The sequence below is a fragment of the Scomber japonicus genome, chromosome 21 (genome assembly GCF_027409825.1).
Source record: "Scomber japonicus isolate fScoJap1 chromosome 21, fScoJap1.pri, whole genome shotgun sequence".
NCBI lineage: Eukaryota > Metazoa > Chordata > Actinopteri > Scombriformes > Scombridae > Scomber > Scomber japonicus.
This window is the reverse complement of record NC_070598.1, coordinates 28,062,258-28,206,436: the sequence shown is the minus strand read 5'-3', so window position 1 is coordinate 28,206,436 and position 144,179 is coordinate 28,062,258. Positions and strand designations below refer to the sequence as shown.

Here is a 144,179-nt window from a genome sequence, read left to right as displayed (position 1 = left end):
GAGGTATCCCCAGATCCATCAGCACTCCACTGACACCATCATTCATCATCACCTCCTCACCCACAAAGGAACCACTGAAACATGAAATGTCAGCTAACAACGTCATCATTCTCGACCCTAGCAATGATTTCACTGCCAACCCCATACATGGCAAAGACGACGTGGCAACTCGGTCCAGTGAGTGGCCCTCTGAGGAGAGCAGCTCCAATGTCATCATCCTAGAGACATCCAATCTGATTATTCGCAGTGCCTCTGAGTTCTCTCTCAACAAAGCCTGTGATCAGCCCCAAGAGAAAATGTTCCTGAACAACCCCTTTTTCAAGTTGCGTTCAAGAAGCCAAATGTCATTGGTGGATGAGGAGATTAAGATGGTGAAGCAGAGGGAAGAAGAGCTGAAAAAAGAGAGGGCAAACCTGTATGGCAAAGACAGGTTCAACACTGACAGGATGCTGTCAAATCACATGGACACTTTAGCATTTGACAGTTCAGGTATATCTTTGTCTATAGTCAGTATATAAAATATTGACAACAAAATATATTATTGACAACACATTTGTCTTTGTTATTAGTTGATGTACCAGTGAAGTGCAAGTCCTCTCCATCATCACCAATGAAGACAGCCTACAGGATGGATCGTCCTGCTTTATCCTGCGATCACAGAGTATGTTCTCTCTCATTTTTCTTTTCCGTCTTATTTCTGTCTTAAGAACTGCAGTTTTGCATGATACTTTATGAAAAATATTTTCATAATAAGCATTTATCATTTAAACTGGTATCTGTCAATTGTGTGTATCCTTTCTCAAGCTACAAAAAATGAAGTACTGTGGCACAATGTAACTTGAGTTTACCACGCTGAAGTGATTTGCTCATTCCGCCCTCAGTCTAATAACATGAGAGAGGAGGTGGAGGTGGAGGTGGAGGAGGAGGAGGAGGAGGAGGAGGAGGAGGAGGAGGAGGAGATGGCAATGGAGGAAGTGCTTTGAAAGCAGGTAAACAATCAGCTGTCTTTCTCAGTTTTCAGAGGTCTACACTGGAGGAAGACGCAAGAGTGCCATGGCTCTGCGTTGGGAAGCAGGCGAGTTTACAAAAAATGACTGAAAAGGAACAAGTCAACAGTATGCCATTAAAAGGCATTGATTGTGAGTGTTATACCATTCAAGTTAGATGCCATGTTGCAATTGTTTGTTTCATGTTGTGACATAATCTAAACTCTGCTTCTGTGATGCTTTGGGCAAAAATAGCAAGACAATGAATATGTTTGTACCCCAACTGAAATCTCACATTATGATATCACGGACATGGATAAGACTTGATTCTGATTCGAGGGTGTGCAATAGTTTTTCCACACAGCTCTGACATGCCCACATGAATGTTTTAAATCAAAATTGATAGCTGGAAAGCTGCTGGTTTCAGCTCTGGCTACAGCTTTTCCTACTCATTGGAGTAGTAAAGTAATACAGTGCCAATACACAGTTTCCATTTTAAAAGCATGTTCCATCAAATAATTTCAAACAAACAATACTAATATTTGGATCTGTGGCAAGTGACCATGGTGTAAATGGGACAATCCGCTTTGAACGTTGCAGTTATCAAACATTATAAGAAAAAGCTGCCAGTAGAATTCTCTAATTTGGGCCTTAAATAGACTACATGGTTAGTATCAGATGATAGGTGTGGATTTTTTCAAGTCTATTTTAATACTGTATTTGCTAGGAATAACTACTGTACCAAAGTGTTATTGGAACGTTATCATTCCTTCTCTCCATACTGGTCGTGAAATGATTTCTTTGTAGTGCAACTACACTGTAAGAAGTAAGGGTTCTGGTTCTGTGTTAAAATGCAAGCTCAGCTGAAGCTAATATGAGGCTTCTGTAGTCTCAGTCAGTTTGACAAATGAAGGTGGCTACCTTCATCCTGGCAGACACATTCATTTTATGATGAATGAAGATGTTACAGTGTTTCCTGGACTTGTGCAGAGGTTCTCTTTCAGTTCTCTGTGGGCAGAGCTGCTCAGTCTTGTAGTCATTTGATCCTTTGCTAATTTAAGATAATGATTAATGAATGAAGCTGTTAAGTAACTGGCTTCGACACAACACCAGTAACACATCTATCATTACAGAAGTATCCCTCCACCTTCTCTCACCAAGGTAACCGTTCAGGAAGTGTCTAAGCTGAGCTTCACAATGTGTTTTTGCACAGAACAAGGACTGTAGATTTAGTCCTTCTTACAAAGATTACTTCACAAACAGTGCAGACAGGAGGAGTGATTACACCGACCTATAACTCTTACAAAATAGATCTAGCATGTGACCGTTAAATCCAAACTTAACCTTTACATAAAAGCTGATCATTTTCTGACAGTTAATAAGACAGGTCTTTTGCTGATGCCTGAATGTTAGACACATGTATTGTTAAGTCAACTCTTTGCTAAACCTTTCTTGACATTAATATATATAAATCACATTTGAAAAAAAAATATTTTGATGTTACTGTATGTCTTTATGAAGCAAATGCTACATTGCTCAGTGTATATTAACTGTATTTTCGTACGATGCTTTTTTGCTGCAAATAATATTTCAGGGTGAGCTGGATGGCATTGATCAGCACAAAAATATATAAATTGTACTCATATTTGTCACTGTAAAAAAATAGTTTACTCAGACAACTCATATAATAAATGTCAAGATTTTTTTGAGAATAAAGACAAACAGATTTATTTTCTTTGTTTTGTCTCTCACTGAATGATAAACTGAAACATTTGAGTTGTATGCCTGATCTAGCTCCATATTATTTTCTATGAGTAAAGACAATCTGTACCAAGCACATGTGTTTGTGAACAATGCTGTCACAAACTGGAAAACCACATGGTCTGAAGTCTCACATCAGTGCCGTGGAAACTCCACATAATAACATTTGAATCTCTACACAGCAGCACTAAAAGTGGCAGTTCACTTACACTTTATAGAGTGAAGCTACAGTATAATATATATTTGAAAAAGTCATATACTTCTTGTAAATGATCAAATTCTGACTTTATTTTCCCAACATTCATTATTTCCTGTTGGGTTTTTTTTGTTTTTGTTTGTTTTTTGTAACATGGCATTTGTAGGCCAACATTCATTTTAGAACAATTTTCTTTGTGTTTTCATTTATTGTGAATTTCATGTCCACATACCGGACATTTCCAAAAGGGATTTTAATAAAGAAGAAATATTAATATACAGCCTTGATAATTCCAGCTACTCTGAAAAGCAGCTTATAAAGAGCTTGGTACTTTCTTGATGTTAGATTTGTCTGATCTTAAACAGAATTGTTTTACATTTCATGTTTGTATGCTTCATTGTTAAAGTATAGCTTACAAATCTCAAGGATTGCTTGCTGATGTTTAAACATTCTGTGAAATGCCCCTGCACAAATACGCAGGGGCTTTTCACTTTGTATTCCTCATGCAAGTACTGAAGAGATAAAAGTGCAACAATAAAATATGTATATGAAGAATGTTGGCTACTTTTATTTGTTTTTGTAAAAGGAAACGTTGTTAGATAAATGTGAAAAGTAGCTCAGGTGCTGCCTTACATTTTTAAAGCAGGGTAAAGAAAAAGTGTTATATGATTATGATGATGTTAGATGATACAAGGATAAAAAGTACAAATACATTAGTATATGAAACTGTACATCACACTGGTCTGGGTGCAAGTCTACAATAGCAGAGTCCTCACACAGACAATAAATGACACTTTGCAACAAATGTTATTGAACTGCTTCAGTAAATAGGCCAATAAACAACACCACAACAAAAAGTGTCATCAAGATTTTTGCACAAGGCATAGTTCACATGGAAACACACATCCAACAATCCTACAAATTAAACAAGAATTAACTCCAGAATGACACATTAATGTTTTTTAATAGGTTTTTTTTTTTTTTTATCAGGTGACTTTATCAGCAGTCATCTGTTTATATTTTTCAAAATATTTAAGGCACAAAAACCATTTGGTTAAGTTTAGGGAAAGATCATGTTTCAGGTTAAAATGATCACTTGTAATGTGGTGTGTGTTAAAGTTACTGTCCTTACAATCAGGCAAACCTTCATCATAATCCACTTTTTGAAAATTAGGATCTAACCAAACACCCAACCTGCCATCTCTAAAATGTTCCACCCTGACATCATCTGAAGTGCACCACGTCCCTGCATCATAATTACTATGCCTGTTAGATGGATCATTTTTGGCAACTGACATTTTGAGCTATTCTGTTGTTTTTCTTAGGAGGAAACCCTCCACACAACATTTAGTTCCCGTTTACAGCAAAGACTGTATTTTTTGCGCATACAGAGTGTATTGTGTGGACAAAAGCATCATGTTTTTATTTTACCAGGCAGTACTAGAGAGCTTAGTCCTATATGGGATGTGAGCCTGGTATTACAACCTGCAAATCTGAAAACTAAACTCACTTGTCTGGTGCACAAGGCAATGATGATGATAGGAAGAAGTTACTATCAGACCTTGCAGTCTATTTATGAACAAACTGTTCTTAGACAAGCCCAGAGGATACTGACTGAGCCATCACATATTCTTCATTTAGTATATGAGCTCCTACCCTCGGGCAGATGATATAGAGTCCCTAACTGCAAACTCAACCGTTTTAAAGACAGTGTAAAGTGAATTCAGACATTTTCTTCTAAACACATTAAATAGGTCATAAATGTATTTCTAAAAAAGGTGTAAAAAGCATTTCAACCATTTAGATTTGAATTGTGGAGCTAGGCTTCACAAACTGTGTTTCAACATTTCTGTGTTCAGGATTTAGTGGGCGGGTCTGAAAATCATAAACCCGCCCCTGCTGCTGTAGAGGTATAAATACATTCAGCACACACTACTACTACTACAGTCTACAGTTAGCCAGTTAGCTGAGTTAGCAGATGAATTAGCCGCCAAGCTAGCAGCTCAGACGTAGCGTCCATGTTTCTGGTAGAGGTGGTGACTTTGATTGACAGGTGACACTTGGTAGGGGGCGGGGTTTCAGCGAACTCGGCCTAATTTCATATATTTGGTGATTTTTTTACTCATTCAAATTTGGCAGGGTGGTTAACAACACACTTTTCTGTGGTATGACAAACTCAGAACACATATTTATTCTTACTTTACACTGACTTTAAGAATTTATTTGTTCCAACCTCCATCAAACTCCTAAACAATGCTGCTTAAGGCTGAAGATTGTGCAATAATCTTATAGTGTTTTTATTATGGTGATCTTTTAGCATGTGTTTTTCCCATTGGTGTATGTATGTGTTGTGTGCAATGTTATGGGATATGTGCAATACTGTTATGTAAATGTTGTTGGGATGGTATGGATGGTGATGTTTTGTCTGTTGTCATTGTGGCTGTCAAGGTATTTATGGCGTAGTTGCTGAGTCCAAGACAAGACAAAAGTCCCTAAGCGGGACAATAAAGTACCGTATTTTTCGGATTATAAGTCGCTCCGGAGTATAAGTCTCACCAGAAAATGCATAATAAAGAAGGAAAAAAACATATATAAATCGCACTGGAGTATAAGTGGCATTTGGTGAGGGAGTGGAAGAAGCAGAAAACGGAGCTTCAACACCTGTCAGAACAAGAGGGCGGCTATTGTCTGGACTACTGAAAAAAGTGATGACTGATTTAAAACTTGTGAATTATCTTACAATTGTTTCGTTTACTTCGTAATTTCTGCCCATTTTTCAACACGTTGTTGTTCTTGACTTTTGCCTCACATAGAAAGAAATCATTGTTTTTGTCCCGAAGCTGAACCCTTAATTCGCGCAGCTACCGGGTAGGTCTGCGTACGGTGTGTAAAGACCAAATTCCCATGTGTGTGTTTGGCATGATGTTTTAACAATGCAAAGCCATACTTGAATAACATAAATAAATAAATAAATAAATAAAACTACGTTGTAGAATGTAGACCCTATTTCACTAGTATTGCTGGACAAGATTTCTTTTTTGTGAGGAAGTAATTAATCGCCTGTCCCAAATACCCTGGATTCAAACACACGCCTAGTCTCTTAATGAATGAGATAAATAATAGCCCAGACTATTGAGATCAACTTAATAGCCTGGGCTATTATTTGATATTTTACGGTAATGTGTTAATAATTTCACACATAAGTCGCTCCAGATTATAAATCGCACCCCCGGCCAAACTATGAAAAAAAACTGTGACTTATAATGTGAAAAATACGGTATATTGTATTGTAGTTGACATTCTCCCTGCAGAGTTGCAACCATCAGTGAGTTTGTCGTTCAGTGTGTCTGTCCACTGCAAAGTCCTTCACAGTCTGTTCTATGTTCAGCTTCTCTGCTCATTCATTCTCTATACATAATGCACACAGTCCATCAGCCTGTCTACTCTCCCACTGCACTCCTCACACTTTTCAGACATTTTGATGTGAATGAGCTCAGCTGTCAAAAGCTTAAAGACCACACACACACACCACACACACCACTGATGGTGGAACATTCACTGTGAATGTAGAAGTCATCAGCACTCCAACATGAGCAGGTAAGATAGATCCAGCATGCACTTGTGGGTCACACGGGTTATTTCATTTGGATGTCTTAATGTGATGATATACAATAACGGAATGATCTTTAATATTATTCATGCTGTTAGCCGAAGTACATAAAATAAATCCCATGTTTAGTACTACTGGTAGTAGTAGACAATGAGGATAAAGAGATTGCTAATAAAATAACTGCCTGGTTTGTATTTGTTGTGTGTTTTGCACTCATGATAAATACAAGAAAAGAAAGAAAAAGTGGTGAAACATTACATCAAATGTATAAATCACAGGCTAAAACAACTCTATTCTTAATGGTACTGCTTCAGCCCATGTTATTCATCATGACTAATGACAGATAACAGAAGCATCCTCCACTCTGTGTGTGTATTGTACTCTGAACTAACACACCTCTGGACGATGAATGGTTTTATTCATTACTTTGTAAGTGGTTTGATACACACAGATCCAGACCTGCTTACTGGCTAAAAGACTAGAGAACTAGCTGTAATAGTATATGAACATTTGTTTGGAGACAGGGTTACAGTAAGGTAAAGATAAAAACTGAGTCAGTCTGTACATTTTGATTAAGGCTTACAACTATTAGTAGTAGTAATATTACTTTGTTTTCTCTTCCAAATAAGTTTGACTAATATGTTTGTTGGACTTTCTATCAATGTCACACTCATCAGTCTCAGCAATTAACTGTTAAATACAGATTTATTATTCATAGAATGATTGACAAAACTACAAAAATAAGACTTAAACATCATGAAAGCAGATTTATCCTTTAACTTTGCTAATTCAACCCTTTATAAGTAGCTATTTGTGATCAAACCAAAGCTTATCCTATAACCTATAGCTAGGTTATCAACAGTATTATACACACACATACAAATATGACTGCAATCTTCGTAGGGAATAAAACATCTTTGAATAACAGATGTGTGTATAGTTGGTACAGATGATGATCACATGTAGAGAGGATGCTTACACACAGATAATAGCTTTTATAAATGCAGCCAGGAAGCTTGTGTTTCCTATCAGGAACACCACTAACACCATCTTCTTCAGTTTTGAAATCTGAAAGAAATTGTACAGAAGTACAAATAATGAGAGGATGAGATGAAGGAAAAAAAACAAAAAAAAACAATGAATAATGAAAGTGACAATGAAGTGAAGTGTGGCTTCTACTCTCACCTCTCCGTGCTGCTGCCTCTGTAACTGAGCTGACAAAATGTTCTCTTTGTCTTCACTGTTGCTTTTTCCTGTGGATACATATACAATATTTAATCCAATATATTTAGTTGTAGAGATTAAGAACAATCCCAATAAAGCAGCTTCAGGAACAGTGCAGAGCATAGAACCTGAGCATCAATGCACCACAGTCTTCCTTCCTACTGCTGTCTGTTGGAAGAGTTCATTTTAGGTCTGTCATTAAAAGATTCACATGGAGGGTTGACATTTCCAAGCTGTTTAGTATTCATATTCACACCCACCCACATAAATACATCCACCTCTGACACAGCAACACCATATTCATTTTTGGCTTTAGTCGCAATGCTTTGGAACAGAACAATTGATTTTCTGGCTGCAGGCAGTGGCAGCACTCAGCGCTAATTGGAACAAACATTTAATACCAACTGTTTACTCCTGAACTAATCCATACATAACAGGGGAGAATATTAAACATATATACTGGTGATTACATTGGTTTATTCCACAGACACTATTAGCACTGCACACTTCTCCTCATGTGTTAAAGCCCAGTCTGACCAACATTTAATGAATTTATCAATCAATTACATTTCAGATTGATAGATAGATAGATAGATAGATAGATAGATAGATAGATAGATAGATAGATAGATAGATAGATAGATAGATAGATAGATAGATAGATAGATAGAGCTGGGTAATAAATAATAAATCGATATTATATCAATATTGTGATATGAGACTAGATACTGTATCGTCTCAGAATGTGGATATTTGTTGTTTTTTCCTGGTGTTCTAGCTGTTCTATTATTTGTCATATTCTGCCCTCTCTAGGTTTAACTGACTGGCTAGGTTGATATATATATATATATATATATATATATATATATATATATATATATATATATATATATATATATATATATATATATATATATACATATATATACATATATATAATATTGACAATATATGGCATAAGTGTGTTTTAAAGGCTGCATTACAGTAACATGATTTCATTTGCTGAACTTACCAGATTGTTCTAGCTATTCTATTATTTGCCTTTTACCCACTTTGTCATTATATTCTCATTACTGATGATGATTTATCAAAAATCTCATTGTGGAAATATTTTCTGAAAGCACCAACAGTCATCTCTACAATATTGTTGTGATATTGAGGTATTTAGTTAAAGATATTGTGATATTTGATGTTATCCATATGTGCCCAGCCTGGATGGATAAATACAGCTTGTTTACAGATTCCAGGAAGTATACATAGTGGAGGTGGTGTAGTAGGATGCTATGGTAGGATAGAATGTGTACCATGGCAGTAGTGCAAACAGTGACAGTGCTATTACTGTGATACCTTTACTCCTGAGTGTGTAGGTATGGGTTAGTAGCAGCAGGTCTGCCAGCACTATCCACAGCAGCCATCCAGTCAGCACTACAGGAGACCAGGGGCTGGGTAACAGCAGAGCCTGTTGACCAGTACCCAGGAACACACACACCACTGAGAGAGAGAGAGAGAGAGAGAGAGAGAGAGAGAGAGAGAGAGAGAGAGAGAGAGAGAGAGAGAGAGAGAGAGAGAGAGAGAGAGAGAGAGAGAGAGAGAGAGAGAGAGAGAGAGAGAGAGAGAGAGAGAGAGAGAGAGAGACAGAGCGAGGGTACACATTATACTGCAGTGTCATACAGAAATGTCCAATTTTAACCATCAAATACATATTATCCTGCCATACAAATAAGTATAAGTATTAAGGAGTGTGCCAGAGACCTCTACTATTGTATCTATAAGGCACAATGTTGTTTGTCTTTGTTATCATGGACACACACACACACACACACACACACACAGTGTGTGTGTGTGTGTGTGTGTGTGTGTGTGTGCACTGCTGCCACAAGTATATGGTAAGTATAATACTGATAATAGTCCACAACTAATGCAATATTTTAAAACTAGAGCTGTTTTATGGGCTGAGAGAAGCAGAAGCAGGCAGACTAGTGTGATCAGACCTGACTAACACGACATGTCTCTGTCAACATATCGAATGAAAAGCTCAAACATCAACACATCCTTATCCTTTGAAGGATTTATGTTTTAGTTGATTTCCTTGGTCTTCACCCTTCGTATCGCCAGAGTAGATTTTTTTGCTACTTATATTTTTTGTCTGAACAGTGTTTGGTTGTGATTACCGTACACTGCTATAAAACTTGAAAATTAGTGGAACACATATAATAATATTAATAATTATATAATAATATATAATATTTATAATTTCATGCTGCAATGTACTTTGTTTTTATTATGGGGGGGGGGGGTTAATTGTATGTTTTAATGTTTCTGTTTTATGTAAAGCACATTGAGTTGCCATTGTGTATGAAATGCGCTATATAAATAAAACTACCTTGCCTTACACATACCTCAGTGGCTATAAATCTGATTTAAATGTTATTATGTATAATTAATCCTTACATAATGCTGAAACAGACATTTCTATATAACAGATGGTGGCAACAAGTCTTCATGTCATCACTCAATGTCTGTAGAAAATACACTTTGTAATCAGTCTCCTCACCAGCCAGTATCTGGGTCACAGTGCCTATTCCAAAGTGTGTCCAGTTGAAGATGATCCTCCTGCAGATGCACAGAGACAGGACCTGACATGAGTGCAGCTGCTGCAGATGAATTTAAAAATCCTAACAGTGCCTCTCACAGGACTGAATAAGCATAAAATCCACTTATTTGAGACAGTGAAGAGGAAGTCATGGAGTTATTAAAATGTGACTTGAGGTCTTACCGGGGGGACCCTGGGGCCGGTCGGAGCATTGCCATAATTGGCTGGAGGACAGAGAGAGCAATGACAGTGCAGCCTATGTAAGGATGAGAGCCTGCATGCTGCAAGAACACACAGAGGAAGACGAGCAGCAGTGAGATCATTACAGCTGTTTTATCTGTGACAAGAAAATACCAACAAAAGCTTCATCTGCTGCTGCCTCTACTACATTTACTACAAGCACTAAGTCTACTTTAAGAATAATAATAATATAAACATGGTGACATTGTGGCAATGATCTCATGCTGGTCTATAAACAGGAGTCGGACATACTGGTTTATAGCTCAATACATTGACTTCTTTACACTGTCTGTTGCACTCAGTAACAAGTCCATTAGTTCATACTGAAGATGTAAATATTCCAAAACATCATTATCATTATCAAACATTAATAGTTCTTTTGTAGAGGATTCATTTCAGTGTCGGATGAATCTACATTTGATGCTCTGGGAAGTATTTACGGCTGCAGAACAGTGTGTGTGTTCATGATAATGTACTACTAAACTGTAGCACAAAGGAGAAGGATATATAACGCTTTGATACACACACACACACACACACACACACACACACACACACACACACACACACACACACACACACACACACAGTTGGTGTGTGTCTGCATTAAGGGTTCAAACAGAGATTCAGTAACAGTTAATTGGCTTAAAAAGAAAAACAAACTGGTGCAGGAAGGAAACTACAACAATGAATGTTTGGAATGAGGCACAGAAATATATCATTTACCATATATGTAGTAATGCTTAGTAATAGGGAAAGGAAATTATTACCAATGCATTAAATCAATAAATGGAAAATTCAGTCTTTTTTTTAATATCACACCAACATCAGAATTGAAACATTTTACATGGAAACATTTACTGAGTAATATTAACGTGATTTCTGTGTAGCTATTTTATATTCACCCAGAACTTTGGCTTAAAGAAAGAGAAGATGCAGTGTTTAATGCACACTGTGATTCATGACAGATGTGTGGAGGTAAGCAAAACCCAGAAAAAGATGGAGAGACATGGGTGTTCATGTAAGAGAGAGAGAGAGAGAGAGAGAGAGAGAGAGAGAGAGAGAGAGAGAGAGAGAAGAGAGAGAGAGAGAGAGAGAGATTCACTACAGAGTTTATCCTGAGAAGTTTAAACAGATCCTGTGTGAAAGTTTTCCTGTGCTTGCATCTCACAGAACCTTTAAAGACTTCAACTATTGCATAATCGTAATTAAAATTAATAACAATCATAATTTTAATCAACCTCTCTAATGTGGCTAACAAGGAGGAGCATTTATTTTGTATTATACATACTCTCATATGAGTTATATCACTGGATGAATAATTTCAGATTTGAGTCATTCAAACAAAATTATTCATTATCCCTTCCTAAAATCATAAAACCATTTCTGCACAAATTCTTACAGAATTATATAGCTTCAATAAAGAGCTGGAACACATTTAAAAGACCCTAATTGAAAATGCAAAGATATATTTTAGTATACGACTTTTTAGCAGTCAAATCTTTAATGCTCAATATTTAAAAACTAGTGTCTGAGAGAAATACATAATACGTACAATTCAAACTTCTGTTAACCTTTTGTGCAGCTGCCTTAATAACTTTCTTGACAGTCTCGATGCTGCACTTCTCTTAGTTTGTCCAACGGCAGTCCAGTACTTTTGAAGGATGCATCATCCATCCATACCTAACACATTCTCATCACCTTTATGATGAAGTAGCTCAGGCTGTGGACAAACCTGCAGATTGTTTCTGTTGTGTCAGTCTCTGAGGTGAGTCACAGTGAACAAACTCTTGATGGATTCAACACTCTGTCACACACACAGCAGAACAGCATGTGACTAACACGGTTGAGTCATTCACCCACATACTCACGGTACAGCTTGAGGAACACACACAGACTGCTACACTACAGTGTTAGCAGTGATAGCTGCATGTCAATTCACAGCAGAGGAAGCTGAATTACCTAGGAAAGCTCAAGCCTCAAGACTGAATATATAAATCCCCCTCACACTCACACCCTAGAGTCAGAATTTAGCCTTTTAGCCACACATGTGGTGGAAAGTAATTAAACACATTAACTCAACTACTGTATTTAAGTACAGTTTGAGGTACTTTACTGTAGTACATTGTGAGGTACTTGTACTTTACTGTAGTACAGTTTGAGGTACTTGTACTTTACTGTAGTGCAGTTTGAGGTACTTGTACTTTACTGTAGTATTTCCATGTGATGCTACTTTCTACTCCACTACATTTATTTAACAGCTTTAGTTACTTTTCAGATGCAGATTTGACACAATGGAAAATATAACAAGCTTTTAAAATACAACACATTGTTAAAGATGAAACCAGTCAGCAGTGTGTAGTCGGCTCACATTTCAGATGTCTATGAGTTGTTAACAGCTCCACCAAATACTGATGTTTCCCTCTAAACTTCTCACATGCTTTCATTTCAATAAATGTTCAAATGATCCAATATTTCAGCAAAAATCAAAAATTAGAGAAAAAGTCCAAAAACTGAAAACACATTTGTGTATCAGAACTTTTTTCTTCTTTCCTCTCCCATTAATCATCTCAGCAGCCCTCACATTTATCTGCTGACCCTTTGGAGGGGCCACACCCCTAGGTTGGGAACCACTGGACTAAACTAGCTAACTGTATATAAAGTAGAGCCTAGTGCTTTTTATATATATTTCACCGTTCATGTATAATTATAACTCACAAACAGCAGAGTGAAGAGATGTGACACTGTAACATTAACCTGTTACACATGTCCAGGGGAAAATTTCAACAGTGGAAAAACAGACATTGAAACTTGAACTTTTGTACATGTAACAACTGTAATTGTTCAGTTAGAGACAAAATGAACTGAGTCCTGAACATAAACGTTTTGGTATGAATACATGTTCACACATTAGCTTCCACTGAGCTGACAATCTGTGAAAGTAGCTATCTGGTTAGCTGGCTAGCTATTGAGGCTAACGGCTAATGAGTATGAGTACCTGTTGTCAGTGAGAGATGGGGACGTTGTTTATTTACTTTCCAGCATTGTGTCTCACCAGCTAGGTCACAACGTTGCCTGAAATCAACAGTGAACAGATTCAGTCCACCACCAGTCTGCTGAGCTGCAGAAAGCTGCTCTGATGCTAACCTTTCAGTCTCTGATGCTAACATTACTGATTGTACTGACACACTACAGCTGCTACATAGCTACATGTGAAAAGCATCAGTGACAAGTTGTCAGTGACTGACTTAATGTGATATTAATTATACTGAAAAGGGGAAATAACGGGGTCATTGTTTAACTTCTCAGTACATATTCCACAAACTTGTTGGTAACATACTGTGGAGACCGTTGGACTTTGAACTACCGTTAGCTCTAATGCTAACTCCGCCCCTCATGCTAAAGGACAGTATTGTGAACAATGCAGTCAAAGCGCGCTCTGCTGGACAAACTACGCAACGACACCATGTGTCAATATTCACAATTCATTTATTTCTCTGTCCCACTCCACAGAGCCACACTAGCACTTAGTCATTCAGAAATATTGATGACTTCCTCCAAGTGGAAAAATTAAGACCTGTCCAAAAATGCTTTGATTTGTTGCTGCAGGGGTCTTAAAACTCACCAAGTCTATCAAGAGAGTTGACAACTTTATTGGTGGAAAAACCACCTATACCGCATCAGCATGCCAACTCTTTAAAAATGTGGTCACACTATTCAGATGACATTTTCACCTGGCTGAAATCCAATCACAATGTGAGGCAGAACACTTCCACCACAGCATTAGAGCCCTTAAAGCAGAGCTACAAATGTATAGCATGTCCTGAGCTCGTCTACACAAAAGGTCATTTGAGCCTTCAAAATGAAAAGGGTTCATCCACTGAGAAACATGAACATGAAAAGCAAATGTTAGAACAATTTACCTGTTCAATAATGAGATATTCTCTGTGCTAAGCTGAGCTGGAAGTCAGGAAGTCTTTTTTAATGCCAGCAGGAACATCCTACTACTGCAAAGTGTTTCATGTTACACAACTATTTTTTTCTCATAGTTTATTTATATGTAATACATTTACTGCCCAAAGTTGTGACAGACACAGACACACAGACACACAGACACACACACACACACACACACACACACACACACACACACACAGCTCCACCGACACAATAACAAGTCATGATGACACATGATGTGTGTGGGACTGACACAAAGACAGAAAAAAAACATTTAGAGAAGCTAAGAGCCAGCTAGACAGATGGAGGGACAGGTGGAAACACATTGGGGGTGTGTGGGGTGTGTGTGTGTGTGTGTGTGTGTGTGTGGGGGGAGGTGGGTGCAGTACACACACACATATACATCAGACCATTGTCACTTGGCGACATTACATAGACACACACAGACACACACACACACACTGACCTTGCTCCATCCTCTCCTGTACATAAAAGGCAGAGTGAAGGCCACAACAGTTAGGACCACAGCCAAGACCATCATGTTTCGATGGAGCTACAGTTAAATATAGAAGGAGATGGACAGAGAGTAGGAAAACAAAACAATTGTTTATGAAAATTATGTTAATTGTTTCTTTGATAGACACATTCAGAATATATCGCATGTGTGGAAGTCTTTTTAGTGTAACATACACACTAGTCCTCTCACCTGAAACCAGAGCCGGTGTCCTAGCAGAGTCTTTTCAGGCCAGAGGTGTTTGTAGTGGCGAGAAATGAAGACAGCTGTGCTCACTGTCCACATCCATGCTGTCAGCATTAACAGACCTGACAGGACAATGATGCACACAAAAAAAACCCTTAATACTGGTTTGTAGAGTGTATTTTAGTGGTCAACATACACACACACACACACACACACTCACACTCACACTCACACTCACACTCACACTCACACTCACACACACACACTGTCTGAAAGTAAAATGCAATCTGTTTGATCACATACAACATTCCTAGAATTGGTCAAAGGAATTCATTGGAATGTACTCTAATTAGAGAGTTTAGATTTAGATTTAGAAGTAAAGAAGAAACTCCACTTAAAGCCTTTCTTTACCCAGAGGGAGCTGTGTGAAATGATTTCACACAGTGTTGGTAAGGCAGAGGTGTCCAAAATATTCCATAAAGGACCATGTGACTGCAGGTGTTCATTCTAACCAACAGGAGCACAACAGGCTTGACTCATTTAATCAACTGATCTCAGTCGTCAGACAGTTTATTAGTCGAATTGTGTTGTGATTGGTTGGTTGGAATAAAAGCCTGCGGGCATACACCCCTCTATGGAATAGTGCCTGTGGTAAAGAAGACTACAAGTCTGAAAATGAAAAAAAAATCTATGCATGTAGGGTTGGAGAAAGCAGTGAGGTTACCAGATCTCTATAGCTCCTCATCTCTGCTTGAGATGTGACTTCGTGTGACTTCCTGCTTTGCTTGAGTGCAGACGCTTCGCTCTTTGCTCTCCGCTTTACTTTTCTTTTTTCCATTGAAATCCTGTCCTTTTGCTACAAAATTTATGGAAAGCGGGTCCTGGATACTTCTATATCACTGGGAACTTAATTTATGAAAGTATCTCAAGGCTACCATTATTATTTAAACTCTTTTGCTTCGTGAGTGTGGCCTATCAGCAGCACAAGCCTGCACTATAGTGACTGGGATTGAGGAGCTCAGCTAAGCTAAGCTAATTAGCAGCAAGATGCCTCCCTTTTCCACGGATGATTACCACAAACTTCTCCAGAAGATAGCAGTACTGGAGACGAAAATTCTTGAAGTCAACGTGGAGGTAAATGGACAATATGGGAATGAAACCACTCTACAGATGACCCAAATCAGTGGACAGGAGCAGGCTAACAGATAGCTAATTAGCACCACCAAGAAGCAGGAGGCTGGTGGTTACGGCAGTAAATCAACCAGTAGTCCTCCCTGGAACTCTCTTGGTGCAAAGCCAAAGAATAAATCATCGCTTCCCTTAGATATGGGAAGACGGTTAACAGGCAGAACCCAGCACCCGGAGGATCGTGATGAAACTGAGTGGCCTGCACTGCTATCGCACAGGAGGGTCTCTTCAACCCCAGTACCAAGGAGAAAACAGCCGTGGACTGTGGCAAAAACAAAAAGTAAGAGCAAACCGACCCAAGACACAGGGATTCTACTAGAGAACAGATTTGCTCCACTTTTACAAGACCCTGACTCCCCAAAAGAAAGGTCATCTTCCAGCACCAGAGAAAGGTATGTGGCTAAATCAAAAACTAAAAGGCCGCAGAAAGAGCTAACCACTGGGCCTCAGACACTGATAGTGGGTGACGGAGCTGTGAATATGATAAAACACTTTTTCAACAAAAACACCAAAGTACTCTGTTTTACCAACGACATGGTGTCCGATATCTCAGAGAAAATTCTGGAAATCACTGCTGAGCATTCGACAGTGAAATCTCTCGTCATACACACAGGAGCACTTGATGTTATCAAGCAACAATCAGAGGTATTGAAACGGGATTTTAATGATCTGCTGAACAAAGTTCGAGGTCTGAATACTGAGGTGTTTATCAGTGGACCTCTACCGACAGTTCGGCGAGGAGACGAGAGATTCAGCAGGCTGATGATGCTCAACAGATGGCTCAAAGATACATGTGCCACTCAATCAGTGAATTTTATTGACAATTTCAACATTTTTTGGGAACGCAGACACCTCTTTAAGGCAGATGGATTTTGCCTTAACAAGTCAGGAGTACAGCTGTTAAGCTACAACATTTTTGATTTTGTGCGTCAGTCACCAGCAGTCCCTGCCAAGGACAAGACAAGACAAGACAATCCAAAACAACAGATAAGACAGCGTTCTGGAGAAGAATTGTTACCGCCTGAGATAAGGACTGACCATGAAAGTCAGCACACCCAGAGAGAGGATTTAATGTCATCATCCTTGCCCCAACACAAGGAGTCTCCCCCAGCCCCAACAGCCCAACAGGAGGAGTCTCCCCCAGCCCCAACAGCCCAACAGGAGGAGTCTCCCCCAGCCCCAACAACCCAACAGGAGGAGTCTCCCCCAGCCCCAACAACCCGACATGAGGAGTCTCCCCCAGCCCCAACAGCCCAACAGGAGGAGTCTCCCCCAGCCCCAACAACCCAACAGGAGGAGTCTCCCCCAGCCCCGACAACCCAACAGAAGGAGTCTCCCCCAGCCCCGACAACCCGACAAGTGGAGTCTCCCCCAGCCCCAACAACCCGACAAGTGGAGTCTCCCTCAGCCCCAACAACCCGACAAGTGGAGTCTCCCCTAGCCCCACCTGGAGACTCCCAACTTTCACCCACCAGCCTTTCATTCTCTCCACTCAGTCAGGACTCCCCACTTCTGGATTTCACCGACAGGATGAATGACCTTGTCAATGTTGGAATCCAACTCACACCACGCCCAAATCCCATTTTTTCTCCCCTCAACTTCCCCCATCGTCAAGCCCCTCCCATTCCACCATGCTGGAAACAACCATCATCCAAGAGTCACAGAGCCCCCCCACCTCCTTTGACTCAGATCATCTGTGAGTCTGACTGATATGTGCCGGGTCCAGGCTGCAATACTGATACCAATTATGTTCTCCCCCAGGAAAAGTCAGGGCCCTATGGAGTTCAGGTAGTTTTCTCAATCCCTGTGATGACAGGTAACAGAAGAATGGTTAAACTGGTGAGAAATAACAAGAGTTCAATTAAATCTGCTAATTTACTAAGTATAGCATGTCAACCTCAAAATATACCAGTGTCTCCTGTTATCTCCACAAGGTTAGCTCTACTCAATATCAGATCGCTAGCCAACAAATCACTGCTAGTTAATGACGTCATTATGACCTATGATCTAGATTTTTTACTTCTTAGTGAAACATGGCTGACTGAATGTAGCTGTTGTGCTATTCTCAATGAGGCAGCACCAACAAATTTTAGTTTTATGAACAAGTGTCGAACTGGTAAGAAAGGCGGGGGAGTTGCTGCCATCTTTAAATCTGTATTTCAGTGCAAGGAAATTACATTAGGTGATTTTAGCTTTTTTGAACATCTCTGTTTTTTATTAAAAGGTGATCCAAAAGTTCTTTTTTTAATCATTTATAGACCTCCAAGATACTCAGGAAAATTCATTGATGAGTTTGCTGAACTGCTGTCAGTTATCTGCACTGACTACAACTTTTTTATCATAACAGGGGATTTTAACATTCATGTAGACAATAACATGGACAGTAACGCCAAAGAACTCTCTGCTCTACGTGACACTTTTGGCCTCTTGCAACATGTGAAAGGACCCACACACACTCGAGGCCACACTCTGGATCTGGTTATCTCTAAAGGTGTTGATATTTCTTCTGTTGATGTTAAGGACTTGGCTCTTTCTGATCATTTCTGTGTGTTCTTTGACTTACAGATCATTCCAAATGTTCAGTTAACCTCTGTGTCTGTTAGGAGAAGGTACATAAATGAGAATACCAGCGCAAAGTTTATGGAGGCTATAGCTATGTCACCAACTGTGAGTGCAGAGTCAGTTGATGAACTCATAAATTTAACTGGAAAATCTCAAATGTCATGGATGCTGTTGCACCTATTAAAACTAAGACGACCTTGAGCAGAAAGAAAACATCATGGAGGAACACTATGATGATAAAGGCTTTAAAAACAGCATGCAGGAAGGCAGAGCGTAAGTGGAGAAAAACTAAACTTCAAATTCACCTTGACCTCTACAAACAAAGTCTTTGTAATTTTAAATATGAGTTACTCAAAGCTAGACAGCAACACTTTTCTGAAATAATTAATAAGAACATCAACAACACTCGTACTCTGTTTGCTACAGTTGATAAGCTTACAAACCCCCCTAAACAGATAGCTCCAGAACTCCTTTCCACAGAAAAATGCAATGAATTTGCTTTTTTCAGTGAAAAAATCCAGTCCATAAGGTTAAATATCAACACAAATCAACACAACAATAAAATGATGCAACCCCTAAGACCTCCCAGGAATAACTCAACTGCAATGTCAGAATTTAAAACAGTTGACCAAAAAACCATAGAGGAAACAGTGCAGCATCTAAAACCATCAACATGCTGTCTTGACACAATGCCATCAGATTTCTTTAAAACTATTGTGAACTCTGTCCAAACAGATTTGCGACAAGTAATAAATAGCTCACTTAAATCAGGTGTGTTTCCTAAACTCCTAAAAGTAGCTGCCATTAAGCCACTCTTAAAAAAGAGAACGCTGGATGCTTCCATGTTAACCAACTACAGACCTATCTCAAATCTTCCTTTTATAGCCAAGATCGTTGAGAAAGTGGTTTTTAATCAACTCAGTAATTTCTTGAACTCCAGTGGACTTTTTGACAAATTTCAATCAGGTTTCCGACCTAACCACAGTACAGAAACAGCTCTTATTAGAGTGTTAAATGACATAAGGTTGAAAACTGACTCAGGCAAGGTGTCAGTTCTGGTCCTGTTGGATCTCAGTGCTGCGTTTGACACTGTGGATCACAGTATACTGTTGAACAGGTTGGAAATTTGGGCAGGACTCAGCGGAACAGTCCTAGACTGGTTCAGGTCCTACTTGGAAGAGCAGAGTTATTTTGTGACCATTGGAAGTTATGAATCTGATCGAGTGGCTATGACATGTGGAGTTCCTCAGGGGTCAGTTCTTGGACCCCTACTGTTCAGTCTATATATGCTGCCCTTGGGTCAAATTCTGTAGAACTCTAATGTAGACTATCACAGTTATGCAGATGACACACAGATATACCTAGCACTGTCCCCAGATGACTACAGTCCAATACAGTCACTGTGTCACTGTTTAGAGCAAGTAACTAATGATGAACCAAAATTTCCTTCAATTAAATCAGGACAAAACTGAGGTCATTGTTTTTGGCAATAAAGAGAAGAGGATTGCTGTCAGTAAACATCTCGAGTCACTCTCTCTAAAAACTACGGACCAAGTCCGAAACCTTGGCGTGCTGATAGACTCAGATCTGACTTTCAGCAGTCACATCAAATCAATCACCAAAACAGCCTTCTATCAGCTTAAGAACATATCCAGAGTGAAGGGTTTTATGTCTCAAACAGACCAGGAGAAGTTGATTCATGCTTTCATCTCAAGTAGACTCGACTACTGTAACAGTCTTCTGACTGGACTCCCACAAAAAAGCATTAAACAGCTGCAGCTCATTCAGAACGCTGCAGCTCGAGTTTTAACCAGAACAAAGAGATCAGAGCACATTACTCCAGTTCTAAAGTCTTTACATTGGCTCCCAGTCAGCTATAGAATCGATTTTAAAGTTCTGCTACTGGTCTACAAATCACTGAATGGTTTAGGTCCAGAATACATGAATGACATGTTAGTAGAATATAAACCCAGTAGAGCTCTGAGATCTACTGACTCAGGTCAGATAGTTGAGCCCAGAGTTCAAACTAAACATGGTGAAGCAGCTTTTAGCTGTTATGCTGCACACAACTGGAACAAACTACCAGCAGAACTGAAATCAGCCCCAACTGTGAACACTTTTAAATCCAGGTTAAAAACATTTCTCTTCTCCTGTGCTTACGATTGAGCTCTTTTAAAGCACTTTACATTTTAATCTTTCATTTGCACTCTTTGTCCTTTTAATGATTTTAAAGCTAATTATTATTTTATGCTGCAATCATTTTATTTATGTCTTTCTATTTTTCTGTACTTTGTTTTTATTATGGGGGGGTGAGGGGGGTTAATTGTATGTTTTAAGTTTCTCAAATTACATGTTTTTCTGTTTTATGTAAAGCACATTGAATTGCCATTGTGTATGAAATGCGCTATATAAATAAAACTGCCTTGCCTTGCCTTGCCTTGAGGCTAGAAGTTCCAACACTCCAACCTCTGACTGACCCATCAGCTGTCAACTTGTAATAATATAGGAGTGCAATGCTGAATCAGTGATGTGCTTTTTCAAGTTGAAACTAAACGTTATTCCTGATCTGACTATAAAATAGGAAACTCAAAATAAAACCCTACAAGGTCCTGAAATTTCTGACACATTTTGTGCTCATCACAATCTACAGTATGTATGTGGCTCAGGAGGTAGACCGGTCATCCGGTTCGATTCCAGGCTCCTCCAGTCCACATGTCGATGTGTCCTTGGGCAAGACACTTAACCCCAAATTGCTCCCAATGGCTGTGCCAACAGTGTGTGAATGTTCGCCTCCATTTGATGAGCAGGTTGGCACTGTGTGGTAGCTCCTGTCATCGATGTATGAATGTGTGTGAATGAGTGAATGTGACATCTAGTGTAAAAGTGCTTTGAGTGGTCATAAAGACTAGAAAAGCGTTATATAAGTACAGTCCATTTACCATGTATAGAACTTTGATTATGTGATAAGAAGTGCTCAAACATGTTCCACTTGCTTAATAAGGCAATGACATATGATCAAAAGCTTTAAAGTGATTCTTGAGTTTAGAATACTTTATCACATTTTAAATAATTTAGTGTCCTCCTTACCTTTCTTGAAAGTGTGCATTTTCATTGCCTGAAAACATTTAGATCTCCAGGGGATACTGTCTTTTTAAAGATTATATTCTGCCTTATATTTGACAGAGGAAAGTGCAGAGAGACAGGGAACATGGAGTACAACAGTCCACTGATCCTTTTTGCATTCATACACAATAAATATAAAACTTTAACAGGCAGAACATTACACTAGTAGAACATTTTGACACATACACTGCTGGTCAAAAGTTTTAGAACAGTTTTTTTTAGTCCAATGGATAGCTTGAAATGGTACAAAGCTAAGTGGTGAACTGCCATAGTTTTTAAAAAAAAGGTAACGTTACCCAAAACTGAAAATTATACAAAAACACTTGTATGAATGTAGGTCTTTCCTTCAGAGAAATTGCAAAGAAAGTCAAGGTGTCAGTGAGTACAGTTTCACTCAGAAACTGGGGGAAACTCTGAAAGGAAGAGGTCTGGCAGACCCAAAGCCACAACAGAGTCAGAAGACAAGTCTCTGAGAGTCAACAGCTTGCGTGATAGGCTGCTCACAGGACAACAGCCTCAAGCACAGCTTCATAGTGGTCGTAGTAAGCAAGTCTCAATTTCATCTGTTAAGAGAAGACTTGGAGTTGCAGGTTTGACAGATCGAGTTGCAGCAAGAAAGCCATTGCAAAGACGTCAGAATAAGAAGAAGAGGCTTGCCTGGGCCATGAAACACCACCAATGGACTACTGAAGACTGGAAGAAGCTGTTATGGACTGATGAATCAAAATTTAAAATATTCTGTTCAATATTCTGTTCATCACGGAGGAGTTTTGTATGCCATCGAGTAGAAAGGATGGTTCCTCAGTGTTAAACATGGAGGAGGAAGCATGATGTTTTTCTGGATCCAGGGTCGGCTACCAGCATTCTGCAGTGATGCCATGCAGTACCCTCTGGTATGCACGTAGTTGGTCAGGGGTTCATCCTATAGCGAGATAATGACTCAAAACATAAGTCCAAGCTATGACACAACTACCTTAGGAAAAAACACCAAGATGGTAAGCTTGAAAACATGTCTTCAACAAAAAACTGGAAAAATTGGGGTGTTCTAAAACTTTTGACCGGTAGTGTACATATTGCATGTGGATGTAATGAACATGGCCATCTAGCCTTTAGTTATTAGACTAGTAAAGCTTTAGATTATTCAATCAATCAATCAATATTTATTTGTATAGCGCCAAATCACAACAAAGTTATCTCAAGGCACTTCACACATAGAGCAGGTTCTAAACCGAACTCTTCAGGTTTTAACTTTAAAGAGACCCAACATTCCCACATGAGCAGCACTTGGCGACGGTGACAAGAAAAAACTCCCTTTTAACAGGAAGAAACCTCAGAACCGGACTCTAAGTGGGAGAACATCTGCCTCGACCGGTTGGAGTAGAGGATACATTGTTACAGAGGATCAACATTGTTAATATACAGTGTCAATGTTGAACCCATTACCCACCATGGAGCTTGATCAGTAGAGGGGAACGGGATCCACTGAGATCCTCTGCAGGTCCACTGATCAATTTCTGATGGGTGGAGATGAGAGGCTGCTGATCATGTTTGTAGATAAGACCTGTGGAGGAAAAAAGTTTTGTAAACATCGACTCTAAAAGAGATTCAGGTTCAATTCAGTTTGAGGCATTTGTTTTCAGAAGTCAGTTGAAAACATAGAGGAAACAGTGCATGCTATTCACAGCATTGTGACTCATGGCAGCATTCACACTGCAGGGCTGACTAATCTGATTGAAATACTCATCATGAACTCAGAATGAACAAGCAAAACCACCTCAGCCTTACTCAAAGTGTCTCCATGAATACATGAACACCTGACTGACTGATCATCACAGCTGCTACTCAAGTTTAGAAACTCCAGTAAATATCTGCATACACAAAGTGTCAATATAAAATACATTACAGCAGAATACTATAGAATCATTGGAATTAAAACAAAGTGCTTTCAGATGGTTTGTGTTTAACACTGTGTCATAACAGCAAGTGAGCGTCCACCTATCACGTCGCACTGTGTACATCAGACACTTCCTATCCACGCTGAATCTGTTAAATATGAACTTCTGTTTCATCATGTAAAAAAACCATGGACCTATCAGCTTGTTATCTTACCTTTGTACTTTTTAAACACATTAAATTGTGATATTTAAAGTCCGTGTAAAGTAACAATAAATAGGCTTTCTGAGTTTGACATACCACAGAAAAGTGTGTTGCCACCCTGCCAAATTTGAATGATTAAAAAATCACCAAATATATGAAATTAGGCTTAAGGTTAAGTATATAACCCCGGTTCTCTGATTAGCATGAGTGAGTGTCTCACTATGGAAACACCTCCTGCGTGACCTCATCAGAAGTACAAATAACACTACGCCAGCCCCAATTGGCTGGGATCAGTGACATCTATGTCAGGAGGGGATGGGACCCTCCTCCTATATATTAGGCTGACATAGCGGCAGTCGCCATTCAAAACAAGCTCACCTCTTCCTCGCTTCCATAGCAAGGAGGGTGGTCTGGCGGGACACTCACTCATGCTAATCAGAGAACTGGGGTTATATACATAACCTTAAGTTCTCTTTCATAGCATTCGTTTCGTGTCTCACTATGGGAAAATACTGACTCCCGGATTGCCAGACATGCCTGTAACTAAGAAAACTGTCCCCAGCGGCACTTCACTGGGAAGGAGCCACGCTCCAGGAAGAGCCAGCACTGAGGACCGAATGTGAGAGAGAGTGGGGAGTTGGAGCTGTGACATCCAACCTATAAAACCTAGCAAACGTGTGGGGCGAGGCCCAGCGCGCGGCCACGCACACCTCTTGAATAGAAACTCCTTTAAAAAGAGCCCACGAAGTCGCTAGACCTCTAGTGGAATGCGCACGTAGGCCAGCTGGAGGCTGGAGACCCTTGCTAGTGTATGCCAGGGCAATAGCCCCTACAATCCAATGGGAAAGACGCTGTTTGGAGACAGGCTTTCCCACATGTGGTTTCACCCATGACACAAACAACTGGTCACTTCGTCTGAAACTCTGGGTCCTGTCCAAGTAAATGCGCAGTGCACGAACCGGACATAGAGTATGCAACCGCTGATGCTCCTCAGAGGAGCAAGGCGGGGGATAGAAAGCAGCCAGTTCCCCAGGGGAGCATGACCCCAACACTTTTGGAATAAAAGCTGGGTTAGGCTGCATACTGACCTTAGTATTCCCTGAGGAAAAATGCATACATGCCTGATGCACAGAAAACGCATGAATCTCACCTATGTGCTTAGCTGAGGCCAAAGCGAGCAACAAGGCCGTCTTCAAGGACAACATTTTCAGCTCCACTTGCTCCAGGGGTTCGAAGGGTGGACAGGAAAGAGCATCCAGCACCGTGGGAAGATCCCACGGTGGAGCCAGTGGCCTAGATGTAGGCAATTTACGTCGTGCCCCCTTCATAAATTGGCAGACTAAAGGGTGTTGACCCACCGTCTTCCCTTCAAAACCAACATGGCACGCTGAAACAGCTGCCAAGTACACCTTGACAGTCGAAAAAGCCTTACCCTTCTCAATAAGGTCCTGTAAGAATGACAGAATCACAGTTACAGAACGCTGAAAAGGGATAGCTTGTAACTCCAAGCACCAGCTCTCAATAGTAATAGTAACCCCTTGAGTCAGAAAACCTGGGCTCTTCCACTGTTGCAGTGCCAGCAAGCAGTCCGTGGAAACCCTCACCCGGCGGTGACCGTCGCGGTGGGGGTCCAGACCCAGAGACGCCACCCAGCGCTGAATGCCCCTCATATATAAACGTCCGAGTCGTATGGCCACCACAGAGGAGGCCATCAGACCCAGCAGCCTCTGGCATTGTTTGAGGGTAACCATGTTGCCTCTGCGAAACAGTGTTAGAGTTGCCTGCATAGTCTCCACTCTGTCCTGGGAAATAACTGCCTTTGCATGGAGAGGATCCAGGCTGAGCCCTATGAAAGTAATGCGTTGCGCAGGAGTCATAATGCTCTTTTCCACATTTACCTGAGAACCCAGGTTCGCCAGGTGTCGAGTGAGAGCATCTGTGTGACGCGCCACATCCTGGCGGGAGGAAGCTGCTACTAGCCAGTCGTCTATGTATGTGGCCACACTCTTGGGCTCAGTGACAGGCCAAATGGTAGAACCATAAACTCGTAGGCTATCCCCTGGAACGCAAACCACAGATATTTCCGGTGTGGGGGATATATGGGAATGTGAAAGTAAGTGTCCCTCAGGTCGATTGACGTGATCCAGTCGCCTGCACGCACGAAACAGCTCAGTGGTGATCTCCCTCCAGCCAGCTGCTGCCTTATCTAGGTTTTTGTAGTGAAATGAGCAGATATAGAGATAACTCCTCATTTCAGCTAAATAAATGAGCTGCTCCTCATCCATGACACACTTTCAACAGGAGCAACAGGAAGTAAAGAGAAACAAGCTGTCTAAAAAAGTTCAGCTCAAAATGGTGTGCTGCATCGCTCGCACTGTATACCATCATCATCATCATTACAACAGAAAACAATGCAATCAAACAGATTCTGTCTGAAACCTGACTTTTACTGGCCAGTATAGACTGATTTCCAAAAATACTGGATCCTATATTTCAAATAATGCAATTCATTAGTGTCTTCTGCACAACCCCCCCTGTCTGGTGAACACCCACATCTTCATGCAACTAGTTTGTTAGGATTTCCGTGATGATAATAATAATAATAATAATAATAATAACAACAAGTTTAATTTAAATACCACCATTCACAAACCCAAGGACGCTTTACAGAGAAGAAGAGAAAAAAAAGTGATAGATTTGTAGTCTCTCCATAACCCTGATGACATCACTTTGACAAACAGTACATCATCAGGGATACTTTAATCAGACTAGACAGTTCCAAAAGTTCCTCAGGAGTGACAGAATACATTATACAACCCTTTCACTGGGTGAGTAGTCCTGTGTGTGGCTAGTAAATTAGGGTTACACTTTATGTGTAGATATGTGGAGTGTTCCTTTAAAAAAAAAATCAATTGTATGCTGTGTCATGCATTGTGTGCAACTAGCGCATTAATGCTATGAGTCAACATTCAAATAAATGCAGTAGATAGCTCAACAATTAAATATTTAAGTATAGCCATATGTACATACGAGTTCTATTTTTCTGGCCACTCCATAGTGTCAAATTGGCTATGGATACAAATGATTGGCCAATCATATTTTCAAATTCAAATATCAGTCTTGTCTTACCCTGGTGAGATCTACCATGTGCCAGAAACAGGAAGTAGCTCTGGTTTAAATTAAACCTGTTCCCCAACTGAGGAAGGAGGGTTTTTCTATGGAAACTGCACTGGATGACTCCATCAGCCAGTCTCCAGGCTCGGCCTCTCAGAGCATCCTGCAAACACAAAGGGCAAAACTGATGGCTGACAGTCTGTTAAAGCATCAGACATGTGTTGAGAATAAGTGTGTGAAGCGTACCTCTGTTGTCAGCTCAGGGTATGTTCGTCCAGAGATATACGCAGCACTGATGGTGATTCTGCTTCCATCCTTCACACACACATAGAGGTCATCATTCCCCTATAAATGAGTAGAGACATGGAGGAAATTGAGTTGCATACTCTAATGCATTTATACGACAGCTGAAGTTAGTTTTCATATCCAAATTTCACATACAAATAACATAATGATAAGATTATGAACTTGTAGTTCCCAAACTTAATTCTTTGTCTATTTGTCATGTGTATGTGTTCCACTAAAGACAAATAAATAGCATGTTTGAGGCCTGGAGAGGTAAAATCTCTCAGATCTATTTCCTGACCCTTCAAAGCAGTTGAAACTGTCTCTACTTAGAGCAGCTACAGCAATTAAATGCTGCTTATGCATTGTCAGTCACAGCCCAAAAGAAGCACTTCAATTTTTCAAGTATTTTTACAGTATGGTATTTATAGGTTAACTTAAGTAAAGGAATTGAGTACTTTTTCCATCGCTGCCAGTAACAGTGTTTTTTGTCCTTATTTTGCGAAAGAAGAATACAAACATAAAGTCAAGCCTCCTGAAACTGGTTTTAATACTGCATTGAAATGCATAAAAACTAAACGCACCAGGAAGGAAGATGTTCAGTAGTAATGGAGATCATAGGTTGCTTGAAATAAATACGCAGCTAGAAAATAAATAAATAAATAATAAAAACAGTGACATGAGAGCTAGCCTGTGATATGTCTTTTACTGTCCTTCAATTTGAGACAGCTGACACCATCTAACATTTCTGGGTCTTTGAACTTCTTAGTGGTGTCAAAAGTGAAACAGTGTTCTTTGAAACCCACCATCCATTTGTCCAGTGACAGAGCGAAGGACACGTAACCTTCTGCAGGCCCACTCAGTTCAAACATCACACTCCTCTCTTCTTCATCGGTGGTAAATGACAGGAAGAAACAGCGGGGATGGGACTCTGGGTCACAGCCCAGCGGCTCCCTGAGGCAAGACTTAGTGTCGCCACAACCCTTTGAACTAAACTGAGGAGGAAGAAGACAACATATGCTGGGGCTGAAGAGTACAAGTTTGAAAATGAAAGAACCTGTGTATGTGGAGTTAGAGAGAGGTCTGGAGTTAGCAGACCTATAACACAATCATTACACACCAGGATCTAGAGTGAATTGAGTTGCATTGAAATTAATGTAGGTACGAGGATTTGACAAGAAAAAAATGCACAGAATAAGAATGATTTTTTTTTTTTTTAAGTTGTGAGTCCCACAGCATTATAAGAGTTCAAAAACACTGTGGAGTATTATTTTACTTCACAGATTTAGTGGCTCAGGATGTAGAGTAGGTCATCCGCTAATCAGAAAACCAGTGGTTCAATCCCCGGCTCCTCCAGTCTGCATGTCCTTGTGTCCTTGGGCAAGATACTTAACCCCAAATTGCTCCTGATGGCTGAATGTTAGTTCTCCCTGATAAGCAGGTTGGCACACTGCATGGCAGCCGCTGCCATCACTGTGTGAATAGGTGAATATTACTTGCTGTGTAAAAGTGCTTTGAGTGGTGGAAGGACTAGAAAAGTGCTATGTAAGTACAATCCATTTAACATTTTAAAAGCTTTCCATCAGTCAACCAGTGGGAAAGTTTTGTGCAATTTGTTGGCAGAGCTTCATATGTGGTGTTATTCTCCAATAAAACTGCACAATAGATATGGATGTAGTTAGATGTTGGTCCAGTGGATCAGTTCTGAATATTACAGGAATTAAAAGTACTTAAAGTCAGTGTAAAGTAAGAATAAATATGTGTTCTGAGTTTGACATATCACAGAAAACTACTGCTACTACTGCTAACTGTAGACTGCAGTAGTAGTAGTAGTGTGTGCTGAATGTATTTATACCTCTACAGCAGCAGGGGCGGGTTTATGCTAATCACTGCGTTATGTACCGCCCACTAAATCCTGAACACAGAAGTCTTGAAACACAGTTTGTGAAGCCTAGCTCCACAATTCAAATCTAAATGGTTGAAATGCTTTTTACACCTTTTTTAGAAATACATTTATGACCTATTTAATGTGTTTAGAAGGAAATGTATGAATTCACTTTACACAGTTTTTAAACAGCCACAGTGAACTCTTAGATGAAGAGCTGCAGGAGCTAACAGCAGCTGCTGATACAGTTTATCTATCTGGTCACTCAGTGTAAAGTTCAGAGGAGAAGGTCACTGTAGGTTTTTAATTTCTTTGAACAAAACATGCTGGACATGACACCTTTCACAATCATTACTGTGTACATTTTCTGTGACAGTGTCAGACACTGACCGATGTGGAAAGAGTAGCAGGGCTGGTGGTTTCAGCAGTGGTTGGAACAGCAGTCGCTCCTCTCAGAGACACCACAGGACCTGCAATCCTCACCCAGTACACCTTTTTCTCATGCACTACAGTCACACTGGAACAACACACAAAACACAAACCATTAGAAACTGAAATATGAAATGGGGAAAAATATCCTTTGGTACATTCACACTCATCATTCCGGAGCAGAATGCATGAGCTTGGTCTGAGTAGAATGTTATGTTCCTTTAACACTAGCACCGTTTTAGTTTTTATAATGTTAATAACTCTGTTTCAATTAAAACTACAAGTCTGTCAGTCTGAATATGTTTTTGCTGTTTTCTGAAGCCCATAAGGTGCTAAAATAAAACACAAACAATTTCTGAGCATTTATACCTCTGACCCTGACTACAGGCCGTGTTATACAGAACAGTATGCTTTATTATTGCCTATAGTAAGCTTTTCATTTCACAGGGGCTTTTTTTGTCGCGCTCTATGAATCGCTCGTCTGTTATATTTTCCATCTGTTAGTTTCCATTTGATATTGCATTATATATGTGGGACTATCTGTGGAGAGATGCTTTTGGTCTGTGTCAAGCTTTCCAACAGTACGAACACTGGCAGCTACTGACCTGAGAGAGCCTCACCATCTCCACCTGCAGGTTGATTATAGTAAAGCAGCCAAACTACACAACAACAAATATGTGTACACCCATCTCTCAAAATGATAACTGTACTGCTGGTATATTGACAATAAAGTTCATTCATTCATTCTTATTGTCATCATTATTATAATTATTATTATGTTTCCACGTGCCATAGGCAGATTGCAGAAGCATCAAAAAAAAATACTCTGGTTCCTTCAGTGTATTTTTTCTTCTTTTTTCTTGCAATGTGCTTATCAAAATAGACTACATAATATAGCCTGACATAAATTACAAGTTGTATATCAATTTGGGCTTGTTGTATTTTAACATTGTGAATCTAATTGGTGCATAATCAAAATGTGTAAAAATATGTAGCACCTATACAAAACACAATATAACATTTACATTTTGTGCATTTTGGGCCACTTGGAAAAGTCATCAAATTTCAGAATAAAAGACATTTGGGGAGCTTTTACAGCTGTCCAATTTGATCTAAACAGTATGTAAGGATTAAAAGAAAATGGATGTATCCTGTAACCTTATTAACATATGTTTACTTGATGTTACTATATGGAGATTTTTTGTATGTGATCATAGAAAGAAAATATATAATTATTTAAAAATGTTGTTACACAGTCACAACTTTCGAACAATCTCAGTGAAAACTGCTGCTCTCAGCTAATTCATTCTGGGAAAGCAGTGTGTATTGTTGTTGACCACACTGTGTCATGTCTTATCATTACAGTAGTACCACGTGACTCGGTGCCGTAACTAAGGAAGCAGTTCAGGCATTGTACTCACAGAAACTGCACTTTTTCTGGAGGGTTTTTAGGAGACTCCCACACTGCCTTAACTTGAGTCTTTTTGGAGCTTCTTCGGTGGCTCACCCCAGATCCCTTCAAATGATTCACAGCAGTACAAACACAAAGAACACAACAACATTCATCCATACTGAGGTGGCATGTTGAGGCTGGCAGTGCGTCATACATAGATACAGAAAGTCATAATTAAGTGGGAATCAGAGGTTAACAGCACATTACACTAAAAATTACACTAAAAGTGGGTCTTCCCTGCCCATGCCTGCCCACTGGAATCCGTCATCTGGGCCTGTAGACATCCGGATGACGGATTCCAGTCCCGGACCATCTGGCTCCATTGTTGATTTTCATTGTGCTTCTCTCCTCTATCCTTCCTTTCTCTCCTCTCAACCCCAACCGGTCGAGGCAGATGTCCGCCCACTTCTGAGTCTGGTTCTGCCTGAGGGTTCTTCCTGTTAAAAGGGAGTTTTTTCTCTCCACTGTTGCTCATGTGGGAATGTTGGGTCTCTTTAAAGTTAAAACCTGAAGAGTTCGGTTTAGAACCTGCTCTATGTGTAAAGTGACTTGAGATAACTTTGTTGTGATTTGGCGCTATACAAATAAAGATTGATTGATTGATTGATGGCTGACTCATTAACTCTAATACATGCATTCATTCATCCAGACTTGTTTACTATGTTCTGTTTTCAGGTCTGCCATGTGCTAGATGGTTTAAAATGATGCAGCTAGAATCTCAACTTAAAACATTTGTCCATATCACACCAATTCCAGCCTCCCATCATTGGCTTCTTATTGATGTTAGATCAGACAATTGTATTTTCCTGTTACATGATGTATCTCTGCAATTTGTCTTCTGTTCCTTACACACATCCATTGCTCTTTCTGAGTTTGTTTTTCCTAACCTAAACCTTATCCAATTTGTTTTCCTTATTTGAATTGAAGTTGTAAGGACAGAGGATGTTTGTACAGACTTTAAAACCCACTGAGGAAAATTTGTGATTTGTGATATTAGACTATATAAATAACACTGAATGACTTAACTTGACAAAGGACTGAGTGAAAGATTTATGCACCAGTTAGTGCACCACTGTCTGTCAGTGCAGTAGGTCTGCATTTGACTTTATCTGATCGATATGGCTGGCAGACAAAGTGCAATACATAGCTAAGTATTGCTCAATATCACAGTCTTTGTATTGGAGCCACTGAAAGCTAACATATATTAGTATTGTTTATACTGAAGAGAGGACAAGTATATACAGTAGAGTTTCATCCTGAGTTGTAAGGTTGGAAATGAATCAGAATCACAGAGGCACAAAAACTGTTCATCAAAGTTGTGTTGAAAGAAGCAGAGACTGCAGGATACAGTAGCATCAATATGAAATTAAATAACAACAACAAAACAATCAAAATCATGTTGAACATAAATCATTTGTGAAGAAAACAAGACATCAGAATAGATCTCACAAACTGTTGTTATGTTCTCTATTACGTATTGTTATTATGTATATGTGGTGACTGATTGTATGACTGGTACCATAATGGTTGATATGATAAATGCAGCATAAGATTAATCTGTGCAGCAGTACTTCCATCAGTACAACTAAAGGATCATGCTGCATTTACCACTTTCTCTCCTCTAAAAGTGATTTCATTAACCAATTATTTCCAATTGTCCATTTTTTAACTACTGTCTTTTACCATCAATTAAATTCAACACTTGTTGCACAGATGTTTCACTATAATGGGAATATTGGGTCTCTTTAAATTAAATTAAAGAGTACTGCTCTATGTGTAAAGTGCCTTGAGATAACTTTTGTTGTGATTTGGCGCTATATAAATAAAGATTGATTGATTTGAAGGGTGGGGCTTCGAGATTTTACAGTACTATGAGACAATCTCTCTCACCAAAACTCAATGGCCTCAAACAAGCCTGGGAGGAGGATTTAGAAAGAGAAATAACTGATGAGAGATTCAGAGAAATTGTGGGTTCCTGGTATAAAATATCTATAGGATTATTCATAAGAGCTACTGTAAGACTCAAACTACGGGAATCTAATTTGTGTTGGAGATGTGACAGTGACAAAAGTACTGATTGACATTAATATAATACAGGTAAGGCTCTTTCTCTTGCTCTTTTGGTGCTTTATTTCCTTCCTGGGACAGCCTGGATGGAATTTTCTTTGTGATGAACTTGTGAATGAGATGTTATGTGAATAACAAGGTTTTGTAAGGAACATGTGATATGCTTTGGGAGTTGTAATGATGTTGTATGTTGTATTTTTGATGATGATACTGCTTACCCTGTGACTTCTTTTTCTTTTATTTATTTACTTATTCATTCATTTATTTGTTTTTGTTTTTTCTTGTTTTTTTACTTACTTTTATGGGTAGGGTCTGTTTCAAATATGTCTTTTTTCTTTTTTGTCTTTGTATGGTACATTTCTTATCCTACTGTATGTGATATTATTGTTTGTACTAAAAAAATAAAAAAGAGAATTACAAAAAAAAGATTGATTGATTGATATAAGCTTTTCATTGGCTCAGAGGGCATGAACCCAGCCCTTTACCAGGAGGAACTGAAACATCTGGAGCAATATGGAGTTTTCAATGATGGACAGGTTTAAAAGTCAGGTTCACAATTTCTGTTTGGTCTAAATAACAGTTAGATTGGCCAAATTAACAATGAAAGAGTGTACCTTAGTGTGGCCACATTGTAGCAGCTGGGACTCATGCAGGTCAGTCAGGATGAAGAGCCCCACTGCTGGAGAGTCAAGTTTCCCAGCATCCCGAGCTTCCATCAGGAACCCCTTGAAGAACGCGTGTTTAGAGGAGGCCACTTGTAAGGATACTGTTGATGAGGAATGAGAGGAAGACAGATGACGGCTAACAGAGGAGAAGACGTGTCACCACAGTGGAGTGTAAACCTGGAGTTTAGCATCGTACCTATGATCTTGTCTCCAGGACTGAATGTCAATCTATCCACAGTGATGCTGTATGGAGGAGGGTCAGGGCTGGGATCATGACCATGTTGAGGGACCATGTCTCCACAGGCAATGCTCACTTTCCCATTACTGAACCCTGTGACTGGGTCTACACACCCAGTTAGCACCACCAGCAGAAAGAATGAACACCACATTGCTAAAGCAAAAGGAGAGAAACAACAAACATATTTATTAGAGCGTCTTTAAATGTATTCTCTACTCCGCTGAGACAGTCCTCACCAACACACAAAAAAACAAAAACTTAAAATCACGTGTTGCCATTTTCCTAAGAACCAACCTCTTTGTGAATAATGACTATTGTCTAAAATCATGTTAATACACCACAAAACCTCTTAGAGATGATGTCAGGATGGATGGATGTCAAGCATGTCTTACTTTACAGCATCCTGGAAGCAATAATGATAATGATGATAACAAACCTTATGAAAACTTGTACTCTTTGCACACCACCTACCACCTACCAACAGTCAACTTTGACTTGAACTTAACCAACCCTGAGGTGGCAGATCAGAAAACATTCATACATGTAATTTTGGAATGCAGAGGACTTAAATCCTTTTTAATTATGGACATTGTTGAGTTTCATCAACAGATGGAATAAATTGAGCTTGAAGATTCATCCTCAACCTTTAAAACAGAAGTTTGACAGAACAGAGTAAAAACCTACAGTGACCTTGGTAGTTCTCCCACCTGTTGATTCAATTCAACACAGTTCATAATTAAAAAGGAATTAATAAGTCCTCAAAACAATAATAATCCACATAGAGAAACAGCATTGTTAAAGTCATAGCTTGAATTTGTGTCCAACAGTATAGAACAGAGGAACTGTATTAACAAAATAACTATAATCTGCATTCTTTCACATGTAAAAATCACATAAAACACAAAAGGGATGAGTGAGTAAATACAACAGGCTTGCACTATACAACAGCAGTCAGTATATAATGAAACTGATGTAGACTAACTGTATATACAGTAGTGTGTAAATAATACTGTAAATACAATGTGAATAATTAGAATAATAATATTCAATTACATAGTACTCCCTTTAGAAAAAAGCCTTCACATGGCTTACTTCAAGGAATGAGTCAGTTTGAACCTCCAACATGCAGCTGAGTCACTGACATTATTTCTGTGCAGACAGCAGACAGAGGCTGGACACAGGCTGACACACTGTCATCAGCTCTACTACAACATAATCAGTCAACTACAGATCACCCTGAGTTCAACAGGCTCCCCACAGATAACAAACCACCACCCAGGTCAGAGAGTGCAGCAAAGGGCTTCTGTTGAGGAGGAAACTGAACTGTTGTGTATGTGTGTGATAGATGAGAATGGGTGGAAAGAAAGTGAAACTTAACAACTAAAAAAATAACCCTTTTCAACATGGAATGAATTATTTTTAAAAAGGCAAAGGGAAATGTATTTTTAATTATGAGCAGTGACCTGTGGGGAAATGTATCCAGAGGTCAGTCAGAGGTTTTTCTTTAGGTGTTTAAAGTCTAATAATAACAATAAAGTTGTTGTTTCCTTGTACACAAATTCCATTTATGGTAGAATAAATCAAAGTAAATAAAAGTCTTTTGGCTTACCTCCAGCTTGATTTGACAGTGTGTTCAACCTGGAAGCAGATGGTTGTGTTGGTCCTCAGAGGGCAGGGCTTCCCCACGTGAGCCTTATGCTGCCTTCACTTCCCATAGAATAAAATTGGAGATGTATGGTTCCCTATTGGAAAACATTTTCCCCCAGCTTCCTGATCTTGGGGTAATGATTGAATCCATTTCTCAAACGTTCTGATTTCCAGTAAGTGACATATAAAACGAGTATTTGGGGTAATATATTTATTTTAATAGTTTTGTGGTGGTATATTCAAATATTATTTGATACAATAGCTTGCTATATTATTGGTATATGCTTCTCTCAAACACACTAACTTTAAGGTATTACAATTTATCTCAAGTGACTTAAGTAAAAAGCCAGAGGAGGAAGAAAAACACGGATAACGTCTACATTTGGAAACACTTGCTGTTGCTATGGTGATGGTTAGTAATTCCACTTTAATGTAAATTGCAGATTAACTGTAACACAAGACTATAGGGTGTTTTGAGCAAAGATGATGACGCTGTCTGGATGGTAGCAGGAGGATGGAGAAAAAGAGCAAAATATAATAACTGACTTTCCTCTCAGTTATAATCAGTCTATGGTTATAAGACGGCAGCCTGTGAGACAGTGGGAGGGGCAGCACACTGCTAGAGTATACAAGTTATGAATATACAGTCACGATGAGACTTAATTGCGTCTTTTTTTCTCTCATTACTTTATTCTCATTAATATGTTTATATATGTATTTGTGTGCGAGAGGCAGTTAGTCATTTATTTTCTCAATTCAACTGTAAAATCCTCCTTTGTTCATTTTATTTTCTAGTTTGTAGCAGTACCACTAAAATACCAGCAGGGGGCGGTGATGCTATGTTGAAAACATGCATGCACTGAGTGAAATCTATTGTTAATGACAAACATATCTGACTACACGTCTATTTGGCTGTTTGTTTGATATCTGGCAGAAAAGCAGGTGATATTTGCGCATGTGTATTGTGTTAGCTGATCTTTGTTGTACTGCTAATAATTGTACAACTTTTAGCTATAAGAAAATACATGCAAGTTTGTTATTTCCTGATATATGGATATAATTAGCTTGGACTTGAATTCAGTCGGTTACAATGAATTCCAACTGTGAAAACAATACAAAAACATACGTTACAACTTCTCAAACATCCTGCACCATAATTCTCTTCTCTGCTGTCTGTCTGTGTACTCAGTATGTTCCACTCATATAGTCACATAAGGCCTAAATACACAACTTGTGTGTCTTGTTGTTGCCTTACTCAATATAGTACTATACCAGGGCCTGATGATATTTTTTCCCCTCCATGACAGTATAGTAGGTCACATCTGAATTTCTTTTCTAAGCCAAGCACTGCTGGTGTTGTCCCTCAGTGAAGGAGCTACAAACGTCATATCTTGCATCTACATTTCAAGCGCAGAGATGGAGGGAGGTGTCATACTCAATAGAAAAAGATAGATTCATAGTGATTGTCAAGATCACCAACACTGAACTCTCCCTCATTTCCATGAATCACTCTGCTGCATTTCTCATGCATAATGAGCATAATAACAGACTTCTCCACAGAAACAGGCCTACTTAGGATTTTCTTTTCTAAATTGCTCCCTGCTAGATGTCTGTTACTGGTGCAGTCTTTTCACTCTGATACATAACTTAAGGTCATTCATTTCATTTTGGTTTTGTGAATGTCTAACAATAATAACAAATAATGTAGACTGATGAGTTTTTGGTAAATTGAAACATCTTGTTCTTGTTTTCTAATAAGCTTGACTTTACATTGACACACTGCTCTGCCTTCATGTACATTTTGGCAGGAAATACACATTTTTATGAGAATGAACATTCAAAGTTTCTACACAGGGGGAATGAGTCAGCTGACTCATCAGACAGAGCAGAAGGATGATAAAATAGTTCTTACTTGGATTAAGTTTAGGTGTGTTAAGAAATAACAGAGGATAGTGGATCACAGGCTAATCAGAGGTATCAGATAAAGATGATGATGAAACTATGACTGTTGGGTGACAATAAGCCCTTAAATACCTAAATACTTTTTAAATTGTTATGAAAAGGATGAAAATGTTGGGGTGGGGAACACAAGCAACTAATACTGTATAAGATTCTATAATCACACAAACATTCTACACATAACAATTTCAATGCAAGTTTGCCTGTTGTTATCAAAGCACATAGCCCTTGTCATATGTTGTGTTCATAATATGAAGAATGAAGTGGCATGGTTAAACGATTCCTTTTCCTCTGTGTCTTTATATATACATATATTTATATATACACACACACGCATATACAATGCAGAATGTCTTACATTGTCGTGAAGGGAGAAACAGAATGACTCAGGGCATAAATGCTCCAACAAATCCAATAGATGTTGTACTGACAGGGCTGCCACCCTGTGGTTAACAGCATCACTTACACTTCCAGCAAAGGTTTTACACTCTATCTGTTGTTGGTGCTCCCATAGCAACAGCCCACTGTTACCTGGTGCAGGTGAGGCAAACAGGCAACAGAGCAGATGAGCTGTGGTGGAGACGACACAACATGAACAGCCTCCTCTCCAGGTACGATTTCATATTTCACATTATATACAGATGTCACAACACTGAGGCTGCTTCACATTAAAGACAATAAGAAATCCACTGTGTTTTGTAGCTTTGGCCACAATATTCATGACAAGCTATAAAGCAAACACCAAGTAAGTACGTATCCTACTTCCTGTCTCTCATGCTTTGTAGAGATGTCCAGGTGACGAACATGAAGCAGACAGTAAAACATGCTGAGAAGCATCTGGGCAATATTTGCTCTCTGCTGGCTTCCTACACCAGGAAGACAGCCAAGCTCAGAGACAAGGCTGACCAGTTGGTGGCTCAGCTGTTTGACTTCTCCAGCACAGAGGACCCAGAGTTCCAAGTTGCCCTGAAAAACCTGGCTGAAGACCTGGCCATGGTGCAGGACTATAGGCAGGCTCAGGTCAGTGACACTACAGTTATTCATTTATCAGTGAATTGTATCTTCAAAATGTGGTCACTGTACTGTTTTGTTTCAGGTGGAGAGATTGGAGACAAGAGTCATCGCTCCTCTAAAAGGCTATGGAGACATTGTCAAGAATAAAACGGTGAGTTTGGACAGATATATTCTTTTTACTAAACAAATAACAGGAGTACAAATACCAACAAAGCCTCCAACACAACATGTTGTGACCTTGTCCTCTAAAATGACCCATATGACAATTCTTCCTGAATACTGGATTTTTGTTATCAATGTCGATTCAGAGTTAAAAATATCAAATAGTAATATTTTAAAATGTTTAATTTGCTTAGTCTTGCTGGCAACACAAACCATCACTTGGTCCAGACTGAAATGTTGTTAATTATATTATAATTTAAATAATATGATTTATTATTATTATTATTACTATTATTATTGCTGGCTTTGTGGTGTCTTCCTCACTTTTTGTTGGGTGTCAACATGGTTTGAGTGAGATGTCTCACCATTTCATTTGATTGCCATGTCATTCATGCTCAGAATGAACTGATTATTCCTGAACATTGGTCAACATTCTAATTTGTTCAATACTTGGAGTTATGTCAATTTTTTTTTAATTAATGGATAGCCCCTTGAGATGAACCATCTCGTTTTCAAGGGGGTCCAACATAAAACATATATTACAACACAACAACACAATCACAATCACATACAGCATGCATAAGGCTCTCAATTACCAACCAACCCACACATCATTCCTGTCAACCCACAGTACCCACACACACTAAGTAGAGTAATAACAGTAGTAATAACGTTATGTTATCAATCTTAATATATACAACATGATACAATATAAAATGTCACTATATAACAAATACACCACCATCATATCATACCATTATTATCCACAGTACAGTAACAGTAATAATAATGTACTATGAATAACAATAACAATAATAATAGTAGCAGTAGTAATAATAGTAATGATCATCATTATACATACATTATGCATAAATACATAAAATAGCAATGTTAATAATAGGGGTGAAGAAGACATTACCATTAAAAACAATTCCAAAAAAAGGATATTATTGATATTTTTCCAGAACTGTTTTGGTTTATGCATATTTTCAGATAATTGATTTTTATAAAAGTCTGATTTGGCATTACGTGTTTTTGTCTTACATAAATTCCTTAATAATGTATATTTTTCCCAGTCAGCAGCATCCTTAGCTTCTCTGTAGCTCTTCCAGGCTTTATCCCTTTGTTTAAAAAGGTTAATCAGATCAGAACTGATCCAGGGTAAATGTTGACCTTTGACCTTAATTTCTTTCCATGGGGCGTGTTTATTAATAACGTGAGTTCAGAATAAAAATAATTCCAGGCGTCTTCAACATATGGTATAAGTTGAAATCTGTTCCAGTTTATTGTAATCAAATCATGTAAAAAGTCGTCCAAATTGATATTCTTACTTTGTCTTACTTTAATGCATTTTGGAGGAAGGCGAGGAGATTTAATTTTCCATACACAGAAGATGGTAGAGTGATCACTGAAGCAGTCAGAGAGAACGCCAGATCCAATAATTCTATGAGGGTGGGTTACGAGGATCCAGTCTAGTAATGATTTAGATCTGGCGTCAACTCTGGTGGGCTCTTATGATCAAATACTAATGACCTTCCCATCAGCCTCAGCTGTGCTTTGCTGTTTAATGCTACTTTATGTTAAACACTGCCTGCTTAACATAAGAACGTTAGCATTGTCATGTTAGCGTTTATCTCAAATCACTACTGTACCCAGATAAAGTCTCACTCTCTGGCAGATATTTAGTAAACCCTTTTTTAAGGTACTGAACTGTCAAATTATAATTTACTTAAGGACCCAGATTTCAAGTAGCAAAAGAGTATGTGGAAATGTATTTAAGTATTTGTGGCATCCTATTTAGGGTGACACTTGAGATAGCCTACTTAAATGATACTCGCAGTTTACTCAAAGATTCCTTATAATTTAAATATATATATATGTTTATATATATATATATATATATATATATTATATGAATATATTTTGTTATATTACAAAATAATATCTCTCAAAGACAGAAATTCAGATAGGCTTCTCAGAGGTTTTTTATTTCATATACGTGTGTGTGTGTGTGTGTGTGTGTGTGTGTGTAAAATCTCTGGAATAAAATAATAATAGAAGTCTCTTCTGTGTTAGAAAAATCAACTTCTAAAATAATAGCTCTCTTTTCAAGTCTTAGTGGACAAATAAATAAATAATATGAAATAATGTTCTAAATGTTCTAAATAATACTCTTCTGTAGCCTATTAGAAAATCCAACTTTAACAAAATATTCTCTGTGTCCATATGAGCTGTGAGGTCCCCGTCACCTTTATTGGACACAGACACATATGTACCAGCTTTGCACACGGTGCACTCAGTCTCCCATATGTCCCGACCGGGTCGGTAAACTGGGAATTTTTGTCGCAGTTCATCTGTGAACGTGCATTTGCGCTTCAGCATCTTGAACGCTTCAGCTGCACCGCCGGTGTCTGCTGCTTTCTTGTTGTGAGTTTTGGAGATCCGCCCACAGGGCAGCCTCTCGGTGATTACGTCACACACGCTAACCCAAACAATGACAACCGGGTAAAGAAGTAGGGCTGGGGGGGGGGGGACACACATATATACACACACACAAAGAAAACCGGACATTATCATCAATTAATAAAAATAAAAAAAACCCGGACGGGATGTAAAAAGTGGACAGAGGGGAAAAAGCATGTTTGGTCAGCCTAATCCTGTTCATCACAGCAGATTGACCTCTAAACAGTGCCTGACAGTGTCTGGGAAAAGTAGGTGTCAAATCTACAATGCTGTTTTATCAGACACAAAAAGTGCGAGAGAGTCTTATGCAAAGAAACAAAGAGTGAGAAGTGTGTGTGTGTGTGTGTGTGTGACTTTCACTCAGTGGGCCCTGTCCACAACATTCAGGTGGAGATTCTCAGAGAGGAGGTTAAAGTATATACTGTACTGTATATCAGGTGACCAATTCTATATTTTATCTTGTCCAGCCTTTGTTTAGTGTATTTTGTGAGCTGACAGTATATCTACCATTCCAGGCAGATCTTAAGAAGTTTAGCACTGACCTGAACAGAGAGATGAAGGAGCTGCGGAAACTGGAGAAACTTCGACTAAGGAACCCAGCAGATCGACAGAGCATTGTATCCTTCACATATGGTATACAAACTCATACTTCAAATTCATATAATGTGATTTATGATATCCAATTTTATGATATCTATTATTAAAATATCAGACTGAACTTTAGAAAATGTGTCCAAAACATCTATAATATTTCCACTTGAAGAAGCTACAAAAATATGGTCCTAGGCTTAAATATTTTACTTAGGTAAACATCAAATAGCTTCAACAAAGAGCTGAAACAAGCTGAAAAAATATATGATACAGTCATACAGTGTAGAATGGGATGGGTTTTTTCCAAATGTAAAGCCACTGTATGTTAAGGGGTTGCAGGAAAATTATAGTTACACACTTTGCTGAAAGAAATATTAAGGTATTTTACTTAAGTAACAGTACAGTCCATTTGCCATTTACCGTATGGTTTTAAATTCAGGCACATATAAGAACCTATAATTGGTTGATATTTGCCTTAGCTGAAGGTTTGTTCAGTGTTTGGTTGCACAGAAGGAAGGGCAGTTATCATATCAGCATATATCTTATTGTACATACTGTATTGATGTGGTATACACTCTGTCAAAAGTCTGGACCCATTTTCCCGTTCCCTCAATCAAGAACATGTGTCCAAGTGTTTGGTACTTTATATTTGACTTTTATGTTATTTGATGTAAGTAAGACACACATAATTAAATATGTCATTTATTTTTTTACCATACAGAGTATCTGTTATTTACGGTACACAGAACAATATATGTCATATTACCTTCACAATACTGTTAAAACATGTTTGCATCTTATACACACTTGTACCTTAGAATACTTTCTTAACATGATCTTTCAGTCCCAGGTATGTAAATTCTTCCATGAATATTTTGAATATCATCACATTCTTGAGCCTTCAAGCAGCTCATAGTATGTTGACTGACAGGCAGAGATGAATGCCCAGAAGGCTTCCAACAATGCCCAGCGCAACGCCCGACAACTTGAGGAGACCATCACAGACTTCCAGAGACAGAAACTGGAGGATGTCAAAGTCAGTCTGACACATACACACAAACAAATTCACACACAGACACACACTCATCAGCATTAAAGCATTAGTGTTGAACTGACAGCAACCATTGTTCTGGCAGATTATTTTCACAGACTTCATCACAGTGGAGATGCTCTTCCATGCTAAAGCACTGGAGGTCTATACACACACATACCACAACCTGGAGGCAATGGACACTCAAAGAGATCTGGAGGTATGTAACTGAACTAAGAACAATGTGTGATTATGGATGTATTCTTAAAACAGAATCCAGATTATCCATCCATTAGAGGTGTTGTATTTTGAGCTCTGGATTTTGGAGTCATGCTATCTGTTTCCCTTTTATACAGTACAGGAATGGTCACATGGTAAATTATGAAAACAGTTCTCTTCATCCAAGAATGAATTAAAAGAGAAGATATGAACATGCTAACAGTCTGAGGATAGAGGGGTAATAGGTCGCACTCTCATGATTGCTGTCCTCCACAGCTGTTCAATAGAAGAATCAAAATGTCTGATTCCCTGCCTGGGCACCTGGAATCTCCTCTGAGCAACCACTCTGCATCCCGTATGAACCGCTACCCCAGTCCTACTCTAGCCTCCCCTAAAAGTCAAAGCTTCAGATCAACACTGGTCCCCACTGTTAGCCCAAACCTCAGACAACAACACATCCAGTACCCGGACACAGCCAGGAGGGTGAGTCCTGGTTTCAGTTCTTATCCTGATTTTGATCATATTTTGGATATAACATTTATATGCAACATGAAACACCTGGTTACTCATATGCATGTATACCTGATTCCAACAGTATCCAGGTTTTTTGCATCCTGTTGTGTCTTGATTCCTGAACATCTCAGCCACTAATTTCTCTACCAGCGAGGAATGTTGAGGAACTTGGATCAGATATTTACAGGTCACATAGTCCTGGTTTCTATCCATAGACTGCATATAAAGGTGGACACAGCGATGTATGACATTACTCTTTGGTTTCATCATAGCTGGTTTGAATCTCAGAGTTGCAGCTTGTGTTCGGTACCATATTTTAAGTTTGGAGCCAGGACATTCCAAATAAGGAGTGTGAATTGTTGCTTTTCACACTCTGAAAATACACCCTGCTACCTCAGGCCCTAGCTAACGCTAGCTTGGGTCACCAAGCACTGCACACTTGGGCTAACACGAGCTACTTTAGCTAATTTTTGCTGCTAACAGGGCAGGTCAATAGAGTCCTCCATGTGGGGCAAGGGGAAAGAATCAGGCACTGTAACAGAGTTCTCTTTGCGAAAGTCTGTACAGAACCGAGGGGTTCCATCAGACTCCAGCAAGCATGGAGAACTCCAAAGACTACAGCTGGGCTGGGCAAGACCATGTTCAACCACATAAGCAACCTCCTTCTTCATCGTCTCCCTTTTGTCTAAGGGACAGCGGTAAGCATGCTGCTTGATGGGAATGGCGTCACCGACATCAATGTCATGCTCTAACACATTGGTGCAGGACGGCACATGACTGAACAAGGTGGGATGGGCGTCAAACAGGTTAAGCTCATCCTGTCGCTGTGCTGGAGAGAGATACAACAAATGTTGATCAGCACTAGACAAGAACTCTGAGTTCGACAGCCTGCCACACTGCTGGCCATCAGAGGGCACCATCGTCACCTGTCTCAGATTTTACACAGACAAGCGAAGGAGTAACTGCAACAGTGGTCTTTGGAGGGCTCTCAAACTGTCCCTGTTTAACCTCCCAAGAATGATACACCATGAGCATGTTAACGTGGCACAAGCGGGTCGTTCTTCTGCTCTCTAGTGTTTAGATGACATAATCTGTGTCAGAGATTTTACTTTTACTAGAGTGAGCACCAGGTGAGCCAGCTATCAATCACAGCTGCCAATCAATGCCCATAGTAGACATCAAAGCTACTAGTCTTCAATATTAACAGAGAAACAACAGAGGAATAATTCCAAAAACACATCTAGCACACATATTAGAAGACCTACATTCAGGAACCATTATGGATGGTTGGAAAAAAGAAGTGTTGACTAAGTATTTTAGAGAAAAGTTGATGCTTTTTCTGATGTAAGTCAGTTGGAGAAGCTAGTGGCCATTGTTGCCACTTTAAGATACTTCAGTACTGGTTTAAGCCTTGAGATAATTGCCACTTGTTTCTATTGTTCTTCAGGTAGCATATCCAGGTTTTTCAAAAACTGGATAAGGTGTTACATGTGCAGGGTGCACCAGGATGCTCCAAAAACCTAATTATATCTAGTGCCAATGAAAGTGCTTGTTCAGGCAAAGAAAGAAACTGCTCTGATTGAAGGTGAAGTGCTGTCAAAAAACTCCATCATTCAGTGAACTTGACGCATCTCACCTCTTACTTTCAGTTCCGCGGCACCTTGCAACGCCAGAGAGGCATGGAGGAGGAAGAGCTGGATGAAGAAGAAGATGAAGAGGAGGAGATGTATGAGTCAGAGATAGAGGAGAATCAGCACACCAGCAGGCAGTCATATGCTGCTCAATATGTCCAGATGTACAGATAAAAATAATAGAAGATTGTGCAGGGGCACTAACAGCAATCACACTGTGCTGTGCCTGTGTAGAGGAAAACATTGTTATAATGCTTCTATTCAGAGAAATATTCTGAAATATAAAATATAATATGTTTAAAAGAGGTCAGGGTGGTGAATGGATGTGCAGCAGTTTAATGTAGAAGACCGTTGTTTATGTCCTGCTGCCAACCTGTATTTGCTTTTTTCATTTATTGTAACTAGTCTTTCTCAACAATAACCATACTGTAGTTGACCAGTACAGAAATAAAGGATTTTAAAAACATTGGTACTAGATATATAAACTTTACTTACTGTAATTCAAGCAAATGAAACCAAATTACTGTTTGGAAACAAGAGAAAAAAATATATCAATCATTACTATGTAGTGTAGTTTGTTTGCCATAATTATACATCATGTTATCCCCCCACCTCTATGGTTTGAAGTTAAACAAATATTTCATTTCAGTAGCAGTACCAACTTACATCCTAGTGCAGAAAATGAAATCAGAGTTGTCAAACCTAATCCTACTGGCCTACTTCTCACGTGTGTTTGGAGATCTCCTGTCTGCTCCGCAACATGAGCAAAGACGTGTTTGTAACAATAAACTGTCTGTTCCTGTTATCCTGTGGTTATTCAGCTCCAGCTGACAGAAGCTAGATGGTGTGGTGAAGAGCTCCAGCCTCTCAAGAGAGAGGGAGCAGATGATACAGTGACTGTCAGTCAGGTAGTCTGTGGGGACTGAATGCTTGTAGATGACACCCCCCCACCACTACCTCATTTACACCTAATCAAAGTTGCCCATTTTGATCATCGACTATATATAAATAGGTATGTCAGCTCTCAATCACTCTGTGGTAGCTGGTTGCAGGATAGGTCATAACCCCACCCCCCCCATCTCCATGTTAGCAGATGAAACATGAGGTAAAATTAAAAAAATCAAAGTGCTCATTATTCTGATAAGGCTGTTTTTAATTAGTTATTTGGTGATAAGAATGTCATTATTGACACCTGTGACTCTCAAACCTCTGTTGAGTATTCATCTCGCCACCTGACTCTACTGAATAGACTCTGGCTCCAAATTATGTCACATAGGCAAGATGGCAGACACAAGATATTTTGGCTTCATTTTTTGGTAGGAAATGGTGACACAAGTTAAGTTAGTTCATTATGTGCCTCATAGTCTGTTGTCTGTATGCAAGAAAACAGGAAAAGTGAACAGTAGATTAAACAGAACCTTTAGGCTATAAAATAAAGTGCATTAACATTAACAGCCTAAACTAGAGTAACAACATCATGCCACCAAGCCCATATGCCTAAACTTGTCTGATGATCAATTATAAATCAAATCTGATTTTTCTTCCTGATATCAACCAGAAAAAGGATAAAACAGGCTATGGACACCACAGTGGATGCAACAATATACAGAAATCAAATAACCTGTCACTCATGATTATTAACATCAATATCACCAAGACAATAGGGACATAGTCAGAGACAGAGTCTGTTTACACACTGCACAGAAAACAACACATACACACACATCTTGGAATATGATGCATAGCAAATAGATTTTTTACATTCCTCTGGAGAGTTGGAATCACCAGTGAGTATGATATACTGACCTGTCTGGACATCATTCTGTGAGTCTGCACGCCTCAATGTCCTCCACAATCTATCTGTTCTATGTTCATTCTCTCTGCTTATCCATTCTCAGTGCATAATGTACACAGTCCAGCAGCCTCTCTCCCAGACATTTTAATGTGAATAAGCTCAGCAGCTGTAACAGGGAGCAAAAGTGAAGAAGAGCTGACAGTTCATTGATTGTAGACCATTCACAGTGAATGTAGAAGTCAGTGCGGGAGGATCCTACATGAGCAGGTCAGATGGGCTCAGCATGCACCCAACATTATGAGTGTATTCATTTTGGTCACCTTCATTTTGCATATTTATTTATGAGGTTAACACACATTAATGAATATTTCTGTAAATCTCCCAGTGTTATCCTGGCTAAGTTTACACTGCAGTCTTTTGGTGAGATGTTCTGAAACCAATAAAATGATGGTTAAACATTACAGCCACACACAAAAGCAACATAATAAGCATTCTGAAGAGAGTGCATTACTGGGTGGTGCATTAAATCAGTGATTCATTAAGGAAGATAATAATGCTAACCTCAACCATAACCCACAATTACATAATTGTTGTACTGTATTTATCATTATGCTCACCGACTGTCCCTGAAATTACAGTGAGTCAGTGGACCTTTCTGTTTTGCAGATGACTCATGTTAGCTGAGTGCAGAGTGGCACCTTGCTGTTCATGGAGATAGGTACACTCTGGGGCGCTGAAAAGGGGGGGGGTAAAGGAGACGGATTCTAGGGGCCCATGATTGAGGGGGGCCCAGAGAGGCCCCTAATGATGATGAAATTATAATACAGAAAAAATAATGACACTAAGTTATTAACTAACATATAATCATAAATGTTTTATTTTCAATGTCCTGGTAACAATAACTTTATTTGTTTTGGAAATATCAACGCCTGCAGGGCCCCCCCCTCCCCCCTCTATTTATGTAAAATGGTTCAGTCCGACTGGATCAGGTGCAGGTTCACACAGCCACAGCGGGCAAGGAGGAGGAGACGGCAGTATGCCTCAAAAATAAGGCAGCCAAAAAAGAAAAGAAATTAAGAGAGGAGAAGGAGTTGAAGGGTCGACGATATGTCACCCAGTATTTCAAAAAAAAGGTGGGTTTGTTAGTTGTGGCGGAAAGTTATGGAATATTTACTTTGTCCCTGTCTGTGGTCTATAAGCTAGCTCACTTTTCTCACCATGTTAGCTCAAGAAAACTCATTTTACTGCTATATTAGTTAAATAATCAATCCAGTCAAACATTTATCAAGCTGTTCTTATTCAATAATAGTTGATCTCCCCTCTGTCAAAATGATGCTTCATTCTGAACAGAGTCAAGTGCACCAGCAGCTGTCTGTCAGCCCCCAACTTCCCATGTCCCTGAACCAGCCCCAGTGCCCCCACATGAGGAAGGAGGTGAGCAGCTGTGTGTGTTGAAATAATAACAATAATAATAATAATAATTAAAGCTGCAAGCAGCGATGATCGGGCCCAAGCTCCCCCGCCCCGCCACGACTGAGCAAGACTTGCTGTGACGCATCTTCAAGGTCTTGAGATGACACAGAGTCAATATGAAGTCAGTCGGATTAGGAGGAATTCATTAAAGTACGTGGTGTGAAGATTGTATCAAACCATGCCAAAATTGCAAATTCACTTCAAAATGGCCGTCTTCCTGTTGGAGTGAGGGTATGTGTTTAATGGCGAAACATCAAAATTCCTCACATCGCCACGAAGCAACCAAATCTCTAATCAGAAAGATTTTTATAACTTTTCATCTCCAATGTCTCAAGATGTTTCTGAGTGAATTTGAAGTCGGTCGGATTAAATCTCTAGGAGGAGTTCATTAAAATACGAGGTGTGGAAATCGCCAAAATCGCACATATTTTTCAAAATGGCCGACTTCCTGTTGGAGTGACGTCATGGTTCCAAGAGACTTTTTTGTGCGTCTTTACAAGATACATATGTGTACCGAATTTCGTTTGTCTATGTCAATCTGACTTGAGGATCTCAATTTTTTTTCAATTTTCAAGAGGGCGCTATTGTATCCAGCAGGTGGCGCTATGGAGCTGACACAGTATTGATGCATATACATGTTCAGGGCGGGACCCTCTACATGCGTGATTAATTTGGTGTAGATCGGATGATGTCTGTAGGAGTTATAAGGACTTCCTGTTTAATGGCGAAGGATCGAATGGCGAAGGAAATTGTCGGCGCCGCCACGGCCAAACCGGATCCCTAATCAGAAAGTTTTTGATAACTTTTCATCTCCAATGTCTCAAGATGTTTCTGAGTGAATTTGAAGTCGGTCGGATTAAATCCCTAGGACAAGTTTGTTAAAGTACGAGGCGTGGAAAACGCCAAAATCGCACATATTTTTCAAAATGGCCGACTTCCTGTTGGCGTGACATCATGGTTCCCACAGACTTTTTTTATGCGTCTGGACATGATGCATATATATACCAAATTTCGTTCATGTACGTCAATCTTTCACATTTTTATATTTGTTAGGAGGCGCTATTGAGCCATCTTCGACGGCCATTTCGGCGAACCTTAAAATATCAAATTTTTCGCCGGGTCTGATGTGCGTGCCAATTTTGGTGACTTTTGGGGCACGTTTAGGCTGTCAAAACGGCGTTTGTTTTGACAGACGAATAATAATAATCACTACGATTACAATAGGGCCTTCGCACTGTTGAGTGCTTGGGCCCTAATAATACATTTTACTACAGTTTCAAAACAATACAAAGGTGAATCTGTTATGGGAAAGATTAATTAAAATGAATGAAATAAAAGTCATTTTGAACAATTTTAATAGTTTAAAAAGCATAAACCCTTTTTAAAAAGTAAATAGAAGACGTGCAGTAAGAACAGAGGAGAACATCTGTGGTGTGTGCAGCAGACTGGGGTGACTGCTCTCAGTCCAATCAGAGAAGTTTACATGTTGGTGACTATGCTATTACAAATAGTTATAGGAAATACTATATAATTAATGTATGTCATGTACACTCTACAGAGCCAGGTCCAGCACCCTCTTCTGGTAATGATAGTCAGAAATACCATTAAAATGCATAATTGTATGTAAAATAGCATCAAAAAATTTCGCCGCTGTGTTGGGGGGTCCTGAAAAGATTCTTTTCATGGGGCCCAAAATCCCTAGCAGCGCCCCTGTGTACACTACACTAGCAGCTTCTTCCCTTATTCTAATACTTTTCTTTCATGCTAATCATCTGCTGGATAAAGTCAGACCAGCTCTTCCTTTAACCCTTTAGGAATGCTTTTCCCAATGGACACAGACTCACCAATGGTAACCCTAACCCTTCAGAGGAAAAAGCACCTAGAAGTATGTCAGCAGGTCACAATCCCAATCACAGGCTGTAACCCAGCATATGCAGTGGACTGTAGGTCTCACTCTTGACACAGCTATTCAGTAGTCAAGGAGGAATGGCAGGCCTCCTTGACCAAGATGCAATGCAACAGACTGGGGACCTTTTCATACTGACTGAAACCATCTCAGAAGTTCCCACAGACGTTTAGCAGAATAATTCCACTAGTACCTTGTCATTATTTTATTACTTTATTTTCTAGTAATTTTATGCTATGATTATTAAAATATAATTTATCCATCATCAAAATGTTGATTCAAAATCCTGCATCAACAGTACTGGTTGATTACCTTTCTGTGAGTTTGAACATATCGTTGTGTTTAGGTCAAAATACTTTAAAGAGAAAATGACCAAGTTGAACTTGGATCATGGCAAGGGATGGGTATTGTTATTATTTTATCAATTATTATTTTTCATTACCAAGGAATCGTTTAAAAAAACAGAAGAAAAAATGATTCAGTCAAACAATATGATAAAGATATGTAGCAAACTAAGCTTGACAGCTTTGGTCTAGCTTGTTCAGAACGTGTGTGTGTATGAATTTTATAAATCATTTACCTCTCTTACATTAAAGTGCTGGCCTTCTTGCCTAGGAGACTTGTATTATTAATGTGTCACAAACCACTTCATGTCTCTTATATGCACATGTATTTTCACCACCTCACATGTTGTTCTTCTCAACATGTGAAAGAAGCTCCACTCTCACACTCTACAGCTCTTATCAGCTTTTATGGTTGGATAGGAGGGGCAGTAGTTCAGTTCAGACCATCTTGGATTTTCTAATGGTGAAAGCAGGGCTTTAACTGCTCTCTAGTTTGTGCTTGAGAGAGTTTATCATCACCTTAGGACACATAAGATTTTATGGTGGTGAGTGCAGTTGATTGGCTGTTTATCCTTCAGGCTAGTTTTCTATCCAGCGTATCCAGTAAGGAAGCCTTTCCCAGTCAGAAAAGGATGCTTTGAAATGAAGACCTCTCCAACTGTGTATCTACTGTCCTCTATGAATTCCAATAATCTTATCAAGAGTGACTTAGCTATTTAAAATTTGCTGCAAGGATTTTATTAGTCATTGGCTGTACTGAGGTAGGGTTTACAATACATGTATCCCTCCCAAAGCATCAAGGCATGGTCATTATAGTTTTAGTTCAACTGTTTCTGTAGTTACAGCCATGAGCTATTGTTGGATGTTTACATTTTTCAAAATAAAAGACAACAATCTATGGAAGCATATTGCTGTATCACATTGTAACGTGAAAAGTTTCACATTATATTGTGTGTGTTATATTGTATAAGTGATACTGAAACGTCATGTTATTACATTATAATGTGATAATGTGAAACTTATAACGTTATGTGTTACTGATCCTTTTTTCTTTTTCTGGTAATGGCTTCCATAAACATGTTATTTTCTACCTTCCTTTATTTTTCTCCTGTACTATACTGAACCTTTACCCCAAAACCAAGGAACAAACTCCACCCTGAATTGTGTGTACCATTACACCCCCACTGAGAGGTGTGCTTCTTTTTATGATCATGGCAAATAAAACCTTGATGTTTCTATTATTTGGTACTTGTAATCCCATTCTGGAGTTTACAAGTGTATTTCAAAAAATGTCAGATGTTCCTTTAAAGAATAATTCCTTATTATTGAAGGATTGATTGTTCATCAGCTTGATCTGCTGGTAAACACTGATCTATCCAAGATAACAACTAGCTAAGAACACTAGATGAACACAGAAAACCTGAACACTCAGTGTGTTGGAAGTCTCAGATTTAGATGACTTGTAAAATCCCATTTAAAATCAGGTTCTACATAACTACAGTATTAAGCACTGTTAAGCATCATAGTTCATTTCTGACCCTTGGAACAGTGGTTTGACACAAAACATTTACTTCACAGCTTTCCATCCCATCTTGCAGTATTCATCAGCAGATGGAATCATGTCATCTCACTCAGTGACACTGAGCAAACAGCCTGGAACTAGACCTTCATACTGTACATGCATGAATACAAACAGTAATTACCTGGAATAGAGGACACATTCATTTAAAATATATAAAATTGTATTCAGTGCATTGACCTGCACACTAGTATCCTAGTATTGAGTCTTATTCAGGTTTTGATCATATTCAGAATATTATGCTTACAGTACATGCAACATTAAATATCTGATGATTCATCTCCTTGTTTACATGATTCCAACAGTATCCAGGTTTTTGAACATCTGTGGCCACTTGTTTCTTGATTCCTCACCATATCATAGTCTATATTCTATACCTGAAATTTGGATCAGGGGTTTATATGCAGGAATATCCTGGTTTACTTTCTACATAAGCAACACATCACCAGGACACTAGAAAAACCCGATGATAATCAGGATACTAAGTCACATGTCAACATACTCATGTCAATTATGATATTCTTTTTTTCTATAGTCCTTAAATCTCATGAAAAGACCAAAAGCAACCATGAATCAATCTACTAACAAGTATTGTGTGTATCAAAGCCGTGGGCCACACTGTCGCACAGGGTGACATATTCCTTCATTTCCATGAACATACACACTAGTTTATTTTGACTCAATTCCCCCCCCCCCCCCCCCCCCACACACACACACACCATCCCCCTGCCACAAATATTCACTGGAGCGGCAAATGTGGATTAATCCACTGTTGAAAACACTCCTCATTTTGTCGAGTTTGAGTAACTTGATATAAAATAATAAAACAATAATCACCCCAAGCGATGTTTGCATTTGTCAGCTTAGGAATGTTTAATATTCCATATCCTCAGAAGCTAAACATTTGAACATAAAGGTGAAAGGAGTACATTTCACTGAATGCACTTACAGAGCGATATCACTGGGCTGCATTGATCTGAAATGAGATTACTGGAGACCAGATACACAGAGCATGAATACTGGAGATCAGAAGTACAGGTAGATAAAAGAATGTGTGTGTGTGTGCGTGTGTGTGTGTGTGTGTGTGTGTGTGTGCACATGAAGTTTTCAGCCTGGTAACACAATGAAACCTAAGTTCCTGAATCTGGTTAAATATAGCAGGGTTCTTCAGAGATAAAAAAATAGTCTTCACAGTATTTTTTCATCACATCCATGCATGTCATTGTAAGTCATCCATGACACACTTCAAATGGCACTTCAAAAAAAAAAAGGAGAGAAAAAAAAAGAAGAAAAGGAAAAGAACAAGTAGTTTACTTTCATTGACATGGTAGGTATTAGCAGGAGTCAAGGAGTCTAGGATCAGACTCAGGGAATGTGTGTTGCCAGAGCGGAGTGTGTGGGTTGCTGCTGTTTGTAAGGAAAAAAAGATCCTAATTTGCAATGAGTTGAATCTTCTTTGGGCTGCATTTGATATCTTTTCATCAAGTGCTTGCACAATACCACAAATGCACCAGAGATATACAGTATAGAACCAAATCCTGGTGGATGGATGATCACAAAACACTTAAAAACCCAGCTGAAATAATCCTAAAATGATTCATCTGCACAGAGAAAAGCACAAGAAACTTAACCCTCCCCTACCACCCACCCCTCAATTTTCCCTTTTTTTTCATAAGCAGACACAGAACAAACAAATATAAAAACAAATCATCTGGCACTGTGAACAGTTGGCATCTGTCAAATCATAAAACAACAGAACAGTGGAAATAAACGACGTGGTTTTGTCTTTCACAGAGGCAGCGCAGTCAGGAGTCCCACAGTCACTTGCAGCAGTACAGTAGTAGTATTAGTACCAGTCGGCCATTGATTGAAGGTGTAGTAGTAGTAAATTAAGCTAGAGTCCACTCTCTCTTTTTGACTCAGTGTCTCCACGAGACCATTTTCAAGTCTGATTGTTAACCAACCTATAAAGTGCTTTCAAAAAAATAACTTCCTCATCATAATCATTCTCATCTATACAATAAATCAGTATATCAATTAATGTTACAAGTAGGAAAGAAAAGAGAGGAAGAATTAAAAAGGGTCTATTCAGGCACGAGCAGAGAGCTCTTCTCTTTCTCCTCCTCCGTTCCTTCTCTCCACAGCTTTTCTGTTCCCTTCTGTTTGTTGTTGTTGTTTTTCTACTTCTTGAAGGGTGTCAGTCTGCCGATGTTGTGCCAGAAGGTGGAGGTTTTACGCTTAGGCTCAGCCAGCATGAAGACCTGCTGCTGGGGCAAAGCAGTAGGGAGGGAGGGGTGTTTCTGTCGCAGGAGGAAGTCATAGTAGGGTCTGGTCACCGCTGAGGAAGAGGAGATAAAGAATATTATTACTAAAAAATCTTTCATTCCAAGTGCTGTCAGCATCCTGAACACAGCAGAGTGACACATATGAACTGTATACTAATGTGTAGTGGGACCTTTTATGTTGTATGCAGTTAGCTGAGCTAGCCGCCAAGTTAGCTGCCGAGCTAGCAGACGAGTTAGCCGCCGAGCTAGCAGCTGAGTTAGCAGCAGAAAGCTCTCACTGACTTTGATTGACAGGTGACACTTGGAAGGGGCGGGGTTTCAGTGAACTTGGCGGCCACACATACAGCATTTGGTAGCAGAGAAAAAGGCTGAAGTTTTACACAACTTTGAAGCCTAATTTCATATATTTGTTGATTTTTTTACTCATTCAAATTTGGCAGGGTGGTTAACAACACACTTTTCTGTGGTATGACAAACTCAGAACACATATTTATTCTTACTTTACACTGACTTTAAGAATAAGAAGTTGGTTGTAAAAGGCAGATTATCAATGAGTTCAGGCTTACCACTCTGCTGCTTAACATCAAATACTATTTTCATTTTATTGCTTGTTTGTGTGTGTGTGTGTGTGTGTGTGTGTGTGTGTGTGTGTGTGTGTGTGTGTGTTTTAGCACAATTAAAATACAGTGAAACAAAACTTTCTGCTGATGTGAAAGAGAGGGATGTTTATCTGTTAATGCTTTTAATGTGTACAATTAGTGCAGGGAGTGTAATAAATAAAGTTTGATTGATTGATGGATTGATTGATTCTGTTTTGGCTTCATTAATATGATGTTGGCAAATTTGTCTCGTCCTGAATCTGCTCTGTCTCTTTTATTTTCAGTCAGCTCAAAGACTGCTATGAAAAGTTAAATGCAAACTGGATTCTTGAGTGCAGAAAAGCTGTGATTTCTGTGAACTGACACACACCAAGCTGTATAGCTGCTTCATTTTATCCTGAGAGGAAGATGATGCCCCTTCATAAAAACTACACATCATCATCATCATTATTTCATTTTAGGGTTCAGAGTCACCCATCTACTGCTCTGAGTGTCTCTTTTTTAACAGAAACACTCTTAATTCACTGTTTATGTGCAATCACTTGTCCTTTGCTGTGTTTTCTATCACTGCAAAGATACTGTGAGTGAAACTGAACACTTCCTGCAGATGTTTCATATTCAGTCTACTAGGAAAAAGGAGCATGATTTCCTTTCAGCTGCTGGAGTGTTTTTAATCATGAATATCTGTAGAGGGAGTGTTGACAGTGATTGAAGAAACAGCAAAGTAGAAGCAGTTCAAACTAGTGAAGATACTAGTGTCATAAAAACAACTTGATATTTACTTTTAAAGATGATCTCTTTGTTGCTGAGAGCATGCATCAAGCTTCATAAATAACTCTGCTGTCTATTTTTAGTCCCATTCCACCCTTCACTATGATTCCTAGTTGCTTGAAGAATGACTTAAAAAATTCAATAAAATGTGCTACTCTATACATTTTAGATCAGAGCTCATGCATCATACATACTGGGTGGTCCAGGCAAGGAGGACATGTTAAATCTGGTATGATCTGAGGGGTATTGCTGTTCCTGTATTGACCTGAATATAAGATGACCCTGACCCCCTTTTTCAAGACTCATTATTGGAAAAAGACTTGCAAGTTATTGTTACTGACTTTTTACTTGCAATACTTTTATTGTACTTATATTAACATAAAAATTATAGTTAGTTGTCTTCAACTCAAGTACTTCACCTGGTTAACTCTCACTGCTCTGATCCTGGTGTGGCTGTGGCTCAGGAAGCAGAGCAGGTTGTCCAATAATTGTTAGGTTCGATTCCCAGCTCCTCTAGTCCAAAATGTCAAAGTGTTCTTGGGCAAGATACTGAACCAAAACCTGCTCCCACTGGCTGTGCTACAGTGTGTGAATGTGTGAATGAATTAGATCCTTATGATGAGGAGGTTGGCACTCTCTCATCAGCATATGTATGACTGTGTGTGAATAGGTGAATGTGACTTGGTGTGTAAAAGTGCTTTGGACTAAAATAATGGCTATATACAGTAAGTACAGTCCATTTACCATTTGATACAAACACCACACTGAGACTCAGGTTTGGTAGTTTAGTGTGTCATTCAGTCTATTGATCTGCCTCTCTCTGAACCTTTGGGTGCATACCTTTGGGTTTCCCAGCTGGATGGCTTTTGCAGGCATTCAGCATGGCCTGTTTCTTTTGGACCTCTGTGAGTGAGAAGCCTGAGAAGCAAAAGAGTCATAATCAACACAAAGATCACAATAAACAGTCCCACATTATTCTAACACAGCCAAGTGAGCATGAAATAAGTGTTAATGCAGATGTAGTCAAAGGAGTAGAGGATGGAGATCACAAAAATAGTTTATAGAAGCAGCCTGGAGGTTTTCAGAGGAGGGAGTAAGGCTGAGAAGTTAGAGACTCTTGAAGATCAGAGGTTTTTTTTTCTGACCTGTCTCGCGGTCATGTTGGACCTGTTTCCTCTCATCAGCAAAGGCTCGGAGCCAGCGCTGTTTCTGCTCAGGCTTCTTGGCACACAGGAGGTGGACCTCATCACCGGCCAGAGAGCGCAGCTTCAGAGTGTTCTTCACACTGATGTTGAACTCCTTCTCTTTGCCGTCCTCCACATCTATCACCTCCATGTGGTCCATGTCCATCCGACCCTTATAGTAGAGCATGTCTCTGCGCAGTAGGTCCTGTAATGATGAAGGTGGTGGATACACCGGTGTTAAAAACCTGACTGCTTTCATGTGCTGCAACAATCAACATTGATTGATTGATTGATGATAATGAATCATGTTAATAATATGTTGTTGTATCATAAAATGTAAAGTTGTGGATTGTGGGCTGGATTACTGATCAGGAGTCTGTTTACTGTGAATAAGAAAGTGTGTCTAAACATTTTACTGGTACTGTAGGTGAGGATCATCTCAACCTTAAAGACAGTGTAAAGTGAATTCAGACATTTTCTTCTAAACACATTAAATAGGTCATAAATGTATTTCTGAGCTAGGCTTCACAAACTGTGTTTCAACATTTCTGTGTTCAGGATTTAGTGGGAGGGTCTGAAAATGATTAGCATAAACAAGCCCCTGCTGCTGTAGAGGTATAAATACATTCAGCACACACTACTACTACTACAGTCTACAGTTAGCCAGTTAGCTGAGTTAGCCACCGAGCTAACCACCGGCCGCGTTTCTGGTAGAGGTGGTGACTTTGTTTGACAGGCGACACTTGGTAGGGGGCGGTGTTTTAGCGAACTCGGCGAGGATTCCCACAGCGTTTGGTAGCAGAGCAGAGAAAGACACTGATTTTTACACAACTTTGAAGTCTTTCTTCATTTATTCTATATATATATATATCATAGTTTGACTGCTAGTCAAACATACACTGCTATCTGACAGATAGTACCAGTCACAAGTTTGGTCTGTAAATCTTTGACTGGTACTATCACATGTTTCACCTGTTCCAGCTCTGAATTCATGCTCTAAGTGTTTTGTTTTTTTCAATTTGTCCAGGTAGCCTAAAAAAAGAAGCTTTTAGCTTTTAGTTTAGTGGTGAAATAATGAAAGTGTTGAGATGGTGGAGAGCTTCAAATATCTAGGACTCTGTTAGACCCCCACCTTCTGGTGCTACTCTATAAAAGTATAATCCAACCCATTTTCCTCTACTGTTCCCCTGTTTCTTCACCATGTTAACCGCCTCAAATAGGAACAAACTCATGAGCATCACACAAAATGCCTCTAAAATTAACGGCCTCCTCGCCTCTTCACCTCCTTCCTGTCAGTCCTCAACACCCCCCTACCCATTCTTCACACAGCTTACATCTGGTGGCAGATGCAGATCCTAGGCCTGAATATGGGTGCCTTTGTCCCCTCTGCCATAGCATTGCTAAATGAAATACCCTTATGACTGTAATTCATGTGTATTATGTGCATGTGGATGAATGAGGATGTGTATGGAAGTTTTTTCATGTCTCTTGTGGATGTGTACTGAATCTATGTATTCATGTGAGGCTCTGTACAAACTAAAATGCTGTATCAAACACTTTACCCGTTTAAATATGAGGATGAATAAAATGTCTTATGCCTTGCTGCTGTTGGTTGTCAATGCTAAACATATCATACAGTGATTTTAACTGTGGATGATGAGGAATAAATACATTATCTTTGTTCATATCTAACAAACTGCCTTGTGGCACCTCAAGAAATATCTGGTGCAGTGATTGGGACTGACCCTCTAGTCCCAACCACCTGCTGAGAAATACTGTCTTAAACAAGCCTGGGATCCAGCTGTCCCTCCTGCGTATCCTATCTAGTTATCAGTAAACTGTGTAAAATGTTGACGCACCTTTTTGCAGTACACCATCTGATGGTCAAAGAGGAAAAACATTCTCTGTTGACTCTTGGCCTGAGGCTGGGACAGTTTGGTCAACTCCCCCGAGAAGATGAGATCAGAGCTTCTGCTGAGCACATCTTCACCCTGCACACACACACACACACACACACACACACACACACACTGTTATTACTTGTTATTCAGCCCTGTTGCACTGGATGATATGAACTGAAAAGCCTGGTGCCACACCTCCCAGTCCTCTATGGAGCTCTGCCATTGGGCGATCTTGTCAATGTTCTCAAGACGGCGTTTCCTCTCATTGATGAGCCTGGCCACATTCTTCATGGCGTTTAAGGCAGCCTCCACATCTTTGTAGTCCCTAAAGATCAGACAGAGGCATGTAGTTGGTGTCTCAAGCTGATTACTGAACTGTTGCCAGCTCTTTACCCGTGTTATCCTACAGACATGTTGTCTAACTAGACCTACAGTATTTGACTAATAGGAAAAGCTACTAAATAGCATCAAGACATCATTAGTTTTTTTATTCACAGCTGTGATTTTCTTACTGTGACAATGTCTTCTGTGAAAAAAACATATAAAAGTACATTTAACAATGCAAAAAACCTTCAGTGTAGTAGCATACTATAATAATCTAAACTTCAATACACCACAATACTATCCTTCATGCTACAATACAAATATGTATAAAGATATAGTAAGATTCAATTTTAAGGTTACAAAGTTAAAAAAACATCACTGAAGATGAATATATGAGGATAAGAAAAGCACATTTGGAAACATCAGGAAGCAAAGGAGAGGTTGGCTTCACCTTTAAAAACTACATTTGAAGCAACATCAGATAATAAAAGTAGAAAAGTGTTTCCAGATTTGAATTAGTGCTCCTCTGTGAGCCCAGTAACACATTTATATTATGTTCTTATGTAATGACCAGCATTTGGTGGGTAGCAGTGTTTTTATGACACATAGTAGATGGTAATTAAAATGTGTGGGCATGAACAATGTTTTAAATTTGATGATTGAATTACTGAATTCAAATGTGTCTTCTGAAGTATATTTAGACACTGTCTGCATTACAAAAAAAAAACATAACTCAAGGTCCAGTTTGTTTTCTAAAAGCTAGAATTTCAAACACAACAGAACATTATTAATATCAACTTCATTCATCTTTGCTGAGCATGGTACAGCTGAATATCTCCAGAGGAAATAATAAAAAAGTGTCAGCACATGAGCACACCAGCTCCGTCCTGCATAAACAGGAAGTAGAGTGTACAGTCACCTGTGCTGTGGGTTGGTGTATTTGAGCAGCTCAGCCAGCTGCAGTGGGTACTTGCAGATCTTCTGAACCGGGGTGAGCAGGAAGCCATCCAAGGAGATGTCAATCATCTTCTGGAGGAGTCGGCACGCCTCAAAGAAGAACACGTACTTGTTGACTTTCATGAGCTTGGAGAGCTGGACGCAGGCATTGGGGTGGTTGTTGCAATACTCGGAATAGATCTGGAAATCTGTTTGCTACGTGTCAAAACCAGAGATAGGAGGTGTTAGATGCAATCAAATGGTTAGAGTAGACTGTTTAACCATGGGATAAATGTGTGTGATCATGACAATGTATCGTAATTGAGAGTTTTGTGCTACATTCTTCATATAGATACACTAAGAAACCTTCTTCATCATCTTAAAAAACAAACAAACTACAACTTTCTGGATTTGTGAGACTCTGCTTACATGTTCTAGGAAGCAGCAGCCGATCTCACTGAGGTGTGGCTGCTCCTTGTTGAACTTCTTCTCCAGGCCTTTCAGGAACTTCCTCTGGAACCGGTAGATGTCTTCAATGTTGCCAAAGATGGTACGAAGCTGCTCCTCAGTGAACATGTCGGTCCTCTTGCGGCACTGTTTGATGTAACCCTGAGGGGAAATACAGTCAGGGTCAGAACCTGCTGCACAGACTTTTATTTATAGGCTCCTGATTTTATTCTAGGCAATAGGCAAGAGCATGATAGAAGATGACACATTTGAACAGTACAATAACTGATATGGGGAGGATGCAATGTGCATTATTCTACACAGCTCTATCACAGCTTTGGTGTTGTTGATAGTATACGTCTTTAAATGTTGTCACAATCTGTTTTGAGCGTTGTCATTTTGTCCATTTCAGATTCACTCTTTCACTTCTCCATATCATATGGATATATCTGTTTATTATCAGTGTCCTTTTGCTAGAAATGCAGATATAATAAGGTCCTGTTTGTTTGCTTGTATGGCTGGACAGAGGAGAAGCAGTTAACCTGGATCTTTCTAGAATCAAAGCAAAGTCAAATAGAGTGTATGACTACATCAGCCATACCAGCATATTTCTCACACAGTCTGGTTTATTTTCTTTAATCTACATGGTGTCAAATTAACTATAACTTGAGGAGTTATAGTTAAAGAAGTTGGAGGAGAGATAACTAACAGTCTGTTAGTTATCTAGGATGTTTGGTAGACAATATGTGAGGAGAGCATGGACATGAAAAGAGAAAGCGAAAAACATAACCAGCACTTCGAAAAGCTAATTTATTAGATAGTGGAATAGCTGTGTCTGTGGTTTGAGATCTGTCAGGCAATCATTATCTGTATCCATGGTGAAGGAATGGCTTTAATAGAGGGTGGTGCACAATAAATAATAAGTAAATGCATTCTGTAGTTCTATGTTTTAACCACCAGACCTCACAGATGTCTTTCAGGTGCTTGATGTAGTCTCTCTCTGTGCTCATAATCTCATTGATGACGTTGGTCCTCATCTGCTCCTTGCAGGGTAAACCAGGTCCCAACAACAAGCCTAGACCTGTCTGGTCCTCTGCTCCAGCCTGTGGCTCCTCCAGGTGGGCTAGATACTCCTCCATGGGCTCATCCTGGTTCACACGCAACTGAAGAGGACACAGGTGTAACATTCACTGTCTGACACAGCTTCTCTTATTCATTCCTTCCACTAAAATCTAACGAATGGTAAAGATAGTTCCTTTTCTACAATAGCATTATAAAAAAGGAATAAATAAACACATTCTGTCTAGCCTTTTCTCTTTGTTCGTGACGGTAAGAGCCAAGTTTTAATGAACAGCTACTAAAACAATTCCAAACTCCTAATTTTGCAGATGACAAAAATGTTTATAACAGGTTGGCTTCATATTACTCAGTCTGCCAATACTCCAAGAACTGCAACCATTAATCAAACAGATGAATTAAGAACTATATGACTGTAGTTTGTCTTACCCGTACAAAGCTGGCAGGGAACCAGCCCTCACTGTCCATGATGCGACCCCACCACCACTCCTTGTTGGTGGCATCCACTACTTCGATGACATCACCGGCCTTAAAGCCCAGCTCCTGGTCATCCATGGTGACGTGGTCCCAGAGGGCCTCGGCGTACACCACGCTGCCATCACTGATCAACTGCAGAGGAAGCAGCACAGGAGGGACACAGGTCAGCTTTCTATTCACAACATTTCTAGTTTGAGCATTTGAAATGGTTTCATATCAGACATTTTCTGCTCAAGTGCTCAAACGCTGTTCAATCCTCTACACACATGGAAAATGTAACATTGCTGGCTCATTTACCTGTTGATGGCTTTTTATCATAAAGACAGCAATTTCTTGAAGGTTCCTGTTCTTTTAGGAACTTGACACATACATAAGAATAAATGAGATCTCTCAGCCTCTGCTGCTTGAATTTTCTTCTTTTAATCCATCTCTAACAGGTCAACCACTTTACGGAAGAGCATAACTAAATCACTGGCATATTCCTTTAAGCATGAATATAGTTTCATGTATAGTAATTCTAATCACAGCTTCAAACATGTTATCAACATATAGCAGAAATAAACTGAAACAGATGTTATGAAAAGGAATGCATTAATAATACTCAAGTCTCAGTGCTCAGAAAAAAAAGAAAAAGAGATGGTGGCATGCTCTGTCTATCCCGCACATTATGGCGTTTACAGTGATTTATTATACTTTTTATTAAAATGGTCTTCTTTTTTCTTCTTCAGTTTTTCTTCTAGAAAACAAAAGAGAAACATTTTTTACTCAGGATTTTTTATTTTATTTAGTGTTACAACAAAGTTGCCAGACTGAACTTAATCACTGCATATGTTGTATTAATATTAGTAAGATTTGTCAACAGTGCACTGCCTTGGATTATACTATTAACTTGTGTTAGTACCAGTGAAGGTCCATTTAAATGTCTGTAGGTTAAAGGTAGGCCCACAGTTCAGCACACACATGCTAGTAGCATACTCACTTCACTGTAACTTTATTATTAAACATTGAGAGGCTAACATGCAGGCACTGGTGAACACACATCAATTGCTATTGAAGTCTGAGTACAGCATGAGGAATCAATGTGGGCCCAAAATGGAAGTAGACGAAGATGAAGACGGAGATAATGTAGCAGGAAGAGGAAGTGGGAGAGACAGAGGAAGATGAGGCAGAAACAGAGTAAGACCTGGAGGAGATGGAGCCACTGATATTGATGTAGACATTGCAGTGGTCATATTTCACACTGCCACGTACACACCGCTGGTTGCACTGCATCAACATGGCCCCAGCCCCCTCAGAGACCATCCATTACGCTGTTCAGCATATCATTCCTGCAGAGGCAACATTAATCATGCTGGACCATCAGCCCAGCATCCCTCCTCTCTGCAGGACCTGCTCCTGAAGCTGGATGTCCTTCACAGCACGTCACCAGCCTTGTTAAAGACATACAGTCATTTTTAATTTTTCTCTCTTTGATCTGGTTCCCAGCTTCACTGATCCATCATGGCGATGAGGAAAACAGACGATGTGGCTGTTGCTAAGCAACACACCCACATTTCTTGCTTCTCTGCTGTCGTGCTCTCCAGATTGCTCTCTCCAGTGACGACATGATGCCACAATATCCTCTCATTTAATCTTACAATAGTAAACAACTACATACATCTTGATGTAAACAAGTTGAGCATCATGACATTGCTCATAGAGCTTGTCTTAAGGGTTACCATGGCAATAGCAACCGTAAATTATCTCTCTCTCTCTCTCTCTCACACTCACACACACACACACACACTCACACACACACACACACACACACACACACACACACACACACACACACACACACACACACACACACACACACACACACACACACACACAAAAACAGCTGTGTCCTCATCACCTTTAGCCCTGTTCCTGATGTGAACAGCTGAGCTGGACATAAACAGGTCTGTCCCCAAGGGGATCATCAATCTGTAGAGGCGCTCTGCAAGAGGACATGCTCAAGAAAGCAGATGCTCTTCATAGTGGAAAATTAAGAGAAAATGTACAAGTGGTTGCGATGTGAGACAATAATGCACACGGTACAGTGCTGTTTCTGCAGCCACTTACCAAAGAATAACATGTGTATGTTTTTATTCACTTTAAAGGTGCAGTAAACAATTTATTAACACTAGAAACAGAACCATGAGATACAATCAGCTCTTTCTAATCCTAAACTGGAGCACAGTCAATTTTAAGAGACGACTGATTTTTCTCTGGATTTAATGTGACAGCTTCCTGTTTCACCTACAAGCAGCTGCTGTTCTCCAATAATACAATCTCAAGAGACATTAAGAGCTACACTGTCAGAACTGTTGCTATTGTTGCTATACCATACCTACAATGCAATCATTACAGATTCATTTAGAACAGCAAACAAACACCTGTGTGAGATGTGTGCCATTATACTGTATGTTACAAGAAAATAAAGGACAGGCTGTCAATAAGGGTTAAGGTTTCTCAGTGGCCATAGTTTCCACAGTCCAACAGTCATGTTATACTCATCACCCAATTTCTCTTCTCAAACAGAAATACTGTTTTCATTCACTTATTATTCCCTAGTGCTTCCACTTTGCTGTTTTATGGAGCGCTGTTAATCTGCTCTCTCCTGCAAATGTTTCATATTTAAAGCCGAGCAGGAAGGAGTTTGCTGGAAGGCTTTTAATGTGAAGTGTTGAGTTTCATTGACAGCTTGACAGCAGTTGCAAAATGGACATTATACTAAATCAAGTCAACAGCTAAACATGGAGGAAATGATGAGTTTGCATCAACAGGAAATGAAAATCCAACCAATCAGAAAACAGGGAGACTTTTTATAATAATAAAAAAGATCAAATATACAAAACTGGGAAAATGATATGAAAGGTCTCTAATGTAAGCCTTCAAATAAGTTGAAGGTGAGATAAATAAATAATATCTCTGCATGTAAACTTTAAATTGAGATTCATAAATAATGTTCATTCTTTAGCTAATGAATCAGCATCATCTGTCTGGTGATATCTCCAATTATGAGCACAGTTGATGCAATACATTTGTATTGATGTATTTTATGATGAAAAGTGACACAAAACCAAAGTGTATTTAGACAGAATATTTGTGTCTGAATGATGTATGAAAGTTCTTCCTCGTGTGAGGTTTCATCAGAAGATATACTGGCTAGTGGAAATGTTGTTTTTTTCACAGTTGTATCAGTTAATTATCTCATTGTTCTATGTGTTAGAACACCAGGCTGGAAATAGAAGAGTACACTGTGGATCTATACAGTTAATGTCAATCATCTCATTTATTTCCACATAGAGGTTACTCTGTTTAGCTGAACAGACCTGGTATACTGCAGTTCAGCAACAGTAGCTAATGTTAAAGTGCAACACTAGCTTCTAATACTGTAGTGATGACAACAGCACAGCACAGGTTAGCTGAGCTGGTATTCCTAATACTCAGGATGGGTTAAATACAGAGACAACTGTATGTGTGGCAAATGAACTACTTACTTCTTCTGGATGGCATAGATATTATATTTACTTATATTACATTCTATAGTGCATTACATTATTATCACGATGTTAACACACAAGTCAATGAGGAAATGAGCAGGTCAGATCAGCACACACATCCATCAGGTGTGCTCACTTCTGTTGAACCTGTTCAGAAAACATTGAGCTGGTTACCTAAGAGCTCAGGAGCTGAAGAGGGTTGCCACAGAGTGTGTTGCCACAGAGTGTGTTACGTCACCTGCAATCTCTCTTTATACTAGTGTGGATTTTAAATGGTCAGTTCGATCAAAGTAGGTTTTTATTGTCTCACTTTCCTCGTGCGGCATATATCCTTGCAGATACTTTGGTTTTATATGTGATACTTCCATCTTCACCCCAATACATGTAGTTTGTGACCTATAGCAGTGCCCCCCAACATTTGTTACTGCTTTGCAATGTCTATTTGCATTGAGCTATCAGTCTAATCAGATTCAATACATTTTTCCCTTTTTGTTTCATTTCAGTACATTTCAGATGCCTATAGGACTATATGGTGCTATGCCATACATTAAAGAGAAAAGCAAGGATAAAGGAGAAAACTTGGGAAACTAAATGTTATCTTGTAGCATAATTGTGTTTTTTCTTCTCTGCTACACCATTAATAACCTCACAACCTATTCCATTCATCTTGTGATCCCTAGGTGGGTGTCCCAGTGGGTTAGGGACCACTCATCAATATTTCCATATTAACAATTGAGAATTCTGATGATGATTCTGCATAATGTGAAAGGTGTCGCTTAGAAAATGATGACAGAGCCATTCAGCCTTTTTCCTTTCATTGTTTTGGATTTATGGCCCACAACTTCAATGTTTGGTTCAGTTTCAGCTATCTCATCTCATCAGTACTGTTTCACACAGCAGCAGCAGCAGCAGCAGCAGCAGCAGCAGCAGCAGCAGCAGCAGCAGCAGCAGCAGCAGCAGGCAGCTGATGAAGCCACTGTACACTACCTATACACACAGTTAGAGATGAGCTGGTGAACATAGTGGAGCATTTAGCAGCTATAAAGAGACACATATTTTTGGATCGTGCGCTCATATAGAGTTTACATGTTTTGATCCACACACATATACACACATCTGCCCACCTCACACTAAATGAAACTGTCTCCTGGTTGTACCTGTGTTCTGCTGCTGCCACGTTGGACACCCATCAATCCCAGCAACCCCGTTCATCAACAGGGCAGTCCTCCTCTGCTCCAGCTCTGTTTCAGTTTTCAAGTCTTTTCCTCCTTTAGAAGCCTGTGTGACGTGTGTTACGTGTGTGAGTGTGTGTATGTGTGTGTGTGTGTGTGTGTATATGTGAGTGTGTGCTCTACTGGAAGGCCAGCAGGAACATGAGCACCACGTTGATGACGATGAGCAGCATCATGATTACGAACACCACAACCTTCTGAGTCTCTGGAGGTAGGTTGCAGCGCAGCATGGTGTTCAGGAGTCCCATCTTCTGCCTGCTCCACCTCCCCGAGCCGCTGCCTCGAGCCATCAGTCCCCTGGCCTCCTCCTCTTCCTCCTCCTCAGCGCCGCCTCCCCTCCCCCGTCTCCTTTCCCTCAGCGCCGAGCCTCCACACCACACCGCGTCTCCTCGTCCTCCTCCTCCTCGACTATCTTCGTCGCTGTTCTCTAACACTCCTCTCCTCCTCCGCTCAGCTCCGGCGGCTGCCTCCTCTGCTTCTCCTGCCACTTTGCCGATGCCCAGTGGCGCCCTGGCCTGCCCGTAGAGGCTGGGTGCCTATATGTGTCAGTGTGTGTGTGTGTGTGTGTGTGTGTGTGTGTGAATCTGCGCGTTGTGAAGCTATTTGTGTGTTACGTACTGAGCATCTCCCCCTCCTCCTTTACTCCCTTGCTCCTCTTTCAGACACAGGCACCTCCCCTCTCTCTTTCTTCTTCTTTCTGTCTTCCACCACGTTTAGTCTTTTTTTCCCTTCTTTTCTCTTCACTCTCTCTTGGTCAGGATATCAGGATGAAAGGATCAGGCAGAGGACGGGATGCTGCATCTCTCCTGTTCATGCTCATGCCTCCTCGTCTCTTTTTTTTTTTTATTCCTCTGTCCTCTTGTTTTCCAGCCTGCTCTTCTCTCGCTCTACACAGGCTCAATCGTTTCTACCTTGCATACAAAGCAGCCATTTCTTCTCCCTCTTGGATTGCTTTTCGGTCTTTGTCTGTGCCCACCGTTTCTCTCCGTTAAGAGCTCTTGCTAAAATGGTGCTCGGTGCTCTGCCTGGAGCCGTGCTGCTTCAGCCATCCATCTAAGTACCAGGATCGCCCTCTTTTTTTCTTTTTTTCCCCCCTTCCTTCCCTTCCTTTTCTGTATGCCCACCCTTTCGTAGCCAGCAGCCAATCAGGGTGCGGAGTGTGTCGGCGTATCCTGGATACCAGAGTGGTTGAGGCAGGGCCATAGCAACCGCTGAGGGGGAGAGGTGGGAGTGGGGGTGGGGTGCTTGGATGAGAGGCATGGAGGGAGGGGTGTGGTGGAGGCCATGCAGAATAAAGCACCCACCAATAGAAATGATTAGAGAGTATCTGTGTGTGTTTATGATCAAACTTACTTCATGTATCCGTCCAATTACATTTGAACCCCTACATTTCAGGCATTATGTGTGGCCAAAATGCACAACAGTGAAATATGTTAAAATGTTATACTTTTGTATAGATGCTACAAGTGTTTGTCCATTAAGGTTGTTCTGGGTCAAATGATCTCCGTATCTATTGCCATGTGTTTATGTTAAATGAATAGTTCATAGTTTTAATAAGATAGTAGTTTTTATGATGTAGCAGTGAAGACTGATGGTTCTAATGGTTATACAATAAACCCCACACTTCCATAAAGTTATAAAATACATTTCCATCATTATTGCTATGTTATATTTTCATGTCTTAGGTCAAATAGGACATGATATTGTGTGATAGTAGCTGTTTTTTCTCCTAAAATGAGTGGATCGACTACTGCTTTCCTAACAGATTTCAGTGTTTCAACATTTGGTATAGACATTCTTTATGAGGGGATTCTTAGGCTGGGTCAAAATTGACCAGAATGTACTGCAAAGGTGTAGAATATGAACAGTAAATGAAGGGCTTAAAAAGGCTATATCTCCCACACACTGTTGTTCTATACACTGATGTAAACCTACTCAGATTAAAGCTGAGACTTGTCAATTTAATGATGTATCCATTATTTCATTGACAATAATTAAGTGTGCTGAAGCACTGAGCCTGAAGAACAAAACATGTGTAACTGTCCATATACTTACTGTCTGGACTATATATTAGTGTCAATGCCTGTCATCTATCAGAATAAGGCTACTGCAGAGGATTAGCAGTAGCAGGTGGAATCACCACAACTGATCTACAACACACTCATTCATTCCTACACTTAGCTAAGACAGCATGGACCTGACCGATCAATGAATGTCAGAGAGTAGTTGAATATGTCTATCATGATTTTCCAGAACCAGAGGTAACAAATTCAAACCACCAGTCTGTTTTACCGATAATCTAATGATATTCAGTGTTCAGATATGACACACATACAAGAAAATCCACACATTTGAGAAGCTGGAACAACCACAAACAAACAAGCAGTGATCCACACAGATCCTTTTATAGGCAGCAGACATTTCATCAAACCTATATGAGGTCTGACTACTGCACTGCACTTGTGCAGCAAAAACAATCTGCCAGAGCCACACAGCACCATTTGCTGACACACACATGTAACTCCTGCTGTTGCTAACTAACAGGCAGTACCACATATCAGTCACCCACAGGATGGCAGCAAAGTGCTGACTCCTGCCTGATACTGAATAAGAAGAAGAACATTGTGAGGGGGAGTGAGACAGAAGGAGTGGATGACAATAACTGTTAATAATTGATTTCATGCCTGAAATCAGTGACAGCTTGAAACTAGCATGGAGGTATATGTATTATTTAAAATAAAATGTTGCTGAAAAAACATGCTAAACCACAAAAAGCTACATTTTATGTTTAAAATCACCAAATCAAGACTGGGCTGGAAATGCATGGTTTCAGTTTGGTCTAATTAAGTCTAATTTTGAAGTCAATGTGAGTGAGCCAACTATCCATCATCTGCTTTTACTAATCGAACATCAGAGTTTTGTGTTTATAGGCCACATGATGGAATTATATTTAAACCTTCATGAATGGAATTGTTGGCCATTTGGGGGCAGCACGACACACTGTGAAAACAACATTGACATACTATTATCTTAATATTATCTAATTATTATCTTAAACTCCTGTGAAACAGCTTAACCAAAAGTTGCCACATCTATTGAACACAGAGCAACTTTAACAACTGTTTGCTGCTGAAGTTCATGAGAACGTTGAGACTGTACCAAAACAGTAATGTACTGTAAAACCAAAACAATGAGGTGAAAGACAAGACAATGCTCTATAGAACTGAGAGGAACTCCAGAATTGGTGAAAATGATCTGTTGTTAATAAAACAATATTGATTAGTGCAGTTTGAAGTAGTTACATATTTAAATGAATACATTATATAGTGATTGTAAACTGACAGCAGGGTAAACAGTATGAAGTCATAGAGAGGGACATTAAATTGTTAAAATGGAGAAAGTGATGCACAGTGTCCTTTCTAGAAGGCATTCATTGTTGTGTGTTGCATGTAGAATGACAAAAGAGAACATGATAGAGAAGTTCAAACTCCATCTTTTCTCACGGCAGACCTACATGGAGGGGTGTGCTTATTGGATTGTCACTTCTGGACAGTTACACTAATTGTCTTCACTCAGTGTTTCACTTTGGGAGTCACTTCAGGCGTGACAACTACAGAAGCTCAAACCCATGGTCAACCATCCAAATGAAGTCATTCTCACTTTCTTCATGTGCAGAATAACTACCTAAACTTCCTGAATCCATCTTACCAACTCAACAATCCAGACCACCCACCTCAGCCAAGTGGCTCCCACAGGTGACAACAACCTACGTGTTAGTATGTAGTCCTTCATTAGCCCTGTCTCCATTAAGGAACTGCAGCACCAGAATATTTTTGTACATCTCATTCACAAGAACAGGCAAATCAGAGATGTGGAAATCGTAACATCCCACCTCACAAACTTGGGCTGCAGAATAAACTGGTCCAAAAGCCAGTTGCAACCCACTCAGTGCGCTGTAAACCTGGGTCTTAAGATAAAGTCCCTCATGTATCGTATCACTCTGTGATTCCAGAGAGAATACAGTCATTCAGACAGTGCCTGACTATGTGTGGCAGTGCCAATCAGAATGTGCTTAAGGCTCTTGGGTCTGATTGCATCAATCATATCAGTATTGAGACCGGATCGGGTGGCATTGTTAAAACTGTGCCCTCAGCGCCATCTTCGCCGCTTGGTAACAATTTCACTAGAGTGTGGGTTGGCTCTCCATCAGTGCTGGAACTCTTTCTCTCAGGGAGTGCACCTGGGGACAACAGCGTCAAGGGTTGTCATGATGATAGATGTGTCCCTGAGGGGACAGGGAGCGACACTCATGGGCAGAGCAGTGAACAGCATTTGTCATGTGGTTCTGGCCCATGAGTTAATGGAAGTGTGTCTAGTCCTAAAGCCCCAAGGTTCTTCCTTTCCTCAGAGACAAGTTTGTTCTGTTAAATTCAGAAAATGACACATAAATCGAGACGTACATGCTCCCTGCAACTGCACAGGTTGGTAATTAAGCCTGTAGAGCAGGTCTCAGCTCGGGTTGCTACAGGTGACAAATGTAGCAGGAGTGTTGAACAGAGGTGCAGATCTTCTATACAGAAGAAATCTTCTACTCAAGGAATGGAACCTCCATCCCCAAGTGGTGGCACAAATATAGCGTATATGCCAGGCCCACCCTTACCAAACCTGCAGTAATATGTGTTCCTTCCCCTCAGCCTAATCTCTCTCACTCTGTTCAGAGTGAGAGAGCAGGGCCTTCCACTGATCCTGATTGACCCACGGTGGCCATCCAAACACTGGGTGGTAAAGATACTTCATGGACCTCTTGTCTCAGGCCCAGGGAGAACTTCATCCAAATCAGGTGGCACTCTGGGCCTGGGCCTGTGAATGGCTGAAATTGGATGCAGTTGGTCTGCCCCCCAGCATGATCGGTGTGCAAGGGCTCCCTCCACTCACTCATTATACAGCTGTAAATGGCAGGTGTTTGAGGACTGCTGTGATGTGAGGCATATTATTTATTTTCAACACTCACTGGGGGATATCCTCTGTTTTCTTCAGACCTGTTAGACAGAGGGAAAGCATGTTCCACTATTAACGTTTACCTGGCTGCAATTTCAGCTTGTGTGTAAAACTAGATGGTCAATATCCTTTGGTGTGGCACTTTATGAGTTTCTAGGCCCCTGGTACCATTGTGGGCCTTGTAAGTTGAGTTAGATGCTCTTTCACAACATCTGTTTGAACATTTGGAGGGTGTAAGATTAAAGTTTCTCCCTCTTAAATCTGAATGACTCCAGCTCTGACAATGGCTAGGTGAGTGAGTGGTTTACAGACACTGTCAACGTGCCCGGCCTGAATGCAGCCTAATCCAGCCTTTGTACGTAAGATGGTGGTGTTTATATATTTTTACCCTACACCAACAGCAGAGGAAACAGGCTAAATACTAAATCTAAATATACATGTGAGCATTATGTTTATATGTGGACAGGACAGCAAATTTTAGGAGAAAGGACCAGCTGTTTGTATCTTGGGCTACTTCAGACAAGGGAAAACCACTGTCCAGCCAGAGGCTGTCCCTCTGGGTTGTGGAGGCTGGAGGGCTTATTTACAGGGTTAACTGTGCACTCTGCCAAGGGCATGGATCATGGGCCCTGTTTAAACAAACTCTGGTTGAGGACATTTGTGCTGTAGTGAGTTGGCCCATGTCAAACACGGGGCTTCGAGGACTATTTAGTGGTATCTCAGAATGGGTTAAGGAACCATATGGCTTCAGGAGATTATGCAATCCAGGAGTGGGCCATATATCCCAAAGCGAAACACAGAGGGAAATTAGGAAAAGAACATTGGGTTACTTAATATTATCCCAGCAGCACCAGCTTTTGCATAGCTGAGGGAATAAACCAACATAGAATGACTTGATAGGGATGGTTGTCCATGATACAAAGGTGGGCAGCTTGTCTGTTATAGTGGTCACACCTGAAGTGATTCCCATAGTGAAACACAACAACCAGGGATTACAATAAGTAACCCAACGTTATGGGCTATAGACTGAACTGCTATTCTGAGGTGCTGTTAGAGTGCATGTATCTTCTCTGTAAATCACATTGCAGTGAGCTTGTGCATCAGCATAATCCAGCGCAGGTATCCATGACAACCAAATAACCCATCTACCTCAGAGCTTGTTGTTGCCACCTCTCTAAGCCAAAAGGCAATGAGAGCCATTTCCAGTGCTCTGCTGAGGCTGTTTCACTTGCTACCATTGGATTTGAACTACATATGCACTATACAGTATTTCATAGTTTAGCATTTTAATGTATGTCTCATCACTTCAGTTCACCTCAGCCCTGTGACAGCAATGGTTTAAGGACAAGCTGGTTCTTATCTCATAAAGAAATGTAACTGTCCTCATCAACAAAGCCTAACATCTGCAGACAGACAGTCACTGTTCTCTTACAGTGGGGGAGAGGTTTAGAAGAATTCGTGGCATTTAGCCACAACAATGAACCAATTTATTTTTTTCCCTGGAGCGCCCCTCTTTCTCAGCAGACACTTTCAAATAATTTTGTTTTATTTTAAGCTGCAGTAATTGTTTTGGAGGAGCATGGTGTTCTGTTATCACAGCAACTCTGCCCAACAAGCAGCAAGATGTGCCACTCTGTGGTAGACTCAATAAACACACTTATGCCATCAGGATCATTTGAAAAGTAATATAATCACTAGATGCTACATATAATTGTTTTCATCCTCAACTTAAACCAAATGACTCCGGTTTGCAGGCCAATCACCGCGTTAAACCTGGTGAAATGCATCATTTGATGGAAGGATGAGGAGATTATAGATCTCAGCATTGCCTACCTCATTGATGGCAAGCTGCTCTCCTCCTCCTCCTCCTGGATGCCCAAAGCGATGTCCAGAACCGCGGAACTCTTCATACAACAAATCCTCTTCGCTGCCCAGCTCTTCCCCGGCCCCCGCCTTCTCTGATGACCCGTCAGGAACAACAACAGCTGGATGACACATGGAGGGAGAAGGAGAACAGAGGAGACAAAAAAGACAGTTTGATGAACTGACTCACATAGGGTGTTGGGTGTTTAATCAAGCCTGAAACCAGGTGCTTAACAAATTGAAATACTGCATTCTCTATCTGAGCAAGTCACTAAATGAGTGAGCAAATGGGGGTGAATGCCAGTCACCATTGTCCTTATGATGGCTGATACCTTATATGTCAAGCTGTATTACCCAAAATATCAGAAAAATACGATAACATTTTTTTAACATTATTCTTAAAAAAGGAGTTTATAGTTTATTTTAAAAAATGGCTTTCATTCAAATAGCCATCACCACTCATCTCTGCTCAGTAAAAGCGTGTCACTACTGTCATCCCCTGACTGCCAGGACAGTCAGTTCTGAGAGAGACAGTGATAGAGTGACTGAGCAGCTGAGCCTGAGGTGGAGAAAGACGCCAAGAAGCTGCATGTTAGTGTGCCACCAAGCATCCAGAACACATTTACCTAGTAAGGACTTAAGTGTCTTTGTGCTGTGCTGTGGGTAATGTATTCTCTTAGCCTAGCATAATCACACACACTACTCAAAACCTTTCTTCACAGTTGTATATGAGTGTGACTGAGTGACCAGACTGCAATGATTGGCTAGCCATGTATGTGGGCACCTTAAGATCTTTTGGCCTACCTTTTGTGTTTGAAGTTCATTCTATAATAATAATATTTCAATAATGATACATAATAATAAAAATAATTGCCCCCTGCTCACCTCAACTTAGAACAGGCATGATCAAGGTTGGCAGGGCACTCATGCTATGACAGATGCCTGATGACTGACAAATGTCATTTCAGTAGTTGCAACAAGACTCACTTTCAGAACTCAGAACTTTGTGTTCAATTCAAATTATAATTAAATTGTAAAATCTCATGGAAGCGTACAAAAGGACACTTTAACTAAGTGAACATATTAATGTAACATTATCTAAAAGAAGCAAAAGAAGGCTTTTTGTGGTTTGGGGTTCAACTTAATTCATGATGATAAAAAAGAACAATGCATGGTAGGCTGCTTTATTAAACAAGTAACTTGATGTATTTTTAACATTGTTAAGCATTTCTAGAAATTAACACCAACAAAATAGAGAATAAATAAAAACACAATAGCAAGATACTGTAAACATCAGTACTGTACCATATTAGTCAATATTTCAATTGATTCATGTTCAGTCAGAAATGCTTGTTTTCTTGTTTATCAATAGCTACATGTTGTTAGATGAATATACATACACGTTGTGGACTAGCTTCCACTGAGCTGACAAGCTGTGGAAGTAGCTACATGGTTAGCTATTGTGGCTAACGGCTAATGAGTATGAATAACTGTTGTCAGCATTGTGTCTCACCAGCTAGGTCACAACGTTGTCTGGCATCAACAGTGAACAGATTCAGTCCACCACCAGTCTGCTGAGCTGCAGAAAGCTGCTCTGATGCTAACCTTTCAGTCTCTGATGCTAACATTACTGACTGTACTGACACACTACAGCTGCTACATAGCTACATGTGAAAAGCATCAGTGACAAGTTGTCAGTGACTGACTTAATGTGATATTAATTATACTGAAAGGGGAAATAACGGGGTCATTGTTTAACTTCTCAGTACATATTCCACAAACTTGTTGGTAACATACTGTTGAGACCGTTGGACTTCGAACTACCGTTAGCTCGAGAGCTCTGATGCTAACCCCGCCCCTCATGCTAAAGGACAGTATTGTGAACAATGCAATGTGGTCAAAGCGCGCTCTGCTGGACAAACTACGCAACGACACCATGTCTAAATCACCCCAATGACAATTTCTGCATTATAATTTCTGTAAAAAAGTTTTCATATCGGCGCATATTGGACAACATATACGCTGATACCGATATATCTTCAAAGGCTCATATCAACCGATTTATCGGCACTAGTTTTAACAAATTGCCATCATATTCCTCTTCAAACTTTATTATTTTGTATGAGTGTACATGTAACAGACATAAGATAACCCCCCTAATACACACAATACACAAAAAATACTTTTTATGACAGTTTGTCAGGTCGGAGGCTCTGATTGGGCTATCTGTGTCAGGTCAGACGTGTAGAACACATAAGGGATAAGGATTGAGTTTTATGAGTTTCTGTCAACTATACAACATAGACCTGAAAATATTGAGTAACTTCTCATCTCCATGTAGTTTGAGTGGTGCAAGCAAAGTGATGTGGAAATCTCCACTTAGTAAATAATCATGACTAGGCTTGACTTCTTGAACATCATCCTGCATTGATGTCAAAGGTCTCAGAGCACCCAGGGGTCTAGCAGCTCCCTGCCAGTGACTCATATAAACGCTTACAAGTTGTAACCATGGAGATCTTTTCATCACTACCTTCCCTCCTATCACCATTATCCACTAGACCACAAAACAGGTACTTTTTCAATGTACAGATTCAGTGTCAGATATTGTCATCTACATCTGCTCCACATATCTATTCTATATAATGGGTATCGACTAAATACTTTTGACATATGAAAGGTTTGGGATAATATATGTATAAATATGAGCAGCCTCATTCCATGATATAATCAGACTTCTACAGCCAGGCTTTGTGTTTCCTCTAATCACAGAAGCATCCTCTGAAGTGTGTGAACTCACACTTTGCAGCTACCTGGCTGATGAGCTAAAAATACACTTGCTGTCACACCTCATCATAGGCGTCGCCCTCAGCTGCCTAATCGACAGCTGTTGCCACAGAGGACGTATCCGTGGTGACAAATCACCGTGGAGACAGAGAGACGGATATAATGAGATAGCACAGAGCCCCCTTGGGCGATGTTGAAAAGATGCTCTTGGAAAACAAGACTCAGCTATTAGAGAGTGCACGATTACATGCAGCAGAGAGGGGCAGTGTATTAAAAGTGAGTCAGGCGCCATTTTTTTTCTCCACTTCACTGAGCGAGGACAATGAGCATTCCTCTACACTCAACATATGGCACAGGATTCTGAAGAAACTGTACTTTTATGAACACATACAACAGCATCATACACATCATGTAACGCTATAGATCATTTGCCAACATAAGGACCCTGGAAGTTGCAAATGCTGTCCTCATGGGGGCAGCGTAGGACCCCCTGACTGGTGGTGTATGACGGAGAGTGCAGAGAGATGAGGGGCTCCAGGTATTCGGTGGCCTTTTCTGCAGTCTGGCTTACAGCAGCATCGAGGGGTGAGAGGAAGGACATCACATGAATTATCAGCTCTGGGGCTCCTCAACAGTAATGACATCATTTAAATATCATTCAATTCAACATTTATTTATAAGGCATCTTTTTATACCGTGGATATTAAGAGCTTTGTAAGAAGGATGTGAAAGTGTATTGTGAAAGCAATGAGTAGTGAGTAGTAGTAGCAATGAGGGTGGAGTCCTTTTTTTCCTTCCACAACTTGTGCAGCTGCGCTCTAAATATGTTTCAATCTATGAGTTGTTTTAGTCTGAAGGCCCATAAACACGGGATTGTCCAGCCTGCTTATGACAAATACAGGTATGCATTTCTTTGAGTTAGATTGACAAAGAAAGTCCCTGATTTTGGAGATATTTTTTTGTAAAAGGTGACCATAAGTCTTGTTTATACACACATTTCTATACATACTATAATAAGAATTCTGTGTATAGAAATATGTTCAACACATGCAGACTATAAAAGAAGATGACAAGAACATTGAAACATCCATTAAATATATAGTAGTATATGTATAGTAGTAGATGTGAGATCACAGTATTTTTTGGCCAGCCTTTTCAACCTTAGCTCTATCCATCCGACTCTTAGGAATATAGTGTGAAAAACAACAGCAACAAATGTTATTTGTGTCTCTGGGGCAAAGCTGCAAAATCTCTTGTTCATCCAGCACCGGCGCCATCATTTGACAGTAACATAACAGTAGTTGTGAGGAGAAAGAGCTACATGCTATTGTATATCAGAGGTGGTGCCTTCAGGGACAGTCAAATGTGGGTCTCCCAAAACACTCTGCCTACGATGTTACACCGGTGATAGGGAAAAGCAGACACTAAAATATCATACTACTATCATACTATTAGTTTCATGATATGAGGCTGAATATGGCGTTGTGTAACTACAGACACAACACAGTGTGGAGGAGGAAGCAGTCACCATACTGGAGCTACGTTACAGTGTCAGACAAGAGAGAGGTGCCTGCAGCCAGATAAGCGGTTGCACCATCTACCGATGCCCGGTGCAGAGAGAGAAGTTTACAGAGAAGAGAGACAGAACAGAAAACTCTGTGCTGCAACAAACTTGCATTGCTTTGGTAAACCTGACTAAGTTTGCAATGATTGACCTAACTGAACTCAGTGCACCATTAGTTTTGTGATTATTGCACACCAGTGCAATACATCCAGACTTGATGAGGAAAATTATTTTGTAAATGAAAATAAGTCTCAGTAAAGAGATATAATGCTGTTCAGTCTTTGCTTATCAGCTGCTCTGCTGGCTGTACATACAACGTCAGTAGAGTCAGACAGTCTAATTGGACGGGATGCGTACAATACATTCTGGTTGTTGTAGGATTCCCACTTAAGAGCAGTAAGAGGAATCTTCAGCTTTCTTAGGGCACCAATTTCAAAAATAAGTGCACATTTCTACAACATAGTTGACCTAGTTTTTAAATTCAGTGGTAAATTTCCCTTTAACTAATAATCTTCAAAATAAAAGTACAACAAAATATAAATACCAAAAAAGACAAAATACAATTAAAAAGACAAAACCAATTGAATACCATTAAAAAAATTTCAAACTCTTGAACTGATGTTTAAATCTTCATTCCTTCATGTCACATGTTCTGAAAGCTTCTTTCTGTTTCCATGGGAACTTGATATCTCTCTCCCACGATCCAAAATATATAAACTCAAGTAACTAAGGTCTTAACAAGACAGTACCACAATATTAGCTGAAAATGAAGGACCTGCTTATTGGTAGCTGATACTGTAGTTACTAAGTACTATTTTAGTGGAGCTAACTTCCTAAAAAAATGCAATCAAAAGAACCCTGAAAAAGCAGAAGTGAAACTCAGGCTTCATGGGCTGCCAGTGGTCTGGGGCTTTAGAGCAGTTGCCAAGACTGAACTATTGTGTGTTGATTCATTGTCATTCAGCATAGCCCCTTATATTTAAAGACAGGGATGCTTTGCTCTGACAGAGTTACAACATAATTTCTACATTTAACTCATCCCTGACCCCTGAGTGATGTGGTCTTAATAATAATAATTTTTGTTGTGATTCATTCAGCTACACCCTGCCATGTTGCTATGGCAACTAAAGGCTTCATCTCTACTGTACTATCATCCACAGAGAACAAAAGCAATCAGTGTCACCTACTGAACAGCAGCAGCTTCATACAGGCCACTGTGTCACTCAAAGCAGGGAGGGAGAACTAAATTGCACTGCTTACTGTTTGCTTCTCGCTCGGCTGGTCAGCTTGTCCTTGAAATGTGTGTGTGCGTGTGTGTTATGACTGAGATGCTGATGGGATCACAGAACAGAACTGTGATTTAAATGGATTGTGTGTGTGTGTGTGTGTGTGTAACCACAGTGAGCTGAAGCTGAGGCAGAGCATGTTGGTGTGTGAGGTTGGACTGTAACATTTAATCATCCTGAGCCTCTGGATGTGGGTTAGTCATATTAGTGGATCAGATTTGTCTGCATGGAGAACATTCAATACTCACTGGCACAACTGTGCACGTGTGTGTGGTGAGCTGAGGAATTCAAGCGTAATGGTTGCATTTTCAGTGGCTGTGTGTGTGCTGCTGGCAGCAGCGTGGCACGTGTCTACTAACACTGGGTGACTGGACAGACTTGTACAACTGGCTGCCCCTAACCACTTGGCCTGCTAACCAGGACGATGGAGAGAGGGGGGGGGGGGGGGGTTCTAACATAGATAGATGTTAGACTAAATTAACTTTGTCCTCTTTTATATCTGTAGCTAAAAGGATGAGGCTGATAAAATGTATTCTTGTCAACAAATGAACAATGAATGAATCTACTAACAAGTATTGTGTACCAGAGCTCGATATAGCTTACTCGTCTGTGTCACATTGTTGTGCAAAAAATACTAAAAACACGTCAATGCAATACACTGTTGCACTGGGTGACATTCTCCTTCATTACCATTAACACATATAATCCTCCAAATGTGGATTAATCCGTCACTTAAAATAGTTCCCTATAAATGCACCATTCCCACCTGTTTTGAGTTAAGTTTGATTAAAAAAACTACAGTGACCAGTTGTTCTAGGAATTTAAAGATGAAAAATTAAAAATGAAACCAGATCTTTGTAATGTGTTTTTAAAGATTTCTGTCTTCAGTAGGAAACAATGGCTCTAGGGCTAAGAGGCATGTAGGGAAGTAGAGAAATGGCCTTGTCTGGCCTTGCTAAAGCACAGATTAAACAAACAAGATACAGAATGTGTAAGGTTTTCATTGTGTATCTTTGTTGTGTAGGGCTTGTAACTCCAATTCTATATTTGACACATAGATACAGTATGAGATTGATATCCATTTCATTCAGAGGAGCAGCAAATACATAGCCATGTTCTAAAGTAGTCTTCTCCTTATTGGTATTCACTGGAACTGACTGAGTGAAAGTTCTGGCAGTGAGTTGGACTTTTTTTCTCCACTCTTTCCCTAACTTTCATTTCATATTGCCTCACTCTGTCCGTCCCATTTTATGCTTTACATGCAGTCATAGCAGGCATGTAATATGGGCTGGATGGTTGTCACTGTTAAATGCTTATCAGTGTGTGGCACACGCTGTATATGAAGTGAGTGAATGTGATGGGGAGTCAGCCTGGGAGCCGTCCTAGTTGTTTCAGACTCAGTATCACCAAAACAATTATGGAAATGTTACTTGATTATATTGTATTTAGACTACCGATAAAAACACAGACGTATGCTACTAATGCAATTATATAGTTAAAAACAAAACGAAAGCAAAGTGAACACCTGTGGTCTATCATAACAGTCACATTTTATGACCATGATCATTCCGGTTAATGGCAGCTGGGTCTTGATTTGATGGGCCTCACAATATAAAGGGCCAGACACTTCCACTCATTACTAGATTATTCCTCAGATTTGCTCAGCACAGATCAAACAGGATGGAAACAATCCTCCCAGCTTACTTGTTTTGCCAAAGAAAACAAAGAGAAACTAAAATCATTACACAAACTGTCTGTTGTTAATCTATCACAATTTACAGACCAACGCCCTGCCGCAGCTTTGACCCACTGTATACTTCCTGTATTGTAGATTATCGCAGTTATAGTCTTGTTTCAATTTTACAAAGACAGATTAGATATTTTCTGACTCATCTGACGTCCCTGTATTTGCACATCTTAAGCTTTGGTGATTGTAAGTGACAGAAATAATTGATGAAAATACAAAAATAAGACCCAAGTTGTAATAAAGCAGAATCATTTTAGATCACACAGTATATGATAATAATAATGTGTTAATACACTGTAAAACTTTCTGTGGTTGCTTTAACTGCCACCTAGATGTACTACAGCTCATTTATTATATTTGGATACATTCAATCTGATATGTTTGAGAACAGTTCAGTAGGAAACTGGGTAAAATGCTACATGTGTCCTCCACTCACCACAGTGTGATACTACCGATGCCTAATTTCTCTGTTACGGGGGGTGACAGATTGGAGTCGGGCACCTCGCCAAACGGTCCTTCAAGGTGACAGAAAGGCCCGCCGGCCAGTGCCTCAGCTGCCACTTCCCTACAGCTGAGTGGGCAAGCTACTCACTTTCTAACACACTCCACACAAATACACATTCATAGATGAAATTTTACCCTTTTATCCAAACGGCAAACCCATCTATCCAAAGAAAGGGGAAGAGGTTTCTTTCATACCTGTGGGTTTTAATGTCAAGGATGACGAATTTTTAAGTTCTGAAGGTTGTAGGTTCACTTCTCCTTAGGGATCCTCCTGTGCCCTCATACACACACATGTGCCAATATGGACAAAATCCAATTTGATGAATTGACGTTCGCTATTTTGCTCCTCTAAGAGTGCAGAACAAGTGTATTGTTAAGTGTTTCATTTGGAAATAAGATGGATGGAAATGCAAGAAAATTGTCATCATTGCGTGAAAATGTTTTGAGGCAATGTGTTTACTTTGAGAGCCAGCAGCTGGAACACACACACACACACACACACACACACACACACACACACACACACACACACACACACACACACACACACACACACACACACACACACACACACACACACCCCTTCACTAGAAACCTTGAAGAGTTTCTCAGCTGTGCAGATAAATCCAAGGGAAAGTTCACTCTATTAAAACTTTAACATATCTGATTGCTTGAGAAACTAAACACTATACTGTTGCCTCTCACAAAACACCAAGAGCTCTATCTATCTAAACACAAAATAACTGTAATTAATGCAGACTTTAAAAAACACTGTTCACAGAAAACTCATTCATACAGACCAGTATCTCAATGTGGGCTCTAAGTAACATTTATACATGACAGATCAGTGAGGATGAGGATGGAGACAGGGGGTTCAGCAGGTTTGGGGAGTACTTGGGGCCAGTATGTACAAGAAATGGAAGGAGGAGAATCCCACTCTGAATTCAGACCACTGCTAAGTCAACAGATGTCAACGAGGACAGTGGACAGCCAGAGAAAGATCAATGAGGACATTCACATCTCACACTACGGGGCATCTTTGAATACAGACTGAAATTACAATCCCTACCTGTTGACATCTGACCCATCTACATTACAAATAAGCAAGCTTCATGAGGTCTGATATTTAGTTGAAAGCTCCAGAAAAAGCACTGCACTCTAATCACAAAATATACTCCAAAATGATTGAGTATCAGAAAGTGAACTGATTTTAAGTGCTGAATTAGTTGTTAAGTTTCTTATTTTCTTCTTGATAATATATCCATCCCCACTCATGTTAATACTGGATGTTATGACTTTCATGCACTTGGCATTTGATACCAAACCCACCAGAAGTATTTTCCTCAATTTGTGTTAAAATGGGAATAGACAGTGAGGAAAATACGTCTGAGCAGCAGGTTCTCTGGTCCACACACTGAAGGATGCTCAAGGCATTTTATAGCACTGTGGCTGAGACCAAGAAGACCAAGGAGGAGACCGAGACCAAGAAGGAGACAAAGGAGGAGACCACCATGACCGAGACCAAGAAGACCAAGACAGAGACAAAGAAGACCAAGAGACCAAGGAGGAGACCAAGAAGGAGACTGAGTCAGAGACAAAGAAGACCAAGAAGTGAATAGACAGCCAGAGTAGTTGCTTTACACTGGAGTTAGTTGAAAGCCCATTGCATCATACAGTCGCTAAAGAGTTAGAGGCTGTTATGTAATCACATCTGTCATGTGAATGTCTGGGGGCAAGACACTATCAAAGAGATGAGGAGGGGTTTTAAGGACACTTTCCATTTACAAATTCCTCCCACTGTGGCCATCTCTTCCTCCATCCAATATTCTCCACATCTCTCCATTTCCTTTTATCCTGTTGCCACTAGCTGGGCCTGACTTGTCGTCTGTGACTGTTTATGGTGAGGGTGTCTTAGTTGTTGGGTGTGGGGGCTAAAGGGTTGTGGGGGTATAACTGACTAGATGAGACTTAACTAACATCACATTTCAATTCCTCATATTATTTTACCTGCAATTTTCGGACAGTTTCTCACATCCCTTTCTTGTGGATATTTTGTCCCTTGTTGAATGTAGCTTTTAATCGGGTGGTAGTCTTCTGCCAGCAATTCATCATTTGAATGATATAAATCAAATCAAATCAGTAGCATCAACAAATGTGGACATTTTTTCACTCTAGAAACCCATGAAATGAACACAAATACAGCCACAGAGGGATGGGTATATTGATGTGTTAGGTGGATATTGGGCCTTTTCATTGACATCTGGTATTAATAAGAGTTTTTGTTATGTTAATTGAAAGACTGGAACAACATATGCAAATAATGCTGGAAAAGTTTATAGTTTTAACAAACAGGTGAAGAAAATAAGGTCCGCTACAATGTGAAAGGTGAGGATCACATGTAACATGGACACAGCTGAAGGATTACTTAGAGCACTAACCTTTCAGAAAGTAATCAGAGCCAATGGAGAAGCTTGATGGCATTAGTATTAGCTCTGCTCCTCTTTGGACAATGCAATCACATTCTGCTTACAATGTACATTAACATGAGTTTTTCCTGATATAAATATGAATTAGTATTAGTATCCTTAATTGGTCATGGTTTTATACTTTTGCTAAACATGTTGAGGGTGGGGGGGGGGGGGGGGGGGGGGGTGCAGGTCTACATATCTGTCCTAGGATTTTACCATAGCTTACCCTTTGCTTTAAGCTCATTACGTTAGCTTGTTGCTTCTCACTGAAAAAACTGTATTCTGTGAAGTCTGGACAGAAAATTAGATGCATAACAAACAAACAAACAAACAAAGCACTTAAAACAAAATACAGGCTTTCATACAATCTGGCCCTATTTAACAGTTTGTTATATAACTTTTCAGTCATAACCAGAGATAATGCCTGGGATTGGTCTGTAACTGAGTGAAACCATATCAAACACTGGTGTGTGAGGCCAGTGAAAAGCACTGGGAGAAATCAGCCGTACCATCATGTTGATGGTACATTCTTATCCTGCTGGTAGTAAAGAAACAAAGCAGTCTTATTGACCGATCCACTGCAGTGGCATGCTGCATCCAACTTTTAACAGTGCTAATTAACATGGCTTTAACCCTCCTGTCGTCTTCGATTCGAAGAAGGAAGGAGGAAGGGAGGAAAGGAGGAAGGAAGGAAGGAAGGAAGGAAGGAAGGAAGGAAGGAAGGAAGGAAGGAAGGAAGGAGGGAAGGAAGGAAAGAAAGAGAGAAGGAGGGAGGAGGGACAGACAGAAGGAAGGGAGGGAGGATAGAAGGGAGGGAGGAAAGAAGGAAGGGAGTAAGGAAATGAAAGGAAGGGAGGAAGGAAAGGAAGGAAGGATGCAGGAAAGAAGGAAGGAAGGTAGGACGGAGGAAAGGAGGAAAAAAGGAAGGAGGGAGGGCGGGAGAAAGGAAAAGAGGAACAGGACAGAGGAAAGAAGGAAGGGAGGAAGGAAGAAAGGAAAGGAGGAAGGAAGATGTGGGGATTGAGGAAGGAAAGAAGGAGGGAGGAAGGAAGGGAGGAAGGGAGGAAAGAAGGAACAGTCAAAACAGACAGGGTCAATTTGACCTGGGAAGACGACATAAAGGTTAAGGAGTCTTTGGCAGTAAATATAAACATGTTATTTTATGAGGCTGGACTGTCCTTCAGTCGATTAGGTTCAAAGGTTATCAGCACTAAGATGAATGTCTCCACCCTGCAGCATGATTAAAAACATACACTTCACAACACAGTAACATATTCACCAGTTGGTCCACTAGAAATTCTGGGATGTGAATTGCTTTCTGGATAGTAAATCTACAGAAGCAGGACACATGTGGTAGCTCGTCCATCGTACTGTCAAAAAGGCAGACTGGAGGACAGTTAATACGCTTTCTGTTGTGGCTGGCCACGTCAATGAGGATCAATGAGGATCATGAGCACAGGCACCACTATTTCTGTGTGTATTGATCTGCACCAAAATGACTTTTGGAGGTGCAGCTGCATACACACACAGACACCAAAGTGAGATTACAGGCTTTACTGTCACTGTGTGCACTGAATGTACAACCAACACTGTGATATACAAACACACCTTCATATTTGGGTTTGGTCCTTTGTAGGCATAATGCGAAGTGAGTGGCTGCAGCTCTGTAAGCACATGGTGCAGTACTGATGCCTGGTTGAATGGATCCCAGTGGTGCTGATTGAAATTCAAGGCAGACTTTGTATGAATTGTTTTCGGAAGAATACAGCCAGTCAGGCCTGAGGGTGGGGGGGGGGGGGGGGTTGATAGAGTGAAAACACACACTCTGCAGTGTAGACAGGTGTGAAGATGCTACTGAAGATAAATATTATACATCATGAGGTCTCTATTCTAAATGTTAAATCTTCATATTGTGCTCATTTAAACAAAGAAAAAGAGTGCACGTGTATTGTACATGTATCACAGAACAGTGAGTGACTATCATTAGTGCCACTGGCAACATGAACACAGATAAAAGGAAGTCACATTATGGGGAGGATACTGTGTTTTCTATGCTTTTAAAACACTGCAGACATGGCCAGTGTGTACTCAGCACAGCCTGAGGTATTATTGGATATGAGAGTAAGGCACTCAGACCAGTGACTCTGACCTCTATAAAACAATAATAATCAACTTTACGCAGTGTTCTTCTTTTCCTCCAGACAAAACAACAACAGTGGAACAAGACTAAGAATACAGTCATGCTAGCAGCTCAGAGAGATTGCACGATACAAAGTGATGCTCTGAGCTACAGTACATGCTAACATGCTCACAATGATGCTAAGCAAGTATAATGTTTACCAAGCTCACTATCTTTAGTTCAGTGTGTGTTAACCTCATAACATTTGCTTAATAGTTTAGTGCAGCTGAGGCTGATGGGAATGACACTAGATTTGCAGGTACTTGTTCAAAAACCAAAGTGATTACCATGATACAGAAGCATTAATAATCAGGTCATGCACAATATCATATCCCATCATTATTCAAACCATGGTAAGACACTGGTGTGTATTTAAACAGACTAACTGACAGATGATGCTGGTGACATGACGCCAATTCATGATCATCAGGTAAGATACCAGTGATAGGCCTCAATGTGAAGGATGGAGACACTGCTATTAAAACATTCAGCTGTGTCTAGTAATGAAGATAATGACAATATCTAGACAGTTGTGAAAAAAAGTGATTAAGTAGACCATGTGTTAAGATTATTTTGTCAAAGTATTGAGTACATGTTTGCATGTCTGTACCCATAACCTAATGAAGTCAGTCACATGACTATGAGAAGTCATTTTTCTCTCAGTCTAGTCATTCTCTTACCGCCTCATGTTGAGAGAGAGTCAGATTAACATCAACCAACTTGGCTAGCTTTGATTAAGCCCATTGGTAATGATTGGAAACTCTGGAAAAAATCTAGTAAATTGGAAATAAATAAAGCTCAGCTAAACTAGACTATTTACATCCTGACTGCAGCTCCATACTTCACACACAATCATGAGACTGATGTTAATATTCTCATCTCACTGTCAGAGAGAAAGAACATAAGCACAACACCCAAAATATTAGATATGTCGAAGATTAACACACAAATGTTTGATTAATACAAATTAAAAGTTGTTAAAGCTTCAAAACATTGTTTGGCCTCTGAAAATCATTTCCTGTTATAAAATATGTGGTATATTTAGACTCCTGTTTATTTGTTTGTGCCTTGACTCTCACAGAGGTTAAGACAAACTGAACTCACGATGGACAGTCACAGCTGTTCAGACTGTGATTGAAGAATGGAAAAACATGGTTACGTCCCTGTGGGAGGGGCTGGGAGGCAGCGAGCATGCAGGGAAAATGCTGACAATAAAATATGAAAATAAAATCTAGGTGGTGGTCTGATGATGGAGAGATGGCCTCATTTTCTGCTGATAACAAACAAGCAGTGAAGAAGCTTTTGTGTCAGCATTTTCTGCCTCATTACTGTTTCCCTCTGACTTCTGATAGACTTGTAGCCCAAAAATGTTGAAATAATCATCTAACCAGGAGCAGAAATAACAGCAGTACATAAACTCACAGGCAGTTACGTGAAGATATATGACAGAGTGATTTTAATGAACAACACAGGTGACACAAACAAATAATAGTGTTCCTGCATGGCTGTGTCATGGTTTTCACTTCCTCTACTTAACTGCTTCATGGATCTTTTCTGCAGAAACTGGTACAACATGTTAAGTCTATTGGATTAGTATGTTGGTTCAGAGAGCTCATAAAAAAAGCCTAGGTATATAAAATACTCAGTGAGACATTTTACCAGGAAAGATTTTAAAAAACACACACAAAAACAGAAACATCAGCTGTGTGTGAATGCCATACTGTACCAAAACTGGTCAAAGCATCTACTGGGAAGAGGTCAAAGGTCATCGACCGGAGAGGCTCTTGAAAAACTAGCAAATGGACCGAGAATACTGATGTAACTATTTCCCAGGTGAAGAATGAGCTTTTCTGCTCTGTTCCCAGTGTGACAGCAGGCCATCATGTGTTGTGACTTTTTGTGGTGCACTCACTCTTTCTTTACATTTCTTTCATGGATTCCATCTTCAAGTTAGTCAATAGTTACTCCTCTATCACGGTGGATGGGATTTTATATTGCTATTTATTTAATAGTGTAGTATGTTTAACTTAGAAAGGTCACATAGCATTGATGACAAAATTATGTTAATTCAACTGCTTACTGATTTATAACATTGCCCATCATAGTCTAATACATACCTCAGCATCTCTGACTGAAGACTCATTTCTATCATCTCACATTTTATATCATATCTCTACTCTAGTAAATGTACCATTTTAAATGTGTACTCACTGACATACAAAGTCTAAATATAAAGTGTTTTTGAGACATTTGTCCTTTTGTCTGCACTGTAGTACAGCTTCATATCCATCTATCAATCATAAAGAGCTCTGTCATGTCATCTTCACTTGTTTCTCTGCTAATTCATTTCCTTTGCTGGACAAGTAAGCAGCTCCTGACCATATATGGCTGCAGTGAGAGGGACAGCTCCTGATACTGTAAGCCTCACCCAGCAGCTCTGGATTTACCACATACTGATGGGATTGCTCACTCCACCTCCAGACCTGCTGGCTACTTTGGCCCTGAAATCTCTCCTCCACCCTGCCTATGCTCTGAGCCTCCGTCCTCTGCCTGTGCGTCTTCTCCTGTGTGAGTGCAGCTGTCACTCCTGTCTGACTCACCTTCATACATTCATTCCTCATAGTGCACTCCCTTTTAGCTCGCCCCTTTCACTCACTGTGGGGCCTGTGCACCATTTTGAAAAACAGCTCAAACACCACCACCACTACCTTTTACACTGTCAGCTCCTCAGGGCTGTGCTCTGAACACTCAGCCAGCATTTCTACATTTTGCTCTGAAGCCACAAAAACAAAGAGAAACATTATATTACATCCAGATTCATTACTCGGCTCTTTCAGAATACCTTTGTTATAGATATGTCACAAAATAACAGGAACAATGTAATGCAATATCCAATAAAACACACTACAAAAAGACATCCTCTGCATACAGTAAGTGAATTCATGAGTGAATTTACACCTCTTTGACTCATTCTTAAAGTCCGTGTAAAGTAAGAATAAATATGTGTTCTGAGTTTGACATACCACAGAAAAGTGTGTTGTTAACCACCCTGCCAAATTTGAATGATTAAAAAAATCACCAAATATATGAAATTAGGCTTCAAAGTTGTGTAAAAATCAGCCTCTTTCTCTGCTCCCAAACGCTGTGGGAGTGCCTGCCGAGTTCACTGAAACCACGCCCCCTACCAAGTGTCACCTGTCAATCAAAGTCACCACCTCTACCAGAAACATGGACACTACGTCTGAGAGCTTTCTGGTGCTAACTCAGATGCTAGCTTGGCGGCTAACTCAGCGATCAGCTCGGCAGCTAACTCAGCTAACTGGCTAACTGTAGACTGTAGTAGTAGTAGTGTGTGCTGAATGTATTTATACCTCTACAGCAGCAGGGGCGGGTTTATGATTTTCAGACCCGCCCACTAAATCCTGAACACAGAAATGTTGAAACACAGTTTGTGAAGCCTAGCTCCACAATTCAAATCTAAATGGTTGAAATGTTTTTTACACCTTTTTTAGAAATATATTTATGACCTATTTAATGTGTTTAGAAGAAAATGTCTGAATTCACTTTACACTGTCTTTAAAGAAAACTGAACATTATAACCTTCATTAGGTGGTACTGGTTTAGTTTCCATCCTAGTCTGTATACAAGTGGACACTTTACACCATAGATTGTAAGAAACATATTAATATTGCCACAAAGCAGTGGAAAAACATTCATATAAAGATAACCCGACCCATCCGGTCGAGGCAGATGGTCTCCCACCTAGAGCCTGGTTCTGCCTGACGCTTCTTCCTGTTAAAACTGAGTTTTTCCTTGCTGCCAAGTGCTGCTCATGTGGGAATGTTGGGTCTCTATATATTACATTAAAGAGTATGGTTTAGACCTGCTCTATGTGTGAAGTGCCTTGAGATAACTTGTGATTTGGTGCTATATAAATAAAGTTTGATTGATTCAATGATTGATAACACATTTTATATATATTTTCTGATGGATATATTGTCTGCTGCTTACGTTTGGTTTATTGTAACTTTTGTTGGTTTTAGGGTTTTTTTTAAAAGGCAAATGGCATAAATGCAAGTAAATACACGTATGGGCAAGTTATTGACATTAAAATACTATATTTTGTTAAAAACTATCACTCATATCCAGACAGAGTCATTCTCTAACATGATATACATTTAAGTAAAATATCAGATTATGATATAAACTGCATTTGTTTCCCCTTCAGTCGAGATACTTTTCAAAGAAGAGCCTGAGTTGAGGTGAATAATGGCGTCAGCCACTATTTAAGAATCTATACTTATTTCTTTGGCTGTGGTTAAACTAGAAATAAATATACTCTGTCTGTCTGAGTACTTATGTTGTGTGATGTCATAAAGATGATATTTAATGATTTTGCTACATTTGGTTTGAAGCTTGTTTTTGTAAAAGCTGGAAATACTGACGCTAAAAGGTTCAAACACGAAGATATAAATCACATTACATTACACAACAGAGACAGCTGCTTAAATAAAAGTCAGCCCTACTTTCACTCCATGTGCCGGGATGTGCCATGTGCTGCCTCTAGTAACACCAGCCAGCTCTCCTCAGCTGCTCTGTGGGTGTGTTTCCTGACGAGCTCTAATTAACACTGAGCAGCTCTCTGTTGATGCTTAACAACTTGTTCTCTATTTCCTACTAGTGTCACCAGGATGTAAACACACTTGTTCATATCAGGATGAATTATAATGAATTATCTGAACTCACATGGTCCCTTAGGCAAAATAGCAGTGATTGCATTCAGAAGTCATAACATGTAGGATGTGAGTGACTTCACAGAGCTGCTGTTCATCATTCTTGGGAGACACATCTTTACACAAGTGCAGATTTACTTCCTGGCAGCCTTTCAAAGGAATCACTTCAGCTGACTGAATGATAAGGCTGACAAGTGATTACTTCCAGGTCTGAATGCATGCCTTCCATGATGAGTCAGTAACACACACATAAACACAGTGAGAAGAAGAGGATGCCTTTTACAAACTTTAAGAACACTGATTAGCCGATCTCACATGTTTATATTACTGCACTTAACAGAAGTCTCCTCAATTTCTTCATTTTCCAAGCTCATGACTCTTTCCCTAAACTAAACCAAATCCACATTTCACTCTCAATCCTTAATCCAAATCCTTATCTAAACGTCTGCAAGTGAGAAGCAGCTGAACTTTATGCATTATGCAAAGATATCAGACCCAAGTAACAAAAACCAGTGTCTGCACACAATTATGATTTTGATTGATTGAGATGTTTATTATTGTGTAGTATATATGAATATGCCTAGTCCACATGGATTTACAGGACACCATACATTCATACATGCCAGGGTTAAAGTACAGTGTAAGCCTTTTAAAATAACAACAACAAAGACCAACAAGATTAAAGAATTCAATAAGTTAACGGAAGCTTCCTTCATAATAAGATCAACATTATCCAGCATAAATAATCAATAGAGATACAAAAAGCAGAAATATAAAATTAAATAAAATTATCTGTAGTGTATGCAGGTATTAATTGAACTTGAATTAATAAGGCAATTCTACTGAATAGCTACATCCACACCTGCAGAGAACAACCAACTATAGGAACGACAGAAAAAGAGAAAGTAAAAACATTATTTCATTATATGACATTTAATAGGTCAAAATCTTAAAAATCAGACAAAAAGAAAAATGCTCTTTGAGTAGAAAACCAGAAATACTTTGTGTTCAGTACAGACGGCTCATTCTAACCAAACTCCTATCTATTACTAGCACAGACTATTATCCAAGAGCAATTCAATAAACAAATCAATAAGGTAACACAATACAACAGAAAGACCCATTGAAAGCTTTTGGGGCTACAGTCTGAAGGGTGACAATCTAAAAAGCATCCCTGTATGTGACCCTCATGAGGGCAGACAGAGGGGAGCAGCTGGTGGGCTGGATGCGGTCTCTGGTGTGCTGTGTTATTACTGCTTTTATAAATAGAAACAGTGGGACAAGTTGTTCTCCAGAAGCCAGAGAGACCCCCACCCTGTCAGCCTCAAAAATCTACCCGGGGGCAGAGGAGTGCTGGGAAACTATAGGCTGGAATGACCCTTTAACTGTCCCCTACCCCCTACCTCCAACCCTCAGGCCCCAGGCCCCAAATCAGCCAGCACAGTTTTAGATAGTGTGGTTTGGTGAGAATCCATGAAATAAGCACAATGTGTTTCATAGTGTAAAGGAGGTTTGAAACATACATGGGACAGTAAATAGTGAGCAGGTAAGAGACACATTTACTGTTCCTCTTACATTGTTTTAGCTTTCAGAGATATGAGCTCAGTTCACACTGTTCCATTCATGTTGTAACAAATCCATTTTTTGGTGAACACATTTTTTTTTTTTTAAAGATTTTGTTGGCATAGACGCTTTTATTAATCAGTAGATTGACAGGAAACATGGGAGAGAGAGGGGGGGTGACATGCAGCAAAGGACCTCCGATCGGGATTCCAACCGGGGTCGGCTGCATATATGGCATGCACTCTAACCACTCGACCACCTGCGCGCCAACACATTTATTTTTAAAATGATCTATCTACACAACAATTTTTTTTTTTTTTTTAGTCCTGTGCTCAAACTTGTGGTGCCCCATTGGAGCCACACACACACACACACACACACACACACACACACACACACACACACACACACACACACACACACACACACACACACACACACACACACACACACACACACACACAGAGCAGAGTTCAAATCTCAATGAATTAATAAAATGGATTTCTGATCTTTATCCAAACAAGAAACATCCAACTACCAGGTCTGTTAGAAAAACATTCACACAGTAGCTTGTAGGTCAAGCTATAATATGAATGTTGCTTAACTCTGGTCAGGGTCAAATGTGACCCAATTTTACATTTGAGAGCTGTAAAAACACCATATAACATTTCTCTTTGCTGGACTTTTCCCTAAATGTGACCTACTGTACAGTATACAAACATTTCTAAGGTTTTTTTTAAAGAAACACAGGTCCAGTTTGTGCATTTAACTGGACCTGTGTTTCTTTAAAAAAACCTTAAAAATCGTAGTCATCATATTCTATAAAATATTCTCCTGGACCATAAAATAGTGGTTGTGATTGTCTTTTCCCCCATAAATAAACAGAATACACTTGGTTTTCTCTCTACAACTTCATTAATGATTAACCAAACACTTGACTCACAGGGAATTTATGAAAGTAAATTGATGTTGAGATTAATCATTGGTCAGAATATAAACAGTATGTGAGGGTTAAAGGTATTAAAAAAAGAACTGATGTGAACACAGAGCGAAGAAGTTAAGAAAATAAATCAGTAAGCATAGCAACAGCAGATCTAAAGCAGTCTCACCTACAGCAGGAATGGGTTTCTACTCTCCATCATTTGTCTGATCAAGCATGTAAGCTCTCTGCTATTAACTCAAGGTGAATGTATGTGTAGTTTGTGTGTGTATCCTGCATCTGTGTGTATGTGAGCATTTGTTTGAGGGTATAGAAACATTATACCAAAGAGATGAGCCGCACGGGAGACAAACAGACACAAAGAATCCTCATGAGGAAGCAGAGTAGTGTGTCCTCTTTTCTCCTCATATTAACATGCATCTCTAAACACAACTGTGTCTACACACAATTTACCTGGATTCAGGCCTGGACTGGGACAAAAATTCGGCCCTGGACTTTTTGGTCCAGACCGGCCCACTACAATCCATGCTCAGACTATAGGCACAAAGAACGGTGCATGTTGACACTTAAAACACTTTAACTCTGGTGACCTGATTTGGCGGATGTCATTATAGGTAGAAATGATCAGATCTACATGCTCAAACCACATGACATTGCAACATGTGAGTTGTAAGCTTGCAGATTTGTAATTATGTGGCATCCTTTGATGAAAATACTGGTTAAGTGGTTAATAAAAGCAACTAATCAATTAATCAGGATAGTATATGAATATGGTTATTTGTTTTCCAATACTTTAGATAACTAGATTTAGGCCTAGTTGTAACACATCACACTATGCAGAGTTTGCTGTTTATTATGCCAAGTAAAGTTCATAGACAGTTAGTAACCGTTCTGAACATTTAGAACCAGCATGGGTGGGACTCCTGGGCCTCTGTAGCCTATCATAGGGCCACTGGGCCAGGTATTCTTTAGACAGACAAGCCAATGGGCCTCTGCTGTGTCTGCAGGCTGCAGCGGAGCTTTGTGGGCCGGTGCATGTCTCTGCCCCTGGGCCGGGAGAGTTACCATGGCAAGGAGCAGCAAAAAATAAATGAACAAATAAAAAAAATAAAAAAACGGCAGCCACCGGCCCATTATTGACCGGCCCACCGGGAAAAGTCCCGGTACTCCCTATGGCCAATCCACCCCTGCCTGGATTACATTTACTTCCTCTGATAAATACATGTTTTGCTTTCCAGTAAGACACTTTCACATTATCCTTTCACTTTGACAGTATTTTTAAGTATATTTTGATGTCACAGATTTTCCAGATGACACTTAACCTGATAAAAGTGACCAAGACCAAGTTGTAAAAACCAGGAATGATCCTTTAATGTCAGGAGGTTCCAAAACAGCCAATAGAGAGAGTGTATCATTATCAGGACAGAATGAATGGAGAGAAATAGGTCAGTGTGGAAGCAAACAGCGTTGTATGTGTGTGTGTTTGTGTATGTGTGTGTGTGTGTGTGTCTGTCTAATGTGAGGATTATGTGTGCTCTTATTATGTGAGTCTATGTGGAGAGCACGTGGCTGGTTTGAAGTTTAGACAAAACTGACCGGGTTATCTGAGTGGAGGAGATTTCATTCACATAGAGCTTAACCTCTGCTGAAATAACACAGTGTGCACACTCATCCTCACATGCACCAGGAATAACAGGCCAAAGAAGAGTAATTACAGCCAGTCAATGACATCATCATAAAACACTGCAGGCTGAAGCAGATCAACTTTCCAAATAAACACATGATGATCTTTTCAATGGTTGGTTTCGACACTCTCCTTCTTTTACTGTCACTCCACTGTGAATGTGATGAGCAGAGACAGAGAGGATGCTGCTGCTCTGACTGACACTTTGACTCAAAACATCTGTACAAAGAGAGTAATAGTAGGAAAGACTCACACACATATGTTCATCTGAGAAAACTGTTAACTTTCTGTCTTCTTTTACTAAATCTTCTATTACAACCGCTCAGATCCTCTGCTGCACATTACAGACTGTGAAAGAAGACAACCTTGTGTTGACTTTTTTGTGTATGTGTAAATATGGAATGTGTCTTTCAGCTGCCTTCATCAATCAATCATGTGACCCACATTATATTTGCATGTAGACTCTGTCCTGTCCACAGACTCATTAAGGGAAGTAAGCCAAAGTAAATGCTATTACTGTGGTGGATTTGTAAACTGTGCCATTATTCTGTTACTGTATATGATCTGAGTTACAATGATTAGTCAGCTACCAGTTATTCAATGCAAACTATTTTTATTTGAATTCATTGTTTTGAGTATTTTTTTTAAGAAGAAAATGTCCAAATGATCTAATGATCTAATTCCAGCGTCTTAAAAGTGAATATGTTCTGCTTTGTTTTGTCTTGTTTGACAGTAAACTGAATATGTTTGGGTTGAGGACAAAACAAGACATTTGAGGACGTCAGCTTGTGCTTTAGGGAACCACTGACATTTTTCACTCCGTACTGACATTTTATGGACTAAAAAACTAAGCTATTAATTGAGACAGATTCATTGCTTTTAATTTTTTTTTTAATTTACTTGTAAAGGGATAATATACAATATTAAACATAAATGTTGCCATTTGATGTATTATACCTGAGTTAGCTTAAAGCTAATTTACATATGTAGCACATTACACAAGCATTCACACACAGACATTCACCCACACACACACACACACACATAACTGCTGCATGTTTAAAAAAGTCATCAAAATACATTTAGAATGAAAGTGCTATATAATTAGCATTTTCATTTGAAATCATATTCATGAAGATTTTATGCTCCATCCAAAAGGAAACTCTCTGCATAGAATAATACACACACACACACACACACACACACACACACACACACACACACACACAGTTAAGGACATAAGGAACATCATTCCATACACCTTGATGTAGAGGTTTGCAGAGGAAGCAGCTATCACACATCTGAATCCTCATTAAATGGTGGGACTCTATATAGTGCAAACACACAATACACAAAGAGCCTGGCTCCACTGTGCTGCAGACATTTGGGGGATTTGTGAACTCTGCAAACATGACTGATCTTCTCTGATGAGGACTTCCAGGCCCTGACCAAGTGAAGTGAGGAGGAATGAGGAGAGGAGAGGAGGGGAGAGGAGAGGAGAGAAGAGGAGAGGAGAGGAGAGGAGGGGAGAGGAGAGGAGAGGAGAGGAGTACAGAGAGCGTGCTGGGAAGTGCCAGGCTTAGCTGAGTTCTTCGTCTGGTCTCAATGTTTACAGCCTTACATGGCCTGTATAAGAATGTGAGCATGTATACAGTACAAGGACACACACACACACACACACACACACACACACACACACACACACACACACACACACACACACACACACACACACACACACCACACACACACACACACACAGTCACTAAATGGAATGGAATTTAACACGCACACACACACCTCTCTTCAGGTCTGTAAAAACCTTGATGCCCCTCCTCCTCATGCTGCTGCACACCTTCGCCTGCATTATTATTAGAGAAACTGGAGGTAGAGAGGGAGGAGAGGAGTGAAAGAAGGGGGGGTGGGTGATTGAAGGACAAGTGGAGGAAGAAAAGGTAGACTAAAGCCTCTTCCACACATGGAATCTGTAATGCTAGTGGCTTCATCTATCTGTTAGAGTAATGGCATTTACTATTGTTGTCTCTGTATGTTCCTCAAGATCCTAACTTAAACATTTAAAAACCATCACAGAGGAAAGCAGTGAGATGTAATCATTTCTATTTCTATGCTTGGCTTCAAACTTTCACTTTAGTTGACTCATTTATATCTTATACATGAAAAACACTCACAAAACCTATATCATAATTCAACACATGACCTGCTGTTTCACATGAAATATCACATATGAAAGTCATGTTCTCACAAGTGAAACAGCACAGGTGCTTATATAGTAGATTTGACATGTGAAACCACTTTTACTGTTTAACACTCTTCCATATATTCATCTGCTCTCACTGTTTTACGTCCACTTTGAGTCAGTGAGCTCTTTCCTCTTGTTAGTATATCAGATACTATTTTACCATGTTGTGTGCATGAAGCTCATTACTAACCCTATCCCTGACCACAGCTGAGTGATTTATTTCTATTGTTATTAGTCATATCAGATGTCAGCGCAGAGAAACCTGCACTCAAACCTGTCTGTGACAGGCTAAGATAACCATGTTTCACTTTAAAGGATGAGTTTGCAGTTGTTAAGTGTTTCTAAAACAAACAAACAGAAGTCCCAAGATAAATATATATATATGTGGGTCAATGACGTATAAGGATTTTCAACAGGTCAATTTTAAAATAATAAAAATGGGAATATATATTGCAGTAGTTCAAACATTAAGAATGTAAAGTACACATAAATTCATATTTAAATAAATAGTAATAGTTACTATTAATAGTAAATGAAGTGTTTTATGTGTTTTTTCATCTCAATGAATTAGAACTGACCTTAAAAAAAGTCATGTGGTGCGACCATGATCTATCTTAAAATAATTGAATTTCCTTAACATGCTTAAATATTTTTTTACAAGTTTTGAGTAATATAAAGTGTCTAGAAACAAACTATTTGCATGTCTTTTGAGTTTTTGTAAATAATAATCTCATATTTATGTTCTATAATGTCACAGTTGCCTTCTTAAATGAATGTAAGACTTATTTTTCCTGTAAATTGCTTAAAAATGATTTAAAACATTTAAAAATACAATTCAGTTAAACATACTGTATTAGTGATTAATATTACTGCCACAGAGAATTGATATTTTACGCACCACATGATGAATGGTCACCCCAAATGACATAAAGACCTCATATCATTAAAAATCTATTGAAAGAAATAAAAAAACAATGACTTTAATGCAGAATAGAATTAAACCAGTGGTTTTATTACAATTTCACAGAATTTTTATAAACTCAAACATTTCATAAACATTTTTTAAAACATCAGTGCAGCACGCCTTCATTGCTTTGTCATGAACAAACTTTTCATTTAACTTGACAATGGAAGAAGTCAATTTTGATTATTGAATCATTTAGAACAGAAATATTTATTATCTAGTCATCATCAAGCTGACTTGATTTTATATATTGAATCTTTCCCTACTGTTTTCTTCATTAGTAGCTGAGACAGAAATGCAAAGTCATGCCAAGCAGTGTTTACCTTGCATGGGAGTGTGATCTGGTAAAATAGATTATAACAGTTAGAAATAAATAATGCTTTACAAATAAATGCATGATTGCCAAAATGACATTGCATTTTTCTCATATTATACAAAAATTAAACGTAAACTGTTGCTTCTGAAATCTTAGAAAAAATGACTCAACTTGCATTGTCATTGAAAAGACTCTGCAATGGTCGCACCACATGATATTTGGTCGCACCAAATGATATTTTCAAGTTCAATCAAAATTTAGAGGCACAGAATTGACCACCTAAACAAAACAAGCTAGCTTGCCACAAAAAGGTCACTATGAAATTTATATTCAAAACATATTTGTAGAAATAACGTCATATTCATTGTTTTCTTGAGGTCATACCACATGATATCAAAATATGGCAACTACATACCAGCCATTAAAAAGCTTCATTTTTTCCATATTTTAGAAAGGGGTACAAATCTGCTTGTTACATCCATGGGTCCTTGGCAAACTAGTGTATGATGCAGCATCCTGCCTTAGAATGATTTTCATCATAAAAGTCCCAGAGTGGTTGTTTCTTGATGGTCGCACCACATGATATTTCATAAAATCATCATCGTCAGACAAAGTTTGTTTATATGCCATGACGGAAAAATAAATACAAATGGTTTGTAATTTTGTACAGTACTATAAAACATTCTGGAAAACATGCCACAAAGGGCAGAACATACATTTGAATAGATTTGGAGTAATTTCAAATAAGTAACAGCAGTCATGGCCAGACGGTTGCACCACATGATATTTTATCACTTTAAATAAAAGAAAAATCACTAATAACTTGTGTTTTTGAAAACTTAAAGTGAATACATATGAAGGAAAGCCACTACATATATGTGGTATTTATTTATCCATTTAAACCCTTTTCTAACTGTATAACATGCAGTCGGACTGCAAATGTAGGCGTCACGTCATTGACCCATATATATATATATATATATATACATATATATATATATAATAAATAAATATATGCACAGCAGAGGCAGAGACATCCTGACTTTTATTCCCTCATGAAACGCTGGAACCTACATGTCTGCTGCTCTCATGATAGACATCATCATCTTATGATTGTTCAACTTTTTCAATGTGCTGCCATGGCCCAAGCTGAGATAACCCTAATGACATCACTATGACATCATGCTATCTTCTCAGACCTGACAAAGCTCCTCCAGAGCCACATCAAATATTAAACAACAGTTACCAGCCTGCAGTTTCCATATGAACAGTAAAATCATCTTCTCCAGCCAGACTTAACAGTGTTGTGACACCAAGCCACAAACTAACTCACATCCAATCACACACACACTAGTGACAGACAGACTGCTCTGGTAAGTAAGGGTCAGCACCTTGAGGTGTGATCATCTTGAGTGTGACAGGAGCAGAGTCTTATCTTACATACCAAGCATTCTCTAAGTCTGTCTGCCTTCTGCTTTTAGGCAGGACAGAGATCAGATGTTAAGGTCTGGAGCTACGTGAAGGAGGATTAGTACACAGCCAGATAATCCATAAAAACAAAGGCAAAATTTAAAAAATCATGTGTTATTAAACAGACCAGGTTCTGAAATGAGGAAGGATTTGAATTTTTCTCTCAATCTAAACCAGTTTAAATGCTCTGTAGACACCTCAGTCATAAAAGCAACAGTATAGTTCAAACAAAGCACACAACCAATGTATTTCTGTCACTTTCCATGTGTATGGATTTATTGCATCTCTAGCTATGACAGTACCTTGACTTTCTCTACTGTGTGTAAAGTGTCTATGGGAAGCCTATATCATGGAAAGATAACTGATCACAGCTTGATGGGTTAATCAGACTAAGCAGGGACAGAGAGCACATTGCTGAAAAGCTAACAAACAGCAGAAGAGAAGCTGCCCTTGCACCAGGCAGAAAGCAAAAACATTCAATAGCTGAGAGTGATACTGACATCGATCTGTTCTTCTTGAAAAGTCAGTCACGTCAGCTGTCCCAAGACAAGTAGCAAACCAGAGTTAATGGTGTATCAATACTGCTGTAACTGAAGAGCAGACACTAAAAGTGAAACAGGGTCCGAAGGGTCAGGCAGCCAAGGACAAGACAGACAAACAGGAGGAGACATTGAGAGAAACGACAAATAGATACAGACGACAAAGTACATATACCTGAAGATATGATTGTGTCTGTGAAGGAGAAGATTATTATAGAAGACGGTGGGAGCTAGAAAGGTTATTAAGCATCAGCAAGAAGTTGACTTTTAGCAAAGAAGGCAGCTCAGTGGATGAGACAGAATTAGAGTTAGAAGAACTGAACATTTGTGTGATAGCATTGCAGAAAATCTTACAGAGAAACAAGAATTAGTTGAGACAGCATTTCAAAAACATCCACTAAAATTTGTCAAATCGCCCTTCAGCATGGAGAAGTCAGTATTCTGAATACAAAGAAGCAAGGAGGAGAAGATGCAGAGAGGTTCAGTAAATGAGTGTCATGTAATTGAAAATCAGAGTAGGCTCCAGATCAAACAGGAAGTAGCAGGGATGTTTATGTTGTGTCATGTGTACTTAGTATGCTGCTGACCACAAATGTTATGTACCAGTTATGTTAGTGGTATCTATCCTGGGACACACTGCTGACTTCTACCTCAGCTTGAACTGGTGGGCTCTGGTTGGGACTTCTGTGTCAGCTACATACACAGAATGGATTTTTATTGAATATATTGATTACTCTGCCAGGTAAGTCTCTGAAGAACATCATTAACTACAACAAGATTAAGTTCCTTAATACACCACGCCGACAAACTAACTTGAAGGAGGGACTATGGGAAATAACAGCAGATCTCTGTGTGGAAGCAGGGTTAGCAGCAGCAGGCAGGAGTCCTGGTTTCAACTAATATCACATAAAGTGTGCAGGCCTAACCCTAACCCTTCCTTCCTCCCTTCCTTCCTTCCTTCCTTCCTTCCTTCCTTCCTCCGTTTCTTCCATCTGTCCTTCCTTCTTTCCTTCCTCCGTTTCTTCCATCTGTCCTTCCTTCTTTCCTTCCTTCCTTCTGTCTGTCCTTACTAACTTTCTTCCCTCTTTCCTTTTGTCTGTCTTTCCTTCTTTCCCTTCTTATTTCCTTCCTTCCTTCCCTCCATCTTTTTAATGATCTGGCCCACATGAGATCAAATTTGTCTGTATGTGGCCCTTGAATAAAAATGACGGCTCATGTGGGTCATTACAGTTTGTGCATGGCAAAATACAACTCCAGATAGATTTCCCATGTTTTCAGATATAATAGACCTACTTTCCAAAGAAGTGATCGTTCCAATAAAAAGCTGTTGCCATAGAGTTCTGTGGATTATCCAGAGTAGCTTCTGTAATGATGTTACTGCAGCACCACAGTTGTGCTGCAGTAGCATCTAACATTGGACTGAACACCAATTATGAGGTGTAAAGAGTAGCTCTCACACCTCTGTGGTGTTATAACCACATGGTTCATTCAGACATTTTAACACCAAGTTGTTGACAAAGCTGTGGGGATTTACAGATAAAGACAGCACTCTGATGATGTCTGCTTTTTCATACTAATTGGAAAGGAAGCAGATTATTACTTCCCATCTGAGCAATAAGACTCTTCACATGACATTATACTAAATGTTAAAGTAATTAAATTCATGCAAGGTTGAAATGCTGAATGATTGAATTTGCTTGGGTTAGGGTAACACGGTCATAAAGTTTTGTATTTTGCTGTTGTTTTGCATGTGATTGTGTTTGTGTCCTTCACATTTCAGTGAACAGATAGGTCCATAATGAACACTGCAGGGAGCACAGAGGCCTCAGATTGCATGTTGCACACACACACTGAGCTCAATCACAACCCAACTTTAATGTATTTTGCATATTTCACTTTTCAAGTATTTCATATCTAAAACATGGTTTACTGAAATATCAAATGTTAAAATACAGCTATTAATGTGACTCTAAAGCATGTTAGATTAATGTATGAATCTTACTATAATGTTGTTCAGGTGTCACTGAATGGATCCAGGATTTCACAGAAACATCAGTAGCCTACTGATGTTGTGTTTGTTGTCCACAGCTGGCTGTGTGTCACAGCTGGCTGCAGCATCACACAGCAGCTGTAATGGTAAGTGCATCTCCAAACACGTAGCACAGCAGCAGTAACTTCATTAACAGTGGATCAGTCAGGCTCTAATGGTCATTAATGTTCAGTGTTCTGCTGCACACACACACACACAGGTCAGCTGTTACACACAGTCTTGCTTGGACTACACAAGCCCAGACAAGCCAGAAGTGACTGATATAGTTTATCTGTCTTAAAGTGATTGCTTGATTATTGTTATTATCTCTAGTCATTCACTTTTATTTGTAATATGTAGTTTCCTGTTAATGCTGTGTACTTCCCATGCAAAGTATCCATATATTGTTATTGTTATATTCTTAAATTACAAAAAAATCAAGAAAAAAAATCCCAGTCTCAGTTGAATTGAAGCCATGTGATACGAAACATTTGTTCAGCCATTAAAGCTGCCGTAATCAGTATACTTTATATTAGTGCATCAAATGATTATGTGTGATGTGAAAGCAGTCACATATAGGATTGAACCCACAGAGAATTATCAGCAACTCTGCAGTTCCCCTCAGCTTCAAATAGCCTTTAAGCCTCTTTTAGCTCTTATTAGTTTTGGCATCTTCACTGTTTTGGTTCAGTCTCTGTGCGCTCATCATCTGCATCTCCACAGCAGCAGCAGGCAGATGTTTTCAGTGAAAAATCTCTGATAAACCCACATTACACTACCTTCCCACCAGCAAACAGCAGACACACACAGTTAGAGACTAGCTGATTAACACAGAGGAGAATTTAGCAGCTAAAGAGACACATATTTGTCTTAGCTAGACAGCTGGTGGAGACCAAAACAGCGCTGAAAGGACAGAGAATACTGGACATACATTCACCAGGTGGACACATGTTATGTTATGGTATGTTCACCATGACAACATTTTACAAGGTGTTATGTCAATGTCACTTGAGTCAGAGACACACTGGAATCTGAAATGAGTTGCATTGTGGGTAATGTAGGCACCAGGTTTTTGATGACAAAGAAGAACCAGTGGAATAAAAAAAGACCATAAATGGATATTGTTTCCTGGTCATTCACAAAGACTCACAAAGACAACACTGTTAAATCCAGCTGATGTTTAGGAATGTAACAAAAAGTCATAAAACAAATGTGTGAAATAAATCAGACTGCTCTTAGAGACTACTTTAGAATCAGTAGTGACACTACGGCAATGCTTTGGGACGGGAAGAAGAAAGCAAACAGGGACAGAGAAGATGCTTTCATGTCTACTTTAAAGCCTGTGTCGCCATGCAAAAACACCATGGAAGTCATGCAATTGGCAGCAATAGGCATTTGTCAACCTGTAATTGAATTGCTACCCTCCCCCCATCTTTTCAAACACCCCTAATTCTGTCTATGCTGTCTCTCTGCCTGCCTGTCAATCAACAGGAGTCTGCGTGCAGGCAGCTGTATCATCAAACCGTGTGTCAAAGCTGCTCTGCCCTTCCCAGCGGTGACGGGCAGAGTGGCAACAAGGCGAGAGTGAGGGATGGATTCGATGAAGACAGAGTCGCAGAAAGGAATAAGTAGGAGAGAGTTTCAGCCTCAGTTCTTATCAGCCTGGGGGGGTCGGCTTGCCCTGCCATCAGAGGAAATCTATTTAAAGGAGAAGACTTCTCACTATACGCCTGCCAATGAGAGAGCAGAGATGGGGAAGCAGTCTTTTCTTCCTCCTCTCTTCGTTCTCCAGCAAAGACAAAGAGAAATAATTTGAGCTTTCTGTATAGTGGGGGTGCTGCCAAGCCAGCCACAGGGAGTTGGTTGATTACACATTGTCTATTTAATAAAGTGTTTTAATGCTCCATTAGATGTATGGAGGCTGTAACAGGCGCCTCTTAGGAAGTGATACACTGGGACTCTAAAGACATTAAACTGATAAAGGATTATCTATTAAGTGAAAAGATAAGAGTCAGTCAAAAGATAGAAATGCCATCTGTTGATCCTGATGTGATAAAGTTTGAACTTTGAATGCCTTGCTTTAAAAAGCATGAGGCATGCTGGGAGAAAATGATTGTATAGGATGATATCATACGTAAGTTTAATACTTGTTCATAAAATTAGTGAAAAAAAAGAATGCAGCCTGCTTTAAAACAATTAAAGTTAAAGATTAGAAAACATTTCATTGAATCAAATTTGTAAGCCATAACTGCTCTAAATGCTCAGAACAGATTTTTTTTATAGTTGCAATAACACTTAATGTACTATATGTGAAACACTAAGGGAAATTGTGCAATAATAACAGCAGTTTAGTACTATATAGTTATACTATCTTTTATAAGCACTTTTAAAAACTTTAACAACACACACACACACACACACACACACACACACACACACATATATATATATATATATATATATATATATATAATGAAACAACTAAATAATAAACGTCTCTGCTCTCTCTCTCCAAGCACAAATATCATCATCATTTAATCTTTTAAAAAAACAAAACACAACAAAACAAACTGAGTCATTTGTGAAAGAGCTGCTCGCTGTAGTTTTTAACTAATGTTTCAGCAGCAGATGAACACACAGGTTAACGGCAAACAATTCACCTTCTATTACTGTAACTTCAAACTATGCATGATCACTATCAGCTACAGATGTCATCAACAAACAAACAAGGACATTGTAATCATCAAAAATCATGAGGTCAATTTTAAAGCAATCCATGTCCAACAGTTTATTCATACCAACATTTTAGATCTTATTAGCAGTTAGATCAGTCATCATTCAAAGACAAGCCTAAGGAGACCATTGATTTGTGATAAAAAACAACCCTCACTAGATGAAATCATGTGCCAGCACAGTATTCCATCTCTTTTATAGAAGGCGCTGTGCTCCTCTTACATGACGTAATGGCTGTTTGGAGAAAACAATGCCATTAAGCACAGCTAATTGCTCCCAGCACTTTAGATCATCCTTCTGCTTTAACACCCGCTGCAGGGGCGACTTTACCTCTGGTTTATTAATCATCATCATCACACACTGGAAAAACAATACTGCCTGTTGAAGGTTAATATGTGATAGTAAATTATAAACTATTTATAATCATATTTTATTGTTGAATGTTCACAACTTGTAGCTACAACAAGCTTTCAATATGAAATAGTGATTATATACTGTATGTATGTGACAACTTGAACAGACAGCTGAGAGTTTAACTGAGAGCAAAGCAACTGAAAGTGATGTAAGGCAATCAGCTGATGATTTCTCACAAACACTCGTTGGTTGAGTACAGACACTGGCCTGCAGAGAGTAGATCAAGACAAAAGACAAAGGTTCTGTTTGCTGCTGGAAAGGTTTGTCACTGAGCTGACTAAATGTTTGCTACAATAATCTAAGTGTAAGGAGAGATTTGTTGACCAGATGGGGCCTGTATCTGAATGTGACCTGGTATCAGATCCCATACCTAAGGATCAGTTTATGCTTGATCAGAAGTAGTTTTCTACATACATATCAAATCAACAGCTGATTTGATCATTGGTTTCAGAAAGCAGGACCTTTGGCCTTTCACTTGTCCTTCATTTATCTTTAACTAGTCCAGGCTCAAAAGTTACTTGTAAGGATAAGAATGACAGTACAGATGCTAAAGACACTCTGAGTTCTGTTTCAATGGGACTTTAATGTTGATGTTTAAGCACACAGAGAAATAAAGAGTGTGCGTCCTGGACACAATTCACCATGCAGCATCATCCCTCCCTGCTGCTGACAACACTGTCACACAAAGAGCCAAGTGAAGTCATCAGTACAGGAGGTTATACTAATGTCTGGTTCAACAATCGTGTAACCACATTTTATATTCTATTAGTCATTCACATTTGCATTGATCAAGGCTAAACATGAGAAATAAATATGATAACATTGCAGTGAAGTAATATTGTTTTTTCTTCTTAAAACTGTAAATGTAATTATTATTTATTGGTCAAAACACATTTTATAAAATGTGCACCTACAGTTCTTCCTGCTGATGGTTATGAAAGGGAATGGACTGTCTGGTTGCACTGACACAGTAAACTGTCCTAACAAGTGTTGTCTAGTTTTAGTTTTAGTGCTTTGAATTATTATAATGATCATGTTCAAAATGTAAACTATAGAGCAGTTTATTTAGCTCATATCCCACATCTATGAGTCACCAGCAGAGATGTCCCTCCCTGACACTGGGATGACTGCTGCTTAAGTTATGCTATTGGCATAGATGACGACCATAGTTCACAAGTAATTGCATGAGTTATGTTCTTTGTTTTTCTGTCCTCATCTCAACAAAGTAACTTAAGCAGAGGTAGAACATGAAGACGCCTCAGGCTCAATGGATGTTCCACAGCGACCTATTTCCCAGAGAGCCCTGTGCATCCTTTTTTTTGTGATGGATGCTTTCAGACATCCTTCCCTCCTCCCCTCATTGCTTCTTGCCCCACAGATGAGGACAGTTGGCTGTGTGTGTGTACGTGTGTGTGTGTGTGTGTGTGTGTGTGTGTGGATGGCACATTCGCCAGCTGGCATTGCTTTAATTCACACGCCTACAGAGAAGCAAGCGTTAACACAAGCATGAACCAGTCACAGACATATTTCCACTTGACCTCTATGGCATCATTGTGATTACTTTGAATGTATGAGGACGATGCAGCATAGAGGCCTGCAGGAGGAAGTGACGTGTGAAGTGGTGGTTTGGGGTCAAGCAGGACAGAGGCCTGTAGGGGACATAACACACCATACAACGTCATGCTGTATGTCGGTAAACCAATGAGAATGAAACTCTAATCATGGGGTTAGCAAACAGTTAAAATATCTGTAGACACGGAGTGCCTTGGTAGCTGACTGGTTATCATGTATGCCACACAACGGCAGCGTTCCTGGTTCAATTCCAGCTAAGGACCTATGCTGCAGGTCCTTCCCCTCTCTATCTCTCTATCTCTATCTCTCTCCCTCTCTGTGTGAACACTCCTGCCCACATACTGAAGCTCATGGTTTAATGGCTTAATTTCACTGATATTATGGCTGTAATATTTAGGTATCAAGTATATTTATATTGCACATTTCATACAACCGATGTAAACTCAATGTGCTTCAAAGGAATAGATCATACTTGACAGAAAACAGAAAATGAGATGATGATACATATATAACGGAAGAGGATTAGGGCTACTGTGGGAAAAAAGTGAGTTCTGAGAACCTTTTTTCCCACAGTAGCCCTAATCCTCTTCCGTATAAAACACATAAGACAACATATAAAATTAGAAAGTAAGAAGGTATTACAATAAAGAGATTAGGAGATTATAAAATGGTGTTATTATTACTATTATTAAGGAATAATAATAAAATGAAGCTTTTACCTGTTAACCACACACATACTTGAAGGCTGTATAGTTTGTTTAACTATCCACATACAGTGTGTACACTCAACCAGTCATGGCCATCTTGAGACAGTAAATCAGATTATAGTTAAATTCTAATTTTGCGTCAGCAGTTTGTGTTTGACCCTGTCCTGTTTCAACATGAATGAAAAAAGACAAAGTTTTTATCCTAAAAGTCTCTTACTTTCCAGGGAAGTCTGCTCATACTAGTGTTCTACTAAAGCAACGTGCTCCACGATGAGAGACGGTCATGTGAGAGATATTACAGGAGAGAATAGCATAGAGCTGCAGAGACATACAGAGGAAGCTGCGAGTGAAAGAAGTTTCCTAGCAACTACTTAGTATAGAGCCAATAATGATAAAGTGCAGTAAAAGAACTATCCTCAAGATCCATCTCCTTTAACATGAGCAACAATGAGGTCAACATCAGCACCAGGGTGAAATAGTATGTGCTTCTTCTATTTATTTCAAGAGCTCAATAGGGCAGAGTGAGAGGGAGCGTGTGTGTGTGTGTGTGCGCGCGCGCGTGTGTGTGTGTGTGTGTGTGTGTGTGTGTGTGTGTGTGTGTGTGTGTGTGTGTGTGTGTGTGTGTGTGTGTGTCTGTCACCGTGGCTAAGTGTTGTTCAGGAGACAGCTGTGTTCCTGTCACTTTGCCAGCATTAAATGGAAGGACTTTTCATTTGGCCCAAGAATGGTCCTCCAACCTAAATCAGATTAAACTTCTCTTCTAATTTCCATCAGTGGAAATCTCAACCTCAAGCTCTATACTTCACTCCCTCTCTTATCTGTCAAGGGCAAAAACAACCCATCCCTGTGCTTCTGTCATTCACATCTGGCTATGTATACTCCAAATTCTCAGGACATTATGCTTCATTTTTAAACTTGGATGGATATTCAGGGATTCAGCCTATATTCCATTTCATGCTAACAATCATGTTGAAGTTTAAACATGTAAGACATCACATGGCTATTGATAACACTGTAACACTGTGATTACAGCTTTTAAAGACAGTGTAAAGTGAATTCAGACACACTAAATAGGTCATAAATGTATTTCTAAAAAAGGTGTAAAAAGCATTTCAACCATTTAGATTTTAATTGTGGAGCTAGGCTTCACAAACTGTGTTTCAACATTTCTGTGTTCAGGATTTAGTGGGTGCCCTGCTGCTGTAGAGGTATAAATACATTCAGCGCACACTACTACTATTATAGGCTACCGTTAGCCAATTAGCTGAGTTAGCTGCCGAGTTAGCCACCGAGCTAGCAGCAGAAAGCTCTCAGATGTAGCATCCATGTTTCTGGTAGAGATGGTGACTTTGATTGACAGGTGACACTTGGTAGGGGGCGGGGTTTCAGCGAACTCAGTCAGCACTCCCACAGTGTTTGGGAGCAGAGAAAGAGGCTGATTTTTACACAACTTTGAAGCCTAATTTCATATATTTGGTGATTTTTTTTATCATTCAAATTTGGCAGGGTGGTTAACAACACACTTTTCTGTGGTATGACAAACTCAGAACACATATTTATTCTTACTTTACACAGACTTTAATGTCTTCAGTTCAGTAGTAAGTTCAGTACAAGAGGTCTAGTACTGTAGAAATACGGTTTATAAGGCTATTAGCTCAGCTGAACTACGTCTCTACAGCACAGTTAGTCATTGCATTGCATTGGTTGGTGTGGAGCTGTTTCAGTCACTGATACTGATGATTCAGTACAGCCAGTTCAACTTGAGGTTAAAGATCTGCGGTTCACAAAATGTACTAAACCATTCTCTAATTTGGGTGACTACTTTAAAATGTACTGTACCTTTCATGGCACAGTCTTGGTCATGTTGATCAGAGTTCAATCTTGACCTGATGGAGGCACTACACCAAGTCAGAGAGTCTCCATTGTCCTTAGGAATCTTCTGAGGAACTGGACAGATTCAAGATTGGTCATGATTCTCCTGGACCAATGAGTTGGACTGATGGAGCAACTAACTGACCAACAATACCCTGCTCATATGGGACATATCATGCAAATTTCCAGCTGTATAGTTTTATTTGGGGGCTTTACTGGAATATATTTGCACAATTTACAGTTAAAAATTCTGAATGTATCTTATTCTGGTCTTTATGCAGCCTCTCAGTTCAGCCTCTGTCTGAAACAGACCGTTTTAGCTCCAGTCTCCCACTGACCCCACTCTGTTCTGATTGGCCAGCTCTGGGGCTTCATAAATAAATAATAGTGGTAGGATTTCACTTCTTTGTATAATTGTTCATTGTAAATATATTTGTACATGTTAGAGTCAGAATCAGATCCAGAATATGAGAGTGCAACAAAGATCACAGATCAGATGACTGTATATGGACATGTGCATTGAGCTGATGTTATTTAAGTGTTGCAAACTAAGAGTTCAGTGCAGCTGAAACCTGAGCCTGCTTCAAACAGAAGGAAGTGTCCAACAGTGTTTTTGTCAATTGGAGTGTAGCTGTTCCAAATGGGTATCAACACTTTGGCTTCAGGCAAGGTTGCATGACACATCATACAAGCTAGTTTATTTCAAGCATACTGAACCGTTACAGCTATTTCATTTTATTACAGAAAGATCAACATAGTGGGATCCAAAACTGTTGATAAGAGATAGAATTCAAATATTTTCTGATGATCCTTTCCAGGTATGAAGCTGTTGTAAAGCTACACTACTTTAGCCTTTGCTCCACCACAGGAGGTCATGACATTTTAAATAGTGACTAATGCTGTTGTTTTTTTGGGTAGGAACAGTCTCTAACTTTGCCCAGCTGATGATTACCAATTCAAATCATAGCTTGAAACACAGCTTTAGGTGCATTATTGATACATCCAAATGAGTAGTTATAATAGACAGGCTCTATGGGTTTATAAGGCACTGGGAGCAAATAAAAGCTGCTGTGTGTGTGTGCGTGTGTGTGTGTGTGTGTGTGTGTGTGTGTGTGTGTGTGTGTGTGTTTATGTGAGAGAGGGCGAGAAGAAGAGAGATTATGACTGCCAAGATAAATTGAGAGTAGCAGCATTGGTCAAGGACAGTTTGTATATACTGTGAATTGTATGTGACACATTTCTTTACATATACACTTCTAAGTGTGTGTGTGTAATGTGTGTGAATATAACAGCATGCCTGCACATATGCTTCTCTGTCCAGCTCTGATTTATCAACAAACACTTAATATTCCAGAGGGAATATTCAGTGCTGTATCTGACCCTCCTCCCACTCTACTGTACATTTTCATCCCCCTCTCCTCCCTTTCTAGAATGTACACACTCAATCCTTTACAACTTAAAAACCACACACACAAACACACACACACACACACACACACACACACACACACACACACACACACACACACACACACACACACACACACAGTATGACTGACAAAGCCGCCACAGCAACAACTGGGAGACATGATAAAGCTAATGTGATGCCTTTGCAGTGAGGCAGATCCTGGCTAAATGCCACAGTGGTATGAGCTAATATGTCTTCCCTCCACTGATTTTTGCTGCTCCCAGCTTTGCATCATGCAGCAGTACATATTCCTGTTTCTAATCCCAGTATTTATCCTGCCAGCTGCAGTGAACACAGTCCCATGACAACAACAGACATATTTGGTGGACAGGTAACAGTGAATGAGAGGAAAGCATACATATCAATCATAGTATGGAAATGGATACATTCAGCCGTGTACACAAACAAACAAACAAGCAACACACAAGCAGGAGGACATCACTGTAAGACGATACAACATTTCAAGGCCTGCAGCCAGTGTCCATGAAAAACTGCTGCTGTTTACCAAACCATGAAACAATATTTGATTTGTATGGATATGTTGTGTTTCTCAATGTTATATCATTTTATATGTCATTGGACACATTGGTTTTGGACAATTGGTTGAATCTTATTTATTCTTAATATTTCATAAACTAATCAACAATGAAGTTTGAGTCCTGATGAAAAGAACTGTTTTTAGCAGTGAGACAGTTCCTGATTCAAATCAAAATGTTGCTCATTGCTATTCATCTATTTTTTTTGGCAAGATTCTTGAATAGTTGCTTGTGTATAGACATTTAATGTTTGAGAATGCCTGTTGTTAAAATTTGAAAAGATAAAGAAAATGTTTTAAAACCCCCAAAACCATCTTGTACTGTAGGTGCATCCTGGTGGTCGACTGCTTTTATACACTGATCATGTAAGTGTAATATTGTTGGTTTGGGTCTGCCTACGAACCTTTGTTGCCTGCCAACCCCCCCCCCCCCCCATGGCAAAATTCCTGGAAATATACTTTAAAAAGAAGAACAGCATTGATAGCAGAAATGATTCCTGTTGTCCAGAGAGCTGTGAGAGCTCATGGTCAATCAGTTTCTGCATATTGTGCCTGAAGGCTAACGTAACGCTGGCAAACAGAACGCAGCCCAGTGCAGCAGATAAGCACACACATTTGACTCTGTAGCAAACTGTGGCTATGAAAGGTGAAGCTGTTGGTATTTTCTGGTTCTTTCTGCAGGACTAGAAAGCCGAGCAGCTGGCCCACCCAAACACATCAACACAGCACCTACCCTGTCAGTGGGTGTCAGCTGAACGGCTGGCATGACGCACATACACACACACTGTACATCTAACCCATCCCTGAATAACACACTAACCTCATGGCAGTGTGTCAGCCTACTGCCATGTGCATGAAAAAAGAAGACTTTATATTGGTGTGTGTGTGTGTGTGTGTGTGTGTGTGTGTGTGTGTGTGTGTGTGTGTGTGTGTGTGGCATTTACCTGTGGTGGAGTGCAGACTCTCCAAGCTCCAATAGCGAGACAGGACCCCCCTCAGAGTGCCACCCAAGCTACCTCCTCCACCTCCCCCCATACATCCACCCACCCCGAGACCTCCGTCCACCATGCTGTCCACTACTCCGCCTGTCGGGCTCCCTCCATCCGATTCAGACCCTGGTGACAGCCCTGAGCTGCAGCTACCGCTGCTGCCACAACTGCCCCCTGGTAGGGGCACGCCCCCCTCCGAGCCCTGCTGGGTCCGCATCCCGATCCGGACGCACAGCAACAAGGGGGGGGAGTACAAGTACAGAGGTGAGTGGAAATAAGGAGGAGGCGAGGCGACTGAGCAGGTGGTTTATTCCCCCGGCAGGGAGAGAACGCAGAGGAGGAGGAGGAGGAGGAGGAGGAAGAGGTTGCCTCCTATCTACTGCACTATTCGCTGAGGTAAGCTTCAGCTGTCAACTTGCTGCTTCCTCCTCCCATGCACAGAAAAGGAGAGCTGTAGCAGTGCTCCTTGCCTCCCTTCACCTCTTTGCTCTGGATCGCCTCTCATACAGCAGCTTCCTCCTCTCTCTCTACTTCTCTGGGTCTCTCTGCCCATTTGCACTGCTTCATTTCCTCACATTAAGTCACACAGTCTCTCTCTCTCTCTCTCTCTCTCTCTCCCTCTATATCTATCTCCCTCTCTCTCTCTCTCCCTCTCCAGGCTGACATCAGTGGGGGTCCTGCAGGGGGTTTCTGCTGCTCAACTGTGTCGTTTGTCTGCTAGCAACAGCATGGACGGCTCACTAACAGCGCAGGATTCATTAAGGTGGAGACTGACGACAGCCAGCCCTCCATCCTCCCTCAGTCCAACCCACCTTCCTCCGCCCTTCCAAACACACAAACATGCAGCCATGCACACACACATGCACCTCACATTGTACTATTTCTAGGCATTTTTTGTCATATCCTGTGTGTGACAGTAATTAATGAAGTATATTCTAAATATTATGGAGAAGCTGTAAAATATACAGCATCAACATAACACTAACAATGCATGAAGGATTCAACAGCAGTGAACTTGCCACAGCAGTGTAGCACAATCCACATATTAATAATATCAGCTCAAATTATGATAAATAAATAAGATAGTAGACCCATAGCAGAGGAGGTGGGATCAAGATGTTTTGCAAACTGATGTGTATAAATCAGTTTCAGTGTGATATACATTTTAACATTGATTTACTTTTAAACAGTAAGATCACAGCAGGCTGCTCTACTGCCCTCTGTAGTTGACTGTTTGATGTGATGTGTGCTCTGTTGCACCTCAGATGACACCAGCAGTGATGTCACCATGCACTAAGTGAGGAGAGGTTAACAATCACAATTTCCAAAGTTTAAGAGATACACAGATACAGTTTACTATCATATTCACATTTAAGAATTTTTTGTTAAAAAAATGAAAACATGATTCATTAGCATCAGAGATTCACTTGTTTTCAATCACTGAAGCTCCAAAGTAAAGCCAGCTGCTGTCAGGCTGCTCTTTAAAGCTTCACTTTTGTGATATGTGCCTGTCAGATGTCTGCCTTGCTCCAATACACTGGAGGTGATGGAGTTTAGTCTGAATCAAGAGCAACATCACCAGAAATGGTGTTTCTGTTACTTTAGGCAATGTTAAAGTCATCCTTGTCAGGATGTTTTGTGGTATTTAAATTATGTCAATATTAACAATAACAGTATTTCTTGTATTCAGTCCCATTTGTTTGAGTTTTTTATGTTTAATCAGTCCACGCACACATGCACATGTCACAAGAAAGTCTGGATAGAAAGCATAGATGGAGCAATGATACTTCTAACACAGCAACACTAAAGCTCACCAGACTGACTGCTGAAAAATGTCAAATAATACTGAGAGTATATGTGATTTAAACATGAAACACACACTGTAGACACCATATTTGGAATAAGGCTCATGTAAAGCAGAGTACTCACTCTTTACTAAATCAAATGCCTTTACACAACTTTTTTTGTATACCGTACTTAACATGCAGCTCAGAGGCAGTGTCACCCACAAAGTACATGAAAATAGCAAAGCCCTATCATAGTTGACACACACTGACTATATCTGGAACAGTGAGTCTGAGCTGAGCAGAGCCTGATTAAACAGTTCAATGTCTAACTTTAAAAGATCAGAGCACTATTGTTACTAAGGCTTAATGAAACCCCCTTACAGAAGATTACTTGAAAAAAAAAACAACAGATACATGGCTGTACATATGAACTCTGCTCAGCTGAGGATCAGGATGATAATGCATAGTACTGTTTAAGATTAAAGTGGCGTTTATTATGTGTGCGCTGCCTTTCTCAGTCCCACACGGCCCAGCACAGAAAGGTGGCACTGCACTTGCCTTATGATTCAGCTCACAATTGAATTTAGTCCAATGAATCTAATTACACTGAAGACATCTGCAGCAAGACCACTGACCTCACTGTAAGAGTGTGTAGTCTACTGTCTGACAGTGTGTGTGTGTGTGTGTGTGTGTGTGTGTGTGTGTGTGTGTGTGTGTGTGTGCGTGCACACACATAAGCAGGCTAGCCCTCTGTGCATGAGTGATGCAAAGAACATTATGATGCTGAGAAGCCAAACCCAGGTATGGACTGCCCCTGAATGGATGATGACAGACGATAATGAAGGTTCATCTCATTGCAGCTGTACTGCTGTTTATGCATGTTGGTCAGTCTGTCATTGCTTCTACACCACTGGGATATACAGTTACCAGTTTCTTAGTTCAACTAAGTTAGAATGATGTCAATGATATAAATGGTATGGACAAAGTGCTAGAAACATTAGTAGTGCTGGGCCATTATGGCAAAAATCTAAATCACGATTAATTGAACTTTTAACCTTGATTACGATTCATGAAGGATTATTTCCACCTTTGATGAACAATGATGTATTTTCACAGTTTCTTTAGTTAGTTTTTTGTATTTTGTGATATTTTCACATGAGTATCTTTAGGGAGTGAAAATAAAGATGTTTTAATGTGTGACGCTGTGGTTAATGTCTAGTTGACTTGATTAGAACTATGTAAAGATCATGGTTTGGGTTCAAATAATCACTGGAGACAAGTTTTCAAATTCCTTAAAGATATGCAACCTTTACTGTCATGGCAACAGTGAACATCACCATTAATTGACATGAGCAAGATTAAGTCCATTAGAGTTTCTAAATGTTAGTTTTGATTATTTTTCGATTCATTGCCCAGCCCTACCTATTAGTATAATGTAATACTATTCAACAGAAAATTAAAGTCAACACTTCTCTAAAACTGTTTCAACAAAAATAAAACATCAGAACCATAAATGAATGTAAGATTTAATGCAGAGCTGCTGGATTAGATTGCAATTGTTTGTGCTAGTTATGCCTAAAAACAGGTTACTAAGAGCAAACACAAAGTGAGTGACCTAAGAAGCACAGACTAAAAATATGAATATAATATTCTTCTCAAAGTCCAATTTTACTCCTCAACAAGTACCTAACAGGAGTCATCCTTGAAGGTGCTTCTATCCTGGCCCAGACAGCTGGACTGAGAGGATTTGGGACACTGATGGGTCTGCATGGAGTGAGCAGCATGAGAAAGCAGGGCTGGTTCCCCATGTAGCTCCTCTATAATATATATCTGCCAATCCTCTTCTCAGTGTCAGGGAGCAGGTACGGAGGATAAAAATGATAGAAAAGGAAGACTGTCTGTATTGACTGATTAATGACATAATGCCACAATGGGCATGTGGTTGTGTTACTATAAGGCTAATTTTGTCTTTAGGAGCCATTTAGGACTTCTAGGACTTCAATTCAAACACCCAAGCTCTATGCTATCTTATTTTATTCTGTTCTACCTTATTCTCCACTTATGCTGATGTTATCTACAATCCCTTTAAATGTTAATAGCAACTGGAAAGTGTCAATCTGCAAGAATATATCATGAAATTCAGCTTTCCTACAGAGACACACACATGGCTGGAAGAATCTCTGCCCTTTATGCAGAGAGACATGTGCATGGCAGGAATCACTGTCTGAGCTTGTAGTTACAGTGAGGGCTTACTGCAGCCAGCAGGTTAAATAAGGAATTACACAGGCTCTGTTACACAGTGCAGTGTGGTTCTAGTTACAGCACAAGCAGAATGTAAACCAGAGACTCAAATATAGTTCAGCAGAGATTTACTGAGATGAAATTAAAATTAGCATCCATCTGCAATACTATGGTATGTCAACTATAGAAAGCAAAGAGTACCTGCATTATCACTTCATTCATAACCTGACCCAACCACATCTGTACTCATGTAATGGCTAACAGGATTTTATCTGTGTGTATTTTTAATATATACTGATATATATTATGATATTTCACAATTTGCCTCCTCATTTAAGATTTTAGTTGTTTTTATCCGTGAGCTGTTATGCAAAAGGATTATTTGTCCATTGTTGTATGATATCTTTATTTTTATGTGACTTCTAGAAGAGGCGAGGGAAATTCAGTGAAGATCTGTCCTGCCTCCCCAGAAGACTGAATAGATTTATTTAAACAAGCAATGCTTCATCTAATCCAGTACACAGCACAGTTTCATGCAACCAAGATCTTCATTTAAACTGGCTACCTTGATCAACTATCACAGACAAAGTTCACATGTTCACAAATGATAAAGTGTGATATTTGTGTAATTTGAATGCCTGGCTATGGAGACTGTGTTCATGAAAAAGAAAAAGACAAAGGCTGTAAATAATGGAGGGGGTAGTGTGCTGTATGTATTGATGCATATCTGTCCTGTTAGACACTCCACAAAGCTTCAGAAAAGAAGTCTTGAACTGTTCTGTATACTATTATTATAAACACATTTGGATTATTCCATTGCACATATGTTTCTCTTATACTTCAGTAACAAACGTAATTATAACATTTACGACTTATTTGCATTATTACATTATGATTACACTTTTGAAAATGAAAACATGCTTAATAATGTGCACAAAGCAGGATGGCACTTCATTTTGGGAGAGTATGATATGCCTTTTGAATGTCTGAAATCAGCAAACATCATAGTAATTATAAACGGTATGGACAGATATAATTATCTCCCAACAGTAAATCACTTAAATGGATATAAAATGGCAATTCTGCAGCCATAAAGCTCCAGTTGACAAAGTAGGGGATCAATAGTTGAAACAATAAGTAACCTCTCCACATGGCTACAGCTGTTATAGCTGCATTGACTTGATAGATATTAAAATAAGGAAATAAGCTTAAAACTGAGACTAGAACATCTTGAAAGTATGACCAGTCATTTATCTTTTGTTTTTTGTCTTTTGAGAATGAGCACTGAATGGTCTGCTCACAGCCACATGCATAGTTTGACAGCTCAGCCCACTAAGTAGAGGCTTCAACACCAATCTCTCACCACAGAGGCACACAATGATGAAATAAACAAGCATCCTTTTAGGTAGACATCTAGTTTAGTTATCATCTTCAAACCAAATTGCCAAAGGTTCAAATGATCCAAAAAGTAAAAGCACCAGCACAGTATCTATCATGCAGAAGAGTGAACTAGAGTGGATACTTACAGGTGTAGGAAATGTGTCTTCTCCATCCCAGACAGTCCAGACCAATGGGGGTGCTCTGTGAGAAGCAGTGGGACTTGAGGGACATTCCTCTGAAGGTCTCCACTGGCCCCAAGGTAACTCCAGTAAGAGTCTGTGGGAATGAGAGACAAATGGTCCAAAACACTGATATGATCAATAAAAATAATATCAATTTATGCTGGGCTGGACATGAACATGTAAAGGACAGTCTCTTACTGGATGCAACTGAATGATATGCAATGAACTGAATATGAGATGAATGTGTTTGCATGCATCAAAGGGCAGAAAAGTGGAGGAAGAAGAGGCCAAGCATGAAACAGAAGACAAAATGAGGACAGAGACACCCAGATTTAATTTCCATGACAAACTGTCAGAAGCCACCAGACAGAAGCAGACAATCCATGAAGAACGAAAACTCAGAGGCAAGGCAGAGTAGGAAGAATAGGAGGATTACAAAGACTTCCAAGGTATTCCAGCTCACAGTGCTGTGGCTGCATCTTACTTTGTCCAGGTCTTCAGGTAAAAGTGTGTTGAGTTGGCCCAGACTTCCCCTGATGGATTTAGCCAGTTTGAGTTTGTTATTCTTTAGTTCCTCAATCCAGAGATCGTCTGAACACTTTCTGCGTTGCCGCTGGTCACCTCCACCATGACCTGCATCCACCCAGCGGCCAGTCCTCAGCCCGCCAAGGACCACAGAGACCTTCCCTTCTCCCTTTGCCTCCAACAGCTTTCTTGTTCTGGACTGGCTGGCAAGTCGACCGCCACTTTCTGTGCCCTTTTGAGTGCACAGTTAACTGGTTAGTCACAGTCACCTTTACTACACTAATTCTACTCCTTCATAGTCATCCAGGTATGGTGAACTGCTATGGATACTTAATGGTCGAGTTATTGTGAGAAATGACTTTGGATACAAGATAAGTGAAATAATGACAGTATCTTGTACTTTCATTCACTGGATAGGTAGATTGAGTTGGCTAGTCAATTCATATAGCTTCACACTTTTAGCATCCTAGCTATTCATTAAACGTGCAGATAGTGCTTACACAGGAGGGCTTACAAAAGTTAAAGACAGTGTAAAGTGAATTAGACATTTTCTTCTAAACACATTAAATAGGTCATAAATGTATTTCTAAAAAAGGTGGAAAAAACATTTCAACCATTTAGATTTGAATTGTGGAGCTAGGCTTCACAAACTGTGTTTCAACATTTCTGTGTTCAGGATTTAGTGGGCGGGTCTGAAAATCACTGCTGCGTTACGATTAGCATAAACCCGCCCCTGCTGCTGTAGAGGTATAAATACATTCAGCACACACTACTACTACTACAGTCTACAGTTAGCCGAGTTAACCGCCAAGCTAGCAACTCAGTTAGCAGCAGAAAGCTCTCAGACGTAACGTCCATGTTTCTGGTAGAGGTGGTGACTTTGATTGACAGGTGACACTTGGTAGGGGGCGGGGTTTCAGCGAACTCGGCAGGCACTCCCACAGCGTTTGGGAGCAGATAAAACTTTGAAGCCTAATTTCATATATTTGGCGATTTTTTTAATCATTCAAATTTGGCAGGGTGGTTAACAACACACTTTTCTGTGGTATGTCAAACTCAGAACACATATTTAGTCTTACTTTACACGGACTTTAATGGTGACATAACAAAAAATAAGGCAACTGAAATCTGGGCTCATGATCCTTCTCAAATATCCAGGCAGTTTCTTAATAATCTCCTCTATGTCAGCCTTGATTATTTTTTACACTTATCAAAATTGTGTAAAAATAGACATTTATTTATTTATAGAGCCCAAATTTCAAAATAGCTCACCTTACATGGTTTCACACATTTTACCACGCATGAAGTATATGGTGCAAAAACGTACATAACAGCCTAAACCCTGGAAAGGACAACAGCTGCACTCCATCTCCTCACTACAGTCCAACTAATGCAAAGCTCATATTACTGGCAGATTATTGGCAGATTGTATCTTATCACAGATACATCTGGCTACAAGTAATAAGAGAAATGCCAAAAATACTGTACGCTTACAAACGTACAAACATTTTGACTCTATGTAATAAGCTTGATGCACAGCAGTTCCACAGTGACTCATTACTCAAATTGCATTTGGTCAAAAGTTTATCTCAATCCAAATCAAACACCACTTTGCAGCAGGAAATAACACATTCCCGAGTTAAATCTATCTATGAAAAATAACTAAGACAAAAATTTTGAATTTAAGACCTGCAACCTGGGGGAAATGACAGTCAAACAGTGCTGATTTTAAAGACACATTTCTATAAAAATCATTTAAAGGATTATATAATCATTGGTAAATGGTTTTATGGTTAGAATGATTTTAGGTCCCTATATATTATATGTATGGGTTTTTTTCAAGGATCAAGGGTCAAAGTAAAGTATAACATAACAACATTTAGAACTACTGCTCAGTAACAGTATGTCACTGGATTTTTTTTTAGATGTATAAAATTGGGAGGGATTTTATAAAGATGTGATAGAGATTGGGTAACTCAGGGACAGCCAGAATGGACAGTTTTGCAGTATCTGTGAGTGATTCTGCAGTATGTTGTTTGTATCTGACTGGTTGGTCAATGTAATCTCTACCAACTGTCTCTAGTTAAACTCATATGGTAGGGCAGTGACACATCTCATCAGATTGAACATCAAATGTCCAGTTCATGTAAATACTGCATTTATACAAGAGGGATGACACTGCCTGTGTGTCAGGCAAATGGGGCTGTTAATGGCATTAGAGGGGAGAACAAAGAAATAAAAAATGGTAAGATACCCACACAGTTTGTTCTGACTATGTGATTAGTAAACTTGCAGTTGGCAGCTTATGGGTATTTAGGTGGGTGCCTAAATTGGGGAAAATCACATGTTGAAATAGCCTTCTCTATAGGCTCATTCTATTTTGAACCATGTGGGAGAAAGCCACAAGGGGGGAATAGACTTCAAGTTATCCTGCTCTGGCTGTGTATAACAGAGCTATTGTAGGAAACTGGCAGGGAGGTAAGACACCAGTAGCCAGCTAACTCACAGAATGGAAATCTACCACAATACTGGGGGCTGAGAGAGAGAAAGAGATGACTCTGCTGTTTCTCTCCTCCTCTTCATCCCATTCACAGATAGACACAAAGAAAGAGGGACTTGTTCCTTGTCCCAAACTAGACATTGACAAATATAGATACACTGGCAACCACCCTGAGACACACATAAACACACCATCCACTGCAGAGCCAGAGATTAACTAGCGTTGCTTTTTTCTCTTGTCATTCCAATTCAGAGTTAGTGTGTGTGAGTTTAACGTGAGGAGTAAACACTTTTCCCAGGGAGCTGGAGCCCCATTGGCATCTGGACCGAGGCCTGTTTTATCTAAACAGTTTTAGAATTACGTTTTACATGCAAAGTGGTAGGATATTTGACATTAGCAATTTGAATGCGTTCGATGTAAAAAACAAAACATTCTTATAAAAAGATTATAGTTTCTGTATAAAGACTACAATTTTATTTTTGCATTTTAGAATAATATACACAATGCATGACAAACTGTTTTTTATTACCTCTAATTCATTGATCTTACCTCTAATTCATTGATGGAGCCAATGGCATACAGGCTGATGTGTGACTGGCTGTCTACTCTGCCCTCGGCTGCATCCAGAGGGCTGAGGCTGAGACCAAGAGGGCTAGCTGAAGGTTTCAGGGTCTTAGGTCTCTCTGGGGGGTCTGTCAACCCCTCCGCACTGACTGATTGGCTCAGAAGTATAGGAGAGACAGAAGTGGCCCTTGCTGAGTGAGGGTAACGAAAAACTTTGCGCTGAGCTCCTGGCCTAGGACTGTTAGGTTTAGGGCTCATTGGTCGTAGAGGGCTCTCCGTCAAGCCTTCATTAGCCATTGGGTGGGACCTTGTCCAGGATGGTGAATGCTGATGAGTAAGGCCAGCTAGTGAGCAGGAGCTTAAAGGTGAAACTGGACTGGTGTGATTGCGCGATGGGTCTGCAGAGTAATCCAAAAATGGAGGTAGGCCAGACACACTCGCTGTGATTGGCAGACCATTTGGTGAAAGTTTTCTTCTCTGGCCTTCAGATTTGCACCCGTGGGGATTTTCATTTTCACTCCCTTGTGGAACACCACGCTTAGAGATAGGATCAGTGTGGCGCAGAGCTCTGACAGAGGATGGTGACCCTGGATTACTGAGCCTGTCCAGGAGTAAAGTGGATGTAAGGTCTCTGTGGTCCTGCCCAAGAGCAGTGTTACAGCATTCTCCATCTGGAACTGACATAGTTCTTTTCAGCAGCTCAGCCTCCCTGGCCTTCTTTAGCTTCCTCCAGGATTGTCTGGCTCTACCAGAATCTCCTTCAATGCCCACATTGGCCTGTTCCTCATTCTCTTTATCCATCAAACGTGACTCAAATAGGCTGGAAAGGGACTTGTGCGCCTGAGCAAAGCGCATGCGGATGTTTAAACTGTCGTTGCTCTTGCTTCTCTTGTAGGTCTGCCCATTAGGTGACTGGACTTGCTGAAGGAGGGGGTTGTCTGCGTTGGGTCCTCCATCACCCTCACCACTACTGCCTTGGCTGACTAGCTGGCGAACATGGCAAGTGCGGGGGGTAGAGGGGAGGAAGCCACAGTCCTCTCCCTCTATCCCGTAACTAAACGTTTGGGGGACTGTTTGGCTCTGTATATCGCCTTTGACGAAAACCTCATCATCTGAGTTGTCCCCCTGTGTCCCTTGCTCAGGCGGAAGGCCCTCACCTCCTCCAGCTGATAACTCCTGGGGTACCTCTTCATTTTTTGCACCCTTTGAGCCCTTAGACTTCCTAAACGAAGGCATTTTAGTAAAGACAGAAAACTTAGAACCTTTATTTCCTGTCTGGTTGTTTTTTGTTTTACTTCTCTTGGTTATTTTGTCAGTGCTGGCATTTTTGTCTGAAGTAGTAAATTTAGGATCATCCATCTCATCAAAGTTGCTATTAGTTGAGGTGTAAGACACAGCATCATAGGCAACAGTCACAGGTCTGCACCATTTATCGCTATTACTCCGTAGGAGAGGTGTTGTTGGTTTTAGCTCAGGTTCTAACTCAGCAGTGTTTAAAGACTCTTCTTCCTGCTCAGGCAGGAGGTGTGGACTCTTGGAACTGGAGATATCCCCTGAGAGGTTAACAGTATTCTTAACTTCCACAGCAGGCCTCATGATATCATGTTCTTTCTTTGTTTCTATCTTTAGATTATCCACTGCTGTACAACAGTTTTCCAGTGAACAATCTGCCTCCAGAATTGGCTCTAAGCTACTGACAGAAAGCAGGTTCAGGCTGACATCTGGCTGTGAGTACCTTACTACCTTCACCTCTGTGTGCTCTCTGCACTCCTCAGTCAGAGTATATTCTTCAAGTGAATCTGATGAGCTCCTTGTTGCTCTGCTGTGATCACCTGGCTGGCTACAATAGTGCCTCTCTTCTTTAAATTCACTGTCCACTAACAGGCGTCTGTTGTCTGACACTAAGTGTGTTGGGCCTTCATTTGTTGCTGAATTGGAGCACTTTGAATCTAGACTGTCTGCAAAAATCTTCTCAATACTTTTCTCTGTCTTTAGTTTTCCCAGCTCATTTGTATGAGCCAGGCTTGAATGGCAGTGGTCTTTCCCTATCCCAGATTCAGTGTCTTCACTGCTCCCCTTAACTCTGTAGTCCAATGAAAACAAGAACACCTCAGAATCTTCCTGGGGCTTGTCTATATCATCCAAGGGGTCAGATGTCACCTTTGTTGATGGCGTAACAACATGGCAAATTATTTTCTCACTGTTTTCCAAGTTGCCCTGGGCACCCCCTAAGAAACAGCCCAGGCCTTCCCCCCTGTCCAGCCCTGTACTGGCCTTGGTGTTATTGTTGGAGTCTGAGAGCAGAGAAAGAGACGCTTTCAGGCCACAGGGAGATTCAGGGAGCTCTGGCTCCTGCTGAACTTGCTTACAAAGACTAGAAACTGTGCTGACAATGGTCTCTGTGTTTGTCAAGGAAATGGCCTCTTGAACTACACCTGGGTGTTCTTTGCAACTGTCCTGAATAGACTCGGTATCAGCAGGACATGTTGATGTTTTTCCTATCTTATTAGACCCATGCTGAGTCAAATCGGCATCTGGATCACTGGCAAATGATTTGTGAATTACTCTCTGCTCACTTTGCTCAGAAAGTTTTGTCGTGCCAAGTTGTGACTGTACAAGACTAACATCGCTTACTGCTTCCACATCTTGTTCCTGGTCAAGATAAACATGACTGCCCTCCCCCTCCTGCTCCGTATTTTGCTGTAGAAGAGTGCAGGGTGATACGACCCTCTTCCTCTCTCCTCTCAAGTTCTCTGATAACAGAGGGGAGGTATCCTCTAGTCCTCGGTTGCTGGAGAAAAACAGCAGATTATTTGAGAAGGGGTGATGAGGCAGACATTCCTCAGACCCCCTAACAGTGCCAGACTGGATTTGATTTGAATCAGACCATGGTTCTATAGAGACTGACTGTACTCTCTCCAAAAGCTTATCCACAGAAGAGAGCTGTCTGGGGGTGTGTTTTTCTATTGCAGCATCCCCTTCATCAAAGTGATAAGTGATTAAATCCTTGGTTTGACCAGGTATTTTCCAAGGTTGTAACCTTGTACACTGGGGTTGTTTTTGATATGGTTGCCTCTCAATGAGCTCCTCCCTGTCTGGGCCTGCCAGTGGGACAGGTAAGGCTTGTTTTGAAACCTTTGGAACTACAGTCCGCTCCGTAGCACAGGTATCCAATGGAAAAGAATCTGTGGTCTCTGTGGAAAATGTGATGGAGGAACAGATTTCATTGACTGTCCCAGGTGGTTTAATCCTCTCTGTTGTAGTACCGACACACCTACACTGCTCTGGCTGGAAGCAGACACCTGACACCCATGCCTTATCCTGGGGCTTTGTTACACTGGTACAAACCTGAGGGTGGATCTCTGACAGTTCTCTGTTGGGGCCCTCACAAAGAGTTGGCGAACAGCAAATATCCACGTTGTGTGCTAATACATCGATTTTTGTATCAATGGTGTCTCTGAACTCTGATACACTGTTTGTGCCATGTGCCTCTGTGATGTTTGGACTTGCTACAACAAATTCTGTAATTAACTGAGGATCTGTGTATTTTGTCGCAGATTTAGAGTATGCTGGTGTACAATTAGAGTCAGATGTTTGTGCATTTGTTACATCAGTGAAATGAGTATCAACAATGCATATGCTATCTTTACAGTTACTCTCTATTTTGTGATGTGTACCATTAAAATATGTCCCCACACTCTTGCACAAGTCCCTTTCATCCTTGCTATGCTCTTTTATGGTCTGTGTCTTCCTGTCTTCATTGATTAGACTCTGATGCTCTACATTTTCTCTCTGTATGTGATGTCTGTCATTAGAGTCAGTGTTGCATCTATGTGAACCTGGGCTTTCCTCTACATAGTAAGTACTGAGCAGAGGTACATTCTCTACTTCTACATCCTGGACATTACAGATTTCTGATCTTTGTCTGTCTATGCTCTCTACATGTTTTCTATCTGTGTTTCCTGTCCATAATCGTGTCTCATGTTGGTATGTGCTTTGCCATTGTTGTGTCTCCACAGTCTTGTCATCTGTGGTTTCTATATGTACTGTGCATGATTCTGTCACTATGATGGGATTACTTTCTTCACGCTGAGTTTGTAAAAGTTCTGTCACTTCCTGAGTGTCTGGGCTAGTTACCTTTATGTCAAAGGTGTCTGTTTTGTGCTGGCTTTGTACATGTAGACTGCAAACAGCCTCTAAACTGGACTGTCCTTGGTTCAAGTCTGGTTTTAGTGTCTCTGTAATTGTTTGGGGTAGGATCTCTGTTGAGCACAGGTCTCTGGTGCTGAATTTCAAAGGGAGATCAGGATTCTCCGGGCTTTTCCTCCTATTACAGTTGGATCGTCTAACATAAGTCTCTCTGACATCTCTCTGGCCGTCCTTAGCTGACACCGACTCTCTCCTCCGTGCTTTACTCTGACCAACGTGGAAGCTGCCACATGTTGCTTGCCGACCAACATAGATGTCCTCCAGTCCCAGCAGGGCATCCAGGGAGTCCTCCGCATCTGGACTCAAATCTGACAGGGTGTCGCTGTGCCATGAGTGGGAGTCAAAATACTCATCAGACGTGTCACCCCCTTCTATGCTTCTCTCACACCATTCCAGGGAGTCAACACCCAATTCCCCCTCCTCTGAGCCTAATCTTTCAGAGAGTTGGGAAGAGTCTTCAAGGGCTTCCTGGGGCTGTGGAGACAGTGAAGAAGAGGAGGGTCAGATGGAGATCAGTGCAGGGCGTTTAATATAATGCTGCAATAATTATGGACTACAGAAGTATCAGTCATTAGTACTAGGGTCTGACCCTTACTGGACTTTTGGGGCTGATGCTGATGACTATATTAGGTATAAAAAGAGTATAAAAATCCCAATATCAACATAATCAAATATAATACATTCCAATAATCCAATGTGACAAAGCTATGTAATGAAGGCCTGATATTTTACAGCTTAACAATAGGCTATACTTTATTCTATAAAATGACATAAGTTCACTGAAAAAGGGAATTGAATAGTATAATAAATTACCATACATAAATAAAAATGCATAGAACAAAAACAAAACATATGTATAATTGTGCTCTAGTCATTACTAAGGCAATATGAACATTTGTTGATTTTAATACACAGAGTTAACCAAATCAACAAGTGAACAAGTGCTACAATTATGTATGATATTCAAGAGTAAACATATTAACATCCCTGCTGCGACAATGCACTTCCCCCATCCAAATAAATGAGAGAGCAGCAGTTTTTCAAATAGAGCTAATGTCAGTGTGAACACTGCTATTAGGTGAAATACAGATACATTTTTGTTCCTACCCACACATATGTTGCACCAATCAAATCACAAAGAAAGGAGGGGTTGGTAGAACTGTGATGAAGGGGGATCCTGGTCCACCTGTTTTTGTTCTTATTGTAATTTTATGTTACTTGTTTTTTCCTTTTTCTTTTCTTTTTTTAAAAATTGTCTTTTTGTTTTTATCTTTTTATTTAAAATGTTATTGCATTTTATGTCTTTACTACTTTATTTGAATTAGTTATGATTATTTTTTTAGTACAAACATTGTTAGAGCTGCAAATGTGCATTTAGTTTGACAAATTCATAATTTAGCTATTAATGAGAGCAAAGGACAACAAGTTGACAATAGTGTACATTTCTTGTGGGTGATTCTACATGAATTCCACAACTGCAGCTGAGCGGATCAACTAGTACATCATTCATTCTATCCGGAAGCAACCAAGTAGTCTAAACAGTGACCGTCATAATGTGAAATATCACACCTACAGAAGTGAAGGCAGAAACGGTGACAAAAAACATTGGATTCCAGCATGTTAGAGGAGTATTGTAGCACTCTATGTCTACTGGAGAGGAAAAAGGTAGATTATAGCATATGCTGAAACCCATTACACCGTATGCTGAGATGCAAGCTGGCATGACACGTTCACAAGCAATATGCTGACTATAATGTGTAAACATAGGCAGGAAAATGACATGTACAGACATGCAATCATTTCCCATTCAAGCTCTTTCTAACATTTAGCATTTCAGCTGAATGTAGGTTACCATTCTGTAAAGAAACAAAACACCACCTGACTTTAAATTAAACAGCTGTTCTGTGTTTACTTTCAAACTGCATCTTCTCTGCATCCAGCAATGTGTTAACATATATGTGTCACTTTATGGAGGTGTTTGAGGAGCAGGCTGTGTGCGCAGCTCAGGTCATGTCTGTCTCTTTCACCACACAGCACACAGACCTGAAACATGATCTACTCTTAAAGTAAGCATACTGAATGTCAAGATCCAACAGTTTACCCATTTCCCAGCTGATGCTTCATGTCTTATTGCCTGTATCCATAAAGGTTCAGTTTGTTGTTAATGGTTTGGCTCCATACAAAAACTCAGTTCTGGGCACTTTACCACTTTACTTGGTTCATGAGTCCTGCTACAGAGCAGCTTTCAGACATGGTTCTGTTGTTTTCTAGCAGGCAGAACTGAACTTTATTCAATACAGAGTCAGTGGAGAGCTTGGCAGAAGTTAAGTACACCCTCAGCCCAAGTTTATGATTCTGTTCTATCACATTTCATCATAGTGTGATAAATATTCTACGTAATAAAAACTGTGCTGCAAACTGATTTTACTTGTCTTAGATTCATGATAAGAAGGGAAGATTTCAAGATTGAATACTGGCAATAAATAGGTTAGGATTTTTTTTTTGCAGTGCAGTTGGTAAAATAGAGAACTCCTAACTCACAAAAATGTCTCACAAGGGACACATGAGATTAAATAAATCATTTTTTCTAATAGGAATAATCAGAAATGTTCTCCATAGTGCAGCTTTGAGCAAAAGTTTGTCATTTGAAGGCTGTTCCTCTTCTCTTTATACACGCACACACTCACTCACACACACACACACACACACACACGCACCAATCTGCTTCTAGTACATGTACAATTCTTTCACTACAGAGTCAAAGTTGTACTTACTCTCCAGCGCTTCAGTGCATAAGCTGTATCCAGAATCAGAGCACACATCCGTGCAGAAAACCAGCTCAGCACAGCTCCCATGGTGTCCCTCACACACACACATACACACACTCACACACATAACCACATAGTTCATACATACAAGAGTTCCTCTCTGCTGGTACTACATGTCTTTAGCTTCCTTCTGCACTCCTCTTCCTTTGTCTCTCTGTTTATCTTCCATGATCACCAGTTGTGCTTGCTAAGAGCCGCACGTCTTAAATTACAGATCCACCCCTTCTTCATCTACCTGCAGCGAGCAGCCTATACATAAAGCCCAGCCAGATCATTGTACACATACAGTAGGAAGAGGCAAAACTCCCTTTTGCCTGTATGTTAAAGATATGGTCTGTCTGTAGCAGCCAGGGCTTAATCCAACCTGAAACCAGCAGGTACACAGTGATCTCTGTGTCTCAATAACAAGGAAAGACACTAAGAAGCCCTGCTATAAATACAGAGCTGGAACTTCAGTCAGTGCAAGGTGCATGACAAATCAACTCTACTCAACTTAACTCAAGGGCAAGTTACCTTAATGCAAGCTAACTCAATTCACATTAGGAAACAAATAGCCTCATGGGTTGTTAATTATAGCATAGCCTGACAAAAGACCTGATCAATATAAAATATGTATCAAACTGCCACACTTTATTAGTAGAACATTTTATATGATGTACTGTAATGATTCTTCTAAAATACATTCAAATCATGAATCAATGTGTCACATATAACTTTAGTAAAGTAAACTGTATTGATCCCATAGGAGGAAATTCAACATTGACATAGTAGCCTTGTAAAGTGATAAAAAAAAATATATATATATAAAATATATATATATATATATACATATATATATATATATATATATATACAATAAACAATCTCTTAAATAATCTGTAATTATATGAATAAAACATCAATTCCTTATACTATACACAAGTGTGCAGTGTTCCTGGGGTTAAACAGTAAGGACAGCCTCAGTCTTATTAGTGGGAGTGGGAGGTACTGAGAGCTGTGTTGTAGTACAGTCTGATAGCTGATGGTATGATGGTATGTCATAGCCCATATAGATTATTAAAATATTTCAACATTTAAACATAAATCTCACAGGACTTTAAATGACACAAATCATGCCATTACACTTAAAGGCAACGTTAGCTCATATCTTAGACTGAGAAAACTTATTTTAGTCAATAAAAGAAAGAAAAACAGCTCACAAACTAAGAAAAGAAAATAATTAACTTGATATTATAGTGCATCAAGCTTTGGTTTCTGTTTCAGTTTATCATTGTGTTTAGTAAATGTGTGTCATGTACTGTATGTGAATTCACTGCTAGTGTAGACTGATTTTTAATAACACACCAATGCAACTTGAATCACTTTTTAATGCTAATGAGTCTGACAGAGTTTGAGTTTGAGCCACTGTAGTTATATTAGGGATTTCCTATAGGACTTTAAAATATGGATTGAAAAACTAGTAACATTTGGTCACACTGATCTTATAGTGAGCTGAATTCATCACATACATTAGTTATTGTTGCAGGTAGAGGAGTCTAGCATAACATAACAGTTCACACTTAAGTTGATTGCTTTCATGAACTAGTATTTCAAGCTCAGCAGCAACTCTTTATTGCTTTCAAATCATGGTCTTAAATATCAGCACTGCATTCAACTGAAACCAACAGCTGCTTTGCCCGATTCAAATCATCTGTGTTTATAAAATGAAATGCGGTGGGACCAAACCAGAAAACCTCCAATCATTAAGGTGCTCCATTGACAGAGAGGCCCATGTTATTTTCTGCTAATTAATTAGAGTTGAGTGCCTTAAAGAAGCTTAAAGGATTAGCAGAGCTCCCTTTCAAGCAGATACTGGACTGACTGATTGAGACACAACACTCAGACCCCTCACTGCAGTTATCCAAGCATACACATGGTCCATGGTATGATAGCTCACTACCAGCTCACTGCAAGACCAACACAAGCCTTTACCTTTACCTCAGCTCTGTTACAACATATACTGAGGAGCTTCAGAAAACACCTTTTCTTTGCAAATACAAAGTATGATTATAATTTGGTGTGAGGCTGATATTTAATACATTTATTGTCACAATAAATGACCAGTTTTCCACCCCAATTTAAGTTAGTGAAAATGTAGAAGACATTAAAAGTGAGTGAAAGCAAGTTAAAAAAAAAAACAGATATAAAACCAACAGGAAAGTAGTTAAATGTCCCATTATCTGTGTTAGTGTTAGTGTTAGTGAGTGTAGCTAGGTACAGTAGGGAGGTACTTTATTGATCCTTCACAGGATATTGTTTGTTTTACAGCAGCTACATGCATCCACACTTGTAACACATAGAAACACATCTCTGACTATCCAATGAAAAAAAACAACTAAACAACTAAAAATATCCACATGTTGTACTAATAAAACTAATATACAGTACCAGTCAAACGTTCGGACACACTTTCTCATTGATGTTAATGGGAAAGTGTGTCCAAACTTTTGACTGGTACTGTATGTATATATAATAAATAATAATACATTACTCAGTGTGCAAAAAATCCCAGTAAAAGTGCACTGCAGTATCTAAAAAATATCTAAAAGACATAACACCTAAAAAAAATAAAATGAAATAAAATAAAAATGGGATTATATTATCAGCTTGGTTCTACTGGAGTATTTATCTGTCTCTCTATACTTCTCTGTCTCTTGGCTAATGTGGAAACTGCTTCACCATGTTAGCGCCCATTTACCAGCCACCCAACCACCACTGTGGTAACAAGTGACATATTAACAGTGCTAGTCTCAGACTACAGTCTGGCAAAAATCTGCACTATGATACCACTGCCTTCAGATAACCAATCTTGGTCGGACCAGCAGGCATGCTGGGTAATGGAGGGCCAGCGAGGGTCCTCCTTCATACATCCAAATTATTTGATGGCAAAATCTTACTGTGGCTGTTCTGAAACCATCACTTCCTTGACTGCACTGGTTTGGTATCTCAGTGACTCGCTATGCATGTCAGTGGTAGTAGAGGTGTAGTGGAGGATGTGGTGATGCCAATCCAGCAGCACACTGCCATCTTGGTGCTCAGAGCAGATCAAAAGCTTGGCAAAATGATGCAATATTTTGTCACACACAAATAAACCTCTCTGAAATCACAAAGGGCTTTATTTGTGTTTTTCCACTTTCCAGACATTTGTTTTCTTTTTTGGTTTTGGCCCACATAGGAGCAGGATACCCAATATCTAGATGAATGCCTGCACAGTGTTCCGGTTGTGGGAGGTGATTGAAATTGAAATTGAGTGACATTGCCCTTTAAGATGAACTGAGTCTGACCTCAGAGGACTGTGTAAGACTCAGATAGAAACACACAGAGATGGTAGAGTAATTCTCTCTCTCTCTCTCTCTCTGTCACACTACACACACACACACACACACACACACACACACACACACACACACACACACACACACACACACACACACACACACTGTTCTTGGAGGATACAGTCAGTTCTAGTTCAGCACTAACACAAACCCACACATATTGAACTGTATGAATGATTCCACTCTGGTCTGTTGACAATAATAAATAAATGTCCTCATGCATTAACTGCTCAGTAAACAATAAGACAAGTTTAATGAACACACTCACAGTTGTGTTTGTTTGAAGCATGTATTCATTTATGAAACTGTCCTCATAAGAAACATCACTGTAGAAGCATGCTTGTTAAAATGACTCACATGACCTACAGCATGTTTCCATTGAACTGAATGACTATGACTGAGCACTTTATTAGGTACATCTGTGCAATCCAATACAACAACTCTGCAATAAATTATACTTTTATGAAGCTTACACACTTTTCTACTTTGTGTTTATGATGGAGGGAATAGTGGCTGGTGTATAGCACGTTATACTGAAAAGTGTTCCTAATATTTTGTCCATCCCATATACACTTTCTTACAAGATGTGTGGCAAAGCTGTTGTATCGCATTAGATTGCACAGGTATTCCTAATAAAGTGCATTCTGAGGGTACATCATTTTATACTGATAGATTTGTACATTTTGTTATAACAAACTTCTTAATATTTCAGGTAAAGTTAAATATGAATCTCTTTATGGCTCATGCTGTGAATTAAATACCTTCCAAATGAAGGCACTGTAAATGTATACACTATCCAATTTCCCTGGTGCTGTACACTGTTTGCTAAACAGTGATCAGGACATTAGAATGACCTCATCCAACCAGATATGCTCCTTGTACAATTCTAAACTACACTAGTTTGACAAATCAAAGGTTACTACCCTTTTTCTTGAGCTTTTAGTCACATCTCATGGTCTTCATTTTGCTCAGTGAACGTAAGCTCTGTTAGGCATGATTCACACTACAACATCTTCATAAAATGTATAAGAAAAGTGTAATTCAGGTCAGTACACTCTCTTCATAAATAACACTCAGATGAATGGATCAATATGTGCAGACAAAGCCCAAGGTAATTACTTGAGGTTGGGACTCACACACTTAAAAAGGGACACTCATATTTTTGAAAATCAAACTGAAGACTTTTTAAGAATTTTCAAGGATCAACTAGAGCAGCAGCTTATTATCACTCACATTAGCTCATTCAGACTTCAATTCAGACATTGCACCTCTATTTTTGAGAGGAAAAAGAGAGTTCAAAATAGAAAAAAAGAGTGGCTGGTTGAAATAAACCATTACAAATCTATTGCTGGAATTCTGATGAAAATGCTTCAACAGTGACACCTGCAGGGGAACAAGAGATGACAGGGCAGTGTGCTACCCTCCTTAGGGGTCTCTTATGTCAATTTATTGTACTTCCTCTTTTTGGCGGGACTAGTGTGGCATGCTGCGGCCCGATGCTGCTGCTCTGTGCTGAAGTCCTCTCATCAACAACAGAAAATGAACAACAGAACTGAAAAGTGTTAGTTTGTTTTAGCTCTGTTACCAAACAAGACGACCAACAGCAGCATATGCAGCGGGATGTAACGACATGATGAATACTCTCTCCATGAACATATGATACATCTTCTCTCTCTCCCATCTGTGCAGTGAGTTACACTGAGCTGTCTGGACTCTCATGGAAAGAGTCTGATGCATGTGGAATTTATCCAGATGTTGAGTCAGCTGTTGATATGTGATTTGTGAATGAGTGTGCAGGAGGTCCAGCTGCTCGCCTGGGACAATCTTTTGATTCTTGTTAGTTGAGTAATAAGAAATAAGAGCTTCTTAAATGCTAAAACAGACAGAATAACAACAGTGTTAACGTTTCACATTTGTAGGCTACAGTATGTTTTGTATGTAATGCATATAGATAAGTGTGTGTAAGTCATTAATTTGAAGCTATACTTTTAGATCTGTGAACGTTTTTAGTGTCCAGTCGTTGTAGTATTCAGCACTTATCTGTATCAGATTATCAGCTTTGTGGTTCTTTATATACTAAAACATGATTATTAATCATTATTTTACCTTGAAAGACCACTGAGGAGGAATCTTCATTTATAATGTTGTTGAGAAACATTAACAGTAACACAACAACACACAAAACAATATTTAGGTAAATAAAATAAAATAAATAAATAAATAACAGTTAACAGTTAAACAATTAAGATACGGTAAAGTTAAATCATTCAAATCAAATAAAACCAGATCTGAGATAAGGCTTTTGAAAAGCTGTATTGATGGTAAAAAAAAATCTAATTTTAAGGCTTTTTGCAGATTATTCCATGTGTAAGATGCATTATAAGATAAAGACATTTAAAAAAATACACATGAAACACATGTAAATCATGTGATATGTTGTCTGTTTCTAATAAGAACATCAATCTGTTGTTCATATAGCACAATCATATACATTTGAAGTTACTTTGTTGGTGAAATGACACATTTGAACCTCTCCTGGGCTAAAATGAACCTTTCTTTCTTTGGAAATAATATGTGCTAAATGCCTTTAAAGGAGCAGCCTGTTCACCACTCTGGCTTTTGTTTTTCATAGCAAATGATTTAGTCCTCCCTTCTAACTTCATCAGGTGGGGAATGATTATTTAGTATGGTGCGGTTTGTTTTCAAGATTCTATGTTACATTCTCATAGAATATGTGTTGCTGTAATTGAACAGGTAATGCTATTCAATTTTGTTTTAACATCTTGTTCACTTTAAAGGTCTCTGCACAGCACAGCCGGACATTTGAACATAAGAACACAACATGAAAATATGAAAGTAGAGATAAACAGCCAACTAGTGTAAAATAATGTTATGATGTAGATCAGTTTTCCTCCTGTCCTCCCACTGAGCTCCACACCTCACACACTGCATGAAGAAACACAACTTAACCAGAACAAAACATGCAGACTGGCTTGATTCCTACTAAAACCAACTGCTACACAGGAATGCATTCAATCCCACACACACACACACACACACACACACACACACACACACACACACACACAGAGGATACCTGTTGTTAGATGAGTCTTTGATCTAGGTTTTTTATCGTCCACTCCCTCGTCTTTCTCTTCTTTCTCTTTCTGTCTCTAGAACCAACTGTTGCCTCTCCTCCATCCTAACGTTCCACAGTGCCACCGTTTCTTCCTGACGGCTTAGAGACGCCACCCACACCCAGCATGGAGGGAATGTGGACGTGGGTGCTGCAGCCACACTGATGTGTCAGGGCCCTTGGGACAGCTGGCTATTGTGCCAGCAGGGCTTGAACAAGCACGCGCACTCACACACACTCACACATACACACAAACTGTATAAATAAATACACACACACATGCACACAACAGAAACAAGGCTCATCTTTCTCTTCTGAGACACAATATTCCTTGCTCTGCTTCACTGGCTCTGAACGATCCCTCACCTCACAACACCCGGAGCTGAACCTGACCTATGCTCCACCCACTCACATGCACTCACTTCACTCTCTCATGTTTTCTTTGTGTCACTGAAAAAACTGACATCTGGGTGGCATTAATTATTGATGCTGCTACTATGAGCTTTAAAGCAAGCCAACTTACCTTTAGCAGTGTGTGAGTCTATGTAGTCACTGTTGGCAGACTCATTTCCCTCTCTTCACCTGCCTCCATCTACAATCACCATCACCACTCCTGTCACCCTGCGCCTGCTATCTGAGGTCATCCCCAAACTGACGCCGGCTGTCTTGAATTTTAGCAGAGAGGAGGAGGAACCTGATCTCTGTTATGGAGGTTACTTGGAGTAAAGAAGGGGGGGCTTGGGGGGTCCCCTGGGGTTGAATGTGATACCTTCATGTACACTAAAGCTCGAAGAATATTTCATAGATAAAAATCTCTTAGGGCTTGGAGCTGCTGTGCTGATAAGCTAACATGAAATAAATATTGAAGTGAAGCTGAAATGTCTTTGCCAAGAAGATCCATACAGCACTGAGCTGTGCACCGACTCTGGCATAGTGGACACAGTCACAACTGCAGACCACATGACTCTTTCATTTTAAAAGCAAAATTTGATCAGTATGCTGGTCCAAATGAGGGAACCGCTCAGGACACTGATGCAATGCATTATGGGAACAGAAGTAAGAATCACAGGTGTCTGTTTAACACGGTGTGACAGGCTTTGATTGTAATGAATGGACTGCCATGTTTGTTCAGCTTATCCACTATCTTGCAGTATTTGAGCAGTGCCATTTCCTGAAATTAAACTATGACACAGTGTGCAAAAAACCTGCTCACACAGACCACTGTCCTCATGTCCTCATGTTCACTCCATTAACATTTCAACCATCAAAGATCAGAGGTGAGGACCTTCCTACACAGGAGATATGATGCATTTAAAGTCTGTGTAAAGTAAGAATATATAAAAATATGTGTTCTGAGTTTGACATACCACAGAAAAGTGTGTTGTTAACCACCCTGCCAAATTTGAATGATAAAAAAAATCACCAAATATATGAAATTAGGCTTCAAAGTTGTGTAAAAATCAGCCTCTTTCTCTGTTCCCAAACGCTGTGGGAGTGCCCACCGAGTTCACTGAAGACCCGCCCCCTACCAAGTGTCACCTGTCAATCAAAGTCACTACCTCTACCAGAAACATGGACGCTACATCTGAGAGCTTTCTGCTGCTAGCTCAGCTGCTAGCTCGGTGGCTAACTCAGCTAACTGGCTAACTGTAGACTGTAGTAGTAGTAGTGTGTGCTGACTGTATTTATACCTCTACAGCAGCAGGGGCGGGTTTATGCCAATTTTCAGGCTCGACCACTAAATCTTGAACACAGAAACAGTGTGTGAAGCCTAGCTCCACAATTCAAATCTAAATGGTTGAAATGCTTTTTACACCTTTTTTAGAAATGTGGAATTAAATGTGTTTTAATGTGTTTAGAAGAAAATGTCTGAATTCACTTTACACTGTCTTTAAGAAGTGTCTGACTTTTACTGTGGAGCAACAAACAGCAGTTTAGAAATGGTTTGTGTTTTTATACAGTAGAAGACAAGCCTAACTTACACTGCTAGGAGACATCAATTCTTCATCTGTCATTGTTTGTATTGTTCCAAAATCTCTTTTGTAACTTATTGTGGAGCAAATTGGATCAGTTGCAGGCACATGCTCAATCATAAACCAAGTTTAGACGAGAAATCAGAGGAGATCTGGAGGCATTCTGAGTGTGCAAAATCTGAGAATGTCTGAAATGTCTTTCCACAGGCAAATATGAATCAGTGTTATCGTAAATGGCTCATTAAGCCAGTGCACCTCATCCTTCAAAATCAAATGCATAAATTGAAACTTCTATTTATAATTATAGCATGACCCCAATATATTTAAACTCCACATTCATTCACTCATTTCTGATGACTGAATGTTGTGTAATATTGAAGCTTGAGAACAGCATAGTGGCCCTGCTCAGTGTCTCTGTTCTGTGAGCAGTAGCAGTAGCAGTGACTGGATGTGCTGTAAAGAGGAAATAAGGATTGATGAGGAACGAATTCTGTGAAAGTGGTGACACACAGGAAACAAAGTGGACTTAATGGAGGTCTATAGTTACAGCAGCCAGCTGTCTCCCTGTACATCAGACACTCCATTATTCATGAGAGGAAAAGAGCACACAAGCTGCTGTCCACAGCCACACACAGTGACAGCCATACTGTGGATACATACACACAACAGTTTGACCTGAATGGATTTCACCCATTACTGTTTAATCTGATCAATTAACTGTGGCTTTACTTTCCCTCCAAATAGAGAAATAAAGTATCACTGAATTACATTTACATCCTTAGAAATGATATCTTCTTTCCACATTAGTATCACAACCCTCCATCCATACTGATGCATGGCAGCAACAGTATGGGTCAAGGTTTGTGGCAAATGAATGATGGTGAGCGTATGGTCAGGGTTAATAGATGAAAACTAGGTTAAGCAGTGTAAAGAACCAGACTATAACCTGGTGCTGTTCTGTGCAGTGTTGGCTGCCAGGCTGCAAACATGTTACTTGACAAGAACAGACATCTAACACCCACCCTCTAAAATCCTAAAGCACTTTTTCTTTCAGAATCAATAATAAGCACAACAACACACATCGCGCCTTTAAATGCACATTCAGTTCAGCAGCCTGTTCACACTCACACTCTTCTGAGCATCAAAGCCAAGCATCCATCTGCAGTTAAACCTCACAATGTCACAGCTTTAAAGATGACTCATAAATATATACACTACAGTTCTTTAAAAAATAATACAAATAGAGTAATTTCCTAAAACACCTGGTAACTGTTCATTTGATGGGGACTATTTTCAATGGTGGATGAATCCACATTTGGTGTTCTAGTGAGTATTTGAGTATTTGTGGCAGCAGGACAGTGTGTGTGTGGGTTTTAGTTCAAATATACAGTGTGTGTTAATAGTAATGTTTGTTTTAGTTTAGTTTCTTTTTAAAATTCTATTTTATTTATTTTTTGCTATAATTTTATATTTTGCCATAAACCACTGCTTATTTGTTTTGTTTCACTATTTTAACATGTTCGAAATAAACTTAACAAAAAAAAATAATAATAATAAAGGAACAACAGTGCAACAGTGTGGCTCATTAATAGTTTAAAAAACTATTAAAACTATAGTTAAGTAATAGTAAAATAGTTGCAGAGGAATACACACATACTAACTGTTAGTAGATCAATTTAATGTTGGTTTTAGTCTTTTTGAATCTTGAATGTTAAAGATAACACAATATAAGCTCTGAGCATCACACTGACGTCAATGTGAGTCTAAACTCAGAATCAATCAATTTCATTTACATGTATAATGTCAGCAATTACAATCTCTTTAATCCTATTTTTCCTCATTCTTTCACATGCAAATTGTAACTCGCTCAATGCCAACAGACAGCATATAAACAGTGTCTCTCAGCAAAGCTATTATCATTCACTTCATATTCTCCTCACAGTCATTCTGAATACATTACAGAATGCTCATTACACAGGAAATGAATACACTGAGGTTTATTGGATTATTGTCTAATCTGCACCCAAAATTAAAGAGCAGAACAGAATGCAGCAGTGTTTGACGCAACTAAATGAGCATCATTATTTAATGTTTAAAACACAATGCAGCTCTTCTTATGATTTGTGGGTAGAGCTGATGTCAGTCAACATGAATCAGTGAAAAGGTCAACATTTATCACTGAGTTTGCCTGAGCCCATTTGCTTGGCTAACTGTCCACAGCCTGCCATGAAAACAGAGCACTCCAGTTTATAACAAAGCATCCATTCACAGCTCACACAAAGCTGAGGAGGCAATACTCTGTTTTCCCCCCTAGAGGAACACCACAAAACCAGCAAAGCTAATGAGCTGCAATTCATTCATTTCAAATGGAAGAATACAGTGAAGAAACATGATCACTGTGAAGAGAACATCTGAGGCTTAGTGTAGATAACTGTTATCATGAAGCTGGTTAACTTCACTAGCTATGTATGAATGAACTACTGAATATGATATGAGATGAAACAATGATATTAGATACGTGCTGGATTAGTGTGTTCAAGTCTTTCTCAGCAAGGTGAAACACAGAAGAAGAAAATAACAACACAGACGATGTAGAAACTAAAACTAAACTAAATAAAGTTGAGGTGTTAAATGGTGTTATACAAGTTGTTTGAAGAAGAATAATTTGTCACCAAGATACCAGTTATAGCAATATAAAATATTTATTGTATTCATAATATGCAAAGCTTAATTATTTAAAGTCTGTGTAAAGTAAGAATAAATATGTGTTCTGAGTTTGACATACCACAGAAAAGTGTGTTGTTAACCACCCTGCCAAATTTGAATGATTAAAAAAATCACCAAACATATGAAATTAGGCTTCAAAGTTCCCCTCCCTGAGTTACTACTTTATCGTGGTGGAGGGGTTTGCGTGTACCAATGACCCTAGGAGCTCAGTTGTCGGGGGCTTTTATGCCCCTGGTAAGGCCTCCCATGGCAAACAGGTCCAGGGGGAGGGGCCAGACAAAGGGTAGCTCAGAAGACCCTAATGATGATTGAGACATATGGTTTTTTGCGTCCCTTGCCAGGCCTGGGGGCCAGGCCTGGGGGTGGGGCTCGGGCGCGAGAACCTTGTGGCCGGGCCTTCACCCATGGGGCCGGGCACAGCCCGAAGAGGGGACATGGGACCCCGCTGCCACAGACTCACCACCAGTGGGAGGGGCCAAAGGGGTCGGATGCACTGTGAGCTGGGCGGCAGCCGAAGGCGGGGTCCTTGGCGGTCCGATCCTCGGCTGCAAAAGCTAGCTCTAGGGAGTTCCAGCTAGATATAGTCGGCCTCACCTCGACGCACAGCAAGGGCTCTGGAACCAGGGGTTGGACTCTCGTCCACTCTGGAGTTGCCGCTGGTGAGAGGCGCCGGACAGGGGATGCAATACTTATTGCCCCCCGGCTTGGTGCCTGTATGTTGGAGTTTACCCCGGTAGACGAGAGCGTAGCCTCCCTCCGCCTTCGGGTGGGGGGATGGATCCTTTTTGGACTCCTTGGAGGGGGTACTGGAAAGCACTCCCCCTGGGGATTCCCTCGTTCTGTTGGGGGACTTCAACGCCCATGTTGGCAACTACAGTGCGACCTAGAAGGATGTAATTAGGAGGAACGGCTCCCCCGATCTGAACCCTGTGCTTGTCACAGATTGTCCATAACGAACACCATGTTCAAGCATAAGGGTACTTGGCACTTGGCACTTGGCACCAGGACACCCTAGGCCGCAGTTCGATGATTGACTTTGTAGTCGTGTCGTTGGACTTGCGGCCGCATGTCTTGGACACTCGGGTGAAGAGAGGGGCGGAGCTGTCAATTGATCACCACCTGGTGGTGAGTTGGCTACGATGGTGGGGGAGGATGCTGGTCAGACCTGGCAGACCCAAACGTATTGTGAGGGTCTGCTAGGAACGTCTGGCAGAGTCTCCTGTCAGAGAGAGTTTCAACTCCCACCTCCGGGAGAGCTTCGACCATGTAACATGGGAGGCAGGGGACATTGAGTCCGAGTGGGCCATGTTCCGTTCCTCCATTGTTAAGGTGGCCGACCAGAGCTGTGGCCGCAAGGTGGTCGGTGCCTGCCGTGGCGGCAATCCCCGAACCCGCTAGTGGATACCGGCGGTGAGGGATGCCGTCAAGCTGAAGAAGGAGTCCTATAGGGCCTTTTTGGCCTGTGGGACTCCGGAGGCAGCAGGCAGGTACCAGCAGACGAAGCGGAGCGCAGCTACGGCGGTCGCTGAGGCAAAAAACCCGGACATGGGAGGAGTTCGGCGAGGCCATGGAAAAAGTTCCAAAAAACTTCTGGACCAACCAGTCCACATGTGTTTTGTGGACTTGGAGAAGGCATTCGACCGTGTCCCTCGGGGAGTCCTGTGAGAGGTTCTTTGGGAATACAGGGTACCGGACCCCCTGATAAGGGCCGTCCGTTCCCTGTATGACCGGTGTCAGAGCTTGGTCCGCATTGCCGGCAATAAGTCGAACTTGTTTTCAGTGAGGGTTGGACTCCGCCAGGGCTGCCCTTTGTCACCAATCCTGTTCACAATTTTTATGAACAGGATTTCTAGGTGCAGCCAGGGTGTAGAGGGGGTCCGGTTTGGTGACCTCAGGATTGGGTCACTGCTTTTTGCGGATGATGTGGTCCTGTTGGCTTCATCAGACCGTGACCTCCAACTCTCACTGGATTGGTTCGCAGCCGAGTGTGAAGCGGCCGGGATGAGAATCAGCACTTCCAAATCCGAGTCCATGGCCTTCAACCGGAAAAGGGTGCACTCTCCAGGTTGGGGATGAGATCCTGCCCCAAATGGAGGAGTTCAAGTACCTCAGGGTCTTGTTCACGAGAGAGGGAAGGATGGAGTGTGAGATCGACAGGCGGATCGGTGCGGCGTCTGCAGTAATGCGGACTCTGCACAGATCCGTCGTGGTGAAGAGAGAGCTGAGCCGAAAGGCAAAGCTCTGGATTTACCAGTCGATCTTGGTTCCTACCCTCACCTATGGTCATGAGCTTTGGGTAGTGACCGAAAGGACAAGATTGCGGGTACAAGCGGCCGAAATGAGCTTCCTCCGTAGGGTGGCTGGGCTCTCCCTTAGAGATAGGGTGAGAAGCTCAGTTATCCGGAGGGAGCTCGGAGTAGACCCGCTGCTCCTCCGCGTCGAGAGGAGCCAGATGAGGTGGCTCGGGCATCTAATTAGGATGACTCCCGGACTCCTCCCTGGTGAGGTGTTCAGGGCACGTCCCACCGGTAGGAGACCCCGGGGCTTCAAAGTTGTGTAAAAATCAGCCTCTTTCTCTGCTACCAAACGCTGTGGGCGTGGCCACTGAAACCCTACCCCCTACCAAGTGCCACCTGTCAATCAAAGTCAAAGAGTCTACCAGAAACATGGACGCTACGTCTGAGAGCTTTCTGATGCTAACTCAGCTGCTAGTCCGGCAGATAGCTCGGCGGCTAACTCAGCTAATTGGCTAACTGTAAACTGTAGTAGTAGTAGTAGTGTGCTGAATATATTTACCTCTACAGCAGCAGGGGTGGGTTTATGCTAATCACACCGCGTTACGTAACGCAGCACTGATTTTCAGACCAGCCCACTAAATCCTGAACACAGAAATCTTGAAACAGTTTGTGAAGTCTAGCTCCACAATTCAAATCTAAATGGTTTAAATGCTTTTACACCTTTTATAGAAATACATTCATGACCTATTTAATGTGTTTCGAAGAAAATGTCTGAATTCACTTTACACAGGCTTTAAACTATGTATTCCAATTAAATTCTTGTTCAAATGTATTTTTTAACAGTTTGAATCAAGACAGCTTGTCAAAAAATGG

General features: G+C 40.0%; 3 protein-coding genes across 4 annotated transcripts; 1 reads left to right on the top strand and 2 right to left on the bottom strand.

The window, feature by feature from the left end:
* Positions 1 to 7,528: 7,528 nt before the first annotated feature.
* Positions 7,529 to 34,524, bottom strand: LOC128382390 (putative ferric-chelate reductase 1). Its single transcript, XM_053342381.1, has 15 exons — positions 34,332 to 34,524; positions 34,085 to 34,236; positions 31,372 to 31,466; positions 29,912 to 30,038; positions 28,443 to 28,631; positions 27,598 to 27,696; positions 27,367 to 27,514; positions 23,588 to 23,701; positions 15,274 to 15,389; positions 15,034 to 15,120; positions 10,554 to 10,651; positions 10,332 to 10,390; positions 9,125 to 9,268; positions 7,739 to 7,806; positions 7,529 to 7,621 (listed from the first exon to the last, which is right to left on the bottom strand). Exons 1-15 carry the CDS (start codon positions 34,522 to 34,524, stop codon positions 7,529 to 7,531), a joined length of 1,782 nt encoding a protein of 593 aa, XP_053198356.1.
* A 4,046-nt stretch (positions 34,525 to 38,570) lies between these two features.
* LOC128382389 (CBY1-interacting BAR domain-containing protein 2-like) lies at positions 38,571 to 45,776 on the top strand. Its single transcript, XM_053342380.1, has 9 exons — positions 38,571 to 38,590; positions 38,765 to 38,999; positions 39,076 to 39,144; positions 42,134 to 42,235; positions 43,054 to 43,059; positions 43,141 to 43,245; positions 43,346 to 43,459; positions 43,735 to 43,941; positions 45,621 to 45,776. The coding sequence occupies exons 1-9, from the start codon at positions 38,571 to 38,573 to the stop codon at positions 45,774 to 45,776; spliced, it is 1,014 nt and encodes a 337-aa protein (XP_053198355.1).
* Positions 45,777 to 54,484: 8,708 nt separating this feature from the next.
* On the bottom strand, positions 54,485 to 119,761 carry arhgef4 (Rho guanine nucleotide exchange factor (GEF) 4). 2 transcript variants are annotated; one of them, XM_053342513.1, is made up of 12 exons: positions 119,718 to 119,761; positions 119,198 to 119,327; positions 74,294 to 74,445; positions 62,653 to 62,832; positions 62,109 to 62,309; positions 61,129 to 61,308; positions 60,683 to 60,915; positions 59,635 to 59,764; positions 59,398 to 59,529; positions 57,500 to 57,743; positions 57,195 to 57,272; positions 54,485 to 55,037 (listed from the first exon to the last, which is right to left on the bottom strand). In XM_053342513.1, exons 2-12 carry the CDS (start codon positions 119,280 to 119,282, stop codon positions 54,880 to 54,882), a joined length of 1,773 nt encoding a protein of 590 aa, XP_053198488.1. In that variant the 5' UTR covers positions 119,283 to 119,327; positions 119,718 to 119,761; the 3' UTR covers positions 54,485 to 54,879. The 2 variants fall into 2 exon arrangements, with proteins under 2 accessions (XP_053198488.1, XP_053198487.1); XM_053342512.1 differs by lacking the exons at positions 119,198 to 119,327; positions 119,718 to 119,761 and adding an exon at positions 113,599 to 113,860.
* Positions 119,762 to 144,179: the final 24,418 nt, after the last annotated feature.

Bases quoted from the DNA above. Each gene is read 5' to 3' on its own strand.
- LOC128382390 (XM_053342381.1), bottom strand. From the start codon at position 34,524: ATGTGGTGTTCATTCTTTCTGCTGGTGGTGCTAACTGGGTGTGTAGAC. The intron at 27,515-27,597 runs GTACGCTTCACA...TTGTGTTTGCAG, and splicing joins ACCCTGAGCTGACAACAGAG to GATGCTCTGAGAGGCCGAGC. The intron at 23,702-27,366 runs GTAAGACAAGAC...TTTCCTCCACAG, and splicing joins ACATGGTAGATCTCACCAGG to GTCTTATCTACAAACATGAT.
- LOC128382389 (XM_053342380.1), top strand. From the start codon at position 38,571: ATGAACAGCCTCCTCTCCAG. The intron at 39,000-39,075 runs GTCAGTGACACT...GTTTTGTTTCAG, and splicing joins AGGACTATAGGCAGGCTCAG to GTGGAGAGATTGGAGACAAG. The intron at 43,246-43,345 runs GTCAGTCTGACA...TTGTTCTGGCAG, and splicing joins AGAAACTGGAGGATGTCAAA to ATTATTTTCACAGACTTCAT.
- arhgef4 (XM_053342512.1), bottom strand. From the start codon at position 113,860: ATGCGGACCCAGCAGGGCTCGGAGGGGGGCGTGCCCCTACCAGGGGGC. The intron at 74,446-113,598 runs GTAAATGCCACA...TGTGTCATCCAG, and splicing joins GAGTCTGCACTCCACCACAG to CTGTTGTTGTTCCTGACGGG. The intron at 57,744-59,397 runs GTGCGTCAACAT...TCATCATTACAG, and splicing joins AGATGGTGTACTGCAAAAAG to GACCTACTGCGCAGAGACAT.